This window comes from Pavona decussata, unplaced genomic scaffold (genome assembly GCF_977016875.1).
Source record: "Pavona decussata unplaced genomic scaffold, jaPavDecu1.1 SCAFFOLD_21, whole genome shotgun sequence".
Lineage (NCBI taxonomy): Eukaryota > Metazoa > Cnidaria > Anthozoa > Scleractinia > Agariciidae > Pavona > Pavona decussata.
The window spans coordinates 2,514-144,829 of NW_028145444.1; the positions used below are offsets into that span (position 1 = coordinate 2,514).

The 142,316-nt window shown below is 38.1% G+C and overlaps 10 protein-coding genes and 1 long non-coding RNA gene across 16 annotated transcripts in view; 5 read left to right on the forward strand and 6 right to left on the reverse strand.

Annotated features, from left to right (window-relative positions):
- Positions 1 to 23,569: 23,569 nt before the first annotated feature.
- LOC146486028 (NEDD8-conjugating enzyme Ubc12-like) lies at positions 23,570 to 35,518 on the reverse strand. Its single transcript, XM_085097518.1, has 8 exons — positions 35,320 to 35,518; positions 33,100 to 33,194; positions 31,515 to 31,553; positions 29,666 to 29,716; positions 28,301 to 28,353; positions 28,093 to 28,156; positions 27,947 to 27,977; positions 23,570 to 25,098 (listed from the first exon to the last, which is right to left on the reverse strand). The coding sequence occupies exons 1-8, from the start codon at positions 35,417 to 35,419 to the stop codon at positions 24,989 to 24,991; spliced, it is 543 nt and encodes a 180-aa protein (XP_084953644.1). The 5' UTR covers positions 35,420 to 35,518; the 3' UTR covers positions 23,570 to 24,988.
- A 157-nt stretch (positions 35,519 to 35,675) lies between these two features.
- Positions 35,676 to 42,262, forward strand: LOC146486029 (F-box only protein 47-like). 3 transcript variants are annotated; one of them, XM_085097486.1, is made up of 9 exons: positions 35,676 to 35,807; positions 36,143 to 36,594; positions 36,974 to 37,050; positions 37,686 to 37,821; positions 38,098 to 38,325; positions 39,267 to 39,428; positions 40,472 to 40,614; positions 40,958 to 41,141; positions 41,654 to 41,896. In XM_085097486.1, exons 2-9 carry the CDS (start codon positions 36,213 to 36,215, stop codon positions 41,752 to 41,754), a joined length of 1,413 nt encoding a protein of 470 aa, XP_084953612.1. In that variant the 5' UTR covers positions 35,676 to 35,807; positions 36,143 to 36,212; the 3' UTR covers positions 41,755 to 41,896. The 3 variants fall into 3 exon arrangements, with proteins under 3 accessions (XP_084953612.1, XP_084953623.1, XP_084953634.1); XM_085097497.1 differs by having other exon boundaries at positions 35,695 to 35,807; positions 36,147 to 36,594; positions 41,654 to 42,262; XM_085097508.1 differs by having other exon boundaries at positions 35,718 to 35,807; positions 36,181 to 36,594.
- Positions 42,263 to 44,143: 1,881 nt separating this feature from the next.
- LOC146486030 (uncharacterized) lies at positions 44,144 to 48,436 on the forward strand. Its single transcript, XM_085097530.1, has 3 exons — positions 44,144 to 44,486; positions 45,449 to 45,592; positions 46,363 to 48,436. The coding sequence occupies exons 1-3, from the start codon at positions 44,272 to 44,274 to the stop codon at positions 46,634 to 46,636; spliced, it is 633 nt and encodes a 210-aa protein (XP_084953656.1). The 5' UTR covers positions 44,144 to 44,271; the 3' UTR covers positions 46,637 to 48,436.
- Positions 48,437 to 51,100: 2,664 nt separating this feature from the next.
- On the forward strand, positions 51,101 to 53,529 carry LOC146486031 (octopamine receptor beta-1R-like). The gene has a single exon (XM_085097560.1). The coding sequence runs from the start codon at positions 52,232 to 52,234 to the stop codon at positions 53,084 to 53,086; it is 855 nt and encodes a 284-aa protein (XP_084953686.1). The 5' UTR covers positions 51,101 to 52,231; the 3' UTR covers positions 53,087 to 53,529.
- LOC146486032 (GRIP and coiled-coil domain-containing protein 1-like) lies at positions 53,228 to 64,293 on the reverse strand. The gene is made up of 11 exons (XM_085097540.1): positions 63,917 to 64,293; positions 61,779 to 62,071; positions 60,860 to 61,003; positions 60,667 to 60,756; positions 59,998 to 60,427; positions 58,759 to 59,037; positions 57,211 to 57,830; positions 56,342 to 56,466; positions 55,755 to 55,820; positions 55,525 to 55,654; positions 53,228 to 54,454 (listed from the first exon to the last, which is right to left on the reverse strand). Exons 1-11 carry the CDS (start codon positions 63,999 to 64,001, stop codon positions 54,413 to 54,415), a joined length of 2,304 nt encoding a protein of 767 aa, XP_084953666.1. The 5' UTR covers positions 64,002 to 64,293; the 3' UTR covers positions 53,228 to 54,412.
- A 50-nt stretch (positions 64,294 to 64,343) lies between these two features.
- On the forward strand, positions 64,344 to 74,947 carry LOC146486033 (uncharacterized protein KIAA0930-like). Its single transcript, XM_085097550.1, has 14 exons — positions 64,344 to 64,480; positions 66,100 to 66,251; positions 66,699 to 66,742; positions 66,865 to 66,925; positions 67,886 to 67,963; positions 68,636 to 68,664; positions 69,002 to 69,074; positions 70,157 to 70,222; positions 70,537 to 70,611; positions 71,331 to 71,503; positions 72,549 to 72,727; positions 73,683 to 73,719; positions 73,934 to 74,010; positions 74,691 to 74,947. Exons 1-14 carry the CDS (start codon positions 64,381 to 64,383, stop codon positions 74,726 to 74,728), a joined length of 1,182 nt encoding a protein of 393 aa, XP_084953676.1. The 5' UTR covers positions 64,344 to 64,380; the 3' UTR covers positions 74,729 to 74,947.
- Positions 74,948 to 81,766: 6,819 nt separating this feature from the next.
- On the reverse strand, positions 81,767 to 103,271 carry LOC146486034 (receptor-type tyrosine-protein phosphatase R-like). 2 transcript variants are annotated; one of them, XR_014859684.1, is made up of 17 exons: positions 103,129 to 103,271; positions 102,763 to 103,025; positions 97,235 to 97,351; positions 96,433 to 96,609; positions 96,233 to 96,337; positions 95,136 to 95,347; positions 90,067 to 90,150; positions 89,662 to 89,761; positions 89,026 to 89,107; positions 88,497 to 88,573; positions 87,867 to 87,906; positions 87,637 to 87,734; positions 86,981 to 87,276; positions 86,174 to 86,234; positions 85,581 to 85,633; positions 83,925 to 84,824; positions 81,767 to 83,893 (listed from the first exon to the last, which is right to left on the reverse strand). XR_014859684.1 is itself a non-coding variant. In XM_085097571.1 (16 exons), exons 1-16 carry the CDS (start codon positions 103,214 to 103,216, stop codon positions 84,692 to 84,694), a joined length of 1,986 nt encoding a protein of 661 aa, XP_084953697.1. In that variant the 5' UTR covers positions 103,217 to 103,271; the 3' UTR covers positions 81,767 to 84,691. The 2 variants fall into 2 exon arrangements, 1 of the variants encoding a protein (XP_084953697.1); XM_085097571.1 differs by having other exon boundaries at positions 81,767 to 84,824.
- Positions 103,272 to 108,921: 5,650 nt separating this feature from the next.
- On the reverse strand, positions 108,922 to 111,273 carry LOC146486035 (uncharacterized). Its single transcript, XR_014859688.1, has 2 exons — positions 110,974 to 111,273; positions 108,922 to 110,064 (listed from the first exon to the last, which is right to left on the reverse strand). It is a non-coding gene; the product is annotated as an uncharacterized LOC146486035 (long non-coding RNA).
- Positions 111,274 to 115,139: 3,866 nt separating this feature from the next.
- Positions 115,140 to 119,923, reverse strand: LOC146486036 (transcription initiation factor TFIID subunit 11-like). Of its 2 annotated transcripts, XM_085097628.1 has the most exons (5): positions 119,617 to 119,922; positions 119,421 to 119,508; positions 117,630 to 117,729; positions 116,895 to 117,024; positions 115,140 to 115,641 (listed from the first exon to the last, which is right to left on the reverse strand). In XM_085097628.1, exons 1-5 carry the CDS (start codon positions 119,862 to 119,864, stop codon positions 115,638 to 115,640), a joined length of 570 nt encoding a protein of 189 aa, XP_084953754.1. In that variant the 5' UTR covers positions 119,865 to 119,922; the 3' UTR covers positions 115,140 to 115,637. The 2 variants fall into 2 exon arrangements, with proteins under 2 accessions (XP_084953754.1, XP_084953762.1); XM_085097636.1 differs by lacking the exon at positions 115,140 to 115,641 and having other exon boundaries at positions 116,891 to 117,024; positions 119,617 to 119,923.
- Positions 119,924 to 119,943: 20 nt separating this feature from the next.
- On the forward strand, positions 119,944 to 132,687 carry LOC146486037 (protein saal1-like). Its single transcript, XM_085097620.1, has 13 exons — positions 119,944 to 120,251; positions 121,145 to 121,228; positions 125,853 to 125,932; positions 126,390 to 126,449; positions 127,042 to 127,154; positions 127,851 to 127,980; positions 128,727 to 128,809; positions 128,895 to 129,062; positions 129,501 to 129,827; positions 130,450 to 130,628; positions 131,211 to 131,306; positions 131,847 to 131,933; positions 132,168 to 132,687. The coding sequence occupies exons 1-13, from the start codon at positions 119,982 to 119,984 to the stop codon at positions 132,195 to 132,197; spliced, it is 1,707 nt and encodes a 568-aa protein (XP_084953746.1). The 5' UTR covers positions 119,944 to 119,981; the 3' UTR covers positions 132,198 to 132,687.
- A 1,027-nt stretch (positions 132,688 to 133,714) lies between these two features.
- LOC146486038 (myotubularin-related protein 13-like) overlaps positions 133,715 to 142,316 on the reverse strand; it is a 37,046-nt gene continuing 28,444 nt past the window's right edge. For both annotated transcript variants that reach the window (XM_085097591.1, XM_085097598.1), the window contains exons 35-39: positions 139,242 to 139,378; positions 138,596 to 138,709; positions 137,868 to 137,964; positions 137,718 to 137,755; positions 133,715 to 136,751 (exon numbers count right to left, since the gene is read on the reverse strand). In XM_085097591.1, the coding sequence (XP_084953717.1) occupies positions 136,659 to 136,751; positions 137,718 to 137,755; positions 137,868 to 137,964; positions 138,596 to 138,709; positions 139,242 to 139,378 (479 nt within the window). In that variant the 3' untranslated portion in view covers positions 133,715 to 136,658. The remainder of the gene's footprint in view (positions 136,752 to 137,717; positions 137,756 to 137,867; positions 137,965 to 138,595; positions 138,710 to 139,241; positions 139,379 to 142,316) is intronic.

A 142,316-nucleotide genomic window follows, 5' to 3' on the forward strand; every position in this document is an offset into this window, starting at 1 on the left:
CACAGCTAGAATAATCAATGACATCGCTAATTCGAAAATATTTCGTTCTCGTTCTAAAGCAAACACGACAGTGAAATTAAAAGAAACAACATAAAATAAAACATGATTGTTCAAGACTTACTGAGCCCTTTAAGTTGTTTTCCTGTCAGGTCCATTCGCTCCCCAGCAAAGTCACAACTGATATTGTTCTGTCGATCACCTGAATCGCTGATCCACTGACCGCGCGCTTATCTCTCTTCGCAAAGAAGGCCTGAAAGTCAATGTAATCATCCTGTTAATGTGATCATCATGTTACATGTTGTCGCCGAAACGCCATGTTTTAATCTCGCTACTTTTTATTCTGAGATAATACAACAGTCCTGGCAAAAGAAACCTCTGACACCGCAGGTCTCTTATGCCAGCGGAGATGGTCTTGTGCTCAGTCCGACAAAGAGGGAGGGAAAAGCCGGCCCCTAGACCGTTTTAGGCAGATCCCTTTCGGCTAGCGCTCACATCTGACAGTCTAAAATTGAGTTGCATCTACATATAACATGAACAGCTGTCTTGCAAGTGGTACGTATTGAGGTACATGCTAAAACGCACAAAACGAATAGAGAAATACCTCGTTGTTTATTTCAACAAAATGATCAGGCAATGATCAAAAGTATGAAAAGCTAGGGGGAAACACGCACTTGTGATTAGTTCACGGTCAAGCGCATGCGCGAGCAGACCGGCTCAAAAATGAATTGTACGGGTCGACACTAAATTCGATGCGACCTTGTGGTGGAACAATCTGTTGAAATCGCGCCCGAATTTGGATCATCCGCTATTCGTTCTTCACTTTTTATAATCTTTGTTTCCTGTTGTAAATATAAGTTCGATTTTTGTAAGGTTAAAAGTGTTTTAGCATCCGAAAACGACATTTTTGTCGATGGCGCGGCCGACCGGCGACGGGACGTTCTGTGGACTCTCTGGAAGCACAGAAGTTAAGCGGACAGAGTGGAGTGGATGTAGAAATCCTGTGCGGTTAACAAGATACGTCCACCAAACCTGGAAAATTGGTAAAGGGATAAGTCTGTTTAAAATAGACAACGATTTCGCGGCACATCTGCTTTCGCTGGAAATGGCAAAGGTCACCAACTGGCTTTGGATGAACTCGCGAGGATTTTCTAGATTTCAATCGTACTGTTTGTTCATATGGAATTCAACTGTCAAAAACGAAGAATTCGACGGACAAACAGCATCAAACATCAGTGTTTTGCTTTGGATGGAAAAAATTGTACAACAGTGAGACGCCAAGCGAATGCGCCGAACCGTGAAACTCTCCCTTTAACGACAAGAGAATCTTTTCATTATTTTAATTTTCTTTTATAAAAGAAAAACGCTCAATGTATGATTGTGATTGTTCATTCTACCCAAGGCTTGGCATCCGTACAGATCGACGTTGTAGTTCAGTTTTCATCTCAGTTAACCCTTTAACCTCTAATATCAAAGAACAAATTCTCCCATCTCGTCCCGTTACTTTTCTTATAAAAGTACTGTGGAGAAGTTATTAAAATACAGTCGAATCTGTATTAAGCGGTCACCCTCGGGGAATGGCTAAGTGACCGCTTACATACATACATACATACATAAACCCTAACCCTAACCCATACATACATACATACATACATACATACATACATACATACATACATAAACTTTATTTAGACATGGTAAAAACATCAGTTACAAGACAAAAATTTAAAATTAAAACTGATTTACATGTTTGCCGTGTGGGAGTACGAGGAGGACAATTGGCGATCTATCTCATTTCTAAAATTAGTAAAAGATCTAATGGCTCTGACGTTAGATGGAAGGCTGTTCCACAAATGTGCTCCACTGTAGCAGAAACTACGTTTCAAAAAATCGGTACGAGGCTTAGGCAGAGCCAATTTGTTGTCACTATTTCTAAGTCCATAGTCCGTGCTGAAGGGCTTAAATAGGCCTTTCAGGTACTCCGGAGACTGATCATTTAAAGTTTTAAAAATGATTTTCAATTTTTGCTTTTTCCTTCTGGTACAGAGATTATCGCATCCCAGCTTACCGCGTAGGGCGGTAGCGCTAGAATAGTAATCTGACTTTGTTATGACCCGAATGGCGCGATTTTGTAGTTTTTGTAATTTGTCAGCTAATTCGTTGCTGAGACCGTCCCACACAGGACAGCAATAATCAAAATATGGTTCAATAAGGGCTCTATATAGTAATATTGCTGTATCGTCGCAAATGAACGGCCTCAGTTTTTTAAGTGCACCTATGCCAGAGGAGATAATCTTGGCAGTCTTATTAACATGTTTGGACCACGAAAGATTTTGATCGATGTAAAGTCCTAAGGATTTGGTGTGGGGCACTCTATCAATTTCGTGACTTTCAATTTGTACAGTAAGTGAATGGCCACTCGTAGTACTAGCCAGTCTCTGCCGTGAGCCTATTAACATTAATTCCGTTTTGGCAATATTCAGGCTGAGCTTAATTTACATTGAGCCATTCATGAAGGTTAGCTAGTACTGCTTAGCTAATACCGCTTAATACAGGTTGACCGCTTAATACAGGACCTCTAATATCAAAGAACTAATTCTCCTATCTTGTCTCGTTACTTTTCTTATAAAAAGTACTGTGGAGATTTTACAGGGCCGTACATAGCGCGGGGGCAGAGGGGGCCAGGAAAACTCAATTTGTTTCTAACATCACACTGATCACAAGAAAATCGACTAATTGACTGAAAAAATATTCCTTCAATGTGAATTCCAAATGACTATTTTGGAAAATCTTTTGAAGCAAAAGCCAGTACCAATAACCAGTTTTCTTATGAAAATAATGATTTTGTCAGTTTGGGCTGCCTATAGTTTAGAATTCGGTGTGTAAATAAAGACTGACAAGCATAAGTCACTTTCTGGCGCGTGTTTTAGCCTTTTTAAATCTAGCTTATACAAGTAGGTTTTTTTTTTTAAGGGATAAATTGGTTTTAAAAGCCTGCGCTGCTCGCAAGTATTTGTAGCGGGTTTGGATTTAACCATCATATGTTCATCATCCGACAGGTCATTTTCACCTAATGATTTTTCAGTTTCCTCTTTTGAATTCTCTTCGTTTTGAATATGACCTCTTATTCCGTGTGTTCAACGACGTTGTTTTTATACCACATAGGGCATTTCAGCTGGGTTTGGCTTGGCTCTTTCAAGTGCTTGATAGTTTTAACTGCCTTTCTTGTTGAGATTTGTGTAATGTTAGGACAGGAATTAATCATTGCTTGTATCGTGCAATGAGCTTCATTCTGTAATTGCTGCAATGCCGGGCCCCGATATTAGTGTTTGTCACAAGAAGTTGTGTTTCTTGGCACGGCTATTTGGTTTTTTAGTTCTCTAGTAATCGTTCTAGCGTGTTATAGAGCTATGCAACGTGTCACAGCAACACTGAAAAGGCTTGAATTGTATTTAAATAACGACTGTGTTTTTGCAAATGCTTCGCTCCACTGATATAGTGCGTTTGAATTGTGGAGGCTCACTCAGTTTTCTCCCTTTGTTTGCAGCAGTGCATAGACTGTGTTTTAAAATGAGAGAAAATATTTGCTTCAAGCTAAACAAGATGTTAACTCCATAAAAAGACCGTAAACGTCTTAGAGGCAACTTTTTGCCAAACCTTCGCGAGTGCCTTGCCGAAAAAAATTCGTACGCGCGTTGTTTTTTAGAAAACCACCACAATCTATATATCGATAAAAAGCTTATTTAATGCAAAATTTGATAAAATTATAAGCTATTTTGGTTATTCCTCTGCTAAGGCGAAGGAAGCCGGTAAACAGTAAAATGACAGAGCGCCATTCCGCCGAATTAATCGGGTATCAAACGTGATCTCTGACGAAATGTAGCTGCACAGTGTTAATCAAAAATCATCAATCTCTCAAAGGGTGTGAGCATTTCCCCGTATTCCTATTGGTTTTCTTTTAATATATCTGTCAAGTTCCAGTAAAAAAGAATTTGCAAACGTGTTGCTTTCCGAGGCCGCCAGGAGGGAAGTATTTGATTTTAAAAAAAATGTCGACACCCTTTTGTTCCTCGTTGTTCAGTTAACTTTCGGGCCAAATTTCACGAAATTTCGTCAATTCTACATACCCTATTAATTCATTTGAAGAGGAGGCATCTTGCAGAAATCGTATTGCGAGTTTTCGCCTTCTAAAGATTTAGAAGCATGTCACGCCTTCTCGGAGAATTATGTCAACACCGGGCTCACACTGTGAGCCGCCAGCCAATAACATAGTAGAACCCCTGACGCTCACAGGAAGCAAAATGGTGCTTCGCGGGAAAGTTATAGTTTTTCAGTCATGTTTTTCCCAGTTAGCTTCTGCGAGCACGTTTTCGGTATTACCTAGGGGAAAAAACGTTTAACAAAAAAAGAAACGAAAAGAAAAGAAGATAAACCGACAGGCAAGCGCCAAGGGAGGCACTAGTGGCCGACATGAAAGCTATCGGGTAAGTTTTGTTCGGTGTTCAGTAACATTGCAAGTCTTCGAATTGATGAGCGTATTTTGGTTTATAAACCAAGATGTGCAAGAATACTAGAACTCCCAAAGGCAATCTCCAACACTTAACCAGGCTCGACGATGTAATAAACGAGGTTTAAAAGCATGGTTTTATTTTATTTTATTTTTTTTTTGTTGAATATGTCGAGAGATACGACTTTTTAAACCATTTTGCCGGGTTACACGTTAATGAGTGACGCACAATTTCATACGCGTTCCACATGATAAAAACTCGCTTCCATTTTTCAATTGAAAATGAAGTTCTTATGAACAGTCTTTTATAGAATATTGAAACTACAATATATAAGGCTTTAAAATTTGATGAAAGTACATTTACAGCAATAACAACATAAGAGTTGCACAGTTTCAAGGTGAAATCAGTAAAAAGTACAAGTGCGCACCGTGAATCGTGAACTTGTAAACAAAACCGGAAACGAAAGTTTATGCGAATATTTTTCAATAAAAAGCAAACGCGCATAATAATATCTCATTGCATCTCATAGCACATTTCAATAGCTTTATTTTGGTGCAAGAACGAGAATTTTACGATGATTCAAACCCGAGCTATAGATTTTTGAACATTTTGCATCTTAAGTATCACATAACACGCATCAACAGAGAGGCCGTTACGCGCACTGGAGATGTAAGAAAAACTAAACGTGTAGCTACTTTCGGTAGTACGTTTTGCAAATAGTTTATCAAACAACGTTTCAAAGCATGGTTTTCTTCCGTTCAATAGTTCAAAAGATATGAATTTTCAAACTTTTGGTTATACGTTAGTGACTGACGCATAATTTCCATGCGAGCAAGATAATAAAAAACTCGCTTGAATTTTTCAAATGAAAATGAAGTTCAAATCGACATTCTATTAAACAAGATTAAAAATAGAATATATAAGGCTTTCAATATCAATTAAACTAAATTTATAGCATTAAAAGGATAGGAGTTTCCCACTTTTCAAGTTGAATCAGTGAACAGAAGAAGTACGCCTTTGTATTTTCAGTTGTAGCATCGCGTTTTTGAGTTCTCTTTCGAGGAGCTCGTTTACAGCTTTCTCAGGAGCCTGCGTATGTGCAGTCCACGAAACATTGCTCAATGGTCTAGGAAGATTCAAGATACTTAGCACCTTCTGTGCTGCAAAGTGATAAGAAATTGACTTGCCTATTTCCAAAATCACAACACTCAAACTCGAGTGTAAACAAAAAATGCGAATAAGTTGAAATGAAGCCGTTGCCGCGAAAAGGTCGCTGGGGAGTCCACGCCTTACAGAGATTATGTCACCTTGAAAACTTATTAACTTTTTTACGAAAATGCCTTTTTCTCAATGTTCTCGCGCGTGTTTTAAGATTTTAAATAATTTGCTTTTGAAAATGTGAGTTTAAGTAATTAACTTTAATTTGATCGAAAAATAAACATTCGGCAAAAAGTAGCCCCTCAAAGGTTTGGAGTAACCTTCAGCGGTCACCCTCGGCCGGGGAATGGCTAAGTGACCGCTTAATACAGGTTGTACAAAATACAGGTCAGAACACGGTGAAAATGCCATTTTATATTACGTAGTAAACAGCTTATGCATAAAAGCTAACGTAGCTGCTACTAAAAATAGTTCGCGGGAAAAAATACAGGGAAATGTATGGAAAGTTCAAAACACGACTGGACGCTTTCCGTCACGGTTACATCCCTCCAATTTTTTTCTTAAAATCCTTTTTCTAGTGCCAAAAGTTTCCAATTCGTGAATTTTTCAGAAGCGATGTTTTATGGAAATTATTTGACATCGGATTTCCATACAAACACTGTTATTTCAAGCCCGTTTGCCTACCCGTCAAAATGGCGTCGAAAACCGTGATAAAGCCTATTCTAGAAAGTAACTAAAGGTGGATTTCCACTGTCGCGTAAATTTTACGTGCGTACAGAAGTGAATTTAGCTGGTTTTTACGTACGTAAATAGAATAAGAAGCGATGTATGAGCAAAAAGTTGAGTGCGTCGCGTGCGTAAACGTAAAAAGTTGAATGCTGTTCAACTTTTTACGTTTACGCACGCCGCTCATTCATCGCGTCTTATTTTATTTACGTACGTAAAGCCAGCTCAATTCACGTCTGTACGCAGGTAAAATTTACGCGACAGTGGAACTCCACCTTAAGGCATTCGCGGAAAGTGATTGTGTTGATTAGCTAGGTAAACTTACGGTATTTAACTGAAAGGAAGTGCGAAAATAACAACATAAGTTAAGCGATGGTTCTTGAAACGAACAACTTCACAGCTAGAATAATCAATGACATCGCTAATTCGAAAATATTTCGTTCTCGTTCTAAAGCAAACACGACAGTGAAATTAAAAGAAACAACATAAAATAAAACATGATTGTTCAAGACTTACTGAGCCCTTTAAGTTGTTTTCCTGTCAGGTCCATTCGCTCCCCAGCAAAGTCACAACTGATATTGTTCTGTCGATCACCTGAATCGCTGATCCACTGACCGCGCGCTTATCTCTCTTCGCAAAGAAGGCCTGAAAGTCAATGTAATCATCCTGTTAATGTGATCATCATGTTACATGTTGTCGCCGAAACGCCATGTTTTAATCTCGCTACTTTTTATTCTGAGATAATACAACAGTCCTGGCAAAAGAAACCTCTGACACCGCAGGTCTCTTATGCCAGCGGAGATGGTCTTGTGCTCAGTCCGACAAAGAGGGAGGGAAAAGCCGGCCCCTAGACCGTTTTAGGCAGATCCCTTTCGGCTAGCGCTCACATCTGACAGTCTAAAATTGAGTTGCATCTACATATAACATGAACAGCTGTCTTGCAAGTGGTACGTATTGAGGTACATGCTAAAACGCACAAAACGAATAGAGAAATACCTCGTTGTTTATTTCAACAAAATGATCAGGCAATGATCAAAAGTATGAAAAGCTAGGGGGAAACACGCACTTGTGATTAGTTCACGGTCAAGCGCATGCGCGAGCAGACCGGCTCAAAAATGAATTGTACGGGTCGACACTAAATTCGATGCGACCTTGTGGTGGAACAATCTGTTGAAATCGCGCCCGAATTTGGATCATCCGCTATTCGTTCTTCACTTTTTATAATCTTTGTTTCCTGTTGTAAATATAAGTTCGATTTTTGTAAGGTTAAAAGTGTTTTAGCATCCGAAAACGACATTTTTGTCGATGGCGCGGCCGACCGGCGACGGGACGTTCTGTGGACTCTCTGGAAGCACAGAAGTTAAGCGGACAGAGTGGAGTGGATGTAGAAATCCTGTGCGGTTAACAAGATACGTCCACCAAACCTGGAAAATTGGTAAAGGGATAAGTCTGTTTAAAATAGACAACGATTTCGCGGCACATCTGCTTTCGCTGGAAATGGCAAAGGTCACCAACTGGCTTTGGATGAACTCGCGAGGATTTTCTAGATTTCAATCGTACTGTTTGTTCATATGGAATTCAACTGTCAAAAACGAAGAATTCGACGGACAAACAGCATCAAACATCAGTGTTTTGCTTTGGATGGAAAAAATTGTACAACAGTGAGACGCCAAGCGAATGCGCCGAACCGTGAAACTCTCCCTTTAACGACAAGAGAATCTTTTCATTATTTTAATTTTCTTTTATAAAAGAAAAACGCTCAATGTATGATTGTGATTGTTCATTCTACCCAAGGCTTGGCATCCGTACAGATCGACGTTGTAGTTCAGTTTTCATCTCAGTTACTAATATCAAAGAACAAATTCTCCCATCTCGTCCCGTTACTTTTCTTATAAAAGTACTGTGGAGAAGTTATTAAAATACAGTCGAATCTGTATTAAGCGGTCACCCTCGGGGAATGGCTAAGTGACCGCTTACATACATACATACATACATAAACCCTAACCCTAACCCATACATACATACATACATACATACATACATACATACATACATACATACATACATACATACATACATACATACATAAACTTTATTTAGACATGGTAAAAACATCAGTTACAAGACAAAAATTTAAAATTAAAACTGATTTACATGTTTGCCGTGTGGGAGTACGAGGAGGACAATTGGCGATCTATCTCATTTCTAAAATTAGTAAAAGATCTAATGGCTCTGACGTTAGATGGAAGGCTGTTCCACAAATGTGCTCCACTGTAGCAGAAACTACGTTTCAAAAAATCGGTACGAGGCTTAGGCAGAGCCAATTTGTTGTCACTATTTCTAAATAGGCCTTTCAGGTACTCCGGAGACTGATCATTTAAAGTTTTAAACATGATTTTCAATTTTTGCTTCTTCCTTCTGGTACAGAGATTATCGCATCCCAGCTTACCGCGTAGGGCGGTAGCGCTAGAATAGTAATCTGACTTTGTTATGACCCGAATGGCGCGATTTTGTAGTTTTTGTAATTTGTCAGCTAATTCGTTGCTGAGACCGTCCCACACAGGACAGCAATAATCAAAATATGGTTCAATAAGGGCTCTATATAGTAATATTGCTGTATCGTCGCAAATGAACGGCCTCAGTTTTTTAAGTGCACCTATGCCAGAGGAGATAATCTTGGCAGTCTTATTAACATGTTTGGACCACGAAAGATTTTGATCGACGTAAAGTCCTAAGGATTTGGTGTGGGGCACTCTATCAATTTCGTGACCTTCAATTTGTACAGTAAGTGAATGGCCACTCGTAGTACTAGCCAGTCTCTGCCGTGAGCCTATTAACATTAATTCCGTTTTGGCAATATTCAGGCTGAGCTTAATTTACATTGAGCCATTCATGAAGGTTAGCTAGTACTGCTTAGCTAATACCGCTTAATACAGGTTGACCGCTTAATACAGGACCTCTAATATCAAAGAACTAATTCTCCTATCTTGTCTCGTTACTTTTCTTATAAAAAGTACTGTGGAGATTTTACAGGGCCGTACATAGCGCGGGGGCAGAGGGGGCCAGGAAAACTCAATTTGTTTCTAACATCACACTGATTACAAGAAAATCGACTAATTGACTGAAAAAATATTCCTTCAATGTGAATTCCAAATGACTATTTTGGAAAATCTTTTGAAGCAAAAGCCAGTACCAATAACCAGTTTTCTTATGAAAATAATGATTTTGTCAGTTTGGGCTGCCTATAGTTTAGAATTCGGTGTGTAAATAAAGACTGACAAGCATAAGTCACTTTCTGGCGCGTGTTTTAGCCTTTTTAAATCTAGCTTATACAAGTAGGTTTTTTTTAAAGGGATAAATTGGTTTTAAAAGCCTGCGCTGCTCGCAAGTATTTGTAGCGGGTTTGGATTTAACCATCATATGTTCATCATCCGACAGGTCATTTTCACCTAATGATTTTTCAGTTTCCTCTTTTGAATTCTCTTCGTTTTGAATATGACCTCTTATTCCGTGTGTTCAACGACGTTGTTTTTATACCACATAGGGCATTTCAGCTGGGTTTGGCTTGGCTCTTTTAAGTGCTTGATAGTTTTAACTGCCTTTCTTGTTGAGATTTGTGTAATGTTAGGACAGGAATTAATCATTGCTTGTATCGTGCAATGAGCTTCATTCTGTAATTGCTGCAATGCCGGGCCCCGATATTAGTGTTTGTCACAAGAAGCTGTGTTTCTTGGCACGGCTATTTGGTTTTTTAGTTCTCTAGTAATCGTTCTAGCGTGTTATAGAGCTATGCAACGTGTCACAGTAACACTGAAAAGGCTTGAATTGTATTTAAATAACGACTGTGTTTTTGCAAATGCTTCGCTCCACTGATATAGTGCGTTTGAATTGTGGAGGCTCACTCAGTTTTCTCCCTTTGTTTGCAGCAGTGCATAGACTGTGTTTTAAAATGAGAGAAAATATTTGCTTCAAGCTAAACAACATGTTAACTCCATAAAAAGACCGTAAACGTCTTAGAGGCAACTTTTTGCCAAACCTTCGCGAGTGCCTTGCCGAAAAAAATTCGTACGCACGTTGTTTTTTAGAAAACCACCACAATCTATATATCGATAAAAAGCTTATTTAATGCAAAATTTGATAAAATTATAAGCTATTTTGGTTATTCCTCTGCTAAGGCGAAGGAAGCCGGTAAACAGTAAAATGACAGAGCGCCATTCCGCCGAATTAATCGGGTATCAAACGTGATCTCTGACGAGATGTAGCTGCACAGTGTTAATCAAAAATCATCAATCTCTCAAAGGGTGTGAGCATTTCCCCGTATTCCTATTGGTTTTCTTTTAATATATCTGTCAAGTTCCAGTAAAAAAGAATTTGCAAACGTGTTGCTTTCCGAGGCCGCCAGGAGGGAAGTATTTGATTTTAAAAAAAATGTCGACACCCTTTTGTTCCTCGTTGTTCAGTTAACTTTCGGGCCAAATTTCACGAAATTTCGTCAATTCTACATACCCTATTAATTCATTTGAAGAGGAGGCATCTTGCAGAAATCGTATTGCGAGTTTTCGCCTTCTAAAGATTTAGAAGCATGTCACGCCTTCTCGGAGAATTATGTCAACACCGGGCTCACACTGTGAGCCGCCAGCCAATAACATAGTAGAACCTCTGACGCTCACAGGAAGCAAAATGGTGCTTCGCGGGAAAGTTATAGTTTTTCAGTCATGTTTTTCCCAGTTAGCTTCTGCGAGCACGTTTTCGGTATTACCTAGGGGAAAAAACGTTTAACAAAAAAAGAAACGAAAAGAAAAGAAGATAAACCGACAGGCAAGCGCCAAGGGAGGCACTAGTGGCCGACATGAAAGCTATCGGGTAAGTTTTGTTCGGTGTTCAGTAACATTGCAAGTCTTCGAATTGATGAGCGTATTTTGGTTTATAAACCAAGATGTGCAAGAATACTAGAACTCCCAAAGGCAATCTCCAACACTTAACCAGGCTCGACGATGTAATAAATGAGGTTAAAAAGCATGGTTTTATTTTATTTATTTTTTTTTTGTTGAATATGTCGAGAGATACGACTTTTTAAACCGTTTTGCCGGGTTACACGTTAATGAGTGACGCACAATTTCATACGCGTTCCACATGATAAAAACTCGCTTCCATTTTTCAATTGAAAATGAAGTTCTTATGAACAGTCTTTTATAGAATATTGAAACTACAATATATAAGACTTTAAAATTTGATGAAAGTACATTTACAGCAATAACAACATAAGAGTTGCACAGTTTCAAGGTGAAATCAGTAAAAAGTACAAGTGCGCACCGTGAATCGTGAACTTGTAAACAAAACCGGAAACGAAAGTTTATGCGAATATTTTTCAATAAAAAGCAAACGCGCATAATAATATCTCATTGCATCTCATAGCACATTTCAATAGCTTTGTTTTGGTGCAAGAACGAGAATTTTACGATGATTCAAACCCGAGCTATAGATTTTTGAACATTTTGCATCTTAAGTATCACATAACACGCATCAACAGAGAGGCCGTTACGCGCACTGGAGATGTAAGAAAAACTAAACGTGTAGCTACTTTCGGTAGTACGTTTTGCAAATAGTTTATCAAACAACGTTTCAAAGCATGGTTTTCTTCCGTTCAATAGTTCAAAAGATATGAATTTTCAAACTTTTGGTTATACGTTAGTGACTGACGCATAATTTCCATGCGAGCAAGATAATAAAAAACTCGCTTGAATTTTTCAAATGAAAATGAAGTTCAAATCGACATTCTATTAAACAAGATTGAAAATAGAATATATAAGGCTTTCAATATCAATTAAACTAAATTTATAGCATTAAAAGGATAGGAGTTTCCCACTTTTCAAGTTGAATCAGTGAACAGAAGAAGTACGCCTGTGTATTTTCAGTTGTAGCATCGCGTTTTTGAGTTCTCTTTCGAGGAGCTCGTTTACAGCTTTCTCAGGAGCCTTCGTATGTGCAGTCCACGAAACATTGCTCAATGGTCTAGGAAGATTCAAGATACTTAGCACCTTCTGTGCTGCAAAGTGATAAGAAATTGACTTGCCTATTTCCAAAATCACAACACTCAAACTCGAGTGTAAACAAAAAATGCGAATAAGTTGAAATGAAGCCGTTGCCGCGAAAAGGTCGCTGGGGAGTCCACGCCTTACAGAGATTATGTCACCTTGAAAACTTATTAACTTTTTTACGAAAATGCCTTTTTCTCAATGTTCTCGCGCGTGTTTTAAGATTTTAAATAATTTGCTTTTGAAAATGTGAGTTTAAGTAATTAACTTTAATTTGATCGAAAAATAAACATTCGGCAAAAAGTAGCCCCTCAAAGGTTTGGAGTAACCTTCAGCGGTCACCCTCGGCCGGGGAATGGCTAAGTGACCGCTTAATACAGGTTGTACAAAATACAGGTCAGAACACGGTGAAAATGCCATTTTATATTACGTAGTAAACAGCTTATGCATAAAAGCTAACGTAGCTGCTACTAAAAATAGTTCGCGGGAAAAAATACAGGGAAATGTATGGAAAGTTCAAAACACGACTGGACGCTTTCCGTCACGGTTACATCCCTCCAATTTTTTTCTTAAAATCCTTTTTCTAGTGCCAAAAGTTTCCAATTCATGAATTTTTCAGAAGCGATGTTTTATGGAAATTATTTGACATCGGATTTCCATACAAACACTGTTATTTCAAGCCCGTTTGCCTACCCGTCAAAATGGCGTCGAAAACCGTGATAAAGCCTATTCTAGAAAGTAACTAAAGGTGGATTTCCACTGTCGCGTAAATTTTACGTGCGTACAGAAGTGAATTTAGCTGGTTTTTACGTACGTAAATAGAATAAGAAGCGATGTATGAGCAAAAAGTTGAGTGCGTCGCGTGCGTAAACGTAAAAAGTTGAATGCTGTTCAACTTTTTACGTTTACGCACGCCGCTCATTCATCGCGTCTTATTTTATTTACGTACGTAAAGCCAGCTCAATTCACGTCTGTACGCAGGTAAAATTTACGCGACAGTGGAACTCCACCTTAAGGCATTCGCAGAAAGTCTGATTGTGTTGATTAGCTAGGTAAACTTACGGTATTTAACTGAAAGGAAGTTTTCTCACAAAGAGGTGCGAAAATATAACAACATAAGTTAAGCGATGGTTCTTGAAACGAACAACTTCACAGCTAGAATAATCAATGACATCGCTAATTCGAAAATATTTCGTTCTCGTTCTAAAGCAAACACGACAGTGAAATTAAAAGAAACAACATAAAATAAAACATGATTGTTCAAGACTTACTGAGCCCTTTAAGTTGTTTTCCTGTCAGGTCCATTCGCTCCCCAGCAAAGTCACAACTGATATTGTTCTGTCGATCACCTGAATCGCTGATCCACTGACCGCGCGCTTATCTCTCTTCGCAAAGAAGGCCTGAAACACTGTTTTCTCTATACAGGTTAAGAACCCTACGTCTTTTCGCTAGCTGTCTTTCAATTCCTTCCTTCTTTTGCACTTCGTTTCTGCCTGACCTCAAAAACTATATACTGATATCGCAATGCATTATGGGATAGCTTTGACAATTTTTTGCGGGGAACGCCATACCTCGAATTCATTCAAAAATATTTTAAGTCTAAAATCACCTCTTCATTTGCAGACTTCGACCACCGCACGCTTTGGCAAATGAGCCACAACTCACGTTGGTACCATTTTGATATTGATACCGTCCGCTTTTAGAGAAGAGGTAATAATAGACTTCCGTCTGGCTCGGCTTGCCTCCGACTGTAAACTGTCACCTCTAGCGCTGAAAAAAGCACTATTTATCAGTCAAAAAGCAAAACATGCCTCGCTTCTTTGAGGGATGCTAGTGATTTGCAGATTTCCAGGCTTAATGATGCCCTTCTATCACCAGACGGCCAAAAATATTTCAAGCAAAAAAGAAAACCAAAAGGTAAAGCTTCGAATACGCTCGCTTGACTTGCTCGCTTCGTCACTTGGTCACGTGGTTGAACGAATTCGTTTCAGGGCTAACGCGGTCATCAGCGAAAGCCAACTAGGTTTTCAGGTTAAGGTCAATGTGATCATCCTGTTACTAAAATGTAGTTCCTGTCTTTCACATGGCATACTTAAAACAAAATAATGGTGACATGTCGTCGCCGAAGCGTCATGTTTTAATCTCGCTACTTTTTATTCTGAAATAATACAACAGCCGACAAAAGAAACCTCGCAGATCTCTTATTCCAGCGGAGATGAATCTTGCTGCTTCGTCCGATAACTTGTCTCACGACAAGACAGTGAGGGAGGGAAAAGTCGGCCCCTAGACCATATTTTTTTGTGATAAAAGTTTATTTCCACAGTGAGCCAAAGGGCCCACTGATAAAAAGATCAACTATTACAATCAAATACAAGTAAAGAAAAAGAAAACTAAGCCCTTATTTCAATACTGATTACAAGTGTTACAAGGGAGCCTAAACTTGAGCAAACACAAATCAAACGCGAATAATATGCAAAATACAGATATACAGAAAGGCATGTAAAATATGCAAAAAACAGTCATACAGCGAAAAAGGCGCGAAACGGAATGCAAAATACAAAACGCAAAAAGAGCGGGAAAAATGCTAATGACCAAGGAAAAATCAATGACGAGAAATAACTGCGTAACTAAATAACAAAAGCTTATGATCTCTATACGAGAAGTAGATTAGGAAGCTACAAAAACTACGAGAAGTAAAGTACAGAGTTAAATTACAAAAAGTAGATAATAAAAGTGAATTACTATATACAAAAGCAGGCGCGTAGCTAAGGTTTCGATAGGGGTGTTCGTTGAGCCCCAAATCTTGCTGAGCGCCGGAGGCGCTCTTACTAGGGGGGTTCGGGGGTATGCTCCCCGGGAAAGTTTTGAAAATCTAGGTTTCCAGAAACCTCATTTCCTACATTTTGAGACCCATTTTAGGCAAATCACAACTTTGTTTTGCAGCAGCTTCTTAAGCTATATACATCATTTCGACGGCATAATTGTTTCAACTTAAACAAGAAAGTTCAATGTACATTCCGCGCCCTGTCAAGTTCTGATAGCTATTCAATCTGCTGATAGTCATACACCAAGCTGGTAAACTGCATCATTCTCGGGTGTAGGCCTTCGAACAAATTGACTATCTCGTCAAGATTGACAGGCATATCATATTTGATATGCATTAGAGCCAGGGCGGACAGCTTACTCTCTCCCATGGTACACCTCATGAAGTTGTTCAACCTCCACATTGCGGTTATGGAACGTTCACATTCACAAGTGAATGTTCTCAGGCGAACTTGTACGTAATTGCGCGTGAAACTCAACAAGGCTTGAACTATTAAGTTTGAAGTGAGTCGCATTCAGAGAACAAAACGTATTGCAAAGCATGCTTTTCTATTGTTTTTTAGGGCGGATGCGGTTTTACGGGAAAAATGAAACCTCATTAAAATTAATCTCCAAGGGTTCTTGACAATTTTTATTTTTACTGGGATAAGACATAAGGCCTAAAGAACGGGTTTATTTCTCTATTTTTCTTTGGTTGATGTATTTCGATCACAGGAACCTTAGTTAAAAGTTTTCCTTCCGCCATTATTGATCTTCAAAGGGAGTTCGTTCGAACCCCTCGAACCCCCCCTCCTACGCGCCTGCAAAAGTCAAAGATGCAAAATGCTATTTACAAGCAGGGTAAATACAATATTGTTACAAGACAAGTAAATTCAAAAACTACAACAAACTGAACTAATTACAAAGCAAGCGAAAGAGGCCCCGTGAGACATGGCCACAGCCAAGCCTCTCCCGCCCTAACAAACACATTTATACACTATATACACTAGTCGAGACCCAGTACAACCAATGATGGCGACCAGGTGAAGAAAAAGGAAAGTTACAAATGAAACAGGAAACGGGAAACGACCCAGTACAACCAATTAAGGCGACGAGGCCGAAAAATCAAAAATAGAAATAAAATTAAAACAGAAAAGAAATCTTCTCATTCGTGCCAACTTGACAAAAACACTATTAACCGACCAGAAATACCTAACATGATCAATAGGCTCACCGCGAATTCGAAGTTGAATATCCTTAATAATTGTGTTAACAATAGCACGCGGAGGAAGGCAAGAATTCCTAAAAGTCGCCGAATTACGAGCATGCCAAATAAAGCATGAAACAAGATGGTAGCAACGAGATAACGAGATCTCGGCAAAATGGAAAAAGAAACAATACCTGCAATAAGGGAAACTTCAGTCTTTACTGTAATAATATTGTAATAAATTGTTATTCATTCATTCATCCAATTTCTAAAAAAAAAAGAACTAAGAAAGGCCTTCGGCCTCGTGGATCACAAGTGCCTTCTTCATAAATTAGAACATTATGGAGTTCGAGGCCCACTGAGCTATAACTGGTTCCTGGATTATCTCTGCACCCGCTCACAGAGAGTAAAATTTGGGAAGGAATTATCATCTAGCCTCCCCCTGGATTATGGTGTACCTCAGGGTTCACTAGTAGGCCCCTGACTCTTTGTGCTTTATATCAACGACCTCCCACAGTGCTTACTGCGATCCAATATCAGCATGTATGCAGATAATACCGTCATATATACCACTGGTTCGGAGTCAGACTGCATCATGACGGAGATCCAAGAAGACCTCCAAAGAGTTGAACAGTGGATGAAAAACAGAAAGCTCGTTCTAAATCTCACAAAGACCAAATGTATGCTCTTTGGTACTAAACAGAAACTTGCAAATGCCTCTTTTAAGACCCAGCTTCAAGGCAGTGACATCGAAAGGGTGAGAAATTTTTCCTATTTAGGGGTCACTCTTGACGAATACCTCTCATGGAAAGAGCATGTTAGTAAGGTTAACAAGCGCTTGGGTCTACTCGGCCGCATCCGATCATGTTTAACGCTTAAGACAGCGAAATGCGTATACAACTGTCTCGTATTACCAGTCCTGTGCTACACCGACACGGCCTGGGGTGAATAGGCCATTTTACAGTTGCTTACTCAGTGACCGGGCCTATTAATGATAGCGAGGCTGCCGGTGACCTTGTATTGATAGAGACCTCACTGTTTTTATCAGGTAAATTGTGTTGTTGTGATGCAAACTAGCCTGCATTTGCATAAGAAAAGTAAAGAGATTTGTATCAAAACATGGTCACCGGCAGCCTCGCTTCCAGCCATAAGCCAGGTAACACAGCAACAACTGTAAAATGGTCTATTGTCTGTTGAGTGCAAGAGTAGATTACAGCGTCTACAAAATCGAGCTGCACGTATAATTGTCAGACGAGATAGCACCAGCGAAGCTATCAAGACACTAGGATATGGCCTAACTTAGAAACTTTCAGGAAAAGGAACAAATCTATCTTAGTCTACAAATGTCTTAATGATTTAGTGCCCCAGTATCTTTCTGATTATTAATAGAAACCACAGTTTCCATAGCAACAATACACGTCGGCGTGAAGACATTCATCCTTCAAGACCCATACTTAGCCTCGGAAAGAGAACTTTTAGATACTCCGGAGCGATTTTATTGAACTCGTCAGTTACCTGAAACACACAAACGGGCAGCGTCCTTGGAGGCTTTTAAGCGACTTATGATGAAACACGATTTTGCATAGATTGTTCTTAGTTTGCAAATGTTTTATTTATTTTTTCTATCTTTAATATTTTAGCCCAAAAGTGTTTATTAGAATCATATATATTGTAATTTTTTTAGACTACAAGCGTTCATTGTAATTCATTACTTTGCTATAATGATTTTAGGTGTATACAGGGCCCCTCAGGATAACAGCCCCGTAGCTGATTGGGCCACCCTGTCTAAAATAAAGTTCACTTACTTACATTTCGTTTCGTTTACTTTTTGTCGGACATTGGCTCACCTCTAATAGGGTACTAGGGGCAGCGCAAACGAATCATGATCAATCATTGGTGAGCGAGCTGAACTATTCCGTTGGGTACAGCGCTCCTTCGCAGACTTTTCGTGTGCTCATCCTCCATTTTCTACCGTGGATGGGCCGATGGAGCCGTTTCAAAGGTAGACTACGAGCCCGAGGAAGGGGGGGGGGGGGGGTACTCTCAAAAAAATTGGGTAGGGGTGTGCGGCCCGCTTCCCAAAACCCTTGCCCTATTTATAACCAAAATCTTCGATTTCCCCTACCCTATAGGCCTTATCACGGTTTTCGACGCCATTTTGACGAGTAGGCAAACACGTCTGAAATAACACTGTTTGTATGGAAATCCGATGTCAAATAATTTTCATAAGACATCGCGTCTGAAAAATTCATGAATTGGAAACTTTTAGCACTAGTAAAAGGATTTTAAGAAAAAAAAATTGGAGGGATGTAGCTGTGCCAGAAAGCGTCCAGTCGTGTTTTGAACTTTCCATACATTTGTCTGTATTTTTTTCCCGCGAACTATTTTTAGCAGCAGTTCACGGCTGGTTCGCTATACAGACAAATGTATGGAAAGTTCAAAACACGACTGGACGCTTTCTGGCACAGCTACATCCCTCCAAATTTTTTTCTTAAAATCCTTTTACTAGTGCTAAAAGTTTCCAATTCATGAATTTTTCAGAAGCGATGTTTTATGAAAATTATTTGACATCAGATTTCCATACAAACACTGTTATTTCAGACGTGTTTGCCTACTCGTCAAAATGGCGTCGAAAACCGTGATAAGGCCTATTTAATCAATAGCCTGTTTCAGACCTACCTTATAATTAAATCCCTAGTTCAGGTAATGTTTCTCTGTTATTATTTTTATAACTTTTAAAAGTAAACCTGCTTGCAGCGACTTTCCGGTGATTCGATTGTTATAAACATGCCCGGGTTGACATGTACGTTAAGCATTGTCCTTTAAACAACTATTTTATTCTCGATTTCACTGTAATGCAATGTTCGGTTGATGAAAATATTTCACAGTATTTCCTCAGATTATTAACTAACTACTTCAGTTTTAATATTATTACTGATCCCCATGAAATTCTATTGTTCTCTCTCTGAGTAGATCAACGATTGTAGTCATTAAGATGACAAAACAGAGACTTTAAGCATCGACGACGGGAACGGCAACGGCAACGGAGAAACCGACGCCGTCATGAAAATGGCCTATTGGAAGCAGTTAAGCAGGCGCAATACGACGACAACTTTCCTCGAAGAGGATTGAATAGAGAGGGCGCTTACCATTCACCAAAAATTAGCGATTTGAATTTTCGGAAATTTCGGTCTCGTTAACAGCAGTAAAAATTCTTCATCGGTTATTTCATTATTTAAATCAATTTCTGACTTCTTTTAACAAAGACTTGATGGGTGCTTTCAATTCGACGAAATTTTCGAAAATTTCGGGTGGGAATCGAATGGAACAGCATCTTTTCCGGAAAAGATTTTCGAAAATTTAGGACAACCTTTTCAGCTGTTCCTGAAAAGTGGAAACCGACCGAGAATAAGCCCGTTCCATTCGAGAACGTGTTTGTCGGAGTGGCAGTTTTCCGATGTAAACAATTCAGACTATTTGATATATTTTTAGGTCGTAATAAAAATCACCGATATAACTAGGAATAGCAACTAGATTAACATTAATTTACTTCAAATGTTCTGCATCGAAGGCAGGGATTTCAAGAAACGCTTTTATAGCAGTGCGAGCACGCGTGAGAATTTCGTTATCTGTACATCTAAAAATTTGAACTCAAGACTACGATATAACACAGTGATTTGTGGTTTGGATGTTATTTTTGAGCAACATAGACTGTTTATTTTTCTCCAGCTTAAATGCAAATTAAAAGTTCCAGTGTGTCTTTTTTTGAACAAGAAAAAGTAATGTCTAATACACTGATGTTAGAGAGAAACATCGATATTTAGTGTCAGACTCGCAAGTCATTTCTAATTTTGCAGGCATCTCGTCACTAGCTTTCTGTTTTGAAACAGGCGACTGATGAAGTTATTATAGTTTCGGAGAAAATAAAACAAAAACTCAACGCGTACTTTTCCTACGGTATCCTTATGTGCCAAGCGATATTAAAAATATCATTTTTTCGGGGCGAAACGGAGGTAAAATGTGTGAAATGTTACTCACGTTTTCGGGCAACGCCAACCGAAGCTTTCTACGTCGGAACGTCTACATATTTCCCGCCAGACATGCGCAATGTGACATTTGAGTTTTCCCTCACAATCTCACGTCGCCGTTCCCGTCGTCGATGCTTAAAGTCTCTAACAACTGTCTGGGGAAAACGGAGGCGGTCCTTTTTGTCAGCAGGCAAAATATCAGGGTAATATAATTAAACGCGATATTAAGCATGTTGAAATATTGCAGTGTGCAGGCTGTAATATTAAAAATATTGCAGTGTGCAGGCAACAATTATTAAAAATATTGCAGCCTGTTTCAGGAAATTCAATGTATAAAGTGCACAAAAACTGATAGCTTACAACATTGTCAACAGTACCATTTGCGTTTAACTCTCGTTGATTGCGACTTAATTTTTTGTTCCGAAGTGCCACTTCTCGCATTCTAAAGCTGTAATTGGCGTTCTAAATCTTTGCTCTATTTAAAAAAAAGAAAATGAAAACGCCGCCTTTTGAAGTCGATAAAGAATTTAAGCACTGACAGGAACGTCCAAACGTTACACGACATTACCTTCGATTTCTGCAGAAATATCTCCCCTCGTAGAGCTCTGTGTATTAAATAATCCTTCCTCTTCCGACTAATCCATCGTCTTTCTAACCCACGTTGCCACTGAGTAAAATGACTGAATAGCCCTATTCACGGTTAACTCTGCTCCTTTGAATTACAATGAAATCTAGCATGTATGTGAGGCAATCTCGGGCTATTTTGTAGTTTTAGCCCAAAATTGCCTCGCATCCACGTTGGATAACATTGTAATGTAAATGAGAAAAATCAACCATGAAAAGGCTATTCTCTGGCTTATAAAGTATGCAACGCATATGCAAGTATGTATGCAAGTATGTCGGCAAAGTATGTAAGTAAGTATGTATGCAAGTATGTGTGTATGTATGCAAGTATGCAAGTATGTATGCACGCCTTGCAGGAATTAATTCCATCGTTAGAATTGTTTTGAACAACTATAACAGCGAGCTACAATAACAACCCTCGGCACCATTAAAATCGAAGATATATTCATCCCAAACAAGGAACAATAGCAATGACCATCACAATTATCACACATACCTGTGACTAAACCCGCACATACGTGGGACTAAAATCGAAGATCCAACACAGACACACAACAGTAGAATTTCATGGGGATCAATAATTATAATAGATAATTACTTCGGCACATGGCATGATGAGAAATATTGCAGCCAGCTGAGGCCGTCAGTCAACTTCAGTTTAAAATCCCTGGAGCCCGGCGCGTGAGAGGAGCGCGTGACAAGCCGTTTAGACTGCAAGCAGTCCCTTTCTGGTCAGTCGGGATGGTGCGCTCACAGCGCAGCGAGACTGGAGCGAGGAGAAATAAACGAGAAGAGACTGTTCTTGCAATGTGCTGACACAAAGCAAACTTAGCTTCCAGAACCTGTAAATGCAAAATTTAAAAATAAACCTCCAACTTACTAATCAAAATAATAAAAGTTTTCACCAGGAACGTATGAAAACCTAACAGCAGCACCACAGATCCACAGTGATAGAAATAGATTACTTGGCATACTTGGAATCCAGGCCTCAGTAGTTCAAAGGGTGGATAATTTTGTCCACTGGATAGTTCGCTATCCAGCAGATAAAATTATAGCCTCCCACGCAGTCGTTTTTAGGGGAATCGTTTTGTGGGGAGGAGGTAATACGATTCCCCTAGAAACGACTGCGTGGGAGGCTAATAAAATTAATATTAATATATGTCCAAGATTTTCCCGATAGTCCTATAATTTGACAATAGAGTAGAAGCATATGTCAAATTTAAGAATGGGATTATGTGGAAAGCTTGGCAAAGGCATTGGTTTGAGTACATTTCCTCCACTGGATAGTTTCTTTTCCTTTCCTCTCTTTCCTGCCTCTCCCCAAGCCCCCCTCGGCTCGTTTGTTACAGTTTTTTCGCGGTCGGCTATTTCGCTCGACCTCTCGACTATCCAGAAAGGGACTGCTTGCACTACAAGCCGTTGCGGCACGTACACAGTTGCCGTAAACATCATGATGAACCTGGAGAAGTAGCTTCCTCTTTAAAAAAAAAAAACCGAATTCAAGACTAGAGTGCAAAAATCGATACCCTATTTATTAGCAAAATGGCTAAAATTGATACCCTAACGGCTGAAAAACCTTACCCTTTGGGGCCGCACATACCTGTATAGCCGGACTGCGAGCTGTGTCTCTTTTGTTAGAAAATCCGCCTGGAAAAACGAAAAAAACATCGGGTACGATCCGCGAGTCACGAGTAGCGCGAGAGCTGGAAGGGCTTTAAAAATAGGCTCCTCTGTTTTCGATTTTTTTTTTTTACTTTATACTTCATTTTTACCCATTTTCTATATAAAACTGAGGGTCCAGATGGAGTCCCAATGGGCGGGGGGAGGGGGGGGGGGGACCACGTTTTGCACTCGCCCAAGGTCAATAAATCAGTTCGGCCTTTACATCCACAAACTTATTGCCAAAACCTTGGATTAAGTATTTTTGGTTATCTCTTTGATTTTCTTTTCGTCTATACTTCACCATGAGGAAATCCAAATACAGCATTACAAAGGAACCTCCTTCTTCCTGCTTAAGGTCACGAGTGGAGTCACAAGCTCATCACTGTGCGAAAGGACACAACGCACGCTGCACTAGCCCACGTGTAGCCGTACCCACCCCCCCCCTTCCCCCGAAGGAAAACGTTTTTCTTCGGGGGGGGGGGGGTGGGTACGGCTACACGTAGGCTAAGGCTGTACCTGTAGACACGAAGTATCTTTCATGTTTTCTTAGGCAATGGCAAAAAATACCCGAAAAAGCAACGAGATCGCTTATACTGCAAATTTCCTATTTACCTTTAACAAGGCAGGATGGGCTTATTTGAAAAATGGTAGTAATTTGGAAGAAGGTTTATGAAACAGGGTAGACTTTCCAAATCTTTTCCATTTTAAGCATTTTCTGCTCAATTTTCCTCCCATTTTATTCTGCCCCCATGCTCATAAAGCATGATTTAAAGCAAGTCTGCTTTCACTACTAAACCGTACAACAAAAATACAACTAAACCGTTGTATAATATGGTCTGTTTATTTTATACACAACTGTACAAAATTTCTATTGCAGATTCAACACAGATAGCAATACAGCATTCCCTCCCTCCGTAACATTTACAGCTTTGTGTGCTTACATAAAAACTCGCAAAGAATTGAAATATGTTTTGAGATGGAAACCAAAGAAATCAATAAAATCAATGACTGCTTGTTCCTAGTGTATATAAGCCAGGCCAATTTAACAACTGGATTGATAACCATTTCTATTATGCAGCTGCCCTTAGAGGGACTACGAAACAAAATTTATTTTTGCCCAGTTATTAAGTATAACATTTGAAATGTAAGATTCCAAGGTTTGAGATTTCTAGAGTGAAACTTGACGATTTTACAAGTGCTGAAATTTGGACTATTTTGACCCAAAAAATGGTTGTTCAACTTGTGCAGTCAAAAGATCTGCCGATGTAATGTTGGTACAATACGGCGGATAGAGCAAAAGAGAAGGATAGAGGCTAAACAAAACTAGAGAAGGCCAGACAAAACTATTGACTCCAACCTTGAGTCACAAGAGGGAATTTCACAAAAACTCAACCCAATCTCTCTCACTTGTAAAATCGTCGCTTTTCACCCTTTTCAACTCAAAACTTGGAATCTTACATTTCACGCATTATAATATTTTGTGACTGCGCAAAAGTAAATTCTGCTTCATATGCACTTTAACAATAAATTATCGATGTTTGGGGAACAGGCATTACCAAGAAGAACCGGCCCATCCCTCTTCTCAAAGTTTTCACACATGAGAATAACTTGAGTGTCCACTTTTCAGTGAACACACCAAGCATAAAATGGTCCCTTACTATTGCAAATTCATGCCTGATGAAAATTTATGGACCCTTTGTGTAGTTTTAAACCTAGGTGAAATGAGTTTTGGTTCATGTTACTGGTAACCACTACTATCCATACATTTCTCAAACGATAAGATTATTTCATTTAAAGTCAACTTTCCGTGAAGTAAAACTAGGCACTTATTAAACCAGTTTAACCACCTTAGCCACCAAAGAAATCAACATCTTTTAGGTTACAAAACTCAATGACATTATTCCAGAAAAAAAAAAAACATCTGGTTAACCGCCAAATTATCTTAAAGCAAATTGAAACTGAAAAAGAGCACAGGGAATTTGGGAATTGATCCTTGGGACTTAATAAAAAGGCTAAAACAGTAACCACGCAAATATCTGAGCTCTGGGAAAAGTAAGAGCAATGATGTTTCACATACAAATCCACAGTACACAGATCATGGATTGATGTGTTCTGAAATGTTCATGTAAGCACCAGGTATTATATGCCAACTTTTTCCTGGTGCTTAATTCTATCAAACGTCCACTTCAACAGATAAGACAGTTCATAAATAGAGGAGAATCTCTTGTGCTTGCAGTAATGCTATTTGAGACACCGTTCAAAGTAAACACTTCCTACATAGCCCCCTCTCATTGCCTTCTGAACATTCTGTTCAAACAGCCGCCTGTTGGATCTGAGAACCTCTGCAGCATCTGCAATGAAACAATCAAAATTTAAACAATAGTGAATTTTACGATGACTATCAAAATTCCTGCATGCTGATTGGCTCATAGCCATTGTCTATAAGAGTATTAACAACAGAAATGATGTCAGATGTACAGTAACATGCCCGCTTTGTGAACGGAAAATATAGCCAAGTCTGCTTGCACTTTTTCCATGTTATTGTAAAAAACAAATCAACAGCAGTTTTCTGCAGTCTGTACTCTTATAGGCCATAAGAAGATGCCATAAAATGTTCAAAAATTGGCAGTGGAACATTCCACTTGAGTTTTGAACATTTTATAATGTCATTTTATGGTCTACAAGAGTACTGACCATAGAAAACTGCCATCCATTTGTTAAACACATTAGCTTCCATGACATGGGAGCAACAAGCTCACAGTATAAAATTAGCTGTAAATTATTTGGAGTTAAGCCTTCTGAATGCTTCTGTATTTACCTGCTGACCTACTAACTAAAGGGAGAGACCATAATGCAGACCTTTAAAACCATGTTTACATTGCAAACCGCAGCCAGTCATGTGACTAGTGCTTGTCGTCACGTTCAAGGTTATTTTTTGTATGCTTTTTGCAAAGTCATTTACCTCAGTGTTACATGGCCAAGAATTTGTATTATTCCATGCACAAATGTTGCAGATATACAAAAAAAAAACTCTTTATCATTCATTTCATGCAAACAAAAACATCAAAATGGCAATAATTTTACATTTTTTTCCCACTGACTGAAACACCAATGCTCAGAGCAAAAAGGACATCCAATATGGCAGCCCCTGCATTTTGCTCTTGTTCTCTTCAATTTAAATGCACAAACTGTCACAACTTCTAATGCCAAACTTCAAACCTCAAACTGCAGTTTGTGGTTAGCTGTAAACTTGGTTCTAAAGGTCTCTAACAAAGGAGGGTCTCCCTGACACCCTTGCTATTAATTAACCCCTTAACCCCTAATATCAAAGAACAAATTCTCCTTTGTTGTCCCCATACTTTTCTTATAAAACTACTGGGAAGAAGGTATTAAAATATCAAGAAAATTCACCTTAGGTGATCAATCATATACTTAATGTCATGACCTCATGGCTTGAATAAGCATTAATATTACAGGGAAAATTTGATGCTGATCAATGTTAACGCTTAACAAAGCAGGGTGCTTATTTGTAATGTACTCATGGCTGTTATTAAGTTCACTAGGTGAAACCAGCTCCACCAGGAAAGTAGCCAGTTGTAAACAAAACAAAACCCCGAACTCTTGTTGTCTTTTTCGTCATTTTTGAAATGGGTTATTCCAGAAAAAATCCACACCTCCCCGACGGATGGGATTCTGGAAATTCTCACCGGAGGGGGGGTCAAAGACTCTGGAAATCCAGGCAGGAGGGGGGGTTGAACTTAAGAAAGTCTTCTGCAGGAGTCATTTTGACCGATACTTCACGCGATTCGAACGTTTAGTTCGGTGACACTTCAGCGCTCTCAGACCCTGAAAATAATAGAAATATTTTGTTCACATATTTCTCACCTAAAATAAATGATAATCTAAGTTCCTTCGAAGGTCCTTTTATAGCAGAAAACGCGAACAACAAGATAGTGAAGAACGAGCCATCGCAACATTGTTGCAACGAAGAGTTTAAAACGCCTGACACATTTCTACTCGTACCAGACCCAGCGCGCCACCGTTGTGTAATTTCACGTCCGCCATTGCATTCTTAGCGTGGATTCCACTGCGTCAGGCGGAAGAATTTTTTACTTGTGCAAGCAAGGATGCAGAGCTATTAGCTGAAGAAGATAATTCCAAAGAATTTTGGTCCAAACATTCCCTCTTCGTCGAAAATACTCGAGAGGAACTTATAGCCATCTGTACCTCGAAAAAACTTTTGAAAACGTAAGTTATTGCGAAAGCAACAGAAGGAGAAAGTTCTTGGACGGGTTCCTGCAACATAAACAGTGATAACCTCTCTGAAGTCCCTTCGTCCGTAGCACGGTTGAACAAGCAGCCAGTGCGTTTTCTGCGTGCCGGTTTAAGATTCCATGGGTGTTGTCCATTGGGCACAAAGGATGAACTCGTTCGCTTCTTCGCATTGTTGCTCCTTTCTTTTTTTAGTTCCACGCGATAGAGTTTTTGATATTAGCCGAAGCTTTAAAAATTGTGCGTATTTTATATTAAAAATGAATCAAATTTAAGCCTAATACTTTTTCCGGAAATCCAGGCGGGAGGGGGGGTCTTTTGCTTTGGAAATCCAGACAGGAGGGGGGGTCTTGTGCTTCAGGAAATCCAGGTGAGAGGGGGGGTTAAAAAACGACCCCATCCGTCGGGGGGTGTGTGGATTTTTTCTGGAATAACCCAATCTGGGTGCCCGGCTTTCTTCACTGCAGTAGCCAGCCATGACAACCTCATCCACAGTGTCTCATCTCTTGCCATTCCACATTACAGCAATAAGTGTATATAACTGCACTGTAATCTTTCTTCATCAGTCTAGCAGATTCTGTTGCACAGTAATTTATAGAAACTAATTATGATGTTTTGTGGATTTGACAATGGTTAATAAAACTGAAGTAGAAACCTGAGGTTAAATGTTTTGCTATGTTTATTTCCATTGGTTTAAGAGAATAATTATTACAGTATAAGCTTAAGATAGGCCATCTATTAGCCAAGCCCCAGTTGTTCAAAGAGCAGATATCTCTATCCAGTGGATAAATCCCTACCCAACTGATAAAACGTACTTCAACCAATACATTTTATTTGCTGGATAGCAACTTATCCACTGGATAAAGCTATCCACTCTTTGAACCAATGAGGCAGGTTTGATGCAGTTCAAAATATTTAGGCACAAACCTTTATTTAGAGGATCCTCTGGATTTGGTTCCTGTAACAGAAATGAAATATTAAGTTGTCAGGTGAGATGCTTGGAAGTAAATATAAAAATAATATAAGATTACAGCAAGTCACTTGAAAGAATTTCAATCTTTGAAACCACTTACCAAAAACAGGTACTGTAGTCCATAAATTATTGCATTTATTGTAAGAACTGGCTTCCAGTCTTCCCTGGAAGTAAAAGATCTCTAATTAAGTAAAGTGAAGTCAGATTGTCACAAGCCCCTAACGGCAGTGAAACTTCCACTGAGCTGGAGGGAAAAAGTGATACAAAAATTCACTGGAATACCAATTTACAATGTTCTCTAAACTTACCTTAAAATGTTCAAGCATACATTTCCTTCTAAATCGATATTGGGATGATAAACCTGAAAGAAAGATGATTGCACTTTGACAGTCAAAAATCAAAACAAAATGATTGTAGTTCACATAACACTAACTCAAAGCTTCAGCCTTTTCCTTTATGATATTTTCAAAATTTTATTCAACCCAAAAATTCCATTATAAGTTGTAAGTTTTGTTAGCTCTCATTAAGTATTTCATATATATTTTTTTGAAATTATTAAAACTTTGAAGTTTACAAAGAGGAAGAAATGGGTGTAGCAGAATGGAATTTAACAAAGAATGTTGAAAAAAAAAAATTGTAATTTACAGGCAATTGAAATAAATTAAAAGATCAACACCAAAACAACTTGCTGTTGCTTTGCCATGGACAAAGATCTGACCATTGCCTGGTTTTCTTATGCCAGAAAAATCCCAGAGGATCGGGGGATTCCCAGATTTGACCAACTTACAAAAAACGAAATTGCAGACATCCCTAATCATCTCTGATGGTTGGAGAGAAATCAGAAAAATTGGATGTGTAGACCTCTATTTTCCTGTTGCATCCTAGATTTCTACAATGGTCGTCAATTATTTATGACTAAAGAAAATATAAATTCTGACTGTCCGGGGATGTCAATGATATGGTTAGCTCAGTAAGAAACCCTTGAATACAGTTTGATGGTGGATTTTTCCAGGCATCTTTATTTTTGTGTTATCCAGTAACAATAGTGAACTTACGGAACAGGATGGCTGACGGAAGGGGACCGTGAATTATTGTTGTGTGACCATAACATCTTAGTACCTTCACATTTCTAGACAATTTACGACTAAAACTGCTGTTCTCTCATCTGTTACAATGTGAAGACCACGAGCGGTAGAAATGTTACAATCTAGAGTTGTAAATACTTGGATGTCACGTTGGTCACACAATGACAATTTGCCGTTCCCCACATCAGCCGTCCTGTTGCGTAAACTCCCTAATGACAACTGGGACGGGTAAGGGAACAATGAAATTGCTGATCATCTGGGATTTTTCCAATATATAAAAATCTGGCTAACTTCTAGGTTGTGTGCATTCCTTATCTATGCCACTTGTCTACAGGTTTAAAGGAATTTCCCTTAGCTCCCCTGACAGGATCCCTACTACATGTCATTCCTCCTGATGTGCACAAAAAAGCTACTTGTTGGTGTCAATTATTGCTACTGCAACAAATTGTCCATACAATGACATTTTCTCAGGAGGTCACCCATTTCCTTTAGCTATCACAAAGCATCTTGAAGGGAAACAGTATAACTTAACCAAACCAGAGAAATGGCTAAGGATGAGAAATGCATGTGCTATGTAAAATGGCTTACCTTCGTTTCACACTTGACCTTTGGGGCATCATGGGGATAACCAGGACCAACCTTCACACAAACAATGCAATCAGATTATTAACATGGTAAATGGTTTGAAAGCAGCAGTTTCAGAGGTCTGTCTTGTAAGTAAGGTCTTGATGACAGAATATTATTTTGAAAAGGTTGGGGCACTCAATGAAAAAAATTGAGAAAAATACAAATGTACTTCAAAAGTAATGTTGTTTTCTGCTCTCCAAGATAATATCAGGGGATCTACAGCTGTAGAATAAATATTTGTGTACACTAGCACACTTTACTACACAAAATGAGATTTTATGACCCTTTGAAGAAAACAAAATAATTGAGGGTACACTGGAAAAGGGGCACAAGTGACAATTTGGACTTGGTATCCAAAATTCTCCAGCTTTGCTCAATTTTTGGCAAACAGACTGGTTGTTACATTTTAAATGTAGTTCCTTATATTATTGCTTGACCTAAAAGATTGAATTTGTTCAATTAGCTTAAGACGTTAGCTAAAAAATGAAGAAACAAAAACAAAGGAAAAGCTGGTGTGCGCATGGGTTTTTTTGGTTTGGTTTAAATAGAGAAGGAACGAAATCACTCATGCATTGCTTCAGTTGATTCAGTTTTTAGGCTTCCATCACAAGCAAATTCATTGAATTCAAGGTTTTAAATGACAAATGTAAATAGGAAGGTACATTTCTGACATGATAGCATATACATGTAGACCTACATGCCAAATTCTAGCAAATTTTAAGAAAAATTTGGATTCTAAGGCCAAATTGTCGCTTGTACCTTGTCTCCAGTGAGCCCTTTTTAATAAGTAAGGATTTAGAGAAACAATTTAAAATAAAAATTAGCGAAAAGAGACTATGTTTCGAAGACATCCTGGGTTCATTTTCAAGTCAAAAAAGGTCAATGTTCAAGTGGAGTTACTTTATACAATACAAAGTGTCAAAACTTCAAAACATTCACAGGTGTCAATGACTGAACATGCCAGTGCTGAAGAATGTTAAATAAATACTTTCTGAACTTGAACTTTTCTCATGTTCAATCAATGACACCTGTGATCGTTATAATTTATGAATTCTGCATCAAGTTTTGATGCTTTGTATTGTATAAATTAACTCCATTTGAACATTGATCTTTTTTTACTTGAAAATGGAGCCCTTTTTAATCAGTAAATTTTCCCTTGTTACATTTTTTTTTGTGCTTGATGCTTGATGCTGAGGTGACATAACACCTCAGAAAATGCTAATTCTTTATAACAATAATTGTCAGGCTTAATTATTACAGCGTAAGCCTGACTTTCTGATGCAATTAAGACCCTCAAAACAGATATTCCACCAAAAGGAACTGTTGCGTGACCTAAAAAGTGTTAGCAACACTGACTGATACTTTGACAACCTGAACAAAAAAAATAAAATATCATCCTTTTGCCCGGAAGATGAATTCCACTCACATGGCATCAGAGAATGTCCCTAACAGTTCTTTTTAGGATTACTCTCACTTGAACAATCACACAACAGAGATTTGCTGCATAATTGCTGACTTTAATGGCCTCAGATATGCCCAGTGAACCTACTAATATGGGGTGAATGTTTTTGTATGATAAGCATCATCTCAGGACATAAACCCTAGCATTTATCCTTGACAAGATAATTAATTATCTCACAAAGTCTGTCCAATTAAAGGATTACTGGGACTGGGATCAGTAGACAAGAACACGACATCTACTGAACCTGAACTTTTCTATGTAAAATATAAATGCGTTTCCTCAATACCATTTCTGAAAATTTTCCTTACATTGACAGACCCATTTATTAATTCCCTTTATCTTACTTACCTTAAAACTAAACACAAATCTTCCATTCCTGTAAAATCCCTATGCAAAAAAAAAGGAAGATCAAAAGAAAACTAGTTATAAATGTTGTTGGGTTTGATTTGTAGGTTATAATAATTATAATTGGTCTTAGGGCCTGTTCATAATTTGTAATCCCAGTAACTGGCATATCGACAGAGCATAGCAAATGCAAGTGCAAGTTTACAGAAAATGCCTCTGCATGTATGAGATCTCGTTGAGTTCTGCAATACTCTGTAGACTGGGTAACTGGGAAATCTGTTTATATGGAAAATGTCAGCTTGGTTACTGAGATGAAAGGTGGTCATTCAATCATCCAAGCATAAAATTTAATGAAAACGCACATAACCCACTAAAAACTGTCTTTAAAATTTGTTGAAAACCCTTGCAACTTTTCTTTGATGGAAGAGTAGTTATTTTGTTTTCAAAAATATAAATATGTATATTAGAAATGAGTCATGACAATTCTCTCTTTTCATGGAAAGTGCTTTTCCATGTGAAAACATCTCCAGCCAGCACCTGGGATGAAGTGTGAAAAAACATTCTCGCCAGTTACCAATTGAAGATACCAGTCATAGACACTGACAGCATGGTAACTGGTTTAACACGTCTTCTCACATGAACACATTGCAATTTTTACTTTTAAGATTGCGTTCAATTGATTGTATTCTGGAATAAGAATAAGTGGAATAGCTGTTAAATTTCTCTTTTTAAGTACAGTAGAACCCCGGTAACTTGAACTCGGATAACTCGAACTCCCCCACTAACTCGAATTGAGTCTTAATTCCCTTGAATTTGACCCAACTTTTTGGTCATTTTTACACGGTTAACTCGAACTCAGATAACTCGAAAACCCCGCTGACTCGAACTAAATTTTGTTTCCCTTGATCAAAATTTAACCCAATAACTCGAATTTCTGGTTCTTATAACTCGCCACAGATGCCCATTGAGATATCCCATTAGTTTTTCTTATCGTGAGATCAAATTCAACACTAGAACAAAGACTGGACGACGCAAAAGAGAACATAAATTGAGTGTATTAACTAAACTAAGTTACATTCACAGTATTGCATTGTCGTAAGAATGCATAATCGTTACAGTTGTTACAAAATGTTTTAGTTTCTCGTGAAATAAGTTTAATTTGCACTGTATGGTATACCGAAGTGCTGAAAACTATTAATTATTAACCTTGAAAATTGGATATTGGATAACTCGAAACCCTGCTAACTCGAACAGTTTTTCGTTTCCCTTCAGAGTTACCGGGGTTCTACTGTAATTTGAGAAGACATTTCTGCAAACATTCGCTGACACATGAATATTTAAGAGCCATTTCGTACTCCAGTAACTCTTAAAACCTCTTGTCACGGATTTCTTGTTATTGTTGTATGTATTCCTATTTCAGAATAGGGTCAATGGAAGGCACCCCTACTAAATAGGAGTGTACCAAGATCTCAGTTACCAGGCCAGCTTGGTTGACTGGGCTAATATGAAGAGGCCCTTAGACACTCAACTGCTCACCATTGGAGAATTTTGCTGTCACTATCAAAGACTTAAAAGCTGTTTGCCTTACCTCATCAGGTGAAATAATCAGCTTAAAATTTAGAATATCATCATGATCTGGGAACTCTGTCTGACAAGTTTTTGGAAGAACAAGTTCACTAAGATCTGAAAAAAAAAAAGAAGAAAATTTGGATTGTGCAATTTGTGGCATTTGTTCATGAAAGGTAAAAAAATTATTGTGATGTTTTTGTTTGGCTGGGACCACAAATAAGTGTCTGTTTAGAAGTGGTGGCTGTTAACTATAGTTGTTAAGGTTTTATCATATCTACTGGTGGACTAACAGTTAAATCCACCAAAACTCAACAATGTTCTTCTCCTTTGAATACTAGGTAAAAAAAGGTAAAATTGCATTCAAGCCTAAGTGGCCCAAAGAGTCAGAACGTAACCCAGTTTCTGTAGCATGAAGCAACTACGAGGATTGCTAAACTCCACTGGAAGGGATGCTAGTGTATCGCAGGGTTTCCCCCAGCAGTATGTCGCCAGTACCCATTTATACACCTGGGTGAAGAGAGACAATGTGGAGAAAGGTTTTTTAACTAAGGAAATGACACAATAATTAAAAAATAAAAATTTAAATGCTTTGTTTATAGTGGAAATGCACTTAGCTATCCAAAGCTAGTTTAAAGGCATTCCACTCAGAAATAACTGACAACAAATAATAATCAAATCGAACATAACATGTTAAAAATCCCAACTGGCAGGAGGCAAACCAGCTGGCTATTTACAAGCGTGAACGAGGCAGAACTTAAACCCGGGATCTCTGGATTTCAAGTCCGGCGCCTTTACCACTGAGCCACGCCACCTCCTTAAATAATGCTGAAACCAAAATAATTCTTGAACCACTGACTGTGCGATCTTCGACCATTCCATAGAAAGTCCAACATGCTAATCAGTACACCACCATACCTTCTCTCAATTACTTCTGCCATTAAATCAGTTCTTCAGAATTGTTATAAGCAACACTATGTACAATGACTTTTGGAATTGTGTACAATCTTTCCTGTATCAAGGACTAAAAATAAAATCTAATTTAATGATTAAGCTCTATCTGCATGGACCTCTTTTGGTTTATTTATTTATTTAGCTTTGTCCAATATGGACAGGGATACCGCAACAGCTAAGGCCAATTACTGCGGACCTGGGATATACGTAATATACGCACAAAGACCGGGGTTCATGCATGACTTTATCTTTTATCCACTGTTTTACCTTCAACACATGGTGCACCACAGTGAATAGACCTGTTATATCACTAAAATGTGACAGGTTCCATTGACCAGTCTAGTTTGTAATTAACGTTGTTGGATTCTGGACGAAACATCCTATTGTTGAATTAATCAACACTAAGCGAGTAACTGTTTACAAATTGGTGCCATAAGGCTAACAATTTACTGTTATAAAATATAACTTTCAACTATTAGTGCCCAAAATTAAATTGATGCAAAATGTCTGAAGACTCAATTCAACATAGCCCGATTGCCACGTGATTGCTAAGACAGCAGTAAATGCCATAAGTGTTGTGTTTGCAATTGAAATGCTTGCTTAAATTTCCAGAGAATCAAAAAGGGGAAAAAACAAGCAATTCTTGATTACTTTTTACTGTTATTATATTAATTTCATTACAGAGAAAGAACTATTTTATCCGCCACCATATTTTAAGACAAATTGGAACCTCCACTGAACAAGGATGTCAATACTTTGGTTAGTTTAAATTCAAACCAAAGCATCACATTTTAAGCTCGACTAATTTCAAATGATTTTTTCGTTGTGGATCCACAAAAATCTCTGATTGACTCTGAAGGCTTGTAAACAAACCAAATTAAATTCCTCACCAGGGGTATTAGCTGGTTTTGCGTTTTGAAACGAAAACGAAAGAAAATCCTCTCCAATGTTCAAGAAAATCCAAATCGAAACCATAAATGTCAACGTGAAAATGTACAAATCGGATTCATAGTTTGGGTACAATTATTTTCGTGGTTAGTGAACTCAACAACGGAAACAAAACCTGCCGGTCACGATTGCCTTTGGACAAAAGGAAGATAGTGAGCATGGTTGATAAAGGAGGTCAAGATATTAAGAGCTACAAGGATCGGAGCTATCTATCCCTTGTCTTTACATGTGTATAATCAGTTACTCAACAGATCCCAAGGCACGAAAACGAGAAGGAGATCTATGATGCAATGGCAGCACAGTAAGTTCCTTCTCTAAAAAACACCACACCATGCCGCACCTTTTTGTATCCTTAGTTGCGCAGCAGAGGCCCTCTTCGTCCCTGCTTTGGCACCTTCACCTTCCTTCTTTTGTTGCTTCAACGAAAAAAGCTTGATCATGGCTCTAATGGATCAAAAAGGACAACAAAACACTCAAACCTTCTTCCACACTGTATCGATTCTCAACGAGGAAAGAGTCGTCAAGACACACTGAAAATTCGCTTCGGCGCCGGCTCAGATCGTGCGATCTGATTGGTTTAGAATGGTCGGCTGATTCTCGTTCGCCAATAAATCGGTAAAAACCGATCAATTATTGACTGAATTTATTTGTTCTCAGTCCTTCATCGTCAGGTGACGCGGTTACCAAAAATTGGCGCGCTTTTCAAGTTCTTCGCGCCACTGCGTCCGTCGCCACACGGAGAAAATTTTTTTTTTACATCGTCAAAGCTTTGTTTTGGTAATTTGGCCTTCATTTACTTATTTCGTCAACTGGGGGTATCCCGAAGGGGTAAGTCATTGTGACAAATAACGAGCCTTTTCTTCTATTTCGAACTACTTTCTTGCAAGGCCTTTAACCCATTTTCGCTATGAATAAGCTTATTTTGAAGAAACATTAATAAGTCCAGGAAGATTTCAGTGTTGTGTTTACCGTGTTAAATTTTGAAAAAAAAATTTGACTTTTGGGGTTAATTTCACATATCGGTTATCTGATAAAAGGCCAGATATTATGTTTCTAATTCCATGTCCTTTTCCAATATTTTTTGACACAAAAACTTCAATGTAACACTTGGCTTCTTTTTTACTTAAACTTAAACTTAACTTACTGTAACTTACATTTTTCAGCCAGGCTGGTGTTTTGGTGGTTTTCATTTTTTTGCCAGTAAGCTAAGGCTTACCAAAGCCTTGTTAGACCATGTCAGTTACCATGTGCCACTACATGAGAAGTGTAAAGAGAAGCCGAACTTGCAAGCATGGGATTTCGAAGACGACAAAAGCAACTTCCAGTGACAAAAGTCAAAGATCTCAGTCCGTAAATTCAAGAACTCCCCTCGGTCTGTTTGGTGTGCTGCCCCGAGAAATGCGTTTCAGGATATTTGGCTTCACTGCTCCGGCAGACCTTGGACAGCTTTCGGCCACGTCAAGGAATTTCAGAGACGAAATAATGGACTACATTCATAATAACGACGCTTTACTCATTATCGTGCCGAAAATCCATCTAAACAGTGACGAAAATTCTTCCGAGCTTTTCATAGCTTTGGAAACTGAGTACTGTTGCAACCATTTCAAAGATTTAGGTAAGCTAAAAGTTATAAGGATTCACAACACTGTTAAGTGATCGCACGTTTTTCTCCTGACCCGGTAAATCCTTCATTGAAGAGAGAAAAAAAAGGTAAGCTATTTACTCTAATTTACTGAGCAAAGAAAATTGAAAGATTCTGTTTGTAAGGTGAAAAAAAAATTATTCATGCAGCTCTAAATTTTTGTTAGAATTTTTTTACCCATCAAAAAAATTCTCATTAAATCGCTCCAAAGACAGACATACCATCGCTTTGTTGCGGTCAGAAGCGAAGGGGTTATTTCATTTTGTCACTCCAACACCCTATCGTCATCCCTTATTCTCAGTGCTCAGTGTATGGAGACCTTACATTTTTTTATTTTTAATTTTACTTACAGGTATCTTAATTAAAAGAGTCACCTGCCTTTTTTCAACCAAAGAGAGGTTAAAAGAAGTCGGGATCATTCTTGATAAGGTATAAACCAAACGATAGTACATCACAGATACTGTTTTTCGTTGCCAGAAAAAATTGAATCTTCTTTACTTACATGTAATAACTGTTCCACTCGTGCTTGTTGGATATGAGATGACAGCCAACAAGCTTGACATGTAGCATCGAATTGGCTGTGATAATCACATATCCAAAAAGCGCGAGTGGAAAAATTGTGTTATTAAAGACAGACAAGAAATATTGCTAGATCTTGATGATTTCATTTTCAACTGAATACCAGAAGGCAATTTGATGACCGCTATTTCTCGGGCATTACCAATTATAATTATCAATCATTCTACGAGCGCGCAATGGATACGAGATGCCCAGTGCCAGATAGCCAACGAGGCGCACAGCGTCGAGTTGACTATGGTCGTGATATATCCAACAAGTGCGAGTGGAATCACTAATGGCTTCTTTTTGACGAAATTGGGTATAGTTCCAGCCATCCAGGTTCAAAATTCTACTTAACGTACTTTTTACAGTTAAACTGAACCGTAGCGGAAAAATATTAAAGGCACTATTTCCCTAAGAAAGAATGTGCTTTCTTACGCTACATTCCTATTTCCGTTTGCCAATTTTTTACCTAAAAGGATCTTTTTCAAACTCTAAATTTACAGCTCAAGGACACGCACTCAAAGATCTGCACCACACTCGGCAGTGACATAGCCTACAGCTGCTATGGGAAGTTTCTCCATTCCTTTGTAGCAGGATGGGAAGATGATGAGAAGTTCAAAGCTTATCTTGCTATCAAAGGTAAGAGTCATTTAACTTGATTCAACAAGCTTTTGGAAATATGAAATTCAAATGTTTGAGCTGCGGATAAAAGAATATATAATTAAAACAAGTTAGGTGTGGTTCAAATCGTAGGACTAAACAGCTTTAAGTACAGTTAACCTGATCGGTGCTAACACTTTTCATAGATGCTAGAGTTGCGTAATTTTACAATGGAGCACCGGCAATGATCTTTATCCATGTTATATGTCCTTAAAAAGTGATTTTTAACGGCATCAGAACAACTTATTTTTCCAGGAGCCTCATGTTTAGATGACAGAATAAGGCAGGTCCTCCGATCCACACCAGGATCACAACCATGGTACGAGAGATACATCAGAGTGTTCTGCAGAGAAATATTCCTTGACAAGTCTAGTGATCTTGCTGAGAAAGGCTTTTGGCTCTGTAAGATCCTGAAGCCCTGGCCCCTTGTCTTCAAAGCTCGCCTTCTTTACATCCTTTATGGACCAGTGAATGACGACAATGGTAAATAACAGACGTTTTGTGACTGAACTAATTTAGAGATTTCTTGTTTTCGCGGATCCGAGTTGCATCTGATGTCAGCAGTGGCACCCAATGGTTAATTTCGGTGGAATATCTGTTCGGAAAAGACTTAAGCCGTCTCAGAAATTCGGATTAAATTGTGAAGAAAAGCTAACGTTTTCTTTAATGAACAGTCACCTCAAACACCTTGCAACACTGAAAACTTAAACCCTTTTGTTTTCGTGGGGTGGTGGTGGTGGGGGGGGGGGGGGGGCACCGTGTGAACAGTGCAAAAAAGGCCAGCTAGCAGTTTCGAAAAGCCAACAACAACTCGTAAATTTAGGAAATAAGATTCCGTTCCCTAAACGTATCAACAATTTAAATTATCAACTAAAGAATCCGAAGAGATCAAACTGGATTAGCTTACGCAAAATTGCCTTCCAAAAGGCCATTAAATGATGAAGGAATACAGAAAACAACATTTTTTAACTATTTTGTTTAGTTTCTCGTTAGGTGACCTAGTGTCGGTGAAAGTCACTGACAGCCTCCTCTCTTTCACGGCTGTTATCATGGCCAGAAAACGTTCAGTGCCTAAAGAAATGAAAACAACTGAGTACGAACATGTTGGCCATGTTTTTGTTGCCATATGAACGGCTAACAAGTATGATCTCGTAGAAGATTCTAGTATTCTTAAAATAAGCACGAAAAACATTCATTGACATTACTTTTACCGCATTCTTAACTAGAGTATTACAGACTGCTTGCATTACAACTGTTCCAAAAAACAAACAAACAACAACAACAACAACAAAAAAGAAAAAAGAAAAAGAAAACAAAGATAGCAACAGTAATGATATAAACTAATGGAATTTGTAGGAACTATAGACTGTGCTTTTGTAATTCTTAAAATACACACGAAAAACATTTATTGCCATAATTTGCAGGAACTATAGACTGGAATACAGTAGAAAGTTGCCCAACATTTTTCGGCGTCGAAGATGCTCAGTTGGAAGAACTTGCAACTGCCTTAAAGATCTTACACGTGTATTGTGACAGCAAAGACTGGAATGAAGATGACTTTATCAGCGTCTTTGAAGAGTTAACTGGTTTGTTTCTGCGCTATATTTTATTTGTGCAATTTGATACCCTTTCAAATCTCCCCAGGAGATTGTTTCAAACATTTCAGTTTGTGCGTGGCTGTTTTAGGCGAATAATATTCCCCACTCCAGAAACCATGAGGAGTTTGGCACGAGTGAGAGATTTGGGGCAACACGAAACTGTTAAATATGGCAGTGGTTGTCTGTTTTGAAGTAGATGAAGCAGATTTAACACGAGCTACGATACCGTTCATCAGAGCTGATATTTCCGTCGCGTCAACTCAAACGATCCCACAATCCTCTAGTCGTGTAGTGGGACTTCTTCGCCCTCTTCATCCGAACAAAAAAAACAAACAAAAAAACAAGAAAACTGTTTTCCTTTGCTTTTACTGGAACTAGATGATTGCGCAAAAACTTATCCAGTGAAAGAAATTTAGCAAGAGTTTCAATAATCACGGCAGTAAGGACATAATTGTTCAAATTGATTGTTATTGCATAAATTACTGCTTGGAGTGTACATTATTATAACCAAAGTTAGTAGTAAGTTAAAGATGCCTGTAGGCTTCCTGAAGAATCTGAAGGAGAATCTTGAGGTTATCCCAATTCACGACCCCTTGAAACAAATACGTCCTCCCCAATGTAATTTTCCAAAATGCCTGTTAGTTTCTTTGTTGCTCGCAACATCGACGGTAGGTCACCCTACAAATAAATTCGTCACTCTGATTACAAAAGTCGATTAAGCATGCATCGACGGTCGACTTTTCAGTGACTTGAGGCAAGTCTGCTCCCTGTACGTCTTACTTTCATGGGACAGTGACATGGGCTTCCTAACATTCCCTTCGAAGATTGATGACGGTATAAAACAGCTGGGGGACACGGACAACGGCTTAACGTCCCTATTCAACGCTGCCATCATCTGTGCTGGCCAGCACTATCCTACCACTTATTTAAGGGACCGTCGTTACAAAAACCAACCGAGCAACCAACCAACCGACCGACCATGCGAAAGTGCCGTCAAATCAACCATTTCCGCTCTGATCCTATTTTTTTAGGTCTACCTGCTGACTGGTGTATGGAGAATGTTGCCAAACTGCTGAAGCTTTGCGGAGAGTCAGTATGCTTCGAGGTGCTTGGAAATAAAGCTATGAATGGAAGAGTTCATGAAATCTCTTATCTTGGATACTACCTTGGACAGGTTATTTTATTTTAATTTGAACCTGGAGAGCTAGATTAGACCAGATTAAAGAAATGATTTTCAAAGGATAGGACAGGATTACTAATTAACTTGTGATTTTTGCAATGTTCCACCATCAGTAGTGGACAGACAATTAAATAGAACTGATGTGTGAGTCGGAATGGTTGCATTAAGGTAAATTTTAAAAGGTGGGTTCTATTTCAAAACTGAAATCAGAGAAAAGCGTCTTCATTGGATGAACACAACCAGATCAAAGAGGCTACAGCGATGCAAGTGCAATGTCAGTTCCACATTAACACTTTTCCGCTGCAACTTTTGTTGTTTTCTTTGCAAAATACTACAGGTATTAGGACAAGACGATATCGTGTACGGACGAGACACAGGGATGAAGAGTTTTGCAACTGTCATCAAGCAGGTTTTGGCTGTGATTCAGAGCAGTAAAGATCAAACGGCACTTATATCGTCACTGTTCAATGTGTGGGAAGAGAACATACTAAGCCTTGGAGAAGGGATGCAAGAAGAATTGGGTATGATGTTGAACCAAAAAGCAATTCACTAAAATACTTACAATTCCCTCAACGTTCTTCGACCAATGTAAGAACGAGAGGTACTCTTTAGAGACTTATATGGGGGTGTGACTGACCTGACAACCAGTCCTTGAAACCTAACCTTACTGGTTTCAGACTAAAATATCTAAATTTTCGTTTCCTATTTCATACCTCATATTCGTTAGAGGTTCTCTTTTTTCAAACCAGAAAAGGGAGTCCCCAAGTGCAGATGTTTTCTTTTTGTTTTCCTCGTGTAAACAAAGACGAACGCGCGCTACAAGTCCGAATCACGTGAATATCAGTATATGAATCATCGTATATTTGAGCTACGGATGAAACACCCTAGCCTGTCTGATAATTCTTCGTGGCTTGTTCAGTCACTAGGTTAGAGACATTTTTTTATTCTCCTGGGAAATTTAGAGACATTTTTTTAAATACTGCACAATTTTAATAGTTCAAGTTTTGTTTTCACAATTTACTCTTCATTGCAGATGTTGTTACACCAGATGAACAAGAGCAAGTCTTTCTTGCAAATGTACACAATCTGACCAGAATGGCTGCCATACTACTCAAAGAATGTACATCAAAATAAAGAAGACTCAAAAAATGAGATTTTGGTGAAAAGTACCCTGACATTTGTGGAGCAAATGCGTTCATCACGACTAGGAAATTAAAGACAGTGTAACTGTTTATGTACAGAATCAAATTTATGATAAACAGCCGGTCTCTGAAGAGTTTGCAATCAGCGAGGGTAGAGTTTTCAATATTTTTTTCAACTTCCAGCTTCCATATTTCTTACAGAGTTTCTGCTCCTCCTGACCTCTAACCCGTTACTAAGAGAATTATACATTCAACAATATGAATTTAAGTAATAAATGCAAAAATTCGAAGAGTTATAACCGTGCAACGATCACAACTCTATTAAGAACAGATATTATTTTAAAAGGCCTTTAAGGATCTTCTATTTTCCTTACATTTTGCAGATTATTACATGTAAGATACAAAACATTTAAAAGCGCACTAGTTCTGCAGGGGTTCAAAATGTTGCTCAGGATATTATTTAATTTTAAAAATTGCTTCATTATGATTTGATTTACCACAAAAAATAAAGAAAAGAAATACAGCATCCTTGTAAAGGAGGTCACATTGTAAAAATGTCGAAGAAGTGACAATTTGTCGATTGATAAGATCATAAATAAAGAGATACTAAAAATTGAAAACTGCTTGTTTTCTGACTTTACTCGGATGATACGACACAAACGAGTGTTGTAACAATTCCAACTGAATCCTCCATTCACTGGTTTGTTCACTATCCAGGATTGTGGATCTCCTGTTTGAAGGTAAAGCATATTGCTTAACGTTTGAAATTCGAAAGGTTATTAAAATACGCAAGAACAACATGGTAAATAGGAAACACAAACAAACATTTTCTCTTTAGCTGCTGTTGCCGAAATTTTTGCCCCCAAAATTAGAAATCGTACTTCATATGGATTGAACGCCGATGTTTGTAACCCTTGAAGAATACATAGTTATCCGAGACAAAAAAGAAAAAAAAAGAGAAAAAGCAAGAACATCTTGATAAACAAAATACAAAGTTGGCCTTTTAACGTTTTCCAACCTGCGATTTAAAAGTTGATTACATTTGGTACACGCACGTGTTGATAAAGAAACGTTATTGTGAAATAGTGAAACACAATGCGTGAGAGAGGTTTACAGGAAATACACCAGTAACAAGTTTAGCGAGTTTCGTCACGGCATAAAGCACATGTCTTGTAAGGTAGCTATAATTTATTGACACTAGGAATTTATGCGCACTCATTAAAAACGCGGCGATCCTGCCCGGGAATGCCAACTGTGATTTTCTTCTAGTATTCACAAAAAAAATTGGATGATCGTTTCCCGGCCATTTGCAATTATTATCCTTTACAGTTCTGACCCAATTGGCATTAGCAATTTTTCACTGTAACATTACTCATTTCTTCCGGGACTGTTAAACCCCGATCAGTTCCTCCTTGTATCCAACAACCAAACAACCTCATTCCCTGGGAAAAGACCCTGTCATCGGCCAATCACATGTCCACAGAAATAATTCGGAAACGGCTAATTTATGCAACCCACTCGTTAATCTTCCATTCTTATTGATTGTTGGAATTCCCCCCAAAGACACTACGTTTTGATTTTTGAGCGAGTTAGCGGCACTAGAAAACACTGGTAAATTGAAGAATTTTTAATTCTTTGATCTAAATTTAATAATATTGTGTCTGGCGCCTCAGTGAACGCGAAAAACGAGTCAGTCGATGCCAAACATTGTGCATAAATTAGTCATCGCTAACTTATTCCACCCAAGATTTCCAATTTCAGGGTCTTTACAGGGGAAAAGCCTGTGAACAAGGTTGACAAAAAAATCGTTTAAAAAATCCCCCATTAGTTCATGATCCGACAAAAGCCTCTCGGACCAAGAGGAGAGAATCCTCTCATGAAGAAAATCTTAGTGTTGAGCACAACATTTTTTTTTTGTCAACGAATATTTGGTTTTATAAACCGAGTCGATAAGTAATTTGTTCAATGTAAACAGTTTCGAGAGATGACGTGTTGAAAACCCAGCCGAACGTCAGAGCGCTAGGCTTCGCACGAATGGCTGGCGCGCAAAACGTCATCTCTGAAAACTCTTTACCTGTTTACAGTGGCCAAATTACTTTATCCAAATATTCATTTTCACTCCCCCACCGACCAACGCACCTATTTTATTTTGTATAAAGTTACAGTACGTCAAAAGGCTTGCATGCAATGTAAACCAATCTAAAATATATTACCAAAGTAATAGCCCTTTTTTAAATGGATCTGAAAGACGGAAATACGTTGTAGCTGGCATCAGCTGATTCAGTCACGAGGGAAAATTTTCTGCTTCACTGGCGTCAAGCATCATGCGGAAACTGTTCCTTGTGACGTCACGGTTCAAATCGCGCAAACAATCGAGTAAATATAAACTGCCGCCTATTATTACATTACCAATTGTTCCCTGCGCTGCCCGCTCATTTATAACTCATTCGATTTCACGCCAGCTACATTACACCAATTACATATCTTAAGCAGTTTGAAATTACCAGATATGGGCGGTAAACTAGCTAAAGATCACAAAAAAGACACGATCATCGAAGACGACTTTGTGGAAGTCGACAAGTTCTCCGGCGATGTCGACGAATTCGGCGAACGAAAAGGCGAAGGAGTTTATTACTATCAAAATGGCGACATTTTTGACGGCGATTGGAAGAAGGGAATGAAGCACGGGTACGGAGTTTACACCTACGCCAAAACGGGAAAAAGGTAAATTATGCGACTTCCTTGTAAATCGTTGAGCATTCACGACAAAACATGGCAATTCTTGTCGATGTTATGATTTTTCTTCGACCTACTTCCGGTTTATGCTTTTGCAAGGCTGATTAATTCCACGGAGCTTTCAAAACAATATGTTGCTCTCTCTTTGGAGGGTTGTTTTACCGCATAAATTGTGTTTGTTATTCAAAGCTCTGTGAAACGTGAAATAATGAAGTTGTTTCAAACTATATGTTACAGCTTATCTTGTCATCAAGTGGTCGAAGTACAGTGTTTCGGCTATATACGCGCTAACCAAGAACCCATTGTTTACATTTCCACTTTGCAATATACATATACACGCAAATGCTAATTTCTCCGAAGAGAAGGTGGCAGAAACTAAATATCTTCCTTGTAGGAATATATAATTTTACCATTTTGAAAGTTAAATCGACTGTTTCGGTCACGCTCTATAAATCACTTTGGAGATGGCCGATGATTATATCCATAATCCACTATATTAAACATTTAAATAAAATACAAAAAAACATGTTAAACATTTATGTTCAGCAAGTGAATTTTAAAGCATTGAATAAGCATTGAAAAACGATTCAGTTCGGCCAGGGACAGCTGTAGCTGTGGAAGGGTTCGTGATTTCAAACGGAGATACCGAACACGGAACCGAGGAGGAAAAACAAACTGAACTTATTTCAATATTTCTATTTTTTTTTAAGGGAACCACGTTTAGAATCAAACTCGATCGACTAAAAATGAGTTGGAACGAAGGGGAGAATAGAGATTGCTAATTTGAAATATTTGGATACCAGCGTTTGGAACGTCACGCAACAGAGATTGGCGTGAAGTGACCATAGACTCGTTCCCATGCCCCGTGTCGGACGTATTGATTTCTTTGTTTATTTTTATTTCTTTCTTCTTTTTTTTTATTTTTTTTTTTTTTCATTTTTACTTTTCAGTCTCAAGGGATGGTTTTACAAGGATCGCTTCATAGGATCTGAACCAAATGAAAAATTAAAGAAAGAGCTCAAGAAGAAAAGTAAAACAAAGCCTGGTGCGGAAAATGACGCCCCTCCCCTGCCTCCACCTCCAAGTCTGCTTTTGTAAGTGATAAAAAATCATACTTTTTCGCGACTCCGCTGCGACTAATACGTACTTATGTCACGACCTTTATTTAGGTTGAGCGAAGAAAAGAACGTACGCACGTTCGACGTGACTTTCGACTTTCGTTCGACTTTCCTTTACGCTGTCTGTATAAAAAGGATACCGATAGCGAGGTACCCATCCATGCAATGGACTACCACACTCTATCTGACCCTATCCGAGTTCACGCGACGGAAACCTTGGCCCGATTCACTGGATAAATGATACAACACTGGGCGTAAAATTACGCTCAACAAAACTCCAGGGTATGTCCACGTTTGGTCTAACTTTCTCATTCTAGTTCAAAATGATTGTTGTGGCAGCAAACTCGAGGATCGCGCAGTGGTGCTCTATCACACCGTGCCGGGTAACAAATTGTAAAATTACGCTTATAATTAGACGTGGCGGGAAAATGACTTGTCACCTATAAAGTGAGCTTCGAGAGAAAGGCTTTTTATTTTATTTTCATTAAATCATTTTTAATAGGGTACAGGTCATCCAAACATATGATTAAATCTTTACGCTTATTTCGTGTGAAGTTTTATTTTTTATTATTATTGAGAAGATATCCGATTAGATTGAGATAACGAGAACTACCGGAAAATATTTTTATTTTAAAATGATACAACCTGTCCTTTACCTCACCCTTTTTAAAGGCAGTACGTCTCATAAAACATTTCTTTTATCGTCTAAAACGGTTAACGTACGGTGTTTATACGTCTTCGCATAGCTCGCCTCCGGAAGAGTGCAACAGATCAAAGCCTTTAACCTCCACGAGTCACGAAGATGTTTCCAAGGACGACAGTTTGCTTGGGGATGGTGATTTCCGCAGAGTAAAAAGCGAGCGTCGACCGAAGAACATTTTTCGTAGGAACTACAAACTTCCTGGTAAAGATGAGGAGAAGCTAGAGAGACAAAGAAGCTTGAGATTAAGGCAGTCCATCCGCGCTAAATATGGTTTACCTAAACCTTCAAGAAAAAATCCTTTGCTTTCAGCTGATTAGATAGGTTTTAGTTGTTGTTTTAAATTTACATTTTTGTCTATTTATTAGATTTTGCTATGATTTTTTGTACTAAATCAATGTCGTGCTCTATCTGGAAAAACTGTTGTTGGTTTTTCTGCGTTAATTATGTTGGTGAAAAACTGTTTTCCAGTTAACCTTTTTACCAATGTTGCTTTACGTAGCTGGCATGAGCTGATAAGCTTCGTGCGAATACCAAATTTTGTGGCGGATCCTCTAAAGAAAACTACCCCCCCCTCCCCACCAACCCATTCTCCTCCACTTTTAACAACGACGGCATTGCCCCTGAACTGTTGAACATCACTTGAAAATATAAATTTGCATTATTGTAGCTTCTACTTTGCGATTATTCCAACGCTCTTAATTTGTACTTGTGAGGAAATTATCCAGGAACTAGATTCATAGGAACAGTGTTCAAATTACTACTGAAGACGGCAAAGAAACGTACCCATAATAATGTATTTATAACGCACGTGCACAGCGACTGTTTGTGCTTATTAGACCTACTGTTTTGTGACGTTTTGGTTGTCTTCGTCGTCGTTGTTGTTGCTTGCTCTTTGCGGTTCCGACGCCAAATTTTATTCCATGGCGCGAACAGTACCACTAGCTATCGCCCGCCGAGTGTCAGGTCTTCCTAAGGTGCTGGTTCTCCCACCCCTTAAAGGAAGAGTTTTTTTTTTTCGTGTTTTTTTGGGGGGGATTTTTACCAGTGTTTTTGCTCTCGATTCAACGTTTACGCATCGAAACCTATACAGATACGCCAGCTACAAAGGCTACAACTACGCAGACTAGAGGAGAACGTTTTTCTACTAGAACAGGTTGAGATCGTACTTTTAATTCCTAAGCGATTTTGTACTGAGTATTGTAAAACCAACTTAAGAATGAAGCAATATTTAAACGTAATAGTAATGCATACAAGATTGATCTTCTCTAGTTCTAAAGTCCCTATTCTTTCAGTACTCTTGATCACCAGGGACGTAATGTAAGGATTGCGTGACTGGTGGACTGACAGCGAATCTGCCTCCCTCGCGGACGCTCTCTTGGCTCGTCACACAATCTTTCGCGTGACAAGCAAAAAGAGGGAGGCTAGAGCTAGACTGCAATTGCAAGCAGTCCATTTCTGGTTAGTCGATAGGGTGCGCTCACAGCGCAGCGAGACCCCCACCGCTCGTTCGCTCCAGTTTTTTCGCTTGGCTATTTTGCGCGACCTCTTGACCATCCAGAAAGGGACTGCTTGCAGCCTAGGCTAGAGTTAGAGCTAATCCTTTGCGCAAGCGAAAACGAGTGAGTGGCGAACTGGAGAGGCTGGTTTGGCCTTTCCGATCACTTCCTTACCTTGCCCTCTAGGCCAATGAAGGACCTCCTAACAGTCTTCGAACCTACGAATCCTCAGCAATGATTTATATTAAATATTATATAATTTCATACCATACTACTATAATTAAACATGTATAGTTAACAATTATTCGACGTGAGCTTGTTGGACACGAGGTGATCGATAAACACCAAGTCTGGTATAATCATCACACATCCAACAACTGAGCAAGAGTGGAATAATTGTTTTATTTTAAACATACCAACAAATGTGGTTTTGTTTTTGCTCACTTTGCAAGAAAGTCAAGAAAACAATTTAATGGCCGTTTATCGGTCATGGTAAAATGGCTGATATCTCAAGGCCGCTTAGCCAATCAAAACTCTGGAACTGTATTATCCAATGATCCCGTTTTTAATAGACATATTATATAATAGAGATTTAGTGTAAATAAAAGATCATTTATTAATTTTTGTGACTGTGGAACATTTGTGAGTTTTTCCCAAATGACGATGGCCGTGATTGCGCAGTTTTCAGAGATATTCGGTCAAGAAGAAAGCCCGTGGCCACGCGCGTTCGTTTCGCGCGGAGTCTCGCGTGGCAGGCGGTTTCTCGCTCGACTATCACCGAAACAAAAGAGGGACTGCCAAAATCAGGCTTGAATGAGATTCGAACCCCATGAACTGTGCGGCGAAACCAGTGCGTGGATGCCTGGGCACTATCGAGGTAGGCCGTTCATCAAGTCAACTGCAAACGGGGAATTTGTGAGCTTGTAATATACCCGTAGAAGATGAATAAAACAAGGAGAGCTGCCTAAAAGCCCGTGTGTAAAGTATAGGTCTCCTGGATTAATATCTGGAAACCAGAATAATATGCACTGACTCAGATGTTAGAACCACGTCACACTATTGAATTATATGTTTTTCTGTTCAGAATAAACGGTTATGCCAAAAAAAAAATTAAGTAAAACTATAATAATATTTAGTTTGTTTTATGATCACACGTGAGGAATAATGTAGGAGGGTTCGAAGTTTGCCGACATGCCGTGTGGAAGCGGTTTGTTGAATCCCTTTTTGCCCAGAAATCCCTTTTTGCCCAGAAATCACTTTCCTAAATTAAAACCGAAAAGATTTTACAGGATAGGCAACTGCAAAGATGTAATCGCCTTTCTGTCAAGCTGAATTAGGATAAATTTCGTTAACTTTATTTGGAAGACGGCATCAGCTATATATTAATCATCATCAACTAACAATGCGTCTATCTAAGTACAATTATTAAAGAAGAAAGTTAAAACTATAAATACTTTTCTTGGAGGCCGTGTTTTAAAATGCTTCTTGAAACTGGGAAAGGATAGGAAATAGTGGGTGGGAGATTAGAAGTAAAGGGGTTTACACAGAAGCCATGAAACGCGACTTTTAACGGGAAGAAACTTTATTAAATGGAAGGGTAATGCAATTCATATATAGCACATTTTCATATGAATATGTTAACAGCTGAAAGATAAGATTAGACAAAAGAAAAGGATGAGTGGGCACCTTTCTTGTACTATGTATATCTTAATGAGAGCAAATAAAGCATTGCCAGGTTAACTTTATTTCCCTCGTGCTGTCTTGATGGTCAACAGCAAGAAACGGCCACATACAGGTATACTAGCATCCATATCAGCCTCGTTCCCAAGCGCTTATCGAGTGAGTCGTGCTTTCTGTGTGAGGATTGGGACCGAACGCGGTAGCGTAGCTCAACGGGTGACTTCAAGGTCAGCCGCGCGCCAAGGAGGACTGGGGCAAGGCTGGCACCAGGTGTTTCAGTACAGAGGCGTTTGTCGGGTTTCAAAACTGGTGGGAGTTTAGGATTTGGGCGACGGTAAATTATGCTGAGTTTTTGAACCCGTGTGTGTTTTGTTTGAATGTTTATTTGTTTTCTTTTCTTGTTGTTTTGTGGGTTTCTCTTTTATTTTTACTAGCGCGCTCGGCAATCCATTAAAAACAAGATGCCTGCTATACTGGCATTACGCGAGATGCTGGGGCTGATTCATTTATTCCAACTGTATGCTTCGCCGATTGATAAAACTATCCTTGCTAATGGAATAGTTTGAGTCACGACGATCGCGTTACGTTGTTTTCCGTGTGTTACGCGACTCAGACTATCAGCGGAAATTTGTGGAATTCCATTACGATAACGTAAGCTTCTCAATGACCTCTTTTCAGTCTCGCGTCGTGGTCTAAGACTGTCAAACAAAGCACGATTCCTTCACTAAGAACTCACCAATTTCCACCGTTTTACGTGTCGGGTGCTTCTTAGAAGTTATTCTTTCGATTTACGGCTTCAAAATGGTGAAATTTCCCTTTGAAAACGGCACACTTGAGTCCAGAACATGTTAAAACAATATGGCGCGACTTAATCCGTCTTTAATAAATATATCAAATGATGCATTGACGTCACACAGGTAGGGGTGAGTGGGTCCCCTCCCTCGCAATATAAGCGACAAGAATGGATTTTGATTGGCCTGCTTTTGTTGAAGACAATCAAAACAATACATCCCGAGTAGGAGAGGGGAGAGTTTAATGAATAAATTAATGTACCGATTTGTGTATACGACGAAGAAAAAAAAAAAGAAATCGACCCGTTTTAAGACACGGTATGCCCCCTCAGGGCATCCCGCGTAATCATGCCAAGTGGGATTTAGGGAAGATACGCTAATTAGCTCCGGCTGTACGTAAACTCGTTATCACTTTACATTTTTCTGACGTCTTCGTATCGAATTCCTTAGCGTTTTCGACAACAATTCGGTAAAAAGACCCGGTTGCAATATTTATTTAGCATGCTTGTGTAATGTTTGCTAATAGTATGAATTATTGAAGGTTCGCAAAAACCGACACCTTCGAAAACTAGTCCACAGAAGAGAGACCGGGGGGTTCGTACGGTCTAAAATTCTTGGAAAATGTGGAAATCTGTAAACACTAATCTTCCAGGCCAAATGAAGATAAAGTCTGGAAGAAATGCAAAAAAGTCTGCATTTTTTTTCATCGCTGTAACGTTGCTTACTGAATTGCTAAGACGAGTGGTATCTTTGTCTCACTTTGTCTGCTAGTCGAATTTTATTTTAATTTTGTCTTAGTCAAAATGTTCAATCGCAGAATCGTGAGAAGTCGCTCTACCCTACCCCATTACGATACTGTCTGATATGTGTTTTGACTGATACAGGCTTGAGTCTCGAAAAAGTAACTAATGTTTTGGAACACTGAAGTCTTCAATTTAGCATACAAACCTTTGTTCGAACCACAGTCATCCATAACACAGATTTAGGAATTAATGCACCCCCCCCCCCCCCACCACCCTCTGTATCCCCTTCCGTTACCAGTCCTTCGCATCAGTTGGACATCTGGTTTAGGTTCACCCACTCACTGAAAGACACTCAATGGATCTTTTTGCTGAACATCTGTTTGGAAGGCCTTAAATGACCACAGAAATTAACATCTAATTGTGATGAAAAACTAGAGTTTAATATCTTTGGTAAAATGTCACGTTAACCTTTAGTAAACATGTGTACATAAATCCCTTTCGTTTTCGAAGGACAGAACTGAAAAGATCGTTTCGAGTGCTAAATAAAGTTAGCTGGGATTTTCAGATAGCCAACAGCAGCTCGTAAATTTAGCGACTGAAAAATTCACCTAAAACATTCGAACAGATCAAACTGGGCTAGGGTGCACAAATATCCCTTTTACTGCGGCGTTTTAAGATTTCGAAATTGAAGAAGTTGTCTGGGTGCACCTGTTGGTTGGGAAGCCTTGGATATTTCTCAGGCACAGTTTCAACAATTTTATCTGTCAAGTTTGCTTGCTTAGTTTCGTAACTAGTTCCACTATTAATCTGGTAACTAAAGAGAGAAAAAACAACACACATAGAAACCAAGGTGGGCGATGGTTCTTTCATTGGTGGAGGGGTTGGAGGACTAAATTAAAAAGGAGTCAAAATGTCACCCGGTAAGTGATCAAACGACGACTGTCATCGATAATAAATTGTTATTGACGTATTTTTAATATTTTCATAATCAAAAAGGGAGGCCAAGCTCTTTTCTTTCTCATTTTTAAACGTTAAGAAGCAGTTAAAGTTACGAAACAGCTGAATGCGCATTTAATATATTCTGCTATGTGTATGAGTTAAATCTACAGTGAGAGAGCAAGGAAGTTCAATACACAGAAGGCCACAAGGTTCTCACATCATGTTTCATTTGCAGGAGCGAATAAAGGACCTTAACTGAACAAATGGACACCTGGTTTTGGATTCTAGGATGGTTTCTTTCCATTCTAGCAATCGCTGGAAATGGATTTATTATTTTCTTTGTCTGCAGCAAACAACAGCTTCGCACCAAAACCAACGCTTTTGTCGTTTCACTTGCTGTGGCAGATTTCTGTGTTGGGTTGAGCGTTATTCCACTCCCATTCTTCTGTGGTAGTAGCTGCAAATGGTCTCAAGCTGAGGTGTCTTGGCCGAAGTTGGTAAGGTGGCTGTTCGGTTACGCTTCCGTGACGAACTTATGCAGTCTAGCACTGGACCGCTACATCGCCGTCGTGAAGCCTTTAAAACACTTGACCTTCATGACAAGCCGACGCGTTAAGCAAATGATTTTCTTTTCTTGGGCAGTCCCAGTTGTTCTTGACATTTTACCGTTATCTTATGTCATTTCTCCAAAGCCTGTATTTTTCGATATTTTCAATTGGCTGGTCATAATACTCCTTGAGTTCTTGCCATGTTTTATGTTAATATTCTGCGTCGGATCCATGGTACGTGTTGTTTTGAAGCAGCGCAGGGTTCGGGCAGCACGCATGTTGGCAAACGAGTTACGTTTTAACCAGCGCGTTCCGTTTAAAACTCACAAGAAGGCTACAGTTAAAATAATGGGAATCGTTGTGGGGCTGTTTCTTCTATGCTACGGTATTTTCATTCGTTGTTCCATCGTATCAGTCTATTCCGCAAGCTGTGAAGACGCTGAATATAAACTACCTATTTTAGTTTTAAACTCTGCTGTTAACCCTTTAGTTTATGCTCTTCTCAAGAGAGACATAAACAACGAGTTTAAAAAAGTGACCTATGTTGTGACATTCAAGCGAGACAAATGAACACGCTGAATTGTTTAAGGTGTTCTACGAAATTAAAACATTAAGGAAAACTAGACGATCTATCGTTTTTAGTAAGTTGATCCTATATATCGGGGCGCCCAATGAAAATACTTAAGTGAAATACTTGGCAACACACAGTCATTCTTGTAAAATAAGCTAGTTTTGTTTTTATTTTTCTTTCCCATCCCACTTGTCGTTAATAAAAAGTTATTAAAATTTCATCCTCTGGGTGAAAAGCACTGTTTCGGATGATCCTTTCTTAAAAATACATTCCACAACCCAACCCAACCCACCTTCTTTATAATTTCTAATAAATATAAAAAAAAAATAGTTGTTGAGTACAACACAATCCCGCATTCGAGTTGCAGACAGTTGCCAACACGATCATATGAATGACAAAATAACATAACACCGTTAAACATCACTCAAATCCCTCGCTTACGTTACAGGTTGAGAATATTTAGTTTTACATAAACTTTTGCACTGTACTCAGTCGATTTAATCATGACAGAAAAGACCATTTTTAGTGTCGATTATCCCGGAAACTTCGAACCTAAAACGAGATCGGGAGGATTTCACACGAACTGTGATTAGTAGACTTCAGTCTAAAGTTCTACTGGAGCTCTACAAAATTTAACATGCTTAGAGTTTTACCGATTGCCTCTCAGACCTGACGCTATCCCTTCACGGGAAAAATCAATCTATCAGTAAATAATTCTTCAAACAGGAGCAGTAGCTTTGAAACTAGTAAACCATTGAAGGAGGGAAAAAAGAAAACGAATCTTGTAATAATGCGAAAAAATATATTTCGTACGATGAAATATAGCAGAAACCTACGTTTGTTCCCCTGTCTAGGCTTAACGGAGACTCGAGTGAGCAAAAGATGACAACTTGCTTTGACTGACGATTCCGTTTTGACCACTGCCTGTACCATTGCCTGTATTCGTTTTTCATTTTGATCGCGCTCAAATTCGAAGGCAAGTTGATGCAAGTCTGTCATCGTTATAATACCCAATGCAAGTTGAACGTAAGTTATCAGTTATCTTCAGTTCTTTCTAATGACCACATGCACAAGGCAGCGTTGAGAAAATGGGTTTTTCCGATGTGTGTCTATTTTCTAAGGCTACTTGGAGTTCGCTCGTCTACTGGCCCAACGCAAGTCTGTGTCAGTTGATAATCCAGTGAAAGCCTTGCATTGACCATCCCCTTCCCTCTCCCGTTTTGCCATCATTTATTTTCCCTTTTCACGCATCTGTTTTCCTATTTTGACCCAGTAACCAACCACATGATCAATCTGTAAACTGAGGCTTTTCTTTCAGTTTAACTTCACCACCATGTTCCTGATTGCACTTTTCTCACTTGATTCAGCTGTCAAAGTAAGAAGGAAGAATTACCATTACATGTCATTTTTAGTTAACAATTATTTCACGAGCGCGCGTTGGATATCAGATGGTAGATAGCCAACTCGGCGCGTATCTATCATCTCATATCCAACAAGTGCGAGTGGAATAATTGTTTTATTAAAAACAGTCAAGAAATATTTCTAGATCTTCCAGATTTCACTTTGCATGAACAACCAGTAGACAATTTAATGGTCGCTATTTCTCGGGCATGGTATTAAATGGCTCATATACCATGGCTGCTAAGCCAATCAAATCCCTGGAATTGCATTATTCAATGATCCAGTTTTTAATAAAACTTAATATTAATATCTGCAAACAAGAAACGCCACAATGTAAGACACAACTGATTAGCTAGACGTGCCAAAATTTATGAATATTTTGATGCGAAATGCCGAACTAGCTGTTTTGGCCAAATTTGCCCATTTTTGCAAGCAATGCAGATGATGTAATGGAAGGAAAATATTTACAGTAATACAAACACTAAGGCAAAGGTACAGGCGTAGAAGATGATTTTGTGTGCTAAAACGAATCCGTGGATGCTTATTTTCCCTCCAAATTTAAATCTAGGCAAATTCCGCCAAAACAATGGCCCTAAAGAATTGGAAATTCATCCTGCAGGCAAATTCTAAATACGGACTGATCAGCATTTACAGGACACAGAGAGGTATTAAAGTTAGGAATGTTTTTTGGTCACCATAAGCGCCTTACGCCCCTTTTAAAACTGTTTTAAATGAGGGAAACGGTGATGTGCCCTCGCGGATGAATTCCTTCTGTCTATAGTCTAAGCTACAACTGTTATAAAACAGTTTTCATTAGAATCTCTCGGCTTGGGCTACTTTTCGCAATCTTCGCCATGAAATCTTTGTACCTGGTCGGCAACTTTCGGAAATCGTTGGAATATCTTCGAACATCCTCGGCAATGTTTGGAAATCGTCGGAACATCTTCGTTATTATGGCGGGTAACATTAAGATGAAAATTTCATGCATTTAACTGGAGGAAAGTTGGCAGGCACACATTAGCAAGGTAGGTTTTACCTCTTTAGGGCTAAACTCTAGTATCGTTCCTATTGCTGTAATCATCTGCTGTTTGACAGAGTAACTGGTGCTCATCATGAATCTCAGAACAATATTCTTTATATATTCTAAATTGGCACTTTCACGAGACCTGCAAAAGATTAAAATGCAAAAGGTCATAAGTTTTATTCTCAAGACGTTCTCCACCATACAAATGCCGGTATACCGAGGAAATAGCCCATGTCTCCTACCTGTCTCTTTCAAGCTTCCTGATTTCTTCTTTGAGAACGTTGGCTTGGTCCAAGAGCTTGTCACCTCTGCCAACATAGAAAGACAAAAACAACAGCATAAAAAAGATGAACGCAAAAGTAGAGCATCTTTCTCTCAATAACTACTACTACTAAATAATGTAATCGAACAGACAGTTGAATTGGCACGCAAGGACCAGAATATCTTTAACCCTTTCCATATGATGAGGTGGAGGATGGGCGATCCACTTTTCAGTGTATTGCTCAAGCCAAACTGTTAAAGTCAGCATTAACAAGGTTTGTAAAGGGGAGCAAGGATGAAAGCACTCGCCTTGCACTATTGTGTCCAGGGTTCGATTCCCTGACTCGGCATCAAATGTGGTTTGAGTTTATTGTTGGTTCTCGTCCCTGCTCCGAGAGGTTTTTCTCCAGGTACTCCGGTTTTCCCCTCTTCTCAGGAAACAACATTTCCAAATTCCAATTCGATCCGAAGAATGTCCCCATACTGTAAAGAGCATTTGATCATCTCGTCATGGAATTATTCGCTATTCAACTTAACAATTTGTTTGTTGTTTACACAAAAAGCGTACCTAATTTCAGCATCTCTCAAGGCAACTTCAAGGTCGTTTTTCTGCCGTCGTATCGCACTGCTCTCTGCTTCTCTTCTCGCCTGCTGTTGTGCATAGTGGACCAGCGAGCCCTGACCGCCAGTAACCTGGTGATGATGCAGTGGGTGTGGTTACAAGGAGCCTACATATTAAGTGATTATTTGTTTGCACAAACAAAGCAACCGTTATTGTGATGCCAGTCCATGCATCGCCAATTTTCACAGATGGTTTAACGAGAGTGATAAACTTTATTCCGTCCATCTTTTTAGCTGCAGGACTTGACACTGAATTTTCAATAAAAATATGGTGTTGTATACTTTTGAAAAGGTCGCATTGTCTTCATGAGATTCTTTGGACGCTTTTTCAAATCACTATGCCTTACTAAATGCTTCTAACATAACATGTATGCATGATTGCTGCAGTCAAACCATACTCGCTAACACATCAGTATGAAGGCAGCTCATCACACATCTCCAAACAGGACACGCAGATGCCCTCCTCTATCCTACATTTTTGTAACACTTCAAAATTTTGAAAGCTAGTCATGTACACTTCTATCTTGATTATCAAATCTGAAATCACATTTGCGAATATCAAGGATAAACTTATGAAATCTCGAGGTTTCGACGTCATCATTTCTTTGCTTCAGCATATCTCTCTTGATGAAGAAATCACATTTATCACTTCTACACTTCATGAATAAACTCACTTCCTAGTGATGGCCTCACAATACAAGGCTTGGGCAATGATATTACAGATAATGTATCAGTATTGTGATAAACTCCCTTCATGATCACACTCATATTCCATTGAATTTGAAAAACACATATCCACTAATCCTAAACACCTACCCCAGAAGGCTTGGACAACAGTTGAAGAACAGCAGCATCAGCTTCAGAGGCCTGGGGCGAGTCTAAGGAGGCCTGAGACCCACCGGTCATCTCCACAAACTTTCTCTGATAAGAAAATACCGATCTTGCTGCCCCACTCTCAGCTGATGGACTAGCAGAAGGACTGCGCATTCGGAGCACTTCAATCTCAGAGTCTTTCTCAGCAACAAGTGCAAGCGTTCGCTCCCTTTGGTTTAAAACTTGTCTCTCAAGCTCTTCAAGCTTTTGTTTGTAAACAGTGTTTGCTTCTTCTTTTTCAAGTTTATAGTTCTCCTCCATTAGCTTGAGTTGATCTCTCAAATTTGCAACAACCTTTTTCTGGTCGAGTTCTCTTTCATTGTTTGAGTCTCTCAACTCTTGAAGTTGCTCTTCCAACTCAGAATTTTGGCTTTTTAATTTTTCCATGTTTTCCAACTGTTCGCTGAGTTCTTTAAATGACTTATTCTTGTGAAGAGCTTGCGTTTTCACTTTGTAGCGTTCAAACTCCTCCTTCAACTGCCGTAATTGCTGTTGGCAAACCTTGTGAGATGGATCACTGACAAAGATCGACTCCAACTCTGACTTGTTGAACTCTTCCAATTCTAGAGGAGAAAGAAAATTTCCAAACTTGGCAAAAAAGATCGTTTACAGAAAAACTCCTTTGGATAACATCTACTGGCACAGAGCTGTCAATAAGCTTTGGAGAATCTGACTCCACAAGGATAGTACCCAGTCAAGTCAGAGTTGGAATCAATTTTTATTACCTTAGTATTAGAATCTTTATATTATTAGAATTATATGTGTGGTTGTGTGGTTTAACACAACCACACAAGCTATATCTTTGAAAATCATCATGTATAAATAAAAGTTATGGTATGGTATTTTTGTTGTCTTATAGAGATTTCCAAGCTTTCAATTCAGTAGCCCGCTATTTTCACTTTAGCTGCCACCCATAGTAGCCTCATGTCCGCTACTAATGACGGCCCAACCTCGGAAACCCAGTGGCATTTGGTCGGGGGGGGGGGGGGGGGTGGGGGAATTGGTGCAATGAAATATTTTTGTAAGAACTTTTTTTGCACCATTCATCCCCCCCCCCTCCGAATGACTGCCCCTGGGTCTCTGAGGATGACAACAGCCCTGTTTCAAGGAAAGCGGGAAAATCTACTAGAGAGATGCAAAGGAGTGTCCTTTTCCTTGCATGTCTCTAAGGCAACCAGTTGTGTTAACTCAATAAATAACACACATACATAAAGTTGTTGTTTAAGGGACTAAATAGTAACTTCAATCACAAAGCTTCTTCAGAACTCAAAATAATGATCACAAAAGTGTCAATTATGTGAAGCAACTCCACCTGCAGTGACACACAAAACGAAGGTGAACCAATCATGGAGATTTAATCACAGTATTTTTATTATCAAATCTCATTAAGGGATTTTCCCTTTAAATTCCTCTGCAAATCCTTCTCACTTTCCAAGCAAAGCTTAATTAAAAAAATCCCGCATCTTTTATCAGTAAATTCCTGATCCATACCCAGATCCAGTGGTTTGTCAGATGAATCTAAAGCAATCTTCAGTAATCCCTTCAACTTCATAACTTGCTTTTTCAATTCTTCTGATGTTTCATCATCTACGACATCTCTCTCGTTGTCTGGTGTATGATTCTCATCTACGCTAATCTGCCGTGTTAATGTTGCATTCTCCACATCCAGTTGTTGCAAGCGATCTTTAAGCTTCTGTATAGCTTGCTGATCTTGAAGTCTGAGCTTTTCATAATTTCCAACAACTTCTGACAGCTCAGACAGCTTAACCTCTGTTATGAAAACCAAAAAAAAAAGGGCAATTTGAATGTGGAAAAAAGAAAGGCACAAGTCAAAGAGATTTTTAAGTGCCCATAACCCCAAAAATGTTTTTTGCTTAGATAAATCTTTGCACCTGTTTGAAACATATTGCGCTATTTTGCGCCTTTTTCAACCAAATCTTGTTTTTTTATTAAAGGCTGTAAAAGTTACGAAATCTAGCCATCATCTGTCCCACGACCGAGCTGGTAAGGGGCATGGGTCTATTCCTTACTTGACGTCACAAACTGCTTTGCATGCATTTTCACAAAGACTTAATACAATGCAAATCAGTTTGTGACGTCAAGTAAGGAATAGACCCATGCTCCTTACTAGCTCGGTCATGGGACAGATGATGGCTAGATTTCGTAACTTTTGCAGCCTATAAAAAGTCAAGATTTGGTTGAAAAAAGGCGCAAAAAAGCTCAATGCGTTTCGAACAGGTGCAAAGATTTATTTAAGCGAAAATTTTTTGGGGGGTTATAAGCACTTTAAGCCCCCAAACCCCTCTTTGCTTGCAAATACACAGCAGTGGGACAGCACTTTGATGAACTTAGTATCATACCTTGTGAATCAGTTTAATTGCTGCTAATCACTTCTGTCATGAAATCATGATAAAAATTCCTTTTGTTTGCTGTTTGAACTAAGAGAAAAGAAATCAACCACGCGTAGTATTTTTCTTTGTCTTTTTTCTTGAGTTTCTAGCTTTTTCTCGAGCTTGTTTGCCAAATTCATACCTTTCCCAGAGCCAAAAAAAAAAAAAAAAAACCCTGGAGAATCATGTTTCTTACACAATGGCCAGTTTATAATTGCTAAATGAAAGCTATTTCAGAAAATGCCAATTTCAAGGGCAAATAGCATTTTATTTCTTCATGCCCTGTTGTCATCAAGCCCCTTGACTGTACATTTAGAGAGAAAATTCATTTGGTTCTTACCCAAATCTGCTACCCTGCACTCTTCCAGACTTGTAATAATCCTCAGCCTCTCTTCAGCATCATTAGCTCTCTTCTGCTCCCTAATGACGGCCTCAGCATGTTCCTTCTTCATCTTCGACATCTCCGCCTGTAGCTGAACCAACAGCGGCGATGGCTGAGAGGAAGCTCTCTCTGCCTCTTTTAATCTTCTCTGAACGTCGTGCAGCTCCAACTGCAATCGGGAAATTTGCCGTTCATACTCTTCGGTCTTACTGCCTGGTAATTTCTTTGTTAGTGTGATCTGTTCTTTGGCATCCTCTAGTTGTTGTTCAAGGTCTTCTTTTGCCGCTCGTTCAGTGGATACCAACATTTGCAGTTCCCGTAGCATGAGGACATGGTTGTTTTGTTCCTCTTCACGAGCTTGCTGTTCATGTCGCATGCGTAGCTTGAGCTGTGAGTGAATAGAAACAGCATTAGTTAATTCTCAAATTATTTTTAAAACTTATCATTTTATGACTTATAATTTAACAGAAGAGTGGTGACCGGCCTCCCATATTACTCTTCATTTTACCCCACCACATGTACATCATTATCGTGACCTGTCACAAAAGCCAGTTGTAAGCACTAAGTATAAGACATGTACGTCTGCAAGACATTAAAGATTTTATGGAAAACAGCCTAAAAACAAACCTCTTGAAGTTGTTCTTCCAGGGTTTCTATGTTTTGCTTTAACTTCTCTGTTTCTTCTTCATGTTCTCTCATTTTAACTTCATGCTCTTGCTAAAAAACAAAAAGATAAAATGTACAAGTTAAAGAATAAAGATCCTCATAGGGAAGTTAAAATTCAATTTAATAAATCATTTGTGATGGGGGATAATCATACCATCATTTTCTTCTTATCTGCTTGATAACTGGCCTCCATCTTGGATTTTTGCTGCATGACAGTCGCAAGTGATGTACTGAGAGTCGCAACTTTTTCTTGTTGTGCTCCAAACTCTGCTTGTGTACATACATGTGAGCTGTTTTCCTAAATTAAATAGATAAATAATATGTTGCTAACAAAATTGGAATGTGCTCTGAAGCCTCACTGTCTTCTGTGCATTCTCCTAATAATTATTTAGTGAGCTTGAAGGGTTTTCTTATAACTGACATTATTATTATACACACTGTTTTTTTTTTTTTTCATTTAATCAATCATTTTTTATTTCAATAATTTAAAATTTAACAAATTAGAAAAATGTACAACCCACATATAGCAAAGCTAATCGAGGCGGGTTGTATAACTTAAACTAAAATAAGCAAAACAGGTTATTAGACAAGTAATAGAACAAAAATTAATGAGATTCCATAGGACTAGTAGAAATTTTTTCCAAATCACAAAAATTCATTTGACAATTATGATCATTTGAAACTTGAAGATTTCCAATCTCTTTTGTTTGTAAATTTCATAAGAATAAATTAACACAACAACAATAATGATAACCATATTTAAACAGGGAATCTGAGTCTAACAATATTTTTTAAACTAGTTTAATTTTTATGTTCCTTTGTGCAGTATTCATTACGGTAACCATAATCTAAGACAAAGGGAAATAAAAATCAAACTGGTTTGAACAATTTGAACCACAACATAGATATCACTTTAATTAGAGACCACTGGCCACTGCTACCTCCCAACACTGTCTTCACCAGGACAATGGTCATAATAATTCTCATTTTGAAAAGTGCAGTCAAGAAATAATTCAGCATTGTTGTGGCATGTTTATACAAGTATCAATAATTAATTCAAAATAAGATCAAACCTTGTCAGGCTGAGACTGATTTGTATCTTCCACTTCATCTTCTTTCACTGCAAGAGGATGATCCACCACGCTATCTTTCTCTTTTGTCTGTTCTTTTACTGGACTGTAGGCACCTGTTTTGCCTGCACCATCCTTTTCACCTTCCAGCTTCTCATTTTGATCATCCCTTGTCTCATGTTCAGCTGCATCCTCCTTATCGCTTTTTGTTGACTGGTTATTAGCTGTTAAGACAGTTATACTGGCTTCCAGGGCCTCTTTTTCCTGCAACAGATTCCTATATGCATGGACAACATCTGCAAAATAAATACAAGGAAAAGGTAAGGGGATAATTCCCTAGAATTTTTAAGTCACCAACTAGTATAAGGTATATGTATCACCAAAGGATATGGTATTAGATGCATTTTCGCCTAAAATAGGGAATTGACTTCACCATAATTATGGTCTGAGAATGGCAAAGATGTTAGTTATTAGGTGCAGAGATACCAACCTCTGGACATCTGGTAGCCTCTTCCTTTTATAGATGGTTGTACCCCTACATTCTGTACCTCTACAATGTACAAGAATCTAGTCTTGTCAGCAATCTTATCCTCAAAAAGAGTCCAGATAGATCAGATCTTTTCAGTTGTTGTTTATAATCTTCTGTGCCATCCAGACACAAAAATGAGAAGGCATGAACAAAGCATGAGTTCACAGAACTGGAAAGGCCTTGATAATATCAAAATTATCAATGTTTTTGTTCCTAACAACCCGAATTCAAATCTTGGAGACCCCTGGCCCCAGTTGTTCAAAGGCCGGATAACTTTATCCTATTCAGGGTCTACAATATACTTCATGTTAACCGTTGTCAAAGGTACACTCCCAAACTTAACTGTGATTAGAGTGTGCATATTCGCTTGTACAAGGGGAAATACACTGTACTGAAATCTTTGCACAGATTGAAAGTGCCGGATAGTGACTTATCCACAGGATAAAGTTATCCGGCCTTTGAACAACTGGAACCTGGATAATCTGGAGGCTTGGCAGGCATGCATGTTGCAAGTACAGGATGGTTTTAGGTGAAACCTGTTATCAAGCTAGGCTGAATATTGGGCACACATTTAACCTTGGTTGAAGACTGGTTCACCCCCAGTTGTGCAACTTATACATCTGGCCCCAGTTGTTCAAAGGCCGGATAACTTTATCCGGTGGATAAGTCACTATCCGACAGTTTCAATCTGTGCAAAGATTTCAGTATTTCATTGTGTACAAGCAAATATGCACACTCTAACCACAGTCTAGTTAGGAGTGTACGAAAACCTTGGACAACGTTTAACATGAAGTAAATTTTAGACCATGAATAGTACCTTATCTTGCGGATAAAGTTATCCGGCCTTTGAACAACTGGGGCCTGGGCCCGTTTGCTCAATATGAGCGGATTATTCTATCAAGCAGATAAGAAGTACTCCAGGCAATACACTTTATCTGCTCCCGGTGTAGTCAATCGAACGAAACCGAACCAAAAACCAATCGAACCCAATCGAGCGATTGGGTTTGATTACCAAACGTTCAATTGACTACGTCGGGATCTGCTGGCTTGTGACTTATCCGCTGGGAAAAGTTATCCACTTTTGAACAACCACGGCCTTATATGGGGTAGGAAAAATAATATAGTCGGTGTGAAAGAAGGTACTAAAGACTTCCAATCTCTTGCATGGAAGTAACTTTCTCTCCTTCCAGTATGCTCCTTACAGTTCAAGGACCAGAGATTAACTTTCAGCATTAATAAGCTAACAAATAAACTTTTTTTTAGGAATACTTGGGATGTGTCTTAGGAGGGTGCCTTGAATCCAACTCCAATCTTTTCTCTGTTAACACACACAAATGTGTAATGCTTACAATGTATTTAGAAATGCATGTACATGGATGTGTGCATTACATTCCTTGTATAAATAAACAGCAGACATATGAATAGAACTGGAGTCACAAATTTGCATACATGATTAAATAGCGGGTATAAAAGTTCTTTCGAATCTTACGAAACTCAAAGAATCTTTGCCCCAATCCTTGGCTACAATAACAACTCATAGGGCCTAATTTTGCAGTTACTCCACACACAGATTGTTATAGAGTTATCATTTGGTAGCAAATGTAAACCTTACCTCTAAGCCTCGTTTCGTAACGACTCAGTTGTTCTTTCTGTGCCTCTACAATCTTAATGAGTTCGAACCTCGATTTCTTCTCCATAAACGTACACAGATCAACAGATTAACGACAAGTCTAAAAATCACTATTCCAGCATTCTTGTCCAATGTTTATGGCGTCATATCATTCCCTTGAGGTAGATGAATAATAAACCGCAATTTAGGTCCCTTAGCGCTGTAAAAAAAAGTTCAAACTCTTCCTTAGGCCTGTATATGTACTTCACTATCTTTTTTTATCTAAGAAGAGTGCCTAATATTACGGTATTTTGCGAGAAAAGAAGAAGCATTTAAATCGACCAGGCACATTAGACACGACACGTATGTTTACATCAATAACCGCGAAAAGACTGGTTTCACGCTTCATGTTAAAGAACACGAAACGTATAAAGCGTTCTTTTGATCACGTGATGTTTTAAACTAATATGGCGGCCGCCCAGAATGCAGGAATAAATAGCATAACGAAAGTTTTGGAGAGTATTTGCCGTGAGAGGCGAAGAGAGCACCTCGATAAAGAAAGTGAAGGTAAGTATATTGCGTGTATATTGGCGTGGAGCTGTTTTTAGCCAAGAGATTTATGGATTTATTTTTCTCTGGTTGATGGAATTTATTGTGCAAGGTAAACTCGATTTGTCTGTCTGTTTGATGGTTTGAGAGATTTTGCTTAAACGGTCCCGTTTCGCCCACCTTTTCGTGCTTGTTTTTCACAAATGAAGGGGAAATATTTTGATTGTAGTTTTCAAGCTAAGAAGGTATCAGACGGAAATGTGTAATGCATGATGGTGTAATCTTAATTACAGTAGCGGGAAGTCAATCAAACGCATGACACTGAAGCATCTTATTATGCCGACGTTACTCACCACTCTGTTTGGTGATTGAACCTTTTCAATACCCAACCAAACTCAACTGAATGATTCGATTCAACTTGGCAAGTAATTTTAATCAAACCAAAAACTTGTGATTGAAAGTAAGTGAATGTTGATGTTTTTCTTGCATCATCACCAATCAAACCTATAAACAATAATTGTTTTATTGCTGATGCCAGCTGCACCCAATCATGAAGTGGATTAGGGTGGAATGATCAACCATCCATTTTATTGTTTTTAATTAGTTACATGTCTCACCTATTTAAGGAGGCTAAAGACACTGATATCCATACTGGAAACTTCATACTTTGTATGCCAAAGTTTTATGCCATGATTTTAACAAAAAAATCGCTACATCAACCTCAAGTTAAGTCAGTTTCAAGCCCATGTCAAAGAGCTGTGCAAAACCTATGATTATGGGCAAGATTTCCATTTTTATTACAAATTGAAATGCCAAGCAACAGATAAAACATTGGAGCAATGTTTCCTGGAAGAATTCAAGGTCACATGCCAAAAAAATCGGTGAATCTGAGCTAAAGCTAATGAAAGGTGCGAAACACAAAGGGGAATGAAAATAGTAATAAATAAGGTGAACTGAAGAGAAAAAAAGATAATTTATGCTAACATATTACAGAAGCTTCTGCTAGGATTTGCATTTTACAAACTCTAGACAACACAATGCCAGAATCTTTCTGCAGCTGTACCTGAAAAAATCTGCCATAAAACAAGTCCTCTAATCATGAATAAATTATTTTAAACCCAGGAAAAGAGTTTCGCACCTTCCCATCACTAATTATTTATAGGTCTAGTTATCTACCCTGGCTTACTTAGTGTGCCATTATGCATCTCAGGTAGATACATACAGTACCATATTTATTTTGCTATAAGCTGAGTGATTTTTTAAGACTTCAAATTTAGTTTTGGGGAAATTTATCTGAAGAATGGGGTATGGTTGATAGCTGAGAGTTAAAGTGTCTTTTCAAGAACAATAGAAAATCCTCACTTGCATTTCTTTACTCAGCTTATGTGTATAGCCAAATCAGCTACGTATTATAACTATTATAAGGAAAATGAATGAAACACCACAAAAAAAAAAAAATTCACAATGTTGGTCAGGGAACTTTTATGTATTTAACTGCTCCTAAAGGAGCCGTTTGTTAAAAAAAAAAAAAAGCTTTCAACTCAAAGTTTACTCGCTATCAGCTTCTTCTTAACTCTCTCCCAAAATGAGAGTTTGGCTGAAGTTTTAACTGTATTTTGTTATTCTTTAAATAACAGAGGGTTTTATCGTCCTGGCTATTGAATCTTTCTGGACAAGACTGTTTTCACAATACTTCGTCTGTAGTGATGACGACACAAGGGATGATCTCCTATTCTATGTAAAAGGGAAGAACCCAAATAAAGATGGAAAAGTTACCAAGGAAACAGAGGTACAGTACATGAATTTAATGAATTTATTAAGAATTTATTGTTGTGCACATTCACATGTATATAATAATATTGTATCACTGTAAATAGATGTTGTGGTCTAAATATTGTTTTTCATTTAAAATCTTCAAACCAGTTTGATTTATATCATTGTCCCCTTTTATTAAAATAATTATAGCAATGAAACTTATTCAACAGAAAATAAAAATTGAACTGGTTTGGGAATTACTACATGTAAAAACAAATTTTAACCATCCCAGCAGCATAGACAATTCTTTTGTATTGTCAGTAGTTCTGTGAATCTGATTGCCCTCTTGATCAGGACTATCCACTGAAAAATCAATAATTGTCACTATCATTACCTCCACCATCATACTTATTATCATCATCATTGAAGTAACGGTAGTCAAGAATGAAAACTTAATTTTCACTCATTTGTTTTCACTTAGTCTAAAATTGCAGTGTTCAGAAAAGACTCTAAAGTTCTACCAAGGTTTGTAAATATTTTCTTGATTCCACTCAGAAGTTGTTTTGACCACAATTTATTTACTCCTGATTTTAACCATTTATTTCCCAGATGTCCTTACGGATTCTTTTTATTAATTTTGTTTTCAGCCTGGGCGATCCAAGCATTGACTGGGAAGAGTCTGTCTATCTCAACTTAATATTACATCAAGTAAGTGAAGTGGCTTTCTGCGAGGGTCTTTCTTCTATCCAATCTTTCACCTGCAGTTCAAATACATGTTTCTTGTATTCAATTTCAAGTGAAAATGTGTTGTGTTCCTATAAATGTGGTGCACAGAAATTTGAGTTTCTTTTGGAGTGTTCAACTGGGTACTACTTGAATGATGTGCGCACTCACAAGAAAAAAAAATAAAGTTTATAATCATGAGCACAGAAATTTGAAGATGAATAGATGAAGTGATCATTGCTTATATACAGTGTAACCAACAGATGAAACATCTTGTGGATTGAATGAAGGACCTTTGCAGTGAAATCAGCAAGTTATTAGTAGGAGTTGGAAATCAAAAACCTGAAAAAAAAAATTCTGGCTTGAATGGGGCTCAAACCATGACTTTCCAATATTGGTACAATCTGTCTGTCTGTTTGTAAATCTATTTTTCTATCCTGAAAACAATGGTCTCAGGGGCAACACTATTGATGTAGTTCATGTCAGTACCCTCTATCTTGAATCTTTTTTGACTGAGGCTTGGGTTCTAACAAGAAAATGCAGTCATGTGTTGCCATTCTTGGTTGTTTTCCTCCCATTTCTTCTTTGATTTTCATGGTCTCCTGTTATCCTCCGCTGTTCCTTGGAAAGTAAACTTAGCAGTGTTCATAACAGTCAAGGTGCTAACTAAAGCCAACTGAGAACTAGTCAGAAAGGAAATTTCATATCCCTACTGGTAAGAGCAAGAGAGTGATCTTATGGGGAGCAGGGATGGCACAGTGGTGAGAGCACTTGCCTTCCTGCAATGAGGCCCAGGTTCGATTCTCTGACTCGGTGTCATATGCCGGTTGAGTTTGTTGTTGGTTCTTGTCCTCCTCCGGGTACTCTGGCTTTCCCTTCTCCTCAGATTTAGTATAGAATGGAGAATGTCTGCACTGTTTTATTGTATCAATTGTTTTTCTCTAGTTTGAATATACACTGACGTGTGCAATTTGTACAAAACCTCAAGAAAAAGAAATGAGAGTACTAAGTAGAATATCACAGGTCAGTCTGTCACATGATGTACTTGCATAATCCATTTTATATGAATACAAATTTTCTGTTGTTTGCATGGAAGTCAAGTGCTTGGGAATTTTTTTTCGTAGTACTGTAGTATGGAGCAAACCAGCTGTAGTAGGAAGGAAAAGATGGCACTTATGTCATCATCATCATCCCCCTCATCATCATCATTGTCCTCATCGTCATCATCATTATCATCATTATCATCGTCATCATCATCACCATCATTTATTTATACATGTAGCGCTTAAGAAGTAATAGCTGTTTCATAATGTGTATGACTGTCAAATAAATATAGTAACATGTCTTTGAATGATAATTATTATACATAATAGTGTCTAATTTCTGTTAGGGGTACAGTGTGAAATCAGGATTGTGTAGTCTACAGGCAGTAGATTATTAGTTTGTTAGGAGTGTCATTGTGAAGTGATAATATGTGACAGCTATCTATTCAGGTATGCAGGTAGGTACTGTGTCATAATTTTTCAAGAAATTGAAATATTATTTTTATCACAATATTAATAATAATTATTAATTAGCTATGTTTTGTATTACTGGTAGGCCCAAGTAATTAATTTACATCTTAAAATTAATGCAATTTTGTTTAAAATGTTCAATGATTATAATTTTGTGAATTTTGCTATGTTCTCCTGACAGAAGGTGTATGCCTCACCAAACAGACGGAGGTAATAGTCAAGTCAATTCATTGTATAGAGTTTTGTTTATGATCCTCGCTTAACCCTCTAACCCTTAATATCAAAGAACAAATTCTCCTATGTTGTTCCCATACTTTTCTTATAAAAGCACTGGGGAGAAGTTATTAAGATATCAAGAAAGTTCACCTTGGGTGATCATATCCTTAATTCTCATGGCCTCAGTGGTTGAATAAGCATTGATATTACAAGGAGAAATTTGATGCTGATCACTGTTAGGGCTTAAAGGGTTAAGGTTGAGAAAATGTATTTATGTATTCCTTAAGTCATTTTTTTGAGAATCAAGTAACTTTGTCGAATTTCATTTCAGAATGGACACCAAAGGGAGTTCTGCTGAGATTTCATACCCCAACATATTTTTTATTCTTGACAATTTCGAGGAGGTGAGACTTTTCTTACTCATTGTGGATGGGTATCTTATTATGTTATTCTATTATTAAACACTTATTGGTGCTGAGGTAAAACATCTCAAACTACTGTATTTCTTGAGGGACAAGTAATCGTTATGAATGAAGGGCTGACAGAGAGCATAATCAAGCTAAATGCATTTCAGACTGCTTTTTGTTGTTTTAGCTCAGATTCATCAGTCGAGAATTTTTGCATGTGGCTTTGAATTCCTTCAGGAAACGTTGCTCCACTGTTTTACCCGCTGCTTTGTGCTTCATTTTGTGATAAAAATTGAAATCTAGCACATAATCAAAGGTTTTTATTGCAACAATGGTTCTACACAGACAGTTCTATTTTGAAGAAAATTTGTGGACACAAACTTTCAAACAATGACACAAACAATGTACCTTGTATCCCAATGTGCTGTCAACATGTGCGTTACATGCACACACATCTACATCAACCAAACACCTCAAAAAAGAGGACTTTGTGCATTGCATCCCACTTCAGCTGGAGTGGGCTACAGTTTTTGAATTGTAGCCCATTGAATTGTGTCCTACATGGTTTTGAGTTTGTTGTGCAACTTAACCCTTTAAGCCCAAATAGTGACAAGCATGCAAGTTCTCCATACAACATCACAACCTGATCAAGCATTTAGCTTCTGAAAAAAAAGGACATGATCACCAAAGGCAAAAGGTCTTGATGCGTTAACAAATTCTCCTAACTAGTTCCATAAGAAAAATAAGGAGAACAGTGTGGAGAATCTACATGCTGATATTGGTGTTTAAAAGTTTAAAGAAACAACCAATCAGAACATAAATTACATAACAAAAATTCTGAATTCAAGTAAGTGACTTGGGCAGGGCTGTCATTAAGAGGCGGGGGCCGGGGATTTCCCCAGGTTACTAAGATCGTGGCCCCCGGTTATTTTCATAGGAAAATAGAAGAAAAATAGAACCAAAAGAAATTCCTAGCTGTTTGATTCCCCGCCTACTTGTTGTATTTATCCAGCAACTTGAAATTTTAGTGACAGCCCTGCCTAACTTAGGTAACGTGAGTTTTATTTTTACCATTGTAGACGTTTAGAGACTTTGCATTACAAGAAAATGAGATGGTGTGTGTGGAGTTGGTAGCAAAAGATAAGGTATGGAATCTGTTAGTTCAGTTCTACAATTCAACATTCTCTGTTTAATGGCAACTTTGAGCTTTTTGAGAATTTACGCTGTGCAGTTCCAGAAAAAATCCATACAGCCCATGGAAATCTCAGCAGGGGGAGGGGGAGGGGGAGGGGGGGGTTTGCCTAAAGGCTAATTTGGAATTTCACAAGGGATGGGGGTTGGGGGGGGGGATGTTTGAACCAAGAAACCATCCATGGGAGGGGCATGGCTATTTTTCTGGAACAAAACCTTGTATAAGCATCAAGAGCAATGAAATGATGGATTTCATTTTATGTTGTAGACTGAATCAGTTGAAGGAGTTATCTTCCTTGGATCCATAAGATATGAGTCACTCAAGAAAGTTTATGATGGTAGAGTAAGTATGAGGACTATTATGAATTAACCTAATTATTACTCGTTCCGGGTTCAAATGGAAACTTGGGACAAGTTTTTAAATTGTCATATAAATAGAAATTGGAGCCTACCACAAGAACAATCACATTTAAATTAGTCAGTTTACCAAGTTTGAGGTTCTGTTGTTAAATTGCACCCGTGTAGAAGGCTTTCAAAACTCAGAAAAATTAGAGACTGTGTGGATTTGGGATTTTTGTGGTCTTTCTGGCAATGGGGTTCATTTCTTCATATCACGCAATGGATAAATTAGGACCGAGTCCCTTTATGAACTTCAGAATGGGCAATACCTACATTTTTTTTGTTTAAAACACACTTCAAGAACTGTCAAAAAGTGTCTGATGCAATGGATTTTCTAATATTTCTTAATGTCCAGTACTAGTTCCAGAATATTTCCATACCCACCTGACCCTACAGAAGGAATTGAAAATTTCAGAAGGGTGCAAGGGAGGGGCTCTCAAAGGCCACAAAGTTTAAAGGGAAGTACAGCTGTATGAAGCTAAATTGGAATTTCTAGAGAGGTGGGGGTGGGGGTAGCTTGGAGAAATTCCCTTCGGTGGCTAGGGGGGTGGGAAGGGTATGGACTAAATAAGCCATATAGCTAAGTTAAACATTTGTGGGATGGTATTTTGTGTCAGTTCTGTGGGCATGGCTGAACAAGTAATTTCTTGTCTCCGCCTGTAGGCAAGTGTCGCCAGTAAAGTGGCTCGTAAAGTGTCCATGGGCTGGTGGAAAGGGCCGGCAAATGTGGAGTTCATCAAGATGAAAGGACCAGGAGGAAAAGGCCACGCAGAAATGGCCATCACACAACAGAGGGGAGGGGAAGAAAAGAGTGATGACATGGAATATACTGACTGGTAGGGCATTAAAAAAATGGAATCTGAGCCCGACACTGGAAACAGAATTCAAGTTCACAATGATTTGGCCTTGAAATCCAAATTTCTCTAAATTTGTTCTAATTTGGTAATACAGACAGAAATGTAGTTCCATAACATACAATGTAGTTATGTTGTGATCTACAGGCTCAAATTTGTCCAGTTAACTTAGACTTTAAGCTAGAAACTGAGCTAACTGATATGATGCTTAAAATTATTTCTTTATTTCTCTGTTTAAAGCTAAACAAGTTCTAATTTGATAATAAGTCTGTAGGCCAAAGTAGAATGTTTTAGGGAAATTTGATCTACATGTATTAATAGACCAAATCCTCACCTCTGCTGTTTTTCCATTGGGGCCTTCAATTTAAATGGTATTATCATAGATTGAAGGGAAAGCTTTCTGTATGCAATTTTCCATTGGGCTGATTTGAAAACATAAGTTTTGTTAACTGTGATGTGGCTTTTAAAATGCAGTTTTTGTCTGTTTATCCCTTCTTCATTTCACAGATGCTTTTAATATGTACCTGTTGATAGTTTCAGTCCATAGAGAATGAAAGATAATCCGAGTATGTTCATTGTGTCAAACATTTAGACAACAAAATTAATGACGAAACACTAAGTTGGATTTCAAAAGTTATATTTTGGTATGAACTATAACAATAATATTTATACCATCATAAAAACAGCATATAAATAAAAATCATCAGACTAAAAATATGTATACAGTCAAGTTTAATAACAAATTATTAGAAAGTGAAACAAAAAGTATACTGTACTCATGAGAAAAGACAAGTTCTCTGCTGGATTTCAATCCATTGTTGAGAGAAGGAGTTAGGCATTTGATATAGTACAACAATGTATGCCTCTTTGTATAAGAGAAGATTCCAGTTGTGGTTGCAGTCTAATACTGTGGTGTTGTTGTGGCCTAGTTGTGTGAATTATTCTTTGTTACAAGAACAAGCAAGTGGAGGCAGGTGGATACTGAAGAGATTTTTAAAATATGCATTTTTTCTGATTTTTATTCAAGGAGGACATGTTCTAACTGTGGTGTAAGAACGCTCTTTTCACCTTCACCCAATCACCAAATGGCTGGTGTAGTTGAAAAGTGTTATTGTGGAGCAGAACTCAGCTGTGAGGATCCCAGGTGGACATTGAGCTGCGACGGTTCAAGACCCAAGGACAGCAGCTTGGACAGAAAAAAGAAAGGTTATTGTTACATTCATTTTTTCAGTCTTTCATGGAGAAGGCTTAGATAGATACAAAGTTCGTTTATCGTTTATTAAAAACCAGACATAACTAATCGATGATCAATGACATCAATCAGTAACCGATGGGTAATCAATGAGCAATCAACTGATTAGTCATTGATTATTAGCAATGATCGGTGAGTACTTGATAACTAATTGACTAATTGATGACTACATCACTTCCTAACATTAAGGAAATGTTTATTGATTAGTTATGTCTGGTAAAAACCAAATCTTGCAGTCAAAACAACTGAATTACATTGGTTTAAAATTACAATGACTGAAATTACAAAATCACAAAAAAGCTTTGTAAGAGGAAATAAATAAAAACAGTAATGTAAAAAATCTTAACTACTTAAACCATAAACATGAACATAAATTGTAAATTGTAGTTAAGCATTAGTTGAGGAAGCACATGCTGCATAAGCCTCATGGTTTCTTTGGACTTCCTCGCCATTTTCTTTTATTTCTTTACGATTCTGTAAATTACATTTGGTGTCAAAGAATAAAAAATTTAACCAATAGAAATTATTGACTATTTCAAGACATCGAGCTGCATATTAATGAACAATTTTTTAAAACCTTTCATTGCGACTGGATAGCATAAATAAATAAAACAACACTTCTTCCTCAAATGTTAAGTGTGAGAACTGGCTATAGGTGTTATCAATACAGAGAGCTTATGATCTTTATCATTTGCAGTTTTGTTAAATAATTTTACCCTAACCCTTTAACAGATAGTGCATGGACAATCACTTCACTGTACATTAAGCCAGGAAAGATTATTCACACAGAATTCCTTTGAATGTTTTAATGAAATAAGAACTTTTAGTTTAGCAAACTTAAATTTTCTGGCAATCTTGCATTAAGTTGTAAAAAGTTGTTAAAAGAAATTACTTATTTTTATATTGCAGGAGTTTCATCTCCCTCACAACATTGGATGAAATTCAGGTACTTTGCTTGTGTCATCTTTTCAGCTTTTCATTTACCTTTGGAGCAAGAAACAGCCCAACAAAATCCTTTACACAGGAAAAGAAAATCTGAGTTCTTCCAGCAGTAGTTGAACCTATGACCTTCCAATAATTACTAATTGAGATGCTCTACCACTGAGTTACAGGAGCCGCAAAATGTTCGTTAATTTTGTCTTCTTTTTTTTGTCCCACAGAAAGAAATCTCTAAGTAGCCTGGCGCTCTCTGCTTACCTAACATATGTTACATTGCCGTGGAATAAAATTATGAAAGGTGAGCTTCCATTGGGGAGAGGGGAGGGGGGCGAGGGCCACTAGTTTATCAGTTTCATTACTGTCAGATGTCACCCTCATAAAATAAAATCTTAGTTACTTTCTTACTTTTAAAACAAGCTTTTAATATCAGAAAGAGTGTTTTATAGGTGTTCCTTTTTGTAGAAATAAATCACTCATAATTCCTTAACTTAAAGACAGTTTTAAAGAAAATTTAAAGCTGAAGTTTTTTAGCAAATACTAATTCTATAAAAAACATCTACTACAGTATCTTACATTTCTGTTAAATTCTCTTTTATTGCTCATTTATGATTGATTTACTGCCTATTTCTGAGTATCTACATGTACCTAGCAAAATGAATAAAACTAGCACCTGTGTCTTGCATGCTGTGTTGTGTGCTTGTAATGTGTTTTTCCGACCGTGTAATCTACACGTAGTAAATAATATTATATTATTATATTAATATAATATTATTTCCATGCAAGTATGGCTTGCTAGTTCTTTAACTCTATTTAGTTATTTTAGGAAGCCTATACCTTTTATCATTTAAGTGCTATTTTATGTCTTTTATTTAGCTAACTAAGGTAATAAAGTGTTTTTGTTATCTCTTGATAATTTTTTAAGACATGAAAAAAAAATCTTACATGAATATTATTTTTATTGTTTTTATCTTGTTTTAGATATCTTGGAAGTGAGGCAACCTCCTATATTATCATGATAGAATTTTAGTTAATATTCAGAAATTCATTGATAGCAGTTTATTATTTACAGATGACAAATTTATTTATCTTTTTTTCAATCTCCAATGATAGTTAGCACTTAAAACCTTTTCTATCAAGATAGTGATTTATGACATAATCTAAAACAAATAATATTAAAGGGGCAGTATCATGGGAGATCGATGGGAGATATGATTTTTGGCCAAAATTCACTAAATTTAAACTTTGAACACTGTGTTAATTAATTTCTCAATCGCTAATTTAATGAAATATTAATAGTGATTCTAAGACGAAAGGTTGAACCAAAATATAGTACAACCGGCAATTTTTAGTGTGTTACAACAGCGAAATTTGAAAATGTCCGCCAGACGTTTTCAAATTTGAACCCCTCTCTATCTTGGTCATCTGCCGGCGAAAATATCCTTGGATAGTTTCTTTGCATTCTGATAGTCTTTTAATGGAATTTTGTCATCATATCTTGGCTGCTATCAACCGAATAGCGCCTTTCCGATTTTCGATGTGTTACTAAAAATAGCGTGATACTGTCCCTTTAAAGGGCCAGGTAGAATTAAGGTGGAGTGTAAGGATTTTGTCTGAAGATACTGAGACTAAGTACTTGTACTGCTGAGTGTTCACATACACCTTGTTTTCAGAGGTTCAACCGATTTCATCATTGATGTCAATAATGGTTATTGCTTTATTTTGAAAGTTCTGACTGTTGTTGTGTTGAAATTGGTTGATTACAAACTTGAGATTTGACTCAGCTATTTTTTTATTGACATACAACCCCCTTTCTCTATTAATTTTTTTTAACGTGGCTTTAAATGTTCAGGCACTTAAAAGTGTCTGCTGATGATTTCAATAAAACTTAATTTTCGTAGTTTACATATCAGATATACAGTATTTATCAACAGTGTTTGATATAAAGTTCAGTTCCCAGAGAAGTCAGGCGGTTTTGTTCTCATTCGTGGCCTGAAATATTCCAGTTATTTATTTTTGTTTCATAGAGATTTTGTCCAATTTAATTTTGGTAAAAATACGGATTGAGTAGATTTTAATAATTGTTTTTGTGATTTGCATGCTTGAATGTTTCCAAAATAATGTACAATAAATATTGTAAGCCACGATCAAATGATACAGATTGAAACATGCAAGCCATGATGTCAGTTTAAGGAAGTGATCACCGTAAGAAAATTAAAAAATATATTTTATGTAACATCAGGAAATGACAAGTGAACACATCAAAGAAGACAGTGAGTTTTCTAATAGGCTTCATTGCTTGATAATATAAGATAACTTTATTATATTGCATTCAGGATATCCCTAATAACAAACAAATATCTCAGAATTATTTGCAAGTGATAAAAATATAAATATATTGTCATGGGTAAATACAAATTGTACAAAACACTTATCACATGTTATGTAAAAACTAATTTGTTTATTAATTTTATTGGTATTGAGATTTGTCTGTAATTCAGGCAACTATAAAATTTCACTTTGTAATTTACGAAAACAGTAGAATTTTAACAGTGTTGAATGGTCATACAAAATTTATTTTTTAACAATGTGCTTATGAAATAACTGATGTTATTATACACACAGCCCCTGAATATGACCAAGTGTACATTCTGATAAGTTTCTAAAGAATCTGGTGTTGCTTTAGTGGGGGAGTAGCAACAAAAACAAATGTCAAGTTTTTTCAACAGCGTTGGTAACTAAGGGTAATTTGGCCACCGTAAAGAGATTTCCTATTTTATGTTTTCCTTGTCTTTTCTCCTGTGTTGCCTTAAAAGAAGCTCAAAAAAGTTCTTCATTATTTTAGTCCTCCCAAAAACCATTTCTTATTCTTGTATCTTTGATATTATAGATCAGTTTGCCTTCTTATTAGCAAATAACCCTTTAACCCCCAAGGCAAAACGACATTTTCTCCAGATCCAAGACTACAGACTCAATGTGCATGTATGATATACCATTTTAAAGCTACTCATGAATGTAGTTTATAACTGATATAATTATGAATGAGAAAAGTTATGGCTTTGAGATAAATGGCCTTAAAACGTAAAAATTTTAAAGTTCAAAAACGTCCCAATCCTTGTGTATATTAGGTATACCTCTAAACTATAGCTCATTTTGCAGTTCTCAACACGTTCATTAATGTGAGAGATGTACTAAGACCCACAACTTCTATGGGGAAAAAAGTTGAAAAGTTATGGGGGTGGTCAACATATCACATATGGGAGGGGGTTAAGATTTTATCCTTTTAATGAGTAGATCTTCACAAGATCATCTTTGTGTCAAAAATTCATAGAAATCTGTGAAATATTGAAAGAGTTATGGAATTATGTGCCAATTGGCACTCTTGGGGGCTAAAGGGATAAATTTATTCTTTCTTTTTGTCATCCTGGCCCGCCTAGATTAGCTTTGCTACCTGCGGCGCCAAGAAATTGTAAATGTAATTAAAAAAAAAACCCTAATAAAGTTGAAGTTGAATCATGATTCGCTCTAATACTCTAATAATCTAATACTCAAAATGTCAGCACTCGAATCTCTTTACAGTGGCCAACTTACATACCTTATTAAGGTGGTACTGGAGGCTAAATCGGATCTTTCGGATCATGACCTTTTTTTAAACATATGAGAGATTACTTAAAATGGGACCCGTATGCCAAATTTCAGAGATCAAGACTGAAGCGTTCCCGAGTAATAAGCAAGAGAAGTTTGGTTTCTACGGGGTCTTTCGCGGAAAAAAACACGGACTGCCTACTGCGAAAATCTTTGTGTTGTGTTCGTGTACAATTCCCCAAAGAGCACGATGTTGAGAGATCTGTCAATATGCTCTCTTTTACGTGAAAGATGAGACCGTTCTGGATCTCTAGATGGATGAAATAAAATTATTGTCTTCGCTAAAGACATCATCTTTTGCGATCAACTTAGTGGTGACAATAAAGGAAATGAAAACATGGACGCTATTGAGGCCAAGAATTTCCTAAAAACCGGTAATTTGAACATCTTAGCAGTCTATTACGTGACTAATATTGTTTGTACTGGTATCGCAATTCGCTTCTTGGCGCGATAATTTTACGCATAAGCGCTATTTCTTTTTTTCACCACTTAGCCAACTACCTGGCAGCACACGCTATTCCAATATTTTTCTTTCAGGTTTGTTGGAACGCCGAACGGGTACGGGTCGCGTCGCGTTATTAATCCAACGAACGGCGATTTAGACTTCAAGCAGTCGTACTTTTCCCCCTCATATCACGCACGAAAAGTGACAGTAAAATTATGCGGCTTCGTCGCTCGCTAGATCCATCGTGCGCTAGATGCGCGCTCCAAAAATTAGGAGAAGACAGAGACTGCTCGCAGTCTAATGGCGATCCTGAAGCCAGGAGAAAACAGGAGAGAAAATGCATGATTCTCCAGCTAGCTTCCCGTAACTTATCAAAATCTAGCCCTATCCTCGACTGTGATCCTGAACCACAAGCTTCATAACCCTTTTTGGACTTCTCCTTTATCGTGTGTGACCGCTTTCTCGGCGGCATCACTTCTTTTCCCTTTTTTTAGACGTATATCTCCTCTAAAAGTAGCTTCTTCGATCACGCGTGTTTGTCTGTTTTATTCAACGCCGTCACACTGTTGGGGTTCTGTTGCGGGTGCCGTTGCTATGCAGAGGTGTCATTGTTTATAATCGCCTCTCCTGATTGGTTTCGCGGGAAAAATAGCACCCCGTAAAAGGAAAGAAAGGGCCTAACAAGGACCGTTTTTGATGATTTACCGCTGTAAACTGTTATTACAGGCGTAAAAAAACATGGCTGCCATTGAATCCAAGCCGACGGAAGCTTTCAAGCTGATTTTTTGACGATTCCAGCGCAATTTTTGAGAAAAAAATGCATGTTGATTGAAAGGTGGGAGCGTGTTCATTTAAAATTACTTTCGAAGGCTTATCAGAACGGCTTGAAACTTGGCAGCTATAAAATACGTACTTGAACGAACATTTTTGTCGGAGTGCGTCAAATTTCTTCAAATACAAGACTCGTAGTGGCGTCACACTTTTTATGAGATTGAATAATTACATTTGTAGACATAATTTTTGTCCGTTTGAGTTTTCTCTGACGCACTCTGACACGATGCTAGGTCTTAACATTACACATCAATTGGCCAATGCTTTTTGAAATGCAGGACATTTTCTTTGAGTTTTATAGAGATACGCCAAATGGCAAGCTTTCGACCACGCCCATTAACAGATCAAATTTCAGGAATTCCTTTCATTCTTTTGGAAAAAGAATATTTTTTACTAAAACTACATGCAATAACATGTTAAATGTGAAAATTTGATGAAGTTTCAGTGATTTTTTCAACAGATTTTATGCATGTAGATATGTGATGAAAATGTGCAAATTAGCCTCCAGTACCACCTTAACTCTGTTGATAAAACCAAACTTGTTAGTTGGGCTGTCAGCTCATGTTCTTTGGGTAGTAAGAGAATTGCGTGAACTGCTTCTTTTAACAGAAATAAACTTTATTTTGATGAGTTAATAAGATTTTTCATGGAACAGGTCTGACTGATCCTCTTATCCCTGTGTGACACATAAGTCCTGAAATATCCATGACTTAGATGTTGCTGTCGATCTTGTTAATAGTTCACCATCAAGGTTTTCCTCTGTATGACTTGTAGTACCATGTTGTAAAATTTAAAATTATCCATAATGAAGTAATCATATTTTTTTATATGGAACATCCTGTCATGTAATTGTACTGTCTGTGTAAGTACCATTGCTTTATTTACCTCTATCATTTGTAGAAAATATAAAACAAAAAGCTAACATTTTCCAAGAGAATATAGTATGTGTCCTCGTGACAAATGACTACTGCCTTGTCTGTTTTTTCCAAGAATGCATAGGCTCTGAACACTGTTTTGCATGGCTTTCAATCTCGTGTTTGGTACACGAAACATGTTGATGTTAATCAACATCTTGGATGTTGCGTGAAACCATGAAGCCGTTTATTTAGTTTTTGGCGTAAAGGCTTAAATTTGAAGTTTTCTACCCATGGGAGGCATCAATGATTTGTTTTCATTCTAAGCATCAAGTATCAACTTCTCATTTTTTTGGTTGGTCGAGTTCAGTACTTCAAGTCAAAAATAGATGTGCTGAATGTCTGTGGTTTGTCCAAAGCTGTATTAATCATAACTGGAACACAATTCTTGAGTCTGATTAGCTATCAGCAGCGGCGGGTCTAAAACCCTGGTCACAGGTAACAGGTTAAAGGTACAACCCTAACCCTAACCTAACAACCCTAACCCTAACCCTAAAACCTAACCCTAACCTAACCCTAACCTAACCTAACCCTAACCCTAACCTAATAAAACCTAAAACCTAACCTAACCCTAACCTAAACCTAAAACCTAACCCTAACCTAACCCGACGTTAGGGTTAGGGTTCAGTTTAGGGATAGGGTTGTACCTGTAACCTGTGACCTGCGTTTCAGACGCGCCGCTTGGGAGGCTATCAGCAGTCATGATTTGAGCATTTCATAGCACAGTGTAATTCAAACAGTGTGTGCGTCATGCTGTGGTAATTGGACACGTACCATTGCACGTACTGTGGTAGGATAGTTGCAGTTCTTTTTTCATGTACAGTCGACTCCCTTTATTGGGGACACCCTCGGGACCGCGAGTTAGTGTCCTTAATAGCGAGAGTCGTAATAGCGGGAATTTATTTCAGTCAAACTTCTGTACATTTATTTTCGCCGGGGATTTAGCTGCCGTCCGTATTATCGGGATATCCGTGATAGCGAGGTGTCCGCAAGGCGAGAGTTGACTGTACCTTGTAGCTTGCAAAAATTATTAAAACTGTTGTCAGCGCATACTGTTACACCAATCAAAAACGTTTTCCTATTTGTTTCTCGAATTTTGTTACAGATATGATCAATAATATTATTGGTAACAGGACTTTGTGTCATTAAATTTGGTCTGTAATCCTGCTTAAACAAATCAGACTCCTGCTACATTGGATTACTCACGGGGATACACAATCTGCGAGCCAGCGAGGCATGCGAGGCAGACGTGCGAGGCACTCAGGTTAGCCTAAAAAACACTTTGGTAGCCTAAAAAGCATCCGGTTAGCTTAAAAAGCACTCAAGTTAGCTTAAATAGCTCCCCGGTTAGCTTAACGGTTAGCATTTATGTTGGGGGTTGTTCATACCTCGCATGTTTTGTTCATGCCTTGCACGTCTGCCTCGCTGGCTCGCATATTGTATACACTCATTACTCACAGGCTGTAACTAATGTTTATTGTATGATTACAGACCAAATTCAGTGGTTGCATCGGTCAGGAAAAAAACATTTTTTTCAAGGTCAGGGAATTTTGCATCAAGTCAAAGAAATTCGAAATCGCAAGCCAATGTAAGTGAAAAGTCAGGGAATTTTGTTTTTGGCTAACCAGTGGGTTTAGGAAAGAGTTACCTTGTTGGTAAACGTAATGCTGTTCCAAAATGTTTTTGCAAAGGGCTGATTTCTGTGGCTTAATCACTGGCTTTACTGCCAAAGGATCTGTCTTGGATGATCAGTGAAAAGTCAGGGAATTTTTATATTCTGATGACTGGCAACCCTGTTCCTCATTAGTATGCGGTGTTTTTCTCGTATGCTAATTTCCAACGTTCACAAAAGCATAATTGTTATGAACTCTATTGACACACGCTTTCCAGGAATGACAAATTCTCTTGGGAAGCTAAGGTTACTCAACAAGGCAACAGAAAGTGGGCCAGTGTCTAATGTTGGCCTCGGCACATTTATTACTTACGCATGTTTAGGCCTTTGTTTGTCGTTTCCCCTACCCCTCGCCCCCCATGTTCAATGTCGGAATCCCCACAATCTAATGTGCGCATAAAGATTCACTTTTAAAGCTCAACATTGACACAGGGGAGGGGAGGAAAGTCAAATAGACGTAGAACTTTGGAATCTTCCCAAGATTATTTTTGATAATTATAGACTTCATATTTGAGGACCCCATGCCAACAAAAATCACAACTCCAAAATGTGAATATCAATTCAACTTATGATATTTTATTGCTCACTCTCATCGTGTGCTAACCCAATTTCCTCAACATTGTACAGTTTTGTACCCTTGCTTACTAGTTACATGGTAACTCTGATGATGATAATAATGATGTCAGTATAACTGGTATTAATACATCTCAATAAAATTGTCAATCTCTTGAGAGCGTTATGTGTACTCCAGGAAGCTGAAGTCAATAACGTATCACAAACACATCAATCCTGCTGTGGGCTATTAAAGAGTAGGGGTTGTGTAACAGGGATCGTGTGAAAAGAGAATGTAACAGCAGCTTAATCAAGTTCTGTATTACCTTATTGGTACAACCTGACCCTGTTACACATACTCTAGTGTAAGCCCACTTAAGCATTTGCTGCATTAAAATGAAAACTTGGTTTGGAGAACAGGGATAGTTGTTAAACATTTTGTTTTGATGGACAGACTTGAATTATGCTATTATACAAGGCAGTGCCTGGGTATTGTACAGTTTGTATCAGAAAACGTAATTATTTACACTCCGCTTATCAAGAACATAATTGAACATTTTTAGGAGGAGGGTGAATTATGGTGTTTATTCTCTGGCTGCAGATCAGGAAAATACAAGACAAACTTCAAAAAACTTCAACTAATTCACATAACTGTTATCTGAATTTTTCTGACCTTTCTGGCAATGTCTTGGCCATTGCCCAGTCTGAGACACAACGAAATAATAAATGATAAATTTCTAAAGGGAAAAATTGTCAACGACATAAAAGGTCTCTAATAGGAGAAAGCTAGGATTGAGTAGAGGACCACTGTTCATGATCCAGTATGCTTTCGTGACCAATATATTTACTGGTTTCATTTTGAATAGCAATAAAAATAACCACGTCTGATTGGCAGCCAGACAATAAATACCAGTTATTAACTCCTCCAGGTTAAGAGTCATTGAGGCATATAATGGATTGAGTTGTAGTTCATGAAGTCACCTTGGGGTGAGCTGTACCCGGGGAAGGGGGAGGGGCTCCCGTACAAAAATGGTAGGGTTGATTGCAATACATTTTAGAGGGAAAATATTTGGATTGGTACCAATTATGGTTCCAAAAACTAAAATGACTTTTGTTACTGAATGTAGTAAATGGTGGTACTGTTTAGGTTATTGAGCTGAAAAATGACAAAAAAATGAAAACACCAACAAAAAGAAGATTCCGGTACCTTTTAACGCTTTTTTTCCCCAAAAATTGCCAGCAACCACCTCCATCATTTTTACACGAGAGTCCAGGCCCTTGTCTCCCCTCCCCCTCCCCCTCCCCCTCCCCCTCCCCCACCCAACGTGAAGATGTGCCCCACCTACTGGCTGAAAAAAGAAAAGCCTAATTGCTTAGCAACAATACTAAGGATTCATTTTAGTTTAGGGGCACTTGCGACACTGGCCCCAGCGTTTTTACCTTGCAGCTCAGTAATACAGGAAAGTGGTTGAGGAAATGTTTGGATTAAACCAATTTTTCACTTTATACTGCAGGACATTCTGCAAATAATTATGTACACACAAAAATTGGAAATAATTTAGTAACCTTCCTTTAAAATCCTGTTTGATACCCCATTTCAAGTATGCTTTTCGCAAACAGGGATTAAATATCTATTGACGAATTTCATTAAATCCCTCAATAACAAATTTTGTATACTTATTCTTGATAAATACTTTGAAATAATTTTTTCAAATTGCCATGTGGACATTTCCCTGGGGAGTCTAAAAAGACATTGTAATATATGTTTGAATTCATAAATATTCATCTCTCTTAATATTCCCAACATTAATAAGGATCCACACAATAAAACTTAAAAATAAATCTTTTTTTATGCCAAGATACTTGGCAAATTAACTGTGAGGTCCTAGAGCCCTCTTGAGTACACATTGCAATCTTATGGTTTTCATTGCTTGAGCAGTGCAGAATATAAACTGTCTTCTCTAAAAATCCATGATAGTGATGTTAATGCTGAGACATACTGGCTGGTTTTAGAAAACCAACTTTGCATGTACTGTTAGGTGATTCAAATGCCAGGATGATGTTTGATACTTGTGGTTTTTTTCTCTGCAGTGTGTGAATGTAATTCATACGTGTTCCAATGATTCTTCTTCACCTTTAACAGGCAATTAAAGGACAGCAGTGTACATAGAGCAACATAATTTGCCATAATTATAATAACATCCACTCTCAATTTATTTAGTTCTGAACTCATCCATGATGACATATTACCACTTGTCATGATCAATGATCCACAAATTATTAATATCTGAGATTCCAACACTGTGAGTCCCTTGAGCGCTAGGTGTGGGAAGACTTGGCCTCAGTTTGGTGATGTTAGCAGGGCTATTATATCTTTGAGGATACACAGATGTTACCAGTGTCATCATCCAGCAAACAAGTGAGCCATAGACAATCTCCAGGACCATGACATCAAATATTCTAAATTAACTGAAGATGTACGTCAAAGATGATAAAGGCAAATTGAGTTTCTTCTTACTGTCCATCGCCAACAGAAGTAATTTGTTAAATATGTTAATCCCTTGTCCAGCAAGAGAAGTGTTGAAAAACAAACCACAAAATCTTGAAGACTGGAACTGTTTCCAGACAACCAAAATTCCAAGGCTTCAGTATTTCGAGGACTGAGACAAGTTAATGATGGTGATTCAATATAACTGTGACAGATCTTGATACAGCTGTTGTAAATTTCAAATTTATCCACTATGTTACATAAATAATCCACAAGTTAAATAACATCTTGCAGTTAGGTCTCTTGAAGAATACATACTGAGTGGGTACATTACATGATTGAAGACTGTCTTGTAGCTGAGACCCATAATAATATTGTTATTTTCCCATGACCAGCATGTAGGATAATTAATAAATTAGTCTATTCATTCTATTTTCATTCATCAAAGATTGCTTCAAGAGCAATGTCACGTGAGTCGTCATCCTCACTGCCTGTACGTGTTGTCCAATAATGATGCAGGGTGTGGTAGACAAGTTCATATTGTAAATCTGTTTCCACCATTCCACCCCTGAAGGTTAAAAACAAACACATAGTTATGCATAAAATATACTTTATTGGAAGATTACCCCTTTCAGTTCAGTTCAGTTCAAAATGTGGTTCTAATTTTTAACTCTTGAACCTTGAAATGAAGCTACTGAGCAGTACATTCCCATGCTACTATTTATTATGCTGTACAAGGTGATTCTTAACTTTTGATTCACTGGATGAAATCCTGAAGTGTGCCCATTCAAATAAAAGCTACTAAGCAGTACTTTCCTCTGGTGCTGTTTATTATGCTGTACAAGGTCCTTCTAATTTTGACTCTGTGGATGAAATCCTAAAGTGTGGCCATTCAAACGAAAGCTACTGAGCAGTACTTTCTTGTGGTGCTGTTCAGTAAACTGTACAAGGTTGTTCTAACTTTTGAGTCTGTGGATGAAATCCTAAAGTGTGATCATTCAAAGGAAAGCTACTGAGCAGTACTTTCCATTAGACTAAGTGCTATTAATTTTATTATACTGTAAAGGTCGCTTTAACTTGTATGTCTGTGTATAAAGTTAACCCTAGTTAACCCTATAAGGTTGAAGATAAAAGCAGATTGAAGAACTTACAGGTGCTAATGGGATAATGATAATATGCATTTTATCAACAAAACAGCAATTTGAGGCATTAGGGAGTGCATGCAATTTTACCATGACGATTGTAAAAAGAATTATCTTGAATAGCACTGACAATATTTTTCCATACAGCATGTCATGTAAACCAGTCCTGAATTGTCACCCACCTGTCTATTCTCATAAGACTAACTATCTTGAGAATGTCTATTAAGTCTTCTTTCTGATGGTGGAAGACAAATTTGAAAATGTTAACAATACTGTATAATTTCCACACTAATTATTATTAATAATAATATACACCTAATAAACATGTATAATACCAAATATTTCCCATTTGGCTGAAAAATCCTGAGTGAAATAGAATGTAACAAAAATTTCTTGTGAGAAAGTTTTAAATACTTGGGTATGTTTGCAAGTTTATTCTCTTCTCCTGAAACTAGTCACCAAACATTAATTTTCTGTTCCATTCACAAACTCTGTTTCAAGGCAAATAAATGTGAGTAGCAAGGAGTACGTCAGCCATTTTGTTCTTTTGGAGGAGGAAATTTAAAATTGGAATGGAACAGGTTGCTGTTGGTTTTTCTGATGGGTACAGGCATACAGTCGACAAATATATATTTTTATATTCTCTTTGATAGAGTAATGAGTGTAGACAACCAAAAACATTCAGTTCCATATTTTGGTAGCTGAAACTTAAAAACAAATTGTTTTGGTGGCATGGTAAGTGCCCACTGTCAAATTGTTACAGGAAAATGCATACCTTAATTTCTTCAATTCCAACGCTAGCTGCAATAAAACAACCTGTCCGTCCCACACCAGCACTGCAAAAAATATCAAACAAGTCTGTGGTTGACAATAAGTCAGACATTTCATTAACAACTTGTATATTAAAAATGATATGAAGGTTACAATGCTGATAAGAAATGCTATAAAATATCCATTCTCTCCACCCTGATATGGACAGAAGGGATTAGAAATTCCAGGTGTGTGTGTGTGTGTGTGTGGGGGGAGGGGGGGAAGGTACTCATATGAAGCTTGATAAATTGGAATTACCAGAGGGGTGGGGTGGGGAGGTCTTATAAAACATCCCTTCCATGAAGGGGGGCAGTCAATATTTCCTGGAAATACACAATTTAGAATTTCTCATCTGATGCCTAAGAAAAATTACTTGAAGCCCAAAGCTCAGAATTGTTAGGAGACCAGGCTGTGAAATGTTTGGTGCCAAAGCCAAGTCAGATAATCACTATATATCATTGACAGTATAAAGGCAAGTTTCCATTGGCTGGCTTGCAAGTGTTTCATTTAATAAGAGCCTGCAGTTTTCAAATGCTTCTGTAAAGTTTGCCCTCATGTCCTGATTTACTACTTAGGTTCTTTTCGCTCCTCATTTGCACTTAGCTGACATTCACCTGCCTACTGCCTCTACTACTCACAATTGGCAGCTACACTCCATTTAATGAGCACCACTCTTGAACAAGCTAAAGCACCCTTGTCAGCTGCATGTGTTATCTGGGCTAGATGTACCTTCATTTGGTTTTTCTATTAGCTTCTGATCAGTAACACCAACCTGCAATGCACTACCACAGGGCCTTCTTTCACATCTTCCCTCTCCTGGGCAATATGTACTTCTTCTACTAATCTTAAAAATTGCCTTGGAGAATCTGGGACACCATGATCAGGCCATGCAGTGTACCAGTAATGATAAACTCTTCGCGGAGCCTCTAGTGACTGTGAATGACTTATGTACAAAGACGTTATCTGATAACCATCTCGCCCTATTGCTGAATCAAATGTCACAACAATGTCCCCATATTTCTCTTGCATTCTAAACGTTGGATCTGGCCAGTAACGCTCACATTTTGTCTGAGGAGAAAATAATCAAGTTTCATTTCAACTAATCAAAATGTACCTACAGATTAATAGACAAGTACATATGACTACGTGACAAGGTTGTACACATAATTTGCACAAATACGAATAGGAATGTAAACTGTGACCATTCACATGAAAGCATCGAGGGTTCAAAAATTGAGATTCCACTGTAATTGTTAGTAGTTAATAACAGTACATGACTGAATACAGTCTGTGGATGATATCCTGAAGATACGATAAGATGAGTCAGAGAAGACTACCGGTATATTTTAAAAAACATAATAAGAAAATTTTACGATAGGATAAGACAAGATAAGATAAGAATATATCCCAGAGTCTAGGATATAATACCTCATTTCTTTCTTTAAGTTTTGTAATCATAACAATAATTGGGCAGTGGTGGTGCCAGATCATTCTCCAAAAGTCTTTAACTGTACACGATAAAGGACCTACAACAAGAAATATAAAATGTAGACCATAGTTAAAATGCCCTGCAACACAGTGCCAGCATTACCAGTGAGAATATTTTACTTGAGGGCAAAAAATAACAGTCAAAGAAAAATAAACCAATTGAGGCTCACCTTGGGTTGCTATGTAAGCTCGTTTTCTTCCCTCATAACCCTGAAATAGAATCCACAGTGATAGTTTATTCAGAAGGCAAGCACAATGTCTCTGTTATAGGTTCATTTCAAATTCCTTGTGCCAGTTAAACATATCATGTCAGTGCAAGGCCAGGGTTCACCCCACTAACATAAGATGTACTGGATTAAGATTCTCATTCCAGGACTAAATTTATTCTAGTATTTAGATATGTAAATGCCACTTGACAAATTAAATTAAATTCACAGCACTATAAAAAAATGTAAACCCAGTGTTATGTTTTCATTTTGTGCTAGAATCGTGAGCATTACGTAAACAAACACTTTTTAAAAGTGCCTCTTGTTAATAAAGTTATATGGTGATGTTTCATATAATATCACCTCCATTAATTGCTGCATTTGTAAACCCTTAAGGGTTGGCTTATAAAGAAGTCTTTGACACAAAAAATCATTGAAATCAGATTTCTGATTATCTCAATAATATTGAGGTTTAAAGATTTTTCAATTATTGAAAAAGAAAAATGTCACCCAACTACAACAAAATAAGACAGTGATTTTATTTGGAAGAGGGAGCAATGTTCTTTTCCTCACTGAATCCTCAAAGTACCTTACCTTAATAAAATTTGCATTAATATAAATAGACAATGGATCTCCAGGTATTTCTGGTAGATTTACTCTTGTCCTAGCATCTGCAAGAGATCAGCAAACATTCTCAATGGATCTGACTTATAATGTTAGGCCCTATTCTGAATTGCCAGCTATGTGCAGAGAAAAACTAATTAGCAAATAGGTGTGGACCAAAACCCTTAAGTGTGAGTATTCTGATGGGAGCTAGAGTCAACTCTCGCCTTGCAGACACCTCGCTATTATGGACACCCCGATAATACGAACAGCAGCTAAATCCCCAGCAAAAATAGAGTACACACGTTTGACAGAAATAAATAATTCCTGCTATTACGGACACTAACTCATGTTTCTATTGTATGCCAAGAACATAATAGTAGCTCAAACAAGGTAACTCTACGGACTAATGTATATTTTGGGTGGTTGTAGCCTTCCTGTGGCTCACTAAAAATGACAACCTATAATCCTATAAAAATGATCATGACTTTATGAAACTACTTTACAATCCACCACTCACTTGGTAAAATAAATGGATATCTATTTCTGTAGCTTGAACCAGGAAGTCTCTCCTCGGCAGGGGGGTAGTTCATTGGCATTTCCTGGGTCAACAATAACAAATTAGTAAAAATTATCAAGAAATTAGAAAAAATATATATACAGACTTTATTACAGTGCAACAAACTCAACTAGGGCCAACGAAAAAACCGACACTTGAATGAAATGTTCTTGTTTTTGATTGGTTTACAAACTACCAAAGCCAGACTCCTTTGTTGTGAATGTGACCTGTGATTGGCTGATCAATGTTGGGTGGCCCCGGTTGAGTTTGTTGCACTGTAAAACATGAAGCATTTTACATCAACCTACAATAACAAACAATAGCTAGATAAAAACAGGAAAGAAAAGAAAATGAAAAAGCCCAGCGAACAAACAAATGAGAAATAACTAAGCTGATACATAAGACTACCATTGTAATTTACAATACTGAAGTGAGGAAACTACAGTCGACCATTTCTTATGAAAGAAATACATCTTGATTTCTATTTTATACTGGAATTCCCCACTGAGGGAGAAACTTATTTTTAAGACCATTCTTACTACAATAACAACCCTTCATAGAGAATGAAAAAACTGAATTATTGTAATCCACACTTACCCAAAATTCTGCATAGAGTTGCTTTGAATTATTTACACAATCTTCTAATTCATTGTAAGTTAATGGCCTGGATTTAGAAGCCAGCTTTTCTTCCGTGGGGCTGAAAAATGGAAATTAAAATAACATTTATGCACGTGATGTACTGTGCTAGGAAGTAACAGCTGAGAAGAACATTCAATCATTTGAAATTGCCTTCATTTCGCTGCAGTTACAACGCTGTTGCCTAACAGGTGCCTGGTAGCCTGGGGCGTTCAATAAAATGCTCTGGGTGCCTAACTTTTCTGCAGCAACACCTAACACTTCACATGTTGCGCTCCTAACTTCTCAGCTTTTGGCCTTGTGGGCTTCTTGAAATTTTTCTTAGGCAACAGCCTTGAGTTAACAGTAAACTATTGTGGCCTGTACCTCTCTAGAATACTTGGTGCAGAAGAGCTAGGTCCTAATTCCGATGATGAAGAACGAAGATCCAATACTAAAGATGAGCCACGCCTGGAATTCAACACAACACAGTCATTGCTTGCATATAGCCAGCAGGATTAAAAACCAACAATGTGCAAAGCTGTTTGATCTAATGTTGACTAATCTTACAAAACATGAAGTTTATGGCACTTAATACATTGTTACATTGCCTTTTCTCATCAACCCTTTCCTCCCACTAGTTCAACGTACTCTGCACTAACTAACGTTCAATAGCCCCTTCTCCAAAATAGCTGCAACAGATTTGAATGAGTTGATTTGAAAAATAAATTAAACTGAATGAAAAACTGATACCAGCACTGGAAAGAGCACCTTTACTTTAGTAACCTTGCAAAGTTTCTGCATATTAGGTGTTATATCAGCTTACAAAATGTAAGATGAAATTTGACAAATTTACAGACGTTTGTGTGAGTGGGGGTATACGTCATACCCCCTGTCATACAAACCTCTGTAAATTTTTCATTTTTCAACTTACATTTTCTCAGCTGATATTACACCTGATATGCTGAAACTTTGCAGGGTTACTAATAAAACTAAAAGTGCTCTTTTTAGTGCTGGTATACGTTTTTAATTTTAACTTATTTGAGTTTTCAGCCGCCATTTTGGAGAAGGGTCTATTGAATGGTTTCATGCAAGACAATCGTCAGTGGCTTCTTTGCGCCCCAAATAAAAATTTCTCCAAATAAGCTCTATTTTGGTGCAGGCACTGTTATCATGTGAGAAACTTAGTTCTGCATTTTATAATTTGTAACTGCGAAATTCTTCATTAATTTTAGTATAAGTTCTTTATAATTATGATCATGTAAATTTTGTAATGCTGGATCCCTCTGGATATCAGCCTCATTGCTGACTGAGTCTGACCCTGCCTAAATAAACTTACTTACTAAACGAAAAAATAAAGAAAGAGACTTTCAATTAGTAATTTTAGTAGACTTTCGATTAGTAATTAGTAACAATAATTACTATTCATTAACGCCTATGTCGTAAATGGAGGTTGGGTGCCCAGGAGCCAGGGGCTGGTACCCCCAACCCAAACCCAGGTAGGTAGAACACCCCATAAGCTTGCCCTACCCACAACCCAGCCACGAGCCCTGCCTGCAACCGAGCCCCAACCCTAGCACCCGTCAGACTGAGAGTAGAAGCTCAGTGGAAAAATAATAAGTAAATAAGACAAAGAACTAACCTAACCAACCCTCTAACACTAACACCAATCCCAAACAATAACAACCTAACACTACCGGGAGGGAAGGGAGGGAAAGAAAAACCCAGCAAAACGCGATAAACTAACCACGCCACGAAAAACGCTAAGTAGAGTAAAATTCCGAACACGTGCAAAGGAGCACGCCTTAACTGCAAGAGAATACCGCTGGCCACGCAACTGCCCGCAGACCTGACCCAGGCCCAAACAGTAATGTAACAACAAATACCCAAACACTAATGTGCCACCAGTGCCCAAACTATACGCCGACAAACACTAACACCACGCTACGCCACCAGGAAGCAAACTTGCTCCAAGTCGTTAACTAAGTTAAATTACATTTAACCCTATTTATAATAGGACTGTAAAGTGTAGCCAGTTTGCTGAACTAGTTATTAGAAGTTACAAGTTGATTGTTAACCCTTTCACTCCCAATATCAACCAGTATATTTTCGATAGATGAGTTAATCGTTTGTCTCACGATTGAGTCACAAAGATGTGGATCGCGATGTTTCGACCGCTATATTGCTGGTCTTCATCAGGCGATAGTGTCGACTGATTGCGTGACAGTATAAGTAGCACCTTGGTTTGTGTTGATTGGTGCGTTTCGATCCTCTCTTAGGCTGTTGTTGATTGGAGGATTTCGATCCTCGTCGTTCAGACTAGAAATTGTTCCCTCGGCCGTCCGCCTTGGTACCGATCGGCTGCTGTGTTGTTTGATCGTGGGCATCCACGCTTCCGGAATTTCAATTCCATTATCCCTATTGATGTTGTCAGGGTGAAGTCTAATGTGAATAGCCTCTTTAACCCTACAGGTTAAAATTTAGGGTGTACTGGGTTAGACGTGATTGGTTTTATGCTATGTGGATGACACCTTTACCATCTTGAGTCGAGACAAAGTTGACATTTTCTTGCAACACCTCAATAGCCAACAACCAACGATCCACTTCACTATGGAAACTGAGACCAACAACACCATACCCTTTCTTGACACGTTGGTAACTAAAGATTCGGATGGCTACCTCTCTACCAGTGTTTACAGAAAGCCTACACACACTGACCAATACCTAGCGTATGATTCACACCACCCGCAATCTGTAAAACGCGGTATTGTCAAGTGCCTGTACGATAGATCGAAACACCTCATAACTAAACCATCAGTTATCTCGATAGAAAAGAAACACCTCTCATCAGTTCTTGTTTCTAACGGTTATCCGTATTCGTTTGTGAAAAACATTACGAAAACAAAGAAACAAACAGCCACAAAAGAACCTGCGCCTGAAATTAAATCTACTGCGGTGCTACCATACGTCAAAGGGTTATCAGAGGCTCTTCGCCGTTGCCTACAACAGCAAGGCATACGGACAGTTTTCAGATCTGACACAACACTTAGATCACACCTAGTGCGACCTAAGGACACTGTCGACCCTGCAAAACAAGACGGAGTAGTCTACAAGATTCCCTGTGAGTGTGGCAAGGTCTATATTGGAGAGACGGGAAGATCTATGCATAAAAGGATTAAGAAACGCGATAGAGACATATGGCTTGCTCGAACCCAATCCTCCGCCGTTTCACAACACAGCAATGTGACGGGCCACTATCCGCTCTGGGATGAGGTTAAGTTTATTGACCGAGAACCACATTGGTACACCCGTAGGGTTAAAGAGGCTATTCACATTAGACTTCACCCTGACAACATCAATAGGGATAATGGAATTGAAATTCCGGAAGCGTGGATGCCCACGATCAAACAACACAGCAGCCGATCAGTACCAAGGCGGACGGCCGAGGGAACAATTTCTAGTCTGAACGACGAGGATTGAAATCCTCCAATCAACAACAGCCTAAGAGAGGATCGAAACGCACCAATCAACACAAACCAAGGTGCTACTTATACTGTCATGCAATCAGTCGACACCATCGCCTGATGAAGACCAGCAGTATAGCGGTCGAAACGTCGCGATCCACATCTTTGTGACTCAATTGTGAGACAAACAATTAACTCATCTATCATTTTAAACCACGATGACAAACACCTTTCATAATATTAAGTATATTTTCCTTCTCTGTCCTCCATATATTTATTATGCCACTAGTTGGGAGATTTTGTCTAAAAATCAAGGTACTTCTTTGATGATTATTTCCTTTTATTCTCCTGACTTAAATGTTTAATCAAGCAGTGACTTTGTAAGGAGAAATTAGATGTTGGTCGCCAGTTGGGCTTAAAGAGTTAAGCATACAAGATAGTAGCTGATTTAAATACATACTGATACCATTTTTGTGGATGCCAAGTTTTATACAAATGAGCCAAGCATCCTGGATCTCAGCAAGCTATCCACATACAGTCATGCGGACACCTTGCTATTACAGACACCCTGATAATACGGACAGCAACTAAATCCTCGGTATAAAAAAATTACAGACCTTTGACTGAAATAAATTCATGCTATTACGAACTCTCACTATTAAGGACACTAACTTGTGGTCCTGAGGGTGTCCGCAATAAAGGGAGTTGACTGTAGTGTGTAACAAATCAGCAAAAATTGAAGGGCAGAGAGCATTAAACTGACCCAAATGACAATTCAGATCACGTTTTGTTGTTTTAGCTCAGATTCACCAGAATTTTTTGCATGTGCCTTGAATTCCCTCATGAAACGTTGCTCCAGTGTTTTATCTACTGCTTTGCGCTTCGTTTGCAATAAAAACCTATGATTGTGAGCAAGATTTCTGTTTTTATCACAAAACAAAGCGCTAAGCAGTGGATAATACAATGGAGTAATATTTCCTGAAGAAATTCAAGGCCACATGCAAAACTTCTGATGAATCTGAGCGAAAACAGCAAAAAGCAATCTGAAAAGTCATTTGAGTCGGTTATGCTCCTGTCCTTCAAAATGATTGTTAAAAAGATGATTGTATATTAAATTATTTCACAATGTTTATTTCTGATTTTCAACATCTGTATAATTTCAAATAAAAACTGACAGAAACGTATTTTTATATAACTTTCAAATTATTTGCATTCGACAGGCCAGTTGTTGTTTAACCAGGTTAAATGACCTAACAAATTATCACTGACATGCAAAATTAAACAACACACATTTGGAAAAGAAGGCCGTGAAAATCCTTTTTCAAAAACAGCATTTTACTTTGACAGGTTATCAGAGAACGTATTAAATACAATAGTTTGAAAATATTTCACTTTCAAATGCAAAATAGGAAAAGATGATAAATTGTATGTGACATTGACGTAGCTGTTATTTAAACAGCTTATGAAAACAAATTGTCAAGTGCATAAGAACACACATTTAGTAATCAAGACAATGAATACCATTTTTCAACAACCAACATTTTACTTTCATGAGTCTGCTTGGCAAACAAAACTAAAAAAATAGCGAAAAGCAACTTATTTATTTTTCTGCCATATTTCCTCATTTTGTTAAAGCACTTATGAATTCATTCAAAAGCAAAAACATTCAGTAATATAACAGTTAGTGAATTCAAATTCAGTGGTGAACTTTATTACCAGTTGAGTTATTTTGAAGCCAAACAAAATTTTATTGCAGTTAAAAGAGATATAGTTTGACTGTGCATATGATAGCCAAACTAAAAGTTTAGATGAAAACATTTTCTTAACACCATGGTCCTGATGCGAATTGGCAATAACCATCCGCAATTATAATAAAAATGTTCAGCAGTCTAACTTACAGCCTTAGCCCTCTTCTCGGCAATGAGATCTAGAGAGGACTGCATTTCAAGTCTGGCAATTGATCTCTTATGAACATTAAAAAGTCGATCAAACCTGTCTGAGAGTGACAGTTGAGAGCCTTTCCACTTCCTTGGCTTTGGAGGTAAGCCTGTGATTGTGTAGACCCGTCCTGCATCTGGCTGTATCATGCTTGCCGACATGGTGTTTGTAGGGTCAACAGCGGGATAAAGGAGTTTCTCTGGGTCTAGTTGCTGAGCACGGTGTTCCTCCTCAGCTTTGGCATCCAGATGGCGCCGACAAAACAGCTGTTAAAGAATAAGGGAATTATTTTTAACCAGTTAGGTTTGCTTATTGCCGTCATTAGTCGCTAATAATTATTATAAAAACTGGAAGTCACATTAGTGCCAATTAACATCAATTGGCATAACTTATTGTTAATTAAAAGCCATTTGAATGGCCTTGCAGCTCTCACAGAAAAGCCAGTTGTTTCATCCAAAAACTATAACTGCAGTTACTAGCACTGAAAGGCAGTTTTTGAAAGTTACTGATAAGCAAGCACAGCTTTTGTGACCAGCGTACAGTGTACAAATTAATTCAACTTGTTTGTTTTCTAATGTGAATGAGAGAGTTGATAAAAAAGGTTTCTGGAAGTTAGTGAAATTCATCAAGAAATGAGTCTCAGCTATTAATGTTCCTGGGTAGGGAAGTTAACATTTTGGTTTGGTTAAGGCCTAGTTTTCATATGTCCACAAAATCCCAGATGGTCAGGGATTTTACTGTTTTCCGACTGTCCCAGATTTTGCTTAGATATCGGGAAATTTGAGGCATTCATTGGTGACAAACGCCATTTTTATATGTCGGGGGGAAGTGGGGAACTGGAGCGAAACAATTTAAAGGATTGGTAACAAGCTAAAACTGTCGCCGATGTCCCCGACAGTACAATTTTGAGTTTACATATCTCAGGAATTATCGCAGACCATCACAGAAACCTAGGATGCGTTGTGAAAAGAGAAACACTCCCAATTTCCCGATTTGTCTGCAACCATCCCAGATAATCGGGGATGTCTATGATTTCCAGTTTTCAGTAGTTGGGAAAGTCTGGGATGATCGGGAAACAGTGAAAACCCAGATCGTCTGGGATTTTCCCGACATATGAAAACTAGGCTTAGACTGGGTATGCTGTGACTTACCAGACATACAATAGCCAGAAAGATGAGAATCACAGTCACACCAGCCACTACTGCCACTGGGAACCACATCTCTTGGTAGACAGCCAGGTCTATCTCAGGCGTGTCCTGTTAATGATGTAACATTATATGTAACATTTAATATCATCAGATCTTGAGAGGCATTAGTGATTGTGTTAATTCTCTGTGCTCAAGTTCTTTACCTTGACACCGTAAGCAGTGACATTAAACTCCTTCAGAAAGGGCTGCATGCTTGGACTATCCAGGGTCTTGATCATCTTGTTGGCGGGTATGAACACATTTGGCTCCCACTCAGACCCCAGGGCCTTAACCATGTCTTTCTCACAATACAGTTCAACTTGAATCCTCTTGACAGAGATCTACAAGTAAAAAAAAATAACCGATGAGTCTTAAAATGATATGTACCATCTATGTAACAAGATCCTGGCAAACTGGTTGACTATCAAAAACATGGCAAAGTAATACGCATTGCTAAAAGGTTTAATTTAAAGTTTGATAATAGTACTTTGTGCACATTATGTCCAAACCTTTTGCTGAACCTTGTCTTAGTAACTTCCTTTAAGTAATCAGCCCTAATTAAGACTCTTGTAAACAAACAGCAGGTTCAGTCCTAGATTAACACCCATTTTTTGGGGAATAGACTCATAGTTTAATGATCTTACTAATAAAAACAAAACATGAAATATGTAGTACACGAATTCCCAAATACAATTTATTTGCACAGTCATGCTTGTCATCTAAATTTGAACTTGATTGAAAATACAATCACAGAATACCGAAAATAACATCAATTAATAAAATACTATTTACATTTTCGCAGTCTGTAATGTTCCCTTCCTGTACCATAACAAAATAAAGGTTGACATCCAACAAAATTTTCATTAAACATCATGACAAAGTAGGCAGATGGCTTCAAATGAAGCCCCTGCCTTTCAGCTCCTTAGTCATAAATTTTCCTCCCGTTGTTGCACTAAATATACTTACTGGGAATACATGAAGAATCACACAGCCTTGATCATGAAGACCCAAACTCTTTGAGAGAAGAGAAGTAAATCGTTTTCTTGGTGTCTCACTGAAGTTCTTCAGTCCAGTGGCAATGTTCTGCAACAATAATTGTAATAATATTCTACAATAAATATCGTTTAAAGGTAATTCATGCCCCTGAAGCAATGTAATCCTAGTTCATGTTAGCCTTAAGAATCCAGTATACTACAGAGTACATCAGTTTACAACAAAATGCATTTCCTCAATCAGTTCTCATGTTTTGAACCTTAATTATAATAACAAACTTTTAGAATGCAGCCTATTTTAAGTGCCAAGTAATGCCAAGTAACTAATTCATTCCTCGTGCTTTTTTAATGTTTAATACTTTGCAAAAAAAAAAAAAAAAGGAATTGAACTAAACACACTACCAATAACCACAAAGAACAAAGGGATGTAGCAGGGGGAAACTTTATTCCTCCTATATAAGGGGGTAATTATTCAAAGAAGAAAATTATTTGAGGCCTTTTTACAGGGAAAACATCATGAAACATTTCCTCAAAAGTGGAATGATAATTTGGAGAAGGACTGGAGGGGGAGGCAATTACCGAAGGGTGGTTTTTATTTTGAAAGGCAATACAATAATTATTATAATTATTGTCCATTTATTTTTAAGGAGAGGAGGGGAAGATTTGCTTTTCATTTGGTCTTCCTTTTACTAATAGGACACATACAAGGAGCATGGAGTATGTCTGTACCAACAATCATCAACTGACAACAATTTCAGACTGACTGCTTAGCTGGGGGGCATGCAAAGGTGTGGGAGGTAGTCCAAACATAATGATTACCACTGTAATTAATATCAACAAAAGTTAACCACATCACAGCACCTAGTACTTAGCTTTTTCATGCTGGACCCTTTCAGATGGATTTTTATGAGTCAGAGTTTTGTTTTGAGAGTTGATGATTTGGGGAGTTTGTGGAGTCAATTTTTTAAAAAAAAATTACTTTAAGTAAAATGGATTTTTTGGGGGGGACTTGTTCATAATTCTTGCAATTCAAGCTGAGTGATCACATGAAAACAAAAAGAAAAGGACTCACAAAAGATGAATCTGTAAATATTAAGTCAAATAATTATATTCTTAAATACTTCAATAGAAACCAAAGAAATACAACTTGTTTTGAAATTTTTTTAAGACCAAAATTTTATTTGGTAATTTTGATAAGGAAATAGATTTTTACAGAAATATTTTTGCAGTTTATTTTTGTAGGATCCTTTTCTTGTACATCATATCAAAATTTGCAAAATTAAAATCGGCAATAAGTTCATGAATTTCATGCAGTGTGATACAAAATATCACCTACTGACAATAGCCACATTTAAAGACAGCCAGACAACGTGTGAACTAAATATTGTCAGGGGCAATTTCAGAGGACCAAAAATAGTCAACAAAGCATTCTTTTTTTCTAAAGCAGCAGTTATTTATTACAACAATAATACGTTAATATGTTAATAGCCTTTTTTCTTTCTTGTATGGTTTTCACTGTTTTCTAATAGCTTTAGTACCAATTTTCATGCCTGTTTTTATTCAGAACATTGGTTGCTGTTTATTTATTTTTTTCTTTTTGTCATTTTATTTTACACTTTAGGCCCACACTACTGACATCAATCTAATTGGACAGTTTTTAAATAAGGATAGTTTTATTTATTTACAGGGCTGAGTTAAAATCATGCATGGCTTCTGATGTTAGGCATTAGTCTGGTGATACTGTCTGGGCTTGACTGACATATCATCAGTAAGCACTTAATATCTACCTGGTATTACATTGAATGTGTGATTCCACAAAACATCCATACCTCCCCACAGAAGATCATACGACATTCCAAGGGGAGGGGGACCACAATGAATGTGTGATTCCTCAAACATTCGTACCTCCCCACAGAATATCATACAAAATTCCAAGGGGAGGGGATCACAATGAATGTGTGATTCCTCAAAACATCCATACCTCCCCACAGAAGATCATACAGTTTATAGAGGATCCAAGTGTGAAGCTTAATATTATATTGGAGGGTGTGTGTGTGTGTGTGTGTGTGTGTGTGTGTGTGTGGGGGGGGGGGGGGGGGGGACACAATTCCCATCTGAAATCCTTCCATGGTAGGGGTAGGAATGTTCTCTGAGACAGCCTGCAAACTATGCTGTTATGGGGCAGTGGAAATCTGTGTAGGGAAGTGCTCAAAACTATCACACTCAACAGGACTCATCAAACCACAAATAGATTGTGGTCTGTGCCTGCACACCCCTTCCGCAACCTCAAAAGATGGTGTCTTATTGCACAGCTGGCCCTCTATATATATCCAGCAGTATAATATGACAATGAGATTCAAACCTCATTTTTATTGTTTATCTAGTAAATTGCTGACTCTTGGTAGCTGGATAATTCTGTCTCAACTCAAATTGTAAAGCCAATAACATTTTGTTGGCAATGTTCATGAGACAGCTGGGCGGGCTTCTATGACAACTCTACCCAAGACAAGGTGCGTCCTCTTCGAACAAACTTTTTATGACCAGTTGCCTTACTTAAGGCTGAACAAATAAAGAACTCTAGAAACTTTCAACCCATGAAAAATCAATGATAAAAATCATCATTGAAGCAAATAGTAATATGTGAAAGTCACATTTGACAAAATTAATAAAAAATGGTGTAAGAATAATTGTTTTGCAAGGATACATTTCCTCTGTAAATCTTGAAAAATCATTTAAAACTAAACCATAAGACTGAGTAGTTTTCTTGTGTATTTTAAATAAGTGCCAAGGATGCTGTTATCTCTGATGTCACAAAGAACTGTTAAGAATTTAATTATACATCTCAGGTCTTACCTCCAAAATTTGGCAGTTTTGCTAAACAAATATTATTTTGTTTGATTTGTAAATTGCAAATATTCTCGTCATTTGCTGCACGACTAGAAGGTTTATTTAAATGAACAAGACCAAGATCGACAACCGGATATTGAATAAGGAGTCTCTAAGAAGCATGACAAGTGTTGCTGTCTGAAGCAAGGCAAGCAATATTAGACCTGTCAAAGTATATAGCATCTGAGACAGGTCCAAGGGTATAACAAACTGCCAGAGACCAAACGTTTTTTAAACATTTTGTTCAACCCAAATAATATTTTCATGCAGATCGGCAAAAAAAAACCTTTTGGACCTGATTTGCAACATGTTGATTTTCACTGCAAAGTAGTACATTTCACCATTTATGTGTCCGATTTCATTTGAGTGTGCATGCATTTTGTTGGATAAAATATTCAGGCTTTTGAACTGGACCTGAGGAATTTATTTTGTTTTGGGGTCAATTTGGGCCGCTATGGCTCACAACCAAAGACAGGTCTGGGCCCCTTGAATAATGGGTCTAGACCCAATTTTCCTGTCATGGAAAAGCGAATCTTCATTGAGGATCCCAGAGGAAAGCGTGGGAGATACAAGGGTTACACAATCTCTACACCTCCAGCTGAATAAACTTTTTTGTTGTAACACATTCATTGGAAACAAAAATATCTACTGAACAGGATGCATATGTAACTAAGTATATATATGTATATTTCATAAAAGATTTTATCCATTGTCAAGTCATTATGCAGCAGAGTGAAAGATTTAAAAAAGAAGCCTTAAAACAGAGTATTAAATTGAATTCTATCTTTTCAATCAGACAAGGCTCCTTTGAGTTCTCGACTAAAGCATGCATATTCATCTCAGAGACTCGCTTATCTTACTGTTATATGTTGAGGCAAAGATGTGCATCAGAGGCATGCAACTTAGTATCACAGGTATTAGCTAAATTTCACACAAACTGACTGCAAACTTGATGTTGTTTCTAATCTGAGTCTAAATCTGATGACAAGACAGCCATGTTTTACATTGATCAAGGATGACTCGATTGATGACACGCTGCAATTTCAATCAAGAAATTTATCAAGGTGTGTTAACATTCTATTCTTTTGTACCATCAGTCTTAATTCCCGGTTTGTTTACATGAAAACAAGGTGCCATATTGGCTGTTGGAATTATTTGCAAACTTGAAACATGAAAAGTGACAAACTGCATTAGTGACTAGCATTCTTAGTGATGGAGTTGGCAGTTTGAGATTAGCAGAAATTGTAATTCTTTGTTCCAAGTCCCTTGGGGGTTTAAAGATCGCAGATGAAGATTATAAACAAGCAGTGGGGATGAAATTTTCCTTTACTTCAAAATTTAAGACTCTAAAAATTGTTGCCATTAACACCAAATTAATTCAAACACACATAAAGCTATTTTCGGGTGCAGGTGAAGATCTCGATGAAAACAGTTATATCTGAGTCACATTATAATGACGCCCGTACGGTAGAACTTTGTGGCTTTGTACATTGAAACAAATTTATATACCAGAAAAAAATTAATCTCAACCAGGAAAATATGGGAATGTTTGCCGAAAGTCTATTCTTTCTTGTTTTGTATTTAAGCTTATGTTTAGATTTTCTGTAACAGGTGTACGCAAAAAACCTACGATCTTGGTCGAAATCTCTAACTTCAAACCAACAAAATTAGAATGTTAATCAGTCCCTATCTTTAGAGAACAGCCCGCTACAATTAATATTAAAATTCGGCGAAAACATCCCCCTTTTTTTACCGGTAAAAACAGGTTTCATTCACGGTTCTTGGATTTCGCTAATTTATCACATTTCCCCGCCTCGCGATCGCCGATGCGATGGAGTCGACCATTTGTTTAAAATTTCAACGACGTGGAGTACATTTTCGCACCGAACTGAGAGATAAACCAAAATACTGAGTTTCCGCTAGTTATTGTTTGTGTGGGAAGGTTTAATGAACGATGTCACGGAAACGATTGTTCGGTGAATCAAACCCTATTAAAATGGAAATGGACAGAAGTGCCGAGCTGTGATCGTGTAGGAACATAATTATTCGGTCAGATAATACCAGATCGACAGATCACGCAAAAAAATTTTTGCGCGGGAATGAAAGGCGATTTGCGACCTCATTCAAATTTGACCTAAAGGGTTACTTAAACGGCAGTTATCGTTAGACGAGTCTAAAAGACAAAATATGCCCTAGAAATTGTCAAACAGACACAATTTTTATGTCAAGTGTAGTTTTGCGCGGTAAAGTCCCCTCAGAAATTTCGCTGTGACTCCAGCTGTCCCGAAACGCTATCAAATACATCGAAAAGTTCAACATATACGGCCGTTAAAAACGCAGTTTGATTCTTTATGTCTCTATTCATCCACATCCCCCGATTCTAAACTTATAGTTGAGTTGTTTAGCAACAGGCAAATTATTATAATTCCCTCGGAAAACGAAACTGTAACGGCTTATATGAAGCAAAACTGCCGCCAACGTAAGCTTAGTCTAAAAAAAACTTGTGTGTCCTGTTCGAAAACCTCGTGTCACAACTAAACAAAAGTCTACCACGATTCCGGATACAACCGTGAAATTGCCAACGAAGAGAATAAAGAATATAAAAGGAAAACTTACCAAAACTAAAATATAAAGTTCCGGCAGGTCCTCGCGGCCTGCTGTAGAGGTGAGCTTGATCTTGGTTTGGCCAGTGGCGCTTTCGCTTGGCTTGAAATGGGAAATTCTTTGCTTTGGATCCATCTGAGTATTTTTTCCTCCATCGTGGGTCTCTACTTCAAGTTTTGATCGAGTGTTTCGCCGTTTAACCGGCTCCACTTCATGGGAAAGTCTTGTAGTAGTATCACCGCCGTACGAACCAGCGTAGGCAATACGGTCAACAGCTGATGAAGTCAGTTAGAAACAAACATTAGACGATCAAACCCGCGGAAAAAAAATAGTCAGCGATCTGAACGGTATAAAACAGGAAAATAAACAAATAGAAACCTTGGTTTCTTCCGCTGTGCGTGGTTCTCGCTTCAGAAGACGTCAAAATCCACAAAAGCCATAAAAATTCGAAGAACCGAACCACCATTTTCCCTCCATCACAAAAATATCACTCGCTTCCGACTCGAGCAAAATATTGTAACCGCGCATGTACAGTACCTAGTCACGTGACAGGACATTAAAAAATGGCGCCAGCTGAGGTCTGAAAAAATAACATTTTAGACGAATATCGGCGAAAGTACTTGTACTTGAGCCTTGGAGATTGAAGTTCTTTGATAGGAAAAACTCTTGAATAAATTCACATGCTTTCGATAAAACGAGCTCAGAAGAGAGTTGGCGAGGTTAAAATTTTATTTACATCTCACATCGATTACAGGAAGTTACAGGAAAATACCATTTTAATTTTATTGAAAATAAATCTAGCCCCTTTGAAGTTAGCTCTGTTCTAATTCTTTTGCTAAATATCAGCTTCACGTAAATAAAAATTTAGGGAACGAAATCTTTCCCGGCTAAAAATACAACTGAAGAATTACTGCCTTGCGGTATCCTACCAGGACAGTTTATTGCGCACAAATGATGACGTTTTCCCGTCTAAGGACAAAGGTCACTCATTCATTTTCTTTAGCGCGAAAGATACCTAAGATGCAAGAGAGAAACGAGATCTAGTCTTTCATCAGATAATCAGTAAAATTGGAACATTTATAAAGGCGAACTGCCATAGAGTGGCAATTTTATAGCATATGGTATATCAACTTAAACCGGGTGCAGCTTCAGAGTTTAAGAACCTTGAAATTGATTACAATAACAAAATGTTTATTGATTTTGTAAGAGTAACTCTGTCTCGTGTATATAAAGAAAGATTTTCACGTGATGTAATTTCATTAGAGTTTTATAAAAATAACTAAAAACAATTCATTTCACAGTAGCGTAAAAATATTCTTATAGTTTTTTTTTTTTTTACAGTTTTCATTTTCTTTTATCAAAGCTCATTTTAAAGTATATTTTGCTGCAGTCTCCCTAGTTTATAAAATTCTGTTTGGTCTGCAGACGGCTGACTAGCAAATTTAATAAGAAATCAATCAAGAAAACAGGAACTTCTAAGAGAAAGCACTCGACAGAAAATTTCTTACTATTTCCTGTCATAAAAATGAAACATTACGGAATCATTTGCATTCACAGTATTTTCAGCTGATAGTTTCACAATGAAAAGGCAATAATTTTCTTACTCGTTGATCTTCTGATTATTTTCAATACTACAATAGGATCTGAAAAGCCCCAAACTATGCAAATTTCGGAATTTTCTAGCCTTCCACGAAGTCGTTTTTTTAGCCGGGAAGGAGCTTTATTTGACTTCCCTAAAAAACTCGATTGTAATATTTAATAACCGTATGCAATTATGTCAATTCGGTAACTAAGGATTCCTGACATATAAAAACCCTATTATCGTTAACGAAAAGAATAGTTAATGATATGCTAGCGAATGATTTACGACTTCCAGGCTTTTCGAAAGCAGTTTGTTTGTGAGTTTCGCGACTTCCACCAAAATAGTTTGTAGGTCCGCGAGGCGTGCAAAGAAAGACTAAGCTCAATTGTTCGACGTTTGGGTACTTCTTTATTCTTCTAGACTATAGGTCAAGACAGTAAAATGAAACATATATCGGAGACACCCCCTCCCCTCCCCCAAATACGTTGTCGACGAAATATTCTCAGTTCATCAGCATTTTACACTCTCCACAAACCACATGAAAACACCGTCCGTTACGGCTGAGTTGCCACTGACACAAGCTCAAAAATAACTCAACCCGGTAAAAGGGATCGTATTTCGAACACTCAGTTTTGAAATGAAAAGTCTTAATTGTAACTCTAAAGCAGTTTTGGTGTACAATACCTAGGAGCAATGAAAAATCAACAGCCCAAACTAAGTGGTATTAAAAGAGTGTGGTTTTCTTTGAAAAGGTTTACAGTTTATATTTATAGATTTATGTACTAATATTTACACTCAATTGAAAACAAGTTGACAGGTAGAAGGTATAAATCATGAATGATAAGACGCAACAGCTTGCTGGGAAGTGTTTGACGCGGACAAAGCTAATGCTACATGCTAATTACTTTACCCATAATTCCATTAGGTCTTATCGTCTAATATTCACACTTTGCGACGGGATAAAATCTTTTCAATCGAGTGCATATACTTAATAAAGCACTGATTAATTGTAGGTGAAGTTATTTAGTGGATGGATTAAACAAGGTGTTATTTTAAGCATTAATCGTAATAATCCTTTGACACAAGAAGGCTGTCTACAAATTTAAAAAATGTATATATTAAAGTTTCCCTCTCTAAAACTTACCATCTAAAAATCTATAGAGCACTAATTAACTAAAAACAGAGATAACTTTATATCTAGTTTCTTTGAAAAGTGAAATAACTATGTATTTAATCAAATTAAATCATATTAAATTGGTACTGTAATTTCCTGTAACTCTAGGTTTGTTGGCAGGAGAGTAAGAATAGCATGCGATCTAGAAAACTTAAGAATAGTTTTATTTATTCATTTATTAAGGCTTTCCGTAAGACCATTATTATTTTAACAAGTGCCGATACCGTGTTTAATTTTATAATTACAGTCGACTCCCGATAACTCGAACGAACCTTCAAGGGAAATTGAAAAAGGTTCGAATACAGTCGACTCCCGATAACTCGAACCCTCGCTAACTCAAACCTCGCGCTAACTCGAACCAATTTTCCTTTCCTTTCAGGTCATTTTCTATATAAGTATACCCTCGATAACTCGAACTCCCGATTACTCGAACCTTTTTCAATTTCCCTTGAAGGTTCGAGTTATTGGGAGTCGACTGTGATCGGGAGTTCGAAAGGAAAATTGGTTCGAGTTAGCGCGAGGTTTGAGTTAGCGAGGGTTGGAGTTATCGGGAGTCGACTGTATTACCATTGGCAGATTCAAACCTTCAGGTAATTAGTAGGTACCTACTACTCGAACAAATAGACAAGGAGCGGTTTTGTTTCTGAAGAAACTGTGATGCTGCGTCCGCCATGCATATGGGGGAGTGGAAACGAATGTTTGGTTTTTATCAACTGAGCCGATAACTAAAGGTAAATTGACCGTCGTCAAGAGATTCGAGTGCCGACGTTTAGAGTGTTAGCCCTTCGTCAGAGTGAATCCTCTGACGAAGGGCTAATGCTCGAAACCTCAGCGGCTCTCGAAACCTTGACTTGCTTCTGTCCGTAAAACGAAATATGTCGGCTGCTCGCCCCTACGATTGAGTGTCGGATTTGGTCTAAAACATCAGGTGGTAAAAGGGAGGGGGGCCCCCGCCCGCTCCCCTAGATCCACTCCTTCTTATGACGTTATGTTTTGGGCCGCAGGATTTACCAGTGGAACGCTTTTTTTAATACTTCTTTTGGAAGATGGTGCACCACCGGTCTCTGTTATGGTCTGAACATACATTCGCTTCTTTCAATATCTCGGGATAAGAATCTGTTAGTAAACTGAAGACCCCGTCCACACAGACATTTTCGTTTGAAACCTACCTTCTTCTTTACAAATTGGCCTTCCGTCCAGATGTATCCAGCGAAAACGGTCACCAAAAACACAACTTTTCAAAAACGCTCTCCAGAGCGGAAATTTTTGACACCTGACTGAAGCGGAACTTCTCGAAAACGATGATGTCACGACGCCGAGTTCTACGGCCGTCGTTTTCGAAACATTCCAGTTTCGGTTACTGCTTTCATTGGATACATGTGCCACAGCAGGCAATGTTTGGTTTTATCACTGACCAGAGTTGAAACCGCGAAGAGATTCGAGTGCTGGCGTTTTGAGCGTTAGCCCTTAGTCAGAGTGAATCGATTCGCTCTGACGAAGGGCTAGCGCTCGAAACGCCAGCACTTGAATCTCTTCACGGTGGTCAAACCAAGCATTTATTCAACCTCGTTCCCAGGGTCCTCTCCTACTCAGACCCCGCGGCCGAGTAGGAGAGGACCCTGGGAACAAGGTTGGCATTTATTTCCACTCCGATTCCCCACTGACGCAGCACCACAATTTCTGTAGAAACCAACCCCCTTAAAAACGGAGAAAGACTTTTGCGTTTTCAAACGACTACGGATTCGTATGGATGGGGCCCAAATACATATCTTATAAGAAGTTTTCAAGGGTCTTTTTGAAAACGCTCTCCAGAGTCAGGGAAGGCCCTGTCGACACTTACCACGATACTGAGACTATATTTACATTAGAGAGGGGATTTTCCCGTATTCGTGACGAATTCGGAACATTTTGGTACCAGATTCGTTTTGTCGTTTTAATACACGCGGATGGGTTTATCCAAAATAACAACGTCCCGGTTTGGTCGCGTCTCCGGGGATTTTGAATCCGAAATCTAAAGTGAATGCTTTTTATTAAGGAAAATATCAAGAAAAACCTCTGGGACCAGGGTACTAGTATACTGGAAATGCAGTAAATGCTACCGTGGGGAGGGAGGTGAGAATAGGAAAGGAAGGTTGAAAGTGGCCCATTGTGCCTTTGTGAATCCAGAAAACCCAGTATAATGGAGAAATAACGTGTACAACAACCCGAAGTGTATTTACTGGCATGTGGAAACTTCCTCAGTCTCTTCTCTGTGTGAAGATGCGGAGGTATCCTTCGAACAGCTCTTCCTTTGCCCTGAAGTTTCGAAGTTCTGGTCAGATCTCACATTATGGCTCAAAAATCTCAATGTCAAAATTGATTCCTTCTCCGATACCGACAAATTGTTTGGTAACTGGAACCAAAAAGATGCCCCTAATGGCATTTTCGCGGAATGCTCAAGGTGGCCTCATTTATTCCAATTGTATGCTTCACAGATTTTAAAACTATCTAATAAAACTAGCTGACGGAATAGTTTGAGTCACAAAGATAGCGTGATTCCGTATTCCCTTGCGTTACGCTACTTATCGTTATACCGGAAATTGCGACTACACATAACCTCACTCACTTTTTTTTATCCTGGTTATGTAATTTTAATAAAAGTGTAAGATTACAAATCGTTCTCATTTCACCAAAAGAAAAAAACAGACAGGAAAACAGCCAAAAAGCTTCCCTAAATGAAAACTTTTTGTAAAAATTCGTTTTTAAGCATCAATTCGACAAAGTGATGTGATGTGCGTTTTAGCTTATCAATGACCTTTCCTCATTGTGGTTCTACAACTGTCAAACAAAGCATGATTCCTTCGCCAGGAACTCTCCAATTTCCACTGTTTAAAATGTCGAGTGCTTCTTAGAACTGAGTTATTCTTTCGCCGATTTCTACTGCTTCAAAAGGGTAAATTTTCTTTTTGAAAACGGCATAGTTGAGTCTAAAACTTGTAAACAATATGGCCGACACAAGGAGAGAGCAGAATTTAATCCAGGTTGAATGAATAAATCAAGTGATAATTTGACCGGTCACACAGGTAAGGATGACGGGGTCCCCTCCCTCGTGATATACGTGCCGATAACGGATTTCGATTGGGCCGTTTTTGTTGAAGACAATCAGAACAATAGATCCCTTCTAGGAGAGAGCAGAGTTTATGGATAAATTAACGTGCAGATTTGAAGCTACCATGAAGAAAAGATACTGAGCCCAATTTTATACACAGTCTGTCCTCAGGGCATCCCGCGCAAGAAGAAGACTTTCTCTTTCTCAATCACATCCTTCTTAATGCAAAGCAGTACATCTATCATTGTAGGAGCAACAATACAAAACCCTGTTTGAAAACTTTCATCCCCAGAGTGAAAATGACTTATCAAATGGAAACTGAAATCGCAAAGTCTAGCAACAAATTTAATATTCATTGTAAGAAATGGGGCAAATATAAAAAGTGTAATTAAAAATCACACCTTTTATGTCATGAATTATGCATTTTAAAAGCACCTGTTGAGACATGTACGTCAATTTTTCTACTAAATGTATTACCAAGGTATTACTGTGAAAAAAAAAATCAATAAAATACAAAAAAAAAAAAAAAACGTGGAAAGTCGCGTAATGAAAAATCTGAAATGAAATAAAATGTTGTCATGTCAAGGTTGTCATTTCAAAACGATTAATATCCATCACCAGCCAACCACCTAACGCTATAAAAATGAAATAAATATTAATAATTACACGATGAAAATTCTCCGATTTTTTTCCCGAGAATTTCATCGTGTACTCATCATCTTTTCCAGTTTCATAGCATTCAAATATTCAAGTGCTTAAGCTCAGCTGAAATGCAGTTTTGCCCTGCTGAAAAAAAAATTCAATCAGAGACGATATGGAAGTCATGGAAGATTGCATGATTGGAAATATGCTCATCGATTTCGGCACAGTAGCGCCAGCATTAATTAGGTCTGTCAAAGTTCTGGACGTGTAAGTCCATTTTTCTACAAACCTTGTATATGCGCGCGTTCTTTGCTTTTCGGATAAGGTAGTCCTCAAATTAAAGTGTATCCTGAGTGCCTAAGTTTTGTACTAAAAATGATTATGTTAGAATCCTGGTACTCTAACAGGGTCTCCTGGGTCATCTCCCATAACAGCGAATAACTCGTACTTTTTCTGCAAGTCTCTGATCTCTCCGATGTACTTGCTGTTATAACGCTCTCACATTCTAACCCTCCAGTCCTTAATTGTTTTGGGAAGAATACCAAAGGACCACTCCTAGAAGTAGTTCTACTTCATCATCTGTCCAATTAACGTTTTAAGTAGCCGTCTGAATCCGTTCTGGGCGGCATTTTGTTGATGTCCGCCGAAGATGAGCGAACCGGAAACATGCTTGGTAACCGTTCCCTCTTTATCCAGATGTGTGTATTAAAACGGTTGGGAATCCGAATACAGTCGACTCCCGATAACTGGAACCTTCAAGGGAAATTGAAAAAGGTTCGAGTAATCGGGAGTTCGAGTTATCGAGGGTAAACTTATATAGAAAATGACCTGAAAGGAAAGGAAAATTGGTTCGAGTTAGCGCGAGGTTTGAGTTAGCGAGGGTTCGAGTTATCGGGAGTCGACTGTACCTTTTATTATAAACGCCGGCGAATCCGAGTACCTTAAATGTACATAATAAATCCGGAAACATTTATGAATCCGAAAAAATCTCCTCTGGTGTTAATGTAATCTGAAAAAGATGCGTTTTCAAATTTATCGGGATCAGTGTGGACGAGGCTTGAGATTATTCAATTAGTCTAGGAGGTTTTCCTTTGTAACTGTTACAACCCAGAGTCAACCCAGTCTGTTAAAATTAAGCGCAAAATTATAAGTTGAACACAGTTCGCAATTGGAATAAATTATAATGAAAAAAAAAAAAAAAAAAAAAAAGGCCACGTACACTGAATAACATTTAATTTTCGTTGAAGTGAATACAGATCGAAAATTACATGGTGGGCTTTGATCAGACCGTAATACTCCAGTATTAATAAGTGTAAACGGCGCTAGCCCTCGCGATGAGCACTTTTTTTTTGCTCTTGGAGTAAACGTCGAAACAAAATATTGTTTAAATTAAAAAAACAAAATACTCTTGGCGAATTGTGGCATGCTCTTTTGATTTAACAAACTCATTTGTTTCCGTTCAAAAACAACGGACAAGTAACGCTTTAAACTAAAATAGAAAGCAAAGAAAAGAAATCATAAAGCGCATTTCAAGAACATCCTAAGACACAAAAGATAAAAAGGATTAAATTCATTTCACCGTACCGGCGTGCCCGAAACTAGACAAATGGACGCTTTCGAATCGGAAGTGAATTTGGCGACTTTAACTTATCTAGAAACCATGCTCCGTATGTCGAATTGAATTCACTATTCGTTCAAACTTGAACGACCATATAAACACCTGTTTATAAATCTCACCTGATTTCAATGTCTGCCGTTTTTCCAATCCAACCGCGTGGCGGCGAAAAGTGGACGTACACAAAAATATTAGCTTGTGTGTGAGAATAGTGGAATACACGGCACGTTTGTTCGCCAACAGACAGCATAAAAGTAAACGAGTCGTGTTTAAGCACACACGATTTGCGCGCTTGTTTACATTTTTAATTCAACGCGCAATTTCGCAGTGACGAGACATCATTTTCGAGACAGACAGTGGCAATCGGTATTGGGTATAACACTCAAAGGCGCGAAACGATCCCGTTGTCATGAAAAACTGGTAATTAACGTCCACACCCATATAGGAAACACAATAAATTGTTTCATTTTTTCGTTCGTTGTAAATAAATTAATTTCCAATACATTTAGTCTGCTCTAAAGTCTGTGTAAACACAGTGATCGATGGAAATGCGGAAAGCCACGTGTTAATTGTATAGCGAGCAAAAGTGGCGGGAAATAGCATTCAATGTACAGAGACGAAAGCTCTTTAATAAGGCAGGCCTTCCCACACTTTGACGTACGTTTATTTGTCGCGTGAATGCGAGTAAAATGCTTTTAATAAACGGCGAAATTAGAAATTCAAACGAAGCAAATGTCTACGAACCAGACAAGCGTTTTTTTTCATTTATTTTGTTTAAAAACAAACTGTCTTGGTCATGAATGAATGGATGAATGAATGGTTTTAAAATAAAGAAAATGCTTTTCAAACTGACGACAACTGAGCGGAAACATTACGGACACAATAGACTACAACTTTCCCTTCCAGTTATGGTTGGGCCGGTGCATGAACACAAAAGAAAGATGGGCAGAAATTGAAAGTACAGTTAACAAGCAATTGTTCTCAGAGGCTGCTGCGTAACTCGTCAAACCGAGACAACAGCGTGATGTTTCTTTGTTTAATCAGTAAGATAAATCGAAGACATCTTTCACAAGGTATTCAAAAAAGTGTCATTTCTACAACTGTGTAAATCATTGCAGACGGTATGTCGGGAATAGAGCTTTATCTGCAAATTTCAATAGCACCGACGCCCACTTCCAAAGTTGGCCTTTACGTCAAACAAACACATTCAGTTGCTAATTGACTGAGTTTAACCAATCGCTAACGGTGCTTACATCTATTATATTACTATCACGCCAAGTCTTTTCGACAACTTGCTTACTCTTCTTACTTTGCGATAGATTACATCCTTGTCACTCGATGTCAGCGATAACAACTTCTCAGGTGATATATCATCAGAATAGCAACTTGCACTGTTCGCAATCCTGTTGCTAAGTCACCAGACTGACTTCCTTGATAGCTGTTTTCGTGACGTCAAAGCACCAAATTTGGACTTCCACTGTTGCTCTCATTTTACGTCAGTCAGAAGCGAATTTAATTAATTAATATGCCAGCGGCACGGCAGACAGAACTGGCTTTGAATAAATCAAGCGACATTGGAAATCCACTTTTAGGTGTAATACACGGTGAGACCAAAATAAAGCTGGGAAACAAATAAAACTCAAATGTGTCGTTATTCTTATAAAAATTGTTGCTAGTCTGCTTCTTTCCAGATCTTTTGAAAACTCAAATTAAACACACATTATAGTCCGCACCAAGACCGGCAAAACATGAAACCGAAAACGTGCAACCATTGCAAAGGCGGAAATGAACATGGTACCCAAGCTCGGGAGAACACAAGTATTAACTTTCCATCAGTTAACCAACATTTTCGGTTGCAAATTCCGGAGACTTTCCTTGGCTTTTTTCCATTCGTTCCAAAGTTGCAATTTCATTGGTAGATGGAAAGCGCCTCGTGACAATATTGGTTACAGGGTTTTCTTCTTATGGCGCTTATTGGCTGAAAGAGATCGGGAAGCACTGCTTGCTATGATTTGTTAAGGCGCTGTTACACCAGCCAATATTTCTCGCAACTTGTCTCGCAACTTTGTTGCGATAAAAGTTGCACGAATCGTTGCCTAGTCTAACATGACCTGAAATAAACTTGCCTCGCAACGTTTTTGTTGCTGCAACAGTTGCGAAAAGTAGAAGTCGGTTTTACTTCGTGAAATGGTGATTGGCGGCAACAAAAACATTGCAAGAGAAGTTCATTTCAGTGTTTGTTACACGACGCAACGTTTTATGCAACCTGTGTTGAAACGGCGCAACGAAAATTCCAGACAAGTTGCAAGACAAACTGCCTAGTACTGTCGTAATGTACAACAGCGCCTTTAGGGCATACTGCGTGAATTTTTTTTTATCAAACTAAATTTACCAACACAAATCAACAAACCAAACAAGCGATAAAAAAGACCTAAAAGACGTTCAAAGTTTGTTTGACACAGTCACCTGGGGCCCGTTTCTCGAAAATCCCAGTTACCGGGCCCGGTGAGTGACTCTGGTGATAAACGAACGTTTCATAACAGAAGTCAAATTTTGTAAGCTTTGAATACGATATTTTAAAATCTTCTAATTCTACGAAAACATTGGCCAAGCACCGTGTCTGTCATCACTGTGTAATCTGCGAAGAAACATTTAAAAATATACTTTTCGGGCCCAGTAAGTTTCGAGGACTTTCGAGAAACGGGCCCCTGGCATCTTATAGAAATCCTGCCAGTGAGTTACAATTTGTGGAAAAATAAACTGAAAAAATAAAACGAAACAAAACAACTCACATAAACCTTTGCCCACTTCGCCGTTTTGTTTCCAACATAATACGTCTGTTGCATCTAAGCTTGCAAACCTGACACTACATTTCCAAATTGATGGAAACGTGGAATGACCCGATACCAATATGCTAAAAAGCAGCCGTGAACTACTGACAAGCTAGTAGCTGTCAAAGCTACAAACTTTTAAATGTTCGTTGACCAATTATGTCTTGCTTGATACCAAAATAGGTCGTGCTTTGGGACCACAACGGAAAATTATTTCTTACCTTCGTCCACTCTACATTACAATCAGATGAAAACTCGATCATTGGATAAGGTAACTTCAAGATTTTGATTGGCCAAATCGACCATGCGATACCAGCCATCATAGCATGTTATTAGAGCCGAATCTTCTTGTCCTTCCTTCTTGCAAAATTAAATCAGCACTGTGGATCTGTCAATATTTCTTTTTTTAAATAAAACACTGATTATTCCACTCGCGCTTGATAGATATGGGATGATTATAGCCAACGAGGCGCCACCTGTCATCTCATATCTAACGCGCACTTTATTGTCAACTTTACAACCTCGTCCCCAACCGCCATTTTGAATATCGACCCTGGGGACGGGATTTTCGACTTTGGAGTTTTTGCCTAATTATGTTTGTATCCAATAACAAATAAAAATGTGCGATACTGTCAACAAAGTTGTATTTTCTTATTTATTCTGTTTTGCAACCCGTTAATAAGAAGGTTAAAGTTCACGCGGTAAAGTCATACGCAGGTTTACCATCCTCTGTTTGAGTGATGCAGTGTGCTTATCATCGGCTGCGGCGGTCATGAAAATGCCTAACTATAAGAAATTAAAATGAAATAAGAAATTCACGTTCTAACGAGTTCTATTGTAAGCTCTTTTGTGTCTACATGGATAAATAACTTACGAAAACGATGTTGGATTTTATTGTTATGTGTTTTGTTGATTTGAAGTTTGCGAGAGTAGTTTTATAGGTTTAATTCACTCAGTTTCTTTCTTATGTTTCTAAGTGAATCAAATTTCAAGTCTGTAAGGTTCAAATCAACAAAACCGACATAAACTAAAGGTTGAACATTGTGCTCATTTAGTTTATTTCACTTTTATCTGCTCGGTTAAAAAGCTCCAAATGGCGCCTTCAGAAAGATAGAAAATATTTTTTTGTTATTACCATCACTGTAATTAGAAAGAAACATTCTACCAACAAAGAAAAATGGCAAGCCTGTGCCAGGTGGTGTTGAAAAGTTATCTCGTATTCTGTTTAAAACTGACCTCAAATTCATTAGATTGCCTCGTGCAATTAATGCGACGTACTTTGGAATTTGATTAAATAAATACAGTCGAACCTTCCTGCAGGACCACCTTTCGTAAGCGACCACCCAAATGTCAAGCGATAGGTTCGACTGTATGCGTGCAGAGTGAATGTCTCAATGCAAAAACAGCCGGCGAACGGCATGATGGCGAGATGTAGAACTAATCTGTAGTGTCGACAAATTTGTTATGCACCAATGTTTCCTGTCTTCACAAACCCAGATAAGAAGTGTAAATGTTCACTTTTAACGATAGAGAGATGGATGTGGAAAGAACATTTTCTTCAGACTTGTAGAGTTTGCAATGTGAAAACAAGAGTTACTGGCCAATAACAGTTTGTAGTGGGAAAGTGCTTTACGCACTCTTAGTTCACGCTCTCAAAAATAACGGGAGATTACAGCAACGAGTAAATTCCTTTACAATGAGATGGTTCATCCGCTCGAATGTCTGAACCTAAGAAAGGCCGTCTTTTACTCTGTTTAGCAATCGCAAATAGTTTGTAAGTGGTTTCTTCGCGGGCTTGTGTGTTGCCTGTCGGGTCTCTGCCGGAGTGATCCATACACATCACCAAAATGGCTCAACTCCAAGGTTCACTCACATTCTTCTGGTGGTGCTATTTTCCAACTAACGAGTTGCCAGTTTCCATCTGACTGTACTTTTTTTTCAATGATGAAGTAATTTCATCTGGAAGACAAATTAAGAAAATTTAGAAAAGCAACTTCACAATGTCTTGCCTACTTTATCCACACGATTTTCCATGTAACATGGACCTATTTTAAGTTCTCTTTCCTGAACTCCCCCAGCACCAGAAAAAAAAAAAAAAAAGCGGTTTTGGTACCTTAACGTAAAAACAGTCAAAATGTTAAAACGTAAAATGCAGCCTCCCTCGTAGACGCTCTTTTGGCTCAGCTCGTCACCCAATCTTCTCACGATGGGGAGGAAAGATTGTTTGACGAGCGAAAAGAGCGTCTGCGAGTGAGGCTACGTAAAATGTAAAGCGAATTTATTTACACACGGTCTATCTTTCGGGGAGACGTGCACATCAGACAAATATTTTAACTAAGCACACAAACCAAGAGACTATGAGGTAAGAGAGCGAATCTCCCATACATGCCCCTCTTCCTATGAAAATTTTTTTCAATCTATTTTTGTTTGCGTTGCTATTTTAATGTCGACATCTTATTGGTCAGTTAGAGTGACGTCATTTAATTTCAAACTCAATGGCGGATTATAATTTCCCAAAATAGCATGACGCGAACTAAAAAAAGATTGAAAATAATTATCATGGGGCACAGGGATTCGCTCTCTTACCTCATAGTCTCTTGCACAAACTGAACACTACAAATTGTTATTCTAAATTCAACCGTTTCTTCTGTAACTGAGACATTTTCGATTCAGTTAAGCCTCTTAACAGAATTATGTATGTATTGGTTACACGTTCATTGAGCCACGAGAAGCATCGTGCAACCAATTATCACTTGTGTTTGGTTTTATCACGAGTTAATAAGGACCACCGTAAAAAGATTCGAGTGCTGACGAGGAGCTAACGATTGAAATGTCAGCATTCGAATCTCTTTACATTAACCAAATTATCTTATCAACTCTGTTGATAAATCAGACATTCGTTTCCACTCCCCACCGACGCCTTACCACAGTTTCTTTAGAAACTAACCCCCTTATCCAATTATCATTTAGTTTATACGAGTTTCCCCTCGAGTAGCTCTGGTTACATTCTATTTTTGTCGAATTTTGATTGGTTCATGGCGGCACTACAATGCCTTCATCGTGATTGGCCAGATTAAAAAAAAAACAAACAAAGAGAAAACAACAACAACAAAAACAACAAAATCAACGTATATAGGATTTTATAAAAACATAATTGCAATACATGTATGAAAGTGGTCCAACTTTGGCGCCTTGTCAGCTGTGAAACTTACCTATGAAAAAGTAGTTTCTGATATCTTGTGTTTGGAACAAGACCTTTTCTTTTCAGTTTTCTGACAGCTTCTCTGAGATGTTTTGGTTGGATAGGACCCTTGTCCTTACATTGCTCCATGGTATCACAAGCTGAGGTGTAACAAAAACAACATATTATTTATAAAATGTGAAGAACTAGTTTTATCAGCAACAGCAAAACTCACCCACAGCCAAAACAACATAAACATGCAGTATGCCATTGAATTGAAGGCATTCAGTAATATTTCAACTGTTTATTTCAAGAGCATCTATGTTGAAAAGTGTGGGCAAGTCTTCTGTAGGTGGGTTTGCATGTGGACAAATTCATTTGTTTATTGAATTGTATGTGGGTGAATTCTAAGTAAGGCAGATTTCAGATGCACTTTGCATGTTCTGCATCAAAATACTCAGGCTTGAATTTGCTATAAACTAAAGGCTCCTTCGCAGACGCTTTTTTGGCTCATTGTGAAATCTTTCCTTGGGAATTCTAGGTATGAAACTTCACCTTTATTTTCATTGATAGAAAGTTTTTGGATATTTCACTTGCACATAAATTTTCTTCTTAGAATTAAACAAGGAATGTTAAGGACTTTCAAGCACTTTTAAAGGATCTACAAAGCTCCAAGGCCTTTAACTTATCATTTAAAAATTCAAAGACATTCACAGAGTTTCAAGGTGTAAGCAACCATGGATGTACATGAATGTGGAACACGCACCTTCCTCGACAACTTCTCCAACAAAGACCTTTGCTATTCCAGCCATTGCTATAACAACATTGGGAGGAATTGATGTTCCTCCTGTTACACTTTGCATGAGCTGTAAAACAAAACAAAACTAAAGGCTATCAGGATTTTTTTTTGGTGGAAACAATCATAGAATTCAGGCAATGTGAAGGGTGCAAGGCTGCTGCCCAACAGGTGCACGGTAGCCTGGAGCACCCAAGAAAATGCTTTGGGCACCTAAATTTTTTCCAGCAGCACCTAACACATCACTTGTTGGGCTCCTTACTTCTCGGCTTTTAGCCTTGTGGGCCCCTTGAAATTTTTCCTAGGCAACAGCCTTGGGGCGTGAACAGAATTAAATAGGTATCACAGTAGATCTAGGACCCAAATCTTATTTAGAACTGGAGGGCCAAATTGTTTTCAATTCTTACTGAAACGTTTTCAATTTCAGACCCCCACCTTACAAACCCGGGGGGGGGGGGGGGGGGGGGTTACTTGGGTTCAGTTTTGCTGGGTATGTGCTGCTGGCCTCTCAGAGCCCTTGCCCAATTATAGTCTATTTTGTGGCCAGTTATAGACCCCATCTTAGTCACTTTTGGGAAAATGTAATTTTTGCGATCCCAACTAAGTCACTTTCTATTTATGCATCTACTTTGTTCTGGACTGGTGGTTTTGTGCTATTGTATAACTGGTTAATATTTAAGTTGTGGTTTCAAGAGTGGAATGTAATGCGAGGTGATTGTTACATTTAATAAACAACAACTTACTGAACTTTTTAACCAAGACCATTTTAAATCCCTACTTAATAGAATTTTCTTACCCCAAAAATCCGAAAATGTGCAACCCCATTCTAGTAACTCTATTGAAAATGCAACCCCATTGTAGTCAATCCAGTCGTGAAAATGCGACCCCATCCAGCGGCACATCCCCATTAGCCTCTTATAAGGAAGTACCCCACCCCCCCCCCCCCCCCCCGGGCTTACAAACATGTGGATTTCCCACTGGATACAGTCAAACCACAGTTATCTGCAGTCACTGGGATTCTTAAAAAAAGTTCAGTAATCAAGAATGTAAATGATTAAAGTGCACCTAACCCCCCAATTTTTTTTCGCTTAAATAAATCTTTGCACCTGTTCAAAACACACTGAGCCTTTTTGCGCCTTTTTTCAACCAAATCTTGACTTTTTATAGGCTGTAAAAGTTACAAATTTCTAGCCATCATCGTAACTTGTTGTTTCTGTTTAGCAACCGTCACTCTTGTCTTATGCCATTTGAAGCATTTTATTTAGGTTTGGTATGGCTTGTTTCAGTTTGTCCGGTGACTGTACAGCCTCCTTAGTTAGGATATGAACTGTGTGATAATCTGTAATCCCCGAAAGCAGCCGCCATTGTTGCTTTTGCTGAGTATCATCTTGAAAACCGGTTTTAATGGCTGAGATACCATGCTTTCCTTTATCCAGTCGCAAGTGTTGTTTCTTTACGACAACCAATCACTGAGCTTAGACAAATCCTGTCCCAAGGAAATTAATTTCACTACTCAAGTGACCAGAGGCCCATCTCTCGCCTCTTTATATAAACAGCTGATGTGGTTATTTGTTCATTTTTATTTTTTAGACAATGGGCCTCTGGAGCCAGGGTAATGTTGATACGTTTGGGTTTCCAAATTTAAAGTGGTATATATCAATATGATAAGTAATAAAACTTTCCATGCCAGAATGGCAGGAGTGCCAATACTTATACTCGCTGCATGCTACAAAAACGTGGGAAATCAATCCTATACATTACCCTTTTTATTGCTGCCTTTGGAAAAGCTGCTCTTCTGTACATTTCATAACGATTCAGTTGTTCCTCTGAGAATGATGATACCAGCAGCCTGCCATTAAAAAAGTTAAACCAGGGAGTGATTACTCATATCTAAGAGCAGTCTGTGTGATCAACTAGGCCGGGTATCAAATATTTCTCAAATTAGATAGTGTCTTACTGCATTTTCTCTCGTTCACCATATGTTTCGCCGCTGTTCTCTATAGAAGTGGTTTGATTGGAAGAACTGGTGCTTGGCGCCATATCAAGAACGTTCGCTTTCGACGGGTCTTGCTCGCTTCTTTTCACGTCTGTCGGTCGAATCTTAGCTGGTGGTGAACTCAGTTCTGGTTCTTTCACTGTCTGATCAGTTCCGTCCTCCTCGAGTTTTCGTTTTAAAACGCCACTTTCAGAAACATTATTCTCCATCTTGACTATTCTGTTCGTGAATGCCCTACTCCAGGCGTTTACGCGAGAGACTGGACACGACTATCCTCACGAGCCTACGAATGTTTCCGAACAATTCCGAACACAACTTGCTCAAAGATGGCAGACAGAAATCCATCGCCTCCTCGATTATCCGCTGAGGAAATTGAACTGATACAATACGACAATATAGGTGAAACAGTGTTTAGCAAGAAATGGGTGTTAAGCACGCTAATGAAGTTAGTACAGGTAGTTCAGACCAGTACAGAGGGATCTGAAGATGAACCCGACGAAGAACGACAACAACAGCGCGAGGATGAAGACCCGCACGAGTTGGACGATGCCTTTGAAAGAGAGTTATGTGAACTCTGGGATATGTCCATGAATGCTGTGAGTAGCCGAAAAGAGATTTTTTTTAGATTGTGCGAGTTGTCGAAGAACTTGTGCATGTGGTACTGGTTGCCCGTATTTTTACGGGAATGCGTGACGTGTGACAAGTCTCTCAGGGGTAGGGTAAGGAGGAGTGACCTTGGCGCCTTGTTCAGAGTGGATAACTTTATCCAGAAGATAATTCGCTATCCAGCGAATAAAATCTATTTAGTTGGAGTCATTTTATTTGCTAGATATAAAGGTTTCAGCTCTTTGAACAACTGGGACCAGAAATTATGGGTCACAGAGGTCCTTTAATTTTGGGACTATAATGACAGAGAGAAGGTGCTTGTTTAAAAATTTCAATGACGGAAACTTAAAAGAAAAGAAAAGGAAAATGTTTTCAAAAAAGATATACCCTGCCTCAGTAGGCCAGTTCTAGTTCCTCTCTCCGATCCCATATATACATCTATGAACTTCATGAATAATAATTAGTTCATAAAGTTAGCGGAAGAATATCTGGAATATAGCTGTGATTGGTAGGAGAGGGGTTACTGAAATAATTCCTTTACTGGAAATAACCTACACTTGTGAGCATCCATGAGGATAGAATTACAATGATTGTGGCTTGTCAGTGCTTCACCCTCTTGGGCATATGCAGAAAGTGGTGGAAATTTCATTGATTGCAGAAGCTAATCATACATACATTGAACATTCCATTTTCAATATTGTTTTATCCTCAGCACTGATCATTGACCTGTCCATGTAATAGGACAAAGTTAGAGGTTCTGTACTGTAAGGAGGACATTTTTGTCATTACTAGGAATAAATGAGTTAAGAATGCTTTTGGTACTGTGTTTAATAATTTTACAAAAATTTTCAGTCAATATATAATGCTTTCATATCAACCACAGGATGTTGCTGCCTTTTTAGAAGAAATGGAAACGACTGAAGTCCTTCTAGATGCCATTTTAAAGTCGCAGAATGCAAGAGTCACTGTATGTACTTACATGTAACCACTGAGCCTTGTTTTTGTGCTTGTAACTCTCCAAATCATTCAGCCTGATCAGTATTCAGTCAAAGTCTCTCTCATAGCGACCACTTCTTGTAAGTAACCACCTCCCGTAAGTGACCACTTTGTCGTACCCCAAGGGTGGTTGCCTACGAGAGAGTTGACTGTATTATTATAGTGCTGCCATTTGATGAAGCCTTCTTGTTAGTGTTTTTACATCTTTCGTAAAAATGTTTGATGGCTTCTATCTCAACCAGCCAATCCGCTAATACAAGACTAAGCTAGGAGAGACAGGTCATAGGCACAAACATGGAACTTGAGGACTCCACTTCCCACACAGATGTTACATTTTGATTCGCTTTTGAATGTGAAACCATCAAGAAAATATTTTTTAACTTTCAAATTCATCCAAGCAGTATAGAGTATGAAGTATCAAATCAGTTGCTCTCTGGACTCTCCTGTATGTAGCTCAGTGGTAGAGCATCAGAGCCAGTAACTGGAAGGTCATAGGTCTGACTCCTCTTAGGAGAACTCGGATTTTCTTTTTCTGAGTATGCCTGTGTCACTGAATGAAAAAACTCTCAATCAGACATGCCAACATTCCCGGTTTTCCCAGGAGTCTCCAAGTTTTTCATCAAATCTCCCAGTCTCCTGGTAAGACCACCAAATCTCCCGGGAAATACCTACCGTGGCCTTTTTCAATTTTTTTTTCATTAATTTCGTTATTTTCGAGATGTCAAAATTACAGGAAAATAAAACAAGAAGTGTATTAATTTTAGTGTTCTTATTTGAGCTGTTTTCAATCGGAAAACGTAAACAGAGCAGTCAAATTGATATATATTTAGCGAGTACAGTACCTTTATTGGTTAGAAATCAACCAATCAAATTACACAATACACAGTTGGTAAATGTTGTTCTAACTGAGAGACATTGGAAACATTCAGAAGGCCTTCAGGTGATGTTCGGAGAGTATTCAGACATTGTTCAAAATGATATTCTTACTAACAATTGCAAAGATTTCTAGAGGTCTCCAGATTTTTGAACTCTGGGGGTTGGCAGGTATGCCTCAATGTCAAGTGGTATCTTGAATATACGCCTAAGTGCCCGCCTGGCAGCACGTGTTGAAACTAATCTCTGTAAAATCTTGGAGTTTTACTCATTATTTCTACGCAAAATAAGCCTGTTGGATAAGAAGTGTTCCCCAGTATGGCAGCCATCTACATGAGCTCCTTCCTAAGGTCTTTATCCTTCTCAATCCAAACTAACAACCGTCTTGCACTAGACTTATGGCAACGCTTGACCTCCCTTGGTCTATCTAGAGTCAAGCCTACGTATCGTGGCCTTCGTGGTGGTAACAGGAGGAAACAAGTCCTACCGAGACCCGGTACTGTGCAGGAATCTTCCATGGGACAGCCCTTGTTTAGCTATGGCAGTTTTTTAACCGACTTCTCTGGCGAAAAGGAAAACGTCAATGGCGAGAGTAATTTACATACTGCTCTGTCTTCTACATTAAATGTTCAGATTGACACCTTACAGCGTGTTGGAATAAACAACGGTTCTATTCTGGTGATCAAGCCTCGAAATCGCCTGCGAGACCGGCCTTCTGGTCCCCAGCGCACACCGGGTGTGCATGGGCGAAACCTTTCACATTTTGCCCCTACAATTCCATCAAATCAGGGAAAAGAAAACTCAGTGTTTGGCCTTAGTGCACTACTCGCTAACACCATGTCACTGGCAACCAAGACTGACGAGGTTCGTTCTGTTGTCCTGGATCTAAAACCTAATCTAGGGTTCTTCACCGAGACGTGGTTAAGAGAGACAATGTGTGACTCACTGCTGCAGATCCCAAGCTACTCATTGATCCATCTTGACCGCACCACAGACCATCACGGCGGTGTTGGCCTTTACATCGAGAATTCTATCAAATTGAAGCACCTAGAAAAACTGTCGGATCCTGACATTGAGGCACTGTGGGCGTGGCTACGACCCAGCCGACTTCCACGCGGTGTTCCCTGTATCGTCGCGGGTGTTATATACCATCCACACTTCAACAACAGCATCAGAGATGCAGCACTTGTGAACTATCTGTCTGCGTCCCTCACTTCTTTGGAAGGAGAGTACCCCGGTTGCGGTTTTGTGTTGTGCGGCAATTTCAACTGCCTAAATACTCGCCGTTTGACCACCCAATTCAAGCTGAAGCAACTAGTAGATAAGCCCACAAGGGGTGACCAAATCTTGGACTTGGTACTTACTAACCTTCCACAGCTCTACGACTCAAAGGCTGTGCAAACCTTTCCCCCCTTTGGCATGTCTGACCACAATGTTGTCTTAGTGAGACCCAAAGCGAGACCCAAGGGCAACGGTTGCAGTATGAAAACCACGGCAAGGCGAGACACACGACCAAGTAGAAAGTTGGAACTTGGACGCTATCTCTCGTCAATTGACTGATCCCCAGTTAATGGAGATGACTGCGAAGCTAGGTTAAACATGTTTGTGGATATAATCCAGATTGGCATGGATCACATCATGCCGGTTAAGCACTTCAAGACACACGTTAATGATGGGCCATGGATCACTGCAGAGTTTAAAAACCTTATCAAGCTGCGCCAGCAAGCGTTCAACAAGGAAGATAAGAACGCCTTCAACCGGTACTGCAACCTCGTTAACCGCGAGCGAAAATCTCTTCGCGTCAAAAACTTTGCCAGCAAAGTTGACCATCTCAAGTCCACCAAGCCCTCTCAGTGGTGGAGTGCTGTCAAACGGGTTGCAGGAATGGTCCCCTGCTCCAGTTCAGAGTCTTTTCTTTCCAGCTTACATTTGGATGGCAATTTGAGTGAACTTGAAATAGCCAACAAAATTAACTCAGCCTTTCTTGCACCAATGGAAAACTTTCAGCCATTAATGCCCATCGCAGCCCACGAGGATGACCCCTATGTGTTGTCTGTATCCGCGTCTGCAGTCTTGGCTGCTTTGAAGCAATTAAACCTGCGTAAAGCAGCCGGACCTGACTGTGTTGCTGATTGGCTCCTGCGAGAGTATGCAGAGGTTCTTGTTGAACCCGTTACGGCTATACTCAACTCCAGCTATAAAGAGCAAAAGCTGCCCTCGCCGTGGAAGCTAGCTGACGTTGTACCGCTACCCAAACAGAAGCCTGTTGAAGACCTAAGTAAGCATCTGCGCCCCACTTCCCTGACCCCCACCATCTCGAAACTCGCGGAGGACTTGAAGCCACTTATGTTGGTCCCGCAGTACTCAAGAAGATCGACTATGATCAGTATGGAAGCATCCCCGAATCCTCCGCCTTATTCGCCCTGATCTCGAAGTTTCGCCACTGGTCACAGGCTACAGACGGGATAGGGGCAGCCGTCAGGGTCGTGCTTTTTGACTATCGAAAGGCATTTGATCTCATTGATCATACGATCCTCATTGCTAAGATCAATGGTCTTGACATGCCGCGCAGCATCAAAGCCTGGGTGACCGATTTCCTGATAAACTGGCAACAACGGGTAAAACTGTCGGCAGACTTTTTCTCTGAGTGGGGCCCAGTCCCGGCCGGGGTCCCACAGGGAACCAAAGTCGGACCATGGCTCTTTCTGCTTATGATAAATGACCTCAAAGTTGACGCCCCAACGTGGAAGTATGTAGATGATACTACCATCTCTCAAACCTTACCCTGTGGCTCCCTGGGTGACGTACAACACGTTGTTACTGCGGTGGACACCTGGTCCCAATCCCAGCTGATGCAACTCAACACTGACAAGTGCAAAGAGTTAATTATTGACTTTAAGGAAAATCCTCATAACTTTTCTCCACTTGTAGTAGATAGCAAAGCCCTTCCTGTCATCGAGTGCGCCAAAATCCTAGGTGTTACCATATCTAGTGACCTCAAATGGAACAATCACGTCATAGATTGCATTAAGAAGGCAAACAAGTGGATACATTTCATTGTTCTCCTGAAAAGGGCTCGTGTACCTTGTAATGACATTGTGAATTTCTATTGTACAACAATCAGATCTGTCCTAGAATATTGCGCTCCCCTCTTCCATCACGCGCTCCCCGCTTATCTCAGTGAGGATATGGAGAGAATACAGAAAAGAGTTCTTTCCATAATTCTCCCAGATATGTCATATCAGGACCGCTTGGACAGCCTAGGCCTGCCAACACTAAAAGAGAGACGCAATGAACTATGTAAACGACTCTTTGATTCAATCGCCAACAACTCGGGGCATAAATTGCACAACTTACTGCCTCCAAGAAATGAACAAAGCTACTGCCTGCGACGACAGAGAACATATAATCTACCACGTTCGCGCACAGACCGCTTTAGACAGTCCTTTGTGTATGCAATGTCAAAAGATGCCTAGCAACAAACAATGCGTAGTATATAGCTAGTAACCATACGTATTATAATCCCATTAGATACTTATATATATTTCTCTGTAAAATACGCAATTCAGTCTAATGACTGCGATGTATTTTTGAATAAACAGTCTATTCTTATTCTTTCTCACATGAACATTGTCAGTAGTAATATATTAAGCTTAAAGGTATTTAGCAGAATTGTTTAATATGATACAATAAGATGATGTTCTACTCTTTGTAACGGACAGGAAATCTGTGTTGGTATTCTGGCAAATATGGCCTGCAGTCATGAAGTGTGCATGAAGATGATGAGAAGTAGAGAACTTATGTAAGACTTGAATGTGTTAAATGTTTAAAAATAACTCATCCACAATACAGACTTGTACAAACTGACATGAATGCACAATTGGATAACAGAGCTCTGTAAGTTGTACGTAAACCCATGTTATTAATAGATCACTAGAAAAGTTTAACTATATCACTAACTCAAAGGCATCACTATTTTGACTTTATTTTTTCACTCAGATTTTCATGGACTGACTAACATTTGATCTTCTGCAGGAGTGCTTTTGCTAAATCATGCGTTTAGGTTTTGGCCTTAGTTTATATAAATTATCTGGGCTTAGTCTAAACTTACTTTTGGGGTGGGTTGGGTAGATAGGCCTAGTGAGGGAGACAATGCTTTCTAGTCTGTTTACCTGCCATTAACAAATTTGCAGGTAAAATTTTTTTTAAATAAATTGTAAATCTATGATTTTTAACTGGTTTCATATTTTGTTTTTCAGCGATGTTGTGACAGCATTACTTGACGAGCCTGATGCTCCTGTTTTGGTGGAGGTTACCAGGTAATATACACAGTCTGCCACTATCTTCTACCAAGGAATATTTCAGTCATTTGATTTCATGCTATGTTTACCGCTCTTTCTAAAAAAGTTTCCTTTACTTGATAATCTTAAACTTCTAATTAAACTTCTTTTGACAATATTGTCAGAAATAATATTATAATTATGTAAAGTTGTTAGGTGTAAACATCAGCTGAGAACAAAAATTTAATGCCAACTGTCATTGTAACATTTGCTGTTTTTGCAAGTTCAGATAGTCCCAATATAGGTGCATATTGCTTGACTATCTTGAAAAGGAGGTGTTTGAGTGTTTTTTATCTGATAAAGTGCGCAATCAAATTTTAAGGGTAGTTCTGGTAAAGAGTGAAAAAAAAAAAACAAAAAAAAACAAGCAATTCTTTAGTCAGAAACAGAACGAAAATTTTGAACCCTGGGTGATCCCCACCTAAAGTTTGTTAGTTGCAGGTGCATTTTGATCGAGTATTGGTTTGCTTCTTAATTTCTTAGTAAAAACTACTCCAGGTCTATTTTCTCAGGATTTGTAGTTCCCTGCCTGCTCATTTGCATAATTTAATTGTTTTTTGTTCTTGGTTAGGCTGATTCATGTCTGCTTAAGTAACAATGAAGTTTTGCGTCAGTGGATGGGAGTACTGGAAACAGAAACAGTCTTCAAGAATTTCGTTTACATCCTGGAGAACTCTTTAAATGGTAAAATTGTTAAATATAGATTAATCCCTCAAACATTCTTTCCACCCTTGGGTTTATAAAACTTATAGCCATGTGTTGCACTAGCTCTAAAAGAACAATTCAAACAGTTCTGGGAAATAACTGTCAAAAATACTGTGCAATGTCTGGTTGGCAATCATAATTTACAACGGAATTTCGTGAAGGCTATTGCTTAAAAACTTGAAATGAGCAACAAAACAAAAAAGACGTTTAGATTCTAGTGCGAGTACTGTTGAACTACAAGGGATTCATAGGTATACTTGTACTAGAATTTAAAGGTCTCTATAATAAGTTACAAGTCTGATTAATGTGCTAGTACTTGCATCCAAGCTCTTCTTTCCTTTGTTGTACCTTATACAAGGTGGTTCTAACTTCTGAGTCTGTGGATAAGTTCATGCCATTTTACCATTCAAATTAAGGCTACCAGTAATTAAGCAGCATGTTACTGTGGCACTAGTATTTTTGGGGGGTGTTTTTACAGATTGAAATACTTAATTAATTGAAATCTGGGATTAATTTCAGTTTTTAATTTGGTTACTCTTAAAATTAAAGCAAAGAGTAAATAAAGAATGATGATGCTTACTAAGTGATCACTGACAACTAAATATTTGTAGATTCATCTTTTTAAGTAAGGAAACATGTTTGATTTTGACTTTCTTTGCTTTTAAATTTTGTTAGTGGATCTTCTGACCAACTGTTCTCAGGTGGTGGATAAGGTTCTTGATTCAAGAGACGAAATGCTGAGAACTTGGGCTGACTTGCCTCTGGTAACAGCTGTCTGTGAAGCTATGAAGCAAATGCATATGAGGTATGTATCAATGGTTTTGTGTGACCTCCAGTCTTTTAATGCCTCCGCGAGGGTATCGTGCACTTTAAGATAATATCCATACTCCCCCCACGGATTGTTTTTTTTTTTTTTTCACCCCACCTCCCCCCTAGGGAATTCTCATTTAGCTTCATACTTTGCTTCTAAAATTTTGACTTTTAAGATCCCCCTCCCTCTAGGAATTTCTGATGATCTTCCTCGGGGGGGTGGGGGGGTGGGAAAACTCTCAATCTGAATTACTATGGGAGGGGATAGACTGCCCTGGGAGCAAAAGCAAGGAAAATAAAAATATTGTGGAACTTGCAAACCATCTACTTGTAGCTAGAAATAAGCCACATAAACATTACTGGAAATCTTACTTTGTTGAATAGATTAGTCACCAGGTCATGCTAAAACATTTAGATGGCTGGCTCTTGGGATGTTTCTATCAAGTTAACTTTCATTTGATAGTTAGCAAGGGACGAAGAGCTTGCTGTGTATATTGTGTTTGATGTAGAAGGAATGCATTACTAATTGTGTTTGGAGTTGAGATTGTATGGGACAATCAACGAATCAATGGATCTAGAGATGCATATCTGGCATCCCCCGCAGATTTTGCAGGGGCAGATGACATCATCACCAACTTGGCAAAGGAGAGAGAGCCTGGGATCGAGATCATCAATTGAAAATGCTTTCCCCATTTTTTTATTATGTAGTTGTTAACTAGTATTACCCTGTTTTACTTACAGATCAGAGCAACTGCACATTGTAGAAACCCTACTTCATATTCTTCAGATGGTTTCCACTGTAGAACAAGGTGTTCAAGGACTAGGTGAGTAAAAGGTCATAATTATTTTGCAAAGAACGGAAAGAAAAGTTTGGATTGATGTTTTTCCACCCCCTTGTTTTCTTCCAAGTGAGTTGTATATCCGTTGTCCCGTTGCTGTGCCATTTTATTGCTGAGTGCGGACATGATGAAGGAGGAATCATTGTTGGTCGTGAGGTGTCGCTTACTGAGTCCTTCTCAGTGATGAATGTGATTCTTGTAGCAGATCCGATTACTGTTCTGACTGCCATGGAAAAAGGTAAGCTCTGCTTTCTCGTGTCTCACTTTACTTTGATGAAGACAGACCCGTGCCAGACAGAGTAGTAAAGGAACTAATGGGTTAACCTGCCAATGAACTCTCACTACCTCTTTCACTGAGAGGGGGGTTTCTGCAACTGCACAATCACGTAACAATAATTTTCTATCATTTCACTTATGTTAATATTATTGATATTACTATTAGTATTAATATTAATTTTATTATTGATATTGTTATTAAATAATTATTATTATTTTAGAAGACATTAGACCAGCTATCATGAACAGAAACATGTTTCCTTTAGTTGAATGCTGTTTACAGAAATCTACTCATCTCTTTCTCAAACTCCTGCTTTGTCAAAAGTGTCAATTTTTTTGTTGAATGTTAGAGGTAGCAGGAGTGAACTGTATAATGAATTTGTTAAAATTTAATATGCAGATCCAAGGATCATGAAGGTGCTGTTGGGTCTGCTGGGATATTCTTGCAAGATTCATCGCAAAAGAAGCAAAACCAGCTGCAACAGATTCTCTTTCTCTGAAAGCGATGAACACAGATTTGAAAGGAGTTTTAGCAATGAAGAAAATAAGCTGGGAAATGAAGCAGAGAATGATCATTCCAAAATCAATTCTTCTGAGCCTGAACCTTTGGCAAGTACCAGTGGTGGACAGGGGGAGAGAAATGCTGAAGAAGACAATGATCTACCAGTAAAACATCAGATAGAAAAGCCAAAAGAGAAACAAGCTGACCAAACATCTGGAGTTAAAAGTATTTTGATTCCCTTTACCTAGTAGCTGCATAACACCTTTAGTATCGAAACTGTCAAAATTTGCAAAGCTTTCCAAAAATTTCCAGTATGGTAATTTCCAAAAATTATATAATTTGCCCCCAGTCTTATCTAAATAAATCCTCCCTCTAATTCATAATGGTTACTTTTAATGGTATTGAGAGGTTTTTTTCAAACATACAAAAACCTGAATTTGACTGTCGTTTTTCAAAGAAAGCTTTTCTGTCACTGCAAATTAATTTGTCTACTGTTGAAACACAAATTTTGGCTTATGGCAAACTCAGTTATAGTGCGACGTGCCTTCCCGTGACCACCCAGCAAACTTTTTTTTACAAGTTAGCCAATCAGGATACGCGAATTTGATTTTCGGTCACGCCTCTTTGCAAAGTCCAACAGGCAAGTGACGCAACAACGAATTATTGAAAACATGTCGTTTTATATTTTATGGCTAACTTGTAAAAAAAAAAAAGTTTGTTGGGTGGCCACGGTAAGGCACGTCACACTGTAAAGACATTACAAGCCTTTTTTTTATAGTGGGCATAAGTCATACATTCAATTGAATCAGTATACTGGAAGATGAAAAAATTATAATTCATTTTGCAGTTGACAGTAGGGAGTCAACAGAAGCCGTAGCAGGTTGTTCTTCCAAAGATGATTCACCCACCAAGGAAGTCATGACAGACCATGACGGCAGTCATGAATTAAATGTCCCAGATATTCACCATCAGTATTTCACAGTGGCAACTGGCTTTTTAAAAGATGTCATCTCAGAATCTGCCAAGGTAAAGGCCTGATTCATTGTTCTAGCTAGGCAAAAAGATGAAAGTTTAGAATTTTTTCAGCAAAATTACTTTTTAAATTAGTTAGCATGCTCGTTATGCATTAATATTTATTGCAGCTCACATGGTTAGTGCTGTTAAAATGGCCAGTGCTTATAACTGTGTCTGTAGCAAGCCCGGGTGGCAAAAAGTCTTTCAAAAAATATGTCTGGCAACATTTTTGTCAATTTTCCCATGTCTTGCAGACTAAATTCTTTGTGCAAAGATGTCCTGGAATTTCAAATTCTTTTGCAAGGATAGGAAAGCCTCAGGGTCACCGAAAAATTACTAGTTTCACCATCGCACAAAGTCCTAAATTTACCTTTCATCGTCCTGCTGACATTTGATTACAGGACCTACTGCCCTCTGTAGAATGCTACCAAGTTAAGTCCACTAAATTTGTGATCTAGATTACCAAGCAATTTGTTTGTACCCATATAGGCCTGCTATACTAAAATCTTTGTTCATAAACATATTATAGTTTTTATATGCATTTTTTTAAATTTTTATTTATGCTTGTCCATTTGTTACCTCATCACCCTGCAGGCTCCAAAGTGTGTTTCAAGCATGTTAGCACCTCATGAAACCCTCCTGCAGAAAATTGTTCATTATGCGAGCAGAATACCAGTCTACAATACACTGGTAAGTGAATGAAACACTTCTGTGCTCATGGTTGTAACTTTTGATTGAGTTTGAAAGTGAGAGTGGAGTGGAGCATGATTTTACTGACCAGTTGTACTGTTAAGCACAGGCACAATGCTACACAAGAAATCAGGGCACTTCTGAAAAAATGTATGGGTTACACAAGAATATTGGAAAATGATTTGTTTGAGCCCTTATCAGAAACTTACCCTGGGGTGCCAAAAGAGCATACAGTGGAACCTCGATTTAACAAACGATAATCTCCAGCCTAGCCTTTTAAAATGTATGGAACACAACCTCGATATAATGAACTAATTTCCCTAGTCCTTTGGTACTTCATTAAATGGAGGTTTCATGGTTTTAGAATTTAACTCATTCAAACTAACAAAAACAAAATATTTTTTAAAGAATGATAAATAAAGGCATTTCCTTAGATTAAGTCTTACAAGCTGATATTTGTTGAGATGTGTTTTATAAATAACTTCATAAAATAGTTAAAATTATTAATAATTATTATGGTAAATTTTGTATTATTCCAAGGTATTTGACCTGGTAGAATCAACCCTGAGCATATCGGAATTATCCAGCCTACACAAAAATCTTTCAGAAAGACTCTATGCACAAAAGGTAAGACTGAAGTTTTTTGTCATCATTGTGAACTAAGGCATCTATAACATTTACTTCATTTCCAAGAGGCCAATTGCGATGCCTTTCAAACGAAAGAAGAACTTTTTCCCTTTCAAATTGAACTCAAAATCCAAATTGGTAAGTCTTACTTTGAATGTGAAGCTGTTGCAAGTCTGCAGCATGCTATGTGAGAGAGGGATTAATATTGTGGATATTTATTTCCATATCTTTCAGGTCCAGAGCTCAATTACAACAGAAAATTAAGTCAAGCCACAAACTGATGTAAATAGTCTGGCTTTACGACAACTCCGATAAGAACAGGAATGAAGAATCATTTTAATGTAACTTTTTTTCCTGGACTAAGTACACCCAGGAGTGGTGTAGGGTGGGAGCAGTTTAGGAAAGTGAGTTTAGGAAACACTTGGAACATACTTGTAGGAAATATTTTCAACATGTCAAGTCAACTGAAGTGATTAATATATTGTAAAAATATAAAACAAAAATTCTTTGCAAGTCATGTACTTTACTGCACCATTATGTTGTTATGAATAAAATGTCCCTGTGGCGCCTGTACGTAGAGTGTTCATTATCTTTGTTAGTAAAGTAACGTGGTTTACTGTCAAGTCATTTTATAATTTATTTAGGCAGGGTGGCCCTTTCAGCACTAGGCTGGTAACAGTAGAAACCCTGTGTAATTTATCATATGTACGATACATAAAATACAGTAAAAGTAAATAAAAAGTTGTTACTTCCATGGCTCCTTCAAGAATGCTGTTTCATGACAGACTTGAAACAATAGAAAACTCTCAAAGCACAAACTCAGCCAAACTAAAAATCTTCAATGTTTACTCAAGTTTGGGCTTATAGAAGATAATGTCACGTTTAAGAGTCCTTCTCCCAAAAAGGCATTTTCTTAAAAATTCGTGGTTTTTTTTCCTTCAAATTTTGTCAGGGTCACAATTGATTAACTAACTACCCGGATTCTGAATTTCATGGTTATTGAAAAACTCTGACAAACGTCAACAAATAGCTAAGTGTATAATTCCTATTTGTTTGCATTGCTCGAAATCGCGCGCATTTACAAGACCCTAAAGCTTTTTGCTGACTTGCAAAGGACCCATCTGTTGTAAAGATCCCCAAAATAAAGGAATAAACTCTCATAGTTTATTAGATATAATCGTGTAAAGTTTGCTTACCATTTTTACATAAATTATAACCTAAATTTGCAAAGCGCTGAATTTCTCAAATTGGGTCTTTGCGATTTTGGTGAAACTCTGTTCAGCGCAAGGCACTAATGCGCACTATGTGTAGCCAAGAGATTTTCACGAAAAAAAAGCCGACAACAGAAGAATTTCGACTCAGACCTCAAAGGGGCGTGGCACTATAACTACGTGACATTTACTCCGATCGCCAAAATTGTTTTGCTATATTGTAGATTGATCTATATGTTATCCATTCTGTGTTAGACTTACGATAAAAGTAAAGGTGGGGATACCAGAGAGCTTCAAAGTAGGATGGTACCGCCAAAAAATAACTGGGTCGAGTCACCTTAACTTGGAAGGGCTTTTATGTGAATCTGGCTTATGGCATAGACATAAATTTACGTAAATATTTATACATGCATAAATTTGCATAATAAAATTCATAAATTTACACTTAAAACGGCTACTTCATTCAACCATTTGGTTTAGCATGAATAAATTCCACACATGCAGTGGAATTTTGACGGGAAATTAAACATTCCAGAAAAGCGGAAGAAAGAAGAATTTAGAAATGCAAAATCTATGACAATTACAGGCTTTATTCTGACAAATGCAAAGTAAAGATTTGCTACTTTGCAAAATACATTACTCCCATGAAATAAAAAATAATTTACCATCCTCTTTTTACAAGAACTATCAGCAGAAGCAATGCAGATGAAAGCTGTTTACTTAAGCAGCTTAAATTCAACTATCTTTAGATAAATTACTCTACAAAAAAGTTGACTTGGCATTTAATATTAATAATTATTATTTCTGATCCCAGTACCGTGAAAGCCTGCAGTAAGGATGAAGTAGAAATAAGACTTGATCTGACTGTGAAATTGTATAACGAGAAAATGCATGATGATAAAAAGAAGCTGTTCATAGAAACTGTTTACTGCAGTTTTCAACATCTAAGAAACCCCTAAGTTCAAAACCAATAACTGCAAATAATCTTTGCTAAGCAAACATGTCTTGAAGAAAGGGCCAACATTCAACTGGTCCACAGGCCACATTTTGTGGGTTACGAATCGATCCTTGAACTTAGATCCATGCTGTATTCTGTTATGCAACACAAAGTCAGGTTATGCCAAGTAAATTTTGTCACTTTTTTGGTAGCCTTGAACGCTATGTCCTTCCACATGACTGAAAGTAGTGGTAAAAGCAACTATTATATTAGTTCATACTGAAAACTGCAGTAAACTGCCAACACATTGTTTTTCCTTAATCCGTGACTTGCAATTTTCATCAACAGTCTGCACATTGAACCTGCAACTTTTTTTCTAGCCCAGAACAAAAATCCACAATCTGCAAACAGCTTTTCTCTCCACAAAAGAAGTCTAATAGACCATTGTCCAAAACGGCAGCAACAGATTTGAATGAGTTAAAATTGAACTGAATGAAAAACTGATACCAGCACTGGAAAGAGCACCTTTACTTTCGTAACCTTGTAAAGTTTCAGCATATTGTATCACTGGAGGTATGCGTCATACCCCCAGTCATACAAACGCCTGTAAATTTTTCATTTTTCAACTTACATTTTCTCAGCTGATATTACACCTGATAGGCTAAAACTTTGCAGGGTTACTAAAGTAAAAGTGCTCTTTCTAGTGCTGGTATACGTTTTTAATTTTAACTTATTTAAATATTTGGCTGCCATTTTAGAGAAGGGTCTATTAATTGAAGGGGAGAGAGTATTTATGCATATAGGGTTGGAAATCCGTCAAAAAGTAAAGGAATAATAAAATGATTCATCGTTTGCAAAAGTCTAGCTAAAGAAAACATCTTCACTGTAATAAATACAGAATGTAATTATTATTATTAATAGTTAACTGAGGTAAAATATCTCACAACATTAAAAATTATACATGTATTTTATATTTTAATAAAGCTTCTAAATTTATCTAAAAATCTTCCTATTTCTGAGCTGTCGAAACATTCAATCACTGACTTTCTTAAACCATTCAGAATCACGTTCTCAAAACTAACGCAAGGTATTCATAAATCTTGAAATCCTTAATTAGACAGTCTCTGTAGTGCGCGATGGTTATTACATCGCCTCTGACTGCTGTCAGAGAATTTACATGTCAAAATGAATGTCTCTACTGTAAAAGGCGAAAAGTAAATTTCACGATGCTACCAACACTTTACATCCTTCAGTCTCTGTGACTTAATTCTGATCAGCAATAATCACAGGAAGGATATTAGGATATTATATATGATATGAACCATAACAAATCACATTCAATCCCCTATGTGCCATAGCAAAGAAAACCACAGCTTATCAGTAACTTTTTTAAGCTCGCATGTGCAACTCTCAGTCTTTCGTACTATAGCGAAGTGAGCTGTAGGAATTTTTCAATCAAGGTCTCTAAATCTCCCACAGTACAGCATTGTAGCTTGCTGTGCCATTACAAAGCAGTGACCACCAGTTAAAATTAATAATAAATTATTAAGTAACATGATGCAGATTAACAATTCACTTGGTTTTCTATTAATGTATAAAACAATAACAAATAAGATTCTAATAAGATTAAATTTAGAAATACAATTAACTATAAAAATGAGCAAAAAAACGGAACGACGTTTCGGTGTCATCCTGGCACCATTTTCAAGTAAAGAATGCAACGGAAAAGATAATTTATACGTCAAGTGAAGGTGTGAAATAGAATAAATTAAATTAAAACTGAAAGTAACTGTCCGTTGTTCATTCAGAAGGTGTCATAAAATGGGAGTTTTGTCCGTTAGACAAATAGTTTCGCACGAATGGAGTCTGACTGGGTGTTTAGACTCGTGTTTAGATTACGTCGGCTATACCAGCCGTCACCTTCACCAACGCATTGATGAACATTGGAAGAAATGTCAGGGAAAGCTTGATTGTTTAATATTCGAAATGCTTTGGATCAGAAAGAAGAGACCGAGTCTAAACACCCAGTCAGACTCCATTCGTGCGAAACTATTTGTCTAACGGACAAAACTCCCATTTTATGACACCTTCTGAATGAACACCGGACAGTTACTTTCAGTTTTAATTTAATTTATTCTATTTCACACCTTCACTTTACGTATAAATTATCTTTTCTGTTGCATTCTTTACTTGAAAATGGTGCCAGGATGACACCGAAACGTCGTTCCATTTTTTCGCTCATTTATAGTTAATTGTATAACAAATAAGATCTCACTAAAAAACATGGTTGTTGCTTCCTTGGAATTACACAAAAGGAAATGGTCCTTGGCTGGTTTAGCCTTGCTCAAATGCTGAAGAGAAATCTAAATAAGCTATGCTGAGTAATTCTTGACATTTCAAGACGTTTTGTCATCATATACACCAGCAGTCCTTTCCACTGATTACGCACTGAACTGTCCTTTAGCTGTCCTTCATCTGTGACTTGGTAATTGATGATATGGCATTTGTGAGCAGATCCTCTCACTTTGCTGATTGTTGTAAGGAAATATTTGCAGTCGCTTGTAGCATTCATATTCTTTACACATTCATGTTTTGTAGCTTTTCCACCCAAGCCTGAGCTTCTTCACGGGTGTCACACATGAGATTATAGACACGCTTTGTTGTCCGTAGCTGCAACAAGATATGACATGTACACAATCAGTGTGTGTTAATAAAAACCTCCTCACAAACCCCACCTGACGGGGCGAAATAACAATAATTACTACTAAATACTACTACTGATACTAATAATAATTATACAGTATTAGGAGCATCCCACTAAGACTCGACGCTCTAACTAAAAACTATGGAGAAGTAAATGTATAAAGCACAATAATACTTGAACAATTTGAACTGTACTAAATAAACATAAAAATTACAATCTACACTTAAAATATTATCTAGAAAAGAAAAGTCCAGTTTGGATTTAAAACTAGCAATATAGGAGTGTCTGAGCTTCTTATTTCAAGTGGCAGCTTATTCCATTTAACTTAGGTGTGCAAACAGAAAACACCCTATCGCCATATGTGACAGTGTTCATTTCAGGTATTTGTAGTAGGTTTAAGCTTGTTGATCTAATTGTCCAAAACAGCTTATAATACTTTTACTTAACAGTTCAGAAACATAACTAGTTACAAGTCCATTTAAAGCTTTGTAACTTATAGGAAACATTTTGTTAACTCTAAAGTGGACAGGAAGCCAGACTAGGCTTCTTAAAAGAAGGATGAATGAGATGCGTGGGAAGGGAGTACGATCCTGAAGATAAATGGCACTTGCAAGTTGGCAATAAATTCAATTCTTTGTCACAACAAAACTGTCAGTATTGACCAAAAGAAAACTATGTAAATAAATAAAAATTATAATTATCGTATTATAAAAATAGCTAGCATTACTAACATAAGTGTTGTGTTTAAAGTTAGTATTGTAAGCAATGTTACTATATTGTAAATATAGTGTTACGTATTGCTAGAAATTAAGTTTTGTAAATAATGTTAAAATTGTAAGCAGTGTTAGTGTTGTAAGTAATATGTAGGACTTAAATAAAAGAAAAAAAACAAGGGGAAAAAAAAGTATTGACCAAAAAAACAGTAAACTTACGTCAAAAAATGTTCCTTTTTGTGAACCTTTAGGAGCACCTAAAATAAAATAAGATATAACAAAGCTATTTTGGTAAATTTTGTGGGTTCACCTCACTAAGTACACTGTAAGTGTAAGGACCTTTTTACTAAGCAAGTTGATGTGTCTTACCCTGAGGAATGTTACTGAGAGCTTGTACCGCTGTCATCTCCCCAAGATCAACGTAGCCTTGCAAATGCTCGTCATGTTCCCCGTCATAATAACGCAACTAGAAGTGAATTTAAAAACTTCATTTAAAAGGACAGAACTGATGAATTCTATGAGTTGCCCTTTCAGCATCCAAAATTCATCTCTACTACCCTAAATCAGGATGGGAGATAAACTTCCAGAATATACCTCAGCTGGACATTGTGCCATGTGAACTCTCACCAAATCAATAAATGCTGGATCCTGAAAGGGCAACTCTCTGAATTTGATTGATATGACATGATCAAGAAACATCTCCAACAATATAAGAAACAGCTTTGGCTTGTGAAAAAAATTGGGCGACAGATATCAAATCAGACAACTGTTATCAACTGATTTAAGGGCCGTCTCATTTATATCACGTGACATGTTTCATCCAATGAGAGTGCGCGGAAATTAATATTATTAGCGTGTTAGAAATAATAAGATGGGTCAATATTTCACACATTAAATCTATTGTAAACACTATGTAATCTTGCTTGCATTGTAAACAGTAAAATCAACCACACTTGCACGAGCATTAATTTCGACAGTTATAATAATATTAAGAATACTGGAAAATTGTAATAAAATTAATTAGTTATTACAATTTTCCAGTATTCTGTGCTCTAGCACATTATTCCCTACACATTAAACATGAACATGTTGCGTACCTGATTTCTCTGTGTATCCAGGACAAACCACCTGGATTTCCACTGCCTTAGCAGATGACCTTTCTTATAAAGATGGCCACAGTGAAGCTGCTTTTTGCTGTGAGAAGCATCAGGCTGCATTTAAAGCAAATCATGTCAAATTATTCACACATCCCACCAGCAGGACTAATCTGTTGCAGTCTCTATTTTGTGAAATGAAAATTTCTGATAATTCTACTCACTGTTGAAGTGACTGGAGTACAAGGCTGGTGGGGGGGGGGGGGTGTTACTTACTGGCCTATGTTTGGGGGAGGAGAGGTTTTGGGTAAGGACGTTTTTTGGAGGGGGTTTTATGCTGAGAAGAATCAGCATTTTGGGTTGTGTTCTGGGTCACTGGACATTTAGCATAATAGAAGGTTCTATTAAAAAAAACCCAACAACAACTTGGCTTCATTCACATCTCCCTGTCATCTCCCCCCTCCCACCAAGGGTACAAGAAACGTCGCAACCTGCACTGTTTGCAACATCTTACAAGGTTGGTCGAGAGGACAAAAACAATACTCCCAACCCTAAAAAATAATGCAGCGGCAGGTTATCAGGGTCCAGTGAAAATAGAGCTTTTGAAGGGTGCAGGTCTACTGGAAATCAACGAAAAACAAGTGCTGACCTCGGTTGGCAGGCTCATTGTACTCTTGGTCATACCAGACCCAGGCTGTTCAGGGAGGTCTCTCTTCTTGCACTGCCAAGGAACCTGGGGCTGACATCGTTCATGGCAGTTGTAGCCACACTCACTACACTTCACTCCTACAAATAAAAATAAGTGACAAGTTTTTTAAATACACTCTGGTTTGCTATTCTGTGAACATTTCCTACCACGCCCAGCAGAAAACTCATCATAATATTGGTAAAAATAAATTTCTCATATTTGCACTTATTTTCGCAATGAGGGTGATTACACAATTTTATCTAAAATTTTCAGAATCAGCCCTACTACTCTCTTGTATTTGTTGAAAATCATGATATCAAACTAGATGTTTTGTCCAGAAACACCCCCCTCTCACTTTGCTACTTGATGATCACACTCTTTCTGGTATCTGATAATGTACAGTATTGAATCTCTAAGTAACCACTTTTCTGTTATTTTATTTTATTCCTTCCTGAAGTGAACATCTTTACGAAATTGCATCATAATCAGTTCTCAGTCAAACACCGTATAATTAATTTTAAAATTTAACATGTTAAATGTTATTGAAGGGCTTAGTGTGAGGGAGGCATATCTGAACTTTTTGACTTGAAATCTGAGTTACTCCCAGCCCTTTTTTGGGATCAAGACAGGCCACTTAAAGTGCCCATATCGGAAAATTTTTTATTTTCTCATCTGAATCTAAACATCACCCTAAGAACTTCAGTGAAAAATTTTTTCGATTTGCATAAAACGCGAATTTTTTATGAATTTTATAAGACGTTCAAATTTGCCGCCATTTTGGCCCACCATTCGCATTAGTCTCCTCTCGGTTTAGCAAGAGCTGTGACGTAGATTCAGGAACACGTGACTTCAGCCTTTCTCTGGATCTCACTGAAAACAAGTCGCGGTATTTCTGCACGTTTCTCGAAAATGCAGGAAAGATGTGTTGCAGCGAGATGTGGAAACATCAAAGACGAAGCAAATGGAATAAGCATGCACAGGATTCCTTTCTTTGGCACTACATGCCCGCAAAGACTGAGGAGGCGAAAGAAATGGATCGATTTTATGCTGGAGCGGAGGAAGATGTGGACGCGCGCCTGGAAAGACCTCGTCCTTGTGCTCGATGCACTTCAATGACGAGGATTTCACAAGGCTGATGAAGTCAGGTTTAAACTTAAAACGTGAACTGAAGTAGGATGACATTGCGTTTGTGCTTATCCTTTAAAACTGCTAAGCGAAAGGAAGACGAAGACCGAGAGACACCTTCGAAGAGGAGCAGGGAAAAGCGAATGGTAAGCTTTCGATGCTGAATATTCACACCCGCTTGTGACATTATAATCGTTGTAACCTTCTGAGGTTTATAGTTTGATCTCACTGTTAACTCAGTCGCAAGTTTTATAAAATATAGCGTAATTGTTTTGGTATATATTCTCATAGATCGTGAGATCCGCGAAGTTTCGTTGAGACCAAGCTCTCAAAAAATACTAGCACAAATGCTACCACTGATGTAAATAGATCGATGCGAGAACGGTCGCACTCGGCGGACACAGAAAACATTGTAAACCACGATGTAGATAAGGTAGATAAACTGCAGCAAGAATTCCACGAGCTCAAACAAATATTGTACACACATGTGTTGCAGAATTCTGCAAACAATAAAAATGTTGAAAAGTATAACAGCTTTATCTCTGAAAACCTAACCACCACAACGGGGGTTCAAAATAAAAAAGGGCACAAAACAAATAACAAACGCAAAGAGCGTAGAAAAAAATGGGCAAAAAATTGGATTGAGATACAAATGAATGAAGAATTTTTCAAACAAACAACTTAGCGACAGCCTGTTAGCGTTATTTCTAAAGGGCTCAAATTTGTCCCGACACCAGTGACAGACACGAATTACATTAGACGCCAACTCTTGTTAGACTTCAAACATTTCGCAAGACGTATGCGCCTAAAAGATACAATGGATTTTGTAAACTGTGGGACAGTGACAAAAAGGAAATTAACCTGTTCATTGGACAAGCTAACAACTTCCATCCTACAATTAAATTTACGGCCGAAATTTCAGAGAACGAGACAAGCTATTATTATCACAGTTCAACACGTGTCCTTCCTGTAGTTCCGCGAGAACAATGTCGCTAGTCAGCGCTTCCCAATTGCCTTCGAGTTCCTTGCAGCAGTAGCACTCGCTGATATTTGCTAGCAGATCACGGCTACAGTTACCACAAGTACATCTACATGGAAAATAATTCCTTCGAATGTTTGTGAGTACTTGGCCATAGTTTTGACAGATGATAATGAAGAGCGCGTATGCAAAATGCAAGGTGAGAACTTTACCATCCACTAACACGCACTCTATTCTCCAAGCGTTTCGTTAAATCTTCCTCGAGTCGTTGCTTCTCCTCTTGTTCCTTGCGATATCTTTTTAGCCATTCTTCGTCTGCTATCGGCTCGTCCGCGTACGGTTCGAGTGTATCATCATCTTCACACGTATTACTTGTCTCGTGGACGCCATCTATCGCTTCGACTTCGACGCTTTCAAATTCGTCCTAGCTGCTTTCTTCAGCGGTTTGCTCACTTTCCGTGTCAGATAAGTTTTCTGCCATGGAATATACTTATTTGGAGCTAAGTTTTTCCTTCCTACCGGTGAATCTGACGATTTTCTTTCTGCCGCGAATGTACTTTACTGAAGGTCAAGTGAGTGCATAGACTCGAGAGTTCCTGAATGTACGTCACAGACCATGTCACGTTGCCCTATTGTGAGCCTGTCGGCATTCTCATCAGCGGGGCGGGTGGACCGCAATAAAATAGGATTTTAAAGATTTGTAAAATTCATAAAAAATTCGCGTTTTATGCAAATCGAAAAATTTTTTCACTGAAGTTCTTAGGGTGATGTTTAGATTCAGATAAGAAAATAAAAAATTTTCCAATATGGGCACTTTAACAATTATCCTGCAAAATTGTGCGGAATATTGCCTGATACTTATGGCCTTGTCTGCTAAAATCAGGGGATATTCCGCAAGTTTGAGCAGGATGATTGTTTTATTATTCAACACA

Excerpts from the sequence above, each read along its gene's own strand:
- LOC146486028 (XM_085097518.1), bottom strand. The coding sequence starts at position 35,419 with ATGATCAAGCTTTTTTCGTTGAAGCAACAAAAGAAGGAAGGTGAAGGT. Across the intron at positions 28,354-29,665 it reads AGGTCAAGTGTGAAACGAAG|GTTTATCATCCCAATATCGA; the intron begins GTAAGCCATTTT and ends TCTTTCTTTCAG. Across the intron at positions 28,157-28,300 it reads GTATGCTTGAACATTTTAAG|GGAAGACTGGAAGCCAGTTC; the intron begins GTAAGTTTAGAG and ends TTTTACTTCCAG.
- LOC146486029 (XM_085097486.1), top strand. The coding sequence starts at position 36,213 with ATGTCAGTTACCATGTGCCACTACATGAGAAGTGTAAAGAGAAGCCGA. Across the intron at positions 37,822-38,097 it reads AGCTTATCTTGCTATCAAAG|GAGCCTCATGTTTAGATGAC; the intron begins GTAAGAGTCATT and ends TTATTTTTCCAG. Across the intron at positions 39,429-40,471 it reads CGTCTTTGAAGAGTTAACTG|GTCTACCTGCTGACTGGTGT; the intron begins GTTTGTTTCTGC and ends CTATTTTTTTAG.
- LOC146486030 (XM_085097530.1), top strand. The coding sequence starts at position 44,272 with ATGGGCGGTAAACTAGCTAAAGATCACAAAAAAGACACGATCATCGAA. Across the intron at positions 44,487-45,448 it reads TACGCCAAAACGGGAAAAAG|TCTCAAGGGATGGTTTTACA; the intron begins GTAAATTATGCG and ends TTTACTTTTCAG. Across the intron at positions 45,593-46,362 it reads CCACCTCCAAGTCTGCTTTT|CTCGCCTCCGGAAGAGTGCA; the intron begins GTAAGTGATAAA and ends GTCTTCGCATAG.
- LOC146486031 (XM_085097560.1), top strand. The coding sequence starts at position 52,232 with ATGGACACCTGGTTTTGGATTCTAGGATGGTTTCTTTCCATTCTAGCA.
- LOC146486032 (XM_085097540.1), bottom strand. The coding sequence starts at position 64,001 with ATGGAGAAGAAATCGAGGTTCGAACTCATTAAGATTGTAGAGGCACAG. Across the intron at positions 60,757-60,859 it reads CAGATAAGAAGAAAATGATG|CAAGAGCATGAAGTTAAAAT; the intron begins GTATGATTATCC and ends TTTGTTTTTTAG. Across the intron at positions 57,831-58,758 it reads TGACAAACCACTGGATCTGG|AATTGGAAGAGTTCAACAAG; the intron begins GTATGGATCAGG and ends TTTCTCCTCTAG.
- LOC146486033 (XM_085097550.1), top strand. The coding sequence starts at position 64,381 with ATGGCGGCCGCCCAGAATGCAGGAATAAATAGCATAACGAAAGTTTTG. Across the intron at positions 70,612-71,330 it reads AGAAAGTTTATGATGGTAGA|GCAAGTGTCGCCAGTAAAGT; the intron begins GTAAGTATGAGG and ends CTCCGCCTGTAG. Across the intron at positions 72,728-73,682 it reads CTTGGACAGAAAAAAGAAAG|GAGTTTCATCTCCCTCACAA; the intron begins GTTATTGTTACA and ends TTTATATTGCAG.
- LOC146486034 (XM_085097571.1), bottom strand. The coding sequence starts at position 103,216 with ATGGTGGTTCGGTTCTTCGAATTTTTATGGCTTTTGTGGATTTTGACG. Across the intron at positions 97,352-102,762 it reads AACTTTATATTTTAGTTTTG|AACATTGCCACTGGACTGAA; the intron begins GTAAGTTTTCCT and ends TTATTGTTGCAG. Across the intron at positions 85,634-86,173 it reads TTGGAATTGAAGAAATTAAG|AAAGAAGACTTAATAGACAT; the intron begins GTATGCATTTTC and ends TTCCACCATCAG.
- LOC146486036 (XM_085097628.1), bottom strand. The coding sequence starts at position 119,864 with ATGGAGAATAATGTTTCTGAAAGTGGCGTTTTAAAACGAAAACTCGAG. Across the intron at positions 117,730-119,420 it reads CAAAGGCAGCAATAAAAAGG|CTCATGCAAAGTGTAACAGG; the intron begins GTAATGTATAGG and ends TTTGTTTTACAG. Across the intron at positions 117,025-117,629 it reads TGGAGAAGTTGTCGAGGAAG|CTTGTGATACCATGGAGCAA; the intron begins GTGCGTGTTCCA and ends GTTACACCTCAG.
- LOC146486037 (XM_085097620.1), top strand. The coding sequence starts at position 119,982 with ATGGCAGACAGAAATCCATCGCCTCCTCGATTATCCGCTGAGGAAATT. Across the intron at positions 125,933-126,389 it reads ATGAGAAGTAGAGAACTTAT|CGATGTTGTGACAGCATTAC; the intron begins GTAAGACTTGAA and ends TTTGTTTTTCAG. Across the intron at positions 130,629-131,210 it reads TCATCTCAGAATCTGCCAAG|GCTCCAAAGTGTGTTTCAAG; the intron begins GTAAAGGCCTGA and ends ATCACCCTGCAG.